Raw genomic sequence first — 144179 nt, 5'->3', positions numbered from 1 at the left:
GTGAATAACTTGGAAATCTTAGCTCAAACAGCTGCAAAACCTGTTTGCCCAGCACGGAGACCTTGAGTTCTATAAGATAAAGCCATAAACATGTGTATCCGAGTCTTCTATCAAAAGTTACAGCTATTTCTATGAAGTTGTACAAAAACGCTTTCTTTCGCCAAGACAGTGCGTTTCTCACTGTTACATGCATTTGAATGGGGAACTCGACCGAAACAAAGTATAAGTTTTCATTATGTGAATAACTTGGAAATCTTAGCTCAAACAGCTGCAAAACCTGTTTGCCCAGCACGGAGACCTTGAGTTCTATAAGATAAAGCCATAAACATGTGTATCCGAGTCTTCTATCAAAAGTTACAGCTATTTATATGAAGTTGTACAAAAACGCTTTCTTTCGCCAAGACAGTGCGTTTCTCACTGTTACATGCATTTGAATGGGGAACTCGACCGAAACAAAGTATAGGTTTTCATTATGTGAATAACTTGGAAATCTTAGCTCAAACAGCTGCAAAACCTGTTTTCCCAGCACGGAAATCTTGAGTTCTATAAGATAAAGCCATAAACATGTTTGTCTGAGTCTTCTATCAAAAGTTACAGCTATTTCTATGAAGTTGTACAAAAACGCTTTCTTTCGCCAAGACAGTGCGTTTCTCACTGTTACATGCATTTGAATGGGGAACTCGACCGAAACAAAGTATAGGTTTTCATTATGTGAATAACTTGGAAATCTTAGCTCAAACAGCTGCAAAACCTGTTTGCCCAGCACGGAGACCTTGAGTTCTATAAGATAAAGCCATAAACATGTGTATCCGAGTCTTCTATCAAAAGTTACAGCTATTTCTATGAAGTTGTACAAAAACGCTTTCTTTCGCCAAGACAGTGCGTTTCTCACTGTTACATGCATTTGAATGGGGAACTCGACTGAAACAAAGTATAAGGTTTCATTATGTGAATAACTTGGAAATCTTAGCTCAAACAGCTGCAAAACCTGTTTGCCCAGCACGGAGACCTTGAGTTCTATAAGATAAAGCCATAAACATGTGTATCCGAGTCTTCTATCAAAAGTTACAGCTATTTCTATGAAGTTGTACAAAAACGCTTTCTTTCGCCAAGACAGTGCGTTTCTCACTGTTACATGCATTTGAATGGGGAACTCGACTGAAACAAAGTATAAGTTTTCATTATGTGAATAACTTGGAAATCTTAGCTCAAACAGCTGCAAAACCTGTTTGCCCAGCACGGAGACCTTGAGTTCTATAAGATAAAGCCATAAACATGTGTATCCGAGTCTTCTATCAAAAGTTACAGCTATTTCTATGAAGTTGTACAAAAACGCTTTCTTTCGCCAAGACAGTGCGTTTCTCACTGTTACATGCATTTGAATGGGGAACTCGACCGAAACAAAGTATAAGTTTTCATTATGTGAATAACTTGGAAATCTTAGCTCAAACAGCTGCAAAACCTGTTTGCCCAGCACGGAGACCTTGAGTTCTATAAGATAAAGCCATAAACATGTGTATCCGAGTCTTCTATCAAAAGTTACAGCTATTTCTATGAAGTTGTACAAAAACGCTTTCTTTCGCCAAGACAGTGCGTTTCTCACTGTTACATGCATTTGAATGGGGAACTCGACTGAAACAAAGTATAAGTTTTCATTATGTGAATAACTTGGAAATCTTAGCTCAAACAGCTGCAAAACCTGTTTGCCCAGCACGGAGACCTTGAGTTCTATAAGATAAAGCCATAAACATGTGTATCCGAGTCTTCTATCAAAAGTTACAGCTATTTCTATGAAGTTGTACAAAAACGCTTTCTTTCGCCAAGACAGTGCGTTTCTCACTGTTACATGCATTTGAATGGGGAACTCGACCGAAACAAAGTATAAGTTTTCATTATGTGAATAACTTGGAAATCTTAGCTCAAACAGCTGCAAAACCTGTTTGCCCAGCACGGAGACCTTGAGTTCTATAAGATAAAGCCATAAACATGTGTATCCGAGTCTTCTATCAAAAGTTACAGCTATTTATATGAAGTTGTACAAAAACGCTTTCTTTCGCCAAGACAGTGCGTTTCTCACTGTTACATGCATTTGAATGGGGAACTCGACCGAAACAAAGTATAGGTTTTCATTATGTGAATAACTTGGAAATCTTAGCTCAAACAGCTGCAAAACCTGTTTTCCCAGCACGGAAATCTTGAGTTCTATAAGATAAAGCCATAAACATGTTTGTCTGAGTCTTCTATCAAAAGTTACAGCTATTTCTATGAAGTTGTACAAAAACGCTTTCTTTCGCCAAGACAGTGCGTTTCTCACTGTTACATGCATTTGAATGGGGAACTCGACCGAAACAAAGTATAGGTTTTCATTATGTGAATAACTTGGAAATCTTAGCTCAAACAGCTGCAAAACCTGTTTGCCCAGCACGGAGACCTTGAGTTCTATAAGATAAAGCCATAAACATGTGTATCCGAGTCTTCTATCAAAAGTTACAGCTATTTCTATGAAGTTGTACAAAAACGCTTTCTTTCGCCAAGACAGTGCGTTTCTCACTGTTACATGCATTTGAATGGGGAACTCGACTGAAACAAAGTATAAGTTTTCATTATGTGAATAACTTGGAAATCTTAGCTCAAACAGCTGCAAAACCTGTTTGCCCAGCACGGAGACCTTGAGTTCTATAAGATAAAGCCATAAACATGTGTATCCGAGTCTTCTATCAAAAGTTACAGCTATTTCTATGAAGTTGTACAAAAACGCTTTCTTTCGCCAAGACAGTGCGTTTCTCACTGTTACATGCATTTGAATGGGGAACTCGACTGAAACAAAGTATAAGTTTTCATTATGTGAATAACTTGGAAATCTTAGCTCAAACAGCTGCAAAACCTGTTTGCCCAGCACGGAGACCTTGAGTTCTATAAGATAAAGCCATAAACATGTGTATCCGAGTCTTCTATCAAAAGTTACAGCTATTTCTATGAAGTTGTACAAAAACGCTTTCTTTCGCCAAGACAGTGCGTTTCTCACTGTTACATGCATTTGAATGGGGAACTCGACCGAAACAAAGTATAAGTTTTCATTATGTGAATAACTTGGAAATCTTAGCTCAAACAGCTGCAAAACCTGTTTGCCCAGCACGGAGACCTTGAGTTCTATAAGATAAAGCCATAAACATGTGTATCCGAGTCTTCTATCAAAAGTTACAGCTATTTCTATGAAGCTGTACAAAAACGCTTTCTTTCGCCAAGACAGTGCGTTTCTCACTGTTACATGCATTTGAATGGGGAACTCGACCGAAACAAAGTATAAGTTTTCATTATGTGAATAACTTGGAAATCTTAGCTCAAACAGCTGCAAAACCTGTTTTCCCAGCATGGAGACCTTGAGTTCTGTAAGATAAAGCCATAAACATGTTTGTCTGAGTCTTCTATCAAAAGTTACAGCTATTTCTATGAAGTTGTACAAAAACGCTTTCTTTCGCCAAGACAGTGCGTTTCTCACTGTTACCTCCATTTGAATGGGGAACTCGACCGAAACAAAGTATGTTTTCATTATGTGAATAACTTGGAAATCTTAGCTCAAACAGCTGCAAAACCTGTTTTCCCAGCACGGAAACCTTGAGTTCTATAAGATAAAGCCATAAACATGTTTGTCTGAGTCTTCTATCAAAAGTTACAGCTATTTCTATGAAGTTGTACAAAAACGCTTTCTTTCGCCAAGACAGTGCGTTTCTCACTGTTACATGCATTTGAATGGGGAACTCGACCGAAACAAAGTATAGGTTTTCATTATGTGAATAACTTGGAAATCTTAGCTCAAACAGCTGCAAAACCTGTTTTCCCAGCACGGAAACCTTGAGTTCTATAAGATAAAGCCATAAACATGTTTGTCTGAGTCTTCTATCAAAAGTTACAGCTATTTCTATGAAGTTGTACAAAAACGCTTTCTTTCGCCAAGACAGTGCGTTTCTCACTGTTACATGCATTTGAATGGGGAACTCGACCGAAACAAAGTATAGGTTTTCATTATGTGAATAACTTGGAAATCTTAGCTCAAACAGCTGCAAAACCTGTTTGCCCAGCACGAAGACCTTGAGTTCTATAAGATAAAGCCATAAACATGTTTGTCTGAGTCTTCTATCAAAAGTTACAGCTATTTCTATGAAGTTGTACAAAAACGCTTTCTTTCGCCAAGACAGTGCGTTTCTCACTGTTACATGCATTTGAATGGGGAACTCGACTGAAACAAAGTATAAGTTTTCATTATGTGAATAACTTGGAAATCTTAGCTCAAACAGCTGCAAAACCTGTTTTCCCAGCACGGAAACCTTGAGTTCTATAAGATAAAGCCATAAACATGTTTGTCTGAGTCTTCTATCAAAAGTTACAGCTATTTCTATGAAGTTGTACAAAAACGCTTTCTTTCGCCAAGACAGTGCGTTTCTCACTGTTACATGCATTTGAATGGGGAACTCGACTGAAACAAAGTATAGGTTTTCATTATGTGAATAACTTGGAAATCTTAGCTCAAACAGCTGCAAAACCTGTTTGCCCAGCACGAAGACCTTGAGTTCTATAAGATAAAGCCATAAACATGTGTATCCGAGTCTTCTATCAAAAGTTACAGCTATTTATATGAAGTTGTACAAAAACGCTTTCTTTCGCCAAGACAGTGCGTTTCTCACTGTTACATGCATTTGAATGGGGAACTCGACTGAAACAAAGTATAAGTTTTCATTATGTGAATAACTTGGAAATCTTAGCTCAAACAGCTGCAAAACCTGTTTGCCCAGCACGGAGACCTTGAGTTCTATAAGATAAAGCCATAAACATGTGTATCCGAGTCTTCTATCAAAAGTTACAGCTATTTATATGAAGTTGTACAAAAACGCTTTCTTTCGCCAAGACAGTGCGTTTCTCACTGTTACATGCATTTGAATGGGGAACTCGACCGAAACAAAGTATAAGTTTTCATTATGTGAATAACTTGGAAATCTTAGCTCAAACAGCTGCAAAACCTGTTTGCCCAGCACGGAGACCTTGAGTTCTATAAGATAAAGCCATAAACATGTGTATCCGAGTCTTCTATCAAAAGTTACAGCTATTTCTATGAAGTTGTACAAAATAGCTTTCTTTCGCCAAGACAGTGCGTTTCTCACTGTTACATGCATTTGAATGGGGAACTCGACCGAAACAAAGTATAAGTTTTCATTATGTGAATAACTTGGAAATCTTAGCTCAAACAGCTGCAAAACCTGTTTTCCCAGCACGTAGACCTTGAGTTCTATAAGATAAAGCCATAAACATGTTTGTCTGAGTCTTCTATCAAAAGTTACAGCTATTTCTATGAAGTTGTACAAAAACGCTTTCTTTCGCCAAGACAGTGCGTTTCTCACTGTTACATGCATTTGAATGGGGAACTCGACTGAAACAAAGTATAGGTTTTCATTATGTGAATAACTTGGAAATCTTAGCTCAAACAGCTGCAAAACCTGTTTGCCCAGCACGAAGACCTTGAGTTCTATAAGATAAAGCCATAAACATGTGTAGCCGAGTCTTCTATCAAAAATTACAGCTATTTCTATGAAGTTGTACAAAAACGCTTTCTTTCGCCAAGACAGTGCGTTTCTCACTGTTACATGCATTTGAATGGGGAACTCGACTGAAACAAAGTATAAGTTTTCATTATGTGAATAACTTGGAAATCTTAGCTCAAACAGCTGCAAAACCTGTTTGCCCAGCACAGAGACCTTGAGTTCTATAAGATAAAGCCATAAACATGTGTATCCGAGTCTTCTATCAAAAGTTACAGCTATTTCTATGAAGTTGTACAAAATAGCTTTCTTTCGCCAAGACAGTGCGTTTCTCACTGTTACATGCATTTGAATGGGGAACTCGACCGAAACAAAGTATAAGTTTTCATTATGTGAATAACTTGGAAATCTTAGCTCAAACAGCTGCAAAACCTGTTTGCCCAGCACGTAGACCTTGAGTTCTATAAGATAAAGCCATAAACATGTGTATCCGAGTCTTCTATCAAAAGTTACAGCTATTTCTATGAAGTTGTACAAAAACGCTTTCTTTCGCCAAGACAGTGCGTTTCTCACTGTTACATGCATTTGAATGGGGAACTCGACTGAAACAAAGTATAAGGTTTCATTATGTGAATAACTTGGAAATCTTAGCTCAAACAGCTGCAAAACCTGTTTGCCCAGCACGGAGACCTTGAGTTCTATAAGATAAAGCCATAAACATGTGTATCCGAGTCTTCTATCAAAAGTTACAGCTATTTCTATGAAGTTGTACAAAAACGCTTTCTTTCGCCAAGACAGTGCGTTTCTCACTGTTACATGCATTTGAATGGGGAACTCGACTGAAACAAAGTATAAGTTTTCATTATGTGAATAACTTGGAAATCTTAGCTCAAACAGCTGCAAAACCTGTTTGCCCAGCACGGAGACCTTGAGTTCTATAAGATAAAGCCATAAACATGTGTATCCGAGTCTTCTATCAAAAGTTACAGCTATTTCTATGAAGTTGTACAAAAACGCTTTCTTTCGCCAAGACAGTGCGTTTCTCACTGTTACATGCATTTGAATGGGGAACTCGACCGAAACAAAGTATAGGTTTTCATTATGTGAATAACTTGGAAATCTTAGCTCAAACAGCTGCAAAACCTGTTTTCCCAGCACGGAAATCTTGAGTTCTATAAGATAAAGCCATAAACATGTTTGTCTGAGTCTTCTATCAAAAGTTACAGCTATTTCTATGAAGTTGTACAAAAACGCTTTCTTTCGCCAAGACAGTGCGTTTCTCACTGTTACATGCATTTGAATGGGGAACTCGACCGAAACAAAGTATAAGTTTTCATTATGTGAATAACTTGGAAATCTTAGCTCAAACAGCTGCAAAACCTGTTTGCCCAGCACGGAGACCTTGAGTTCTATAAGATAAAGCCATAAACATGTGTATCCGAGTCTTCTATCAAAAGTTACAGCTATTTATATGAAGTTGTACAAAAACGCTTTCTTTCGCCAAGACAGTGCGTTTCTCACTGTTACATGCATTTGAATGGGGAACTCGACCGAAACAAAGTATAGGTTTTCATTATGTGAATAACTTGGAAATCTTAGCTCAAACAGCTGCAAAACCTGTTTTCCCAGCACGGAAATCTTGAGTTCTATAAGATAAAGCCATAAACATGTTTGTCTGAGTCTTCTATCAAAAGTTACAGCTATTTCTATGAAGTTGTACAAAAACGCTTTCTTTCGCCAAGACAGTGCGTTTCTCACTGTTACATGCATTTGAATGGGGAACTCGACTGAAACAAAGTATAGGTTTTCATTATGTGAATAACTTGGAAATCTTAGCTCAAACAGCTGCAAAACCTGTTTGCCCAGCACGAAGACCTTGAGTTCTATAAGATAAAGCCATAAACATGTGTATCCGAGTCTTCTATCAAAAGTTACAGCTATTTATATGAAGTTGTACAAAAACGCTTTCTTTCGCCAAGACAGTGCGTTTCTCACTGTTACATGCATTTGAATGGGGAACTCGACTGAAACAAAGTATAAGTTTTCATTATGTGAATAACTTGGAAATCTTAGCTCAAACAGCTGCAAAACCTGTTTGCCCAGCACGGAGACCTTGAGTTCTATAAGATAAAGCCATAAACATGTGTATCCGAGTCTTCTATCAAAAGTTACAGCTATTTATATGAAGTTGTACAAAAACGCTTTCTTTCGCCAAGACAGTGCGTTTCTCACTGTTACATGCATTTGAATGGGGAACTCGACCGAAACAAAGTATAAGTTTTCATTATGTGAATAACTTGGAAATCTTAGCTCAAACAGCTGCAAAACCTGTTTGCCCAGCACGGAGACCTTGAGTTCTATAAGATAAAGCCATAAACATGTGTATCCGAGTCTTCTATCAAAAGTTACAGCTATTTCTATGAAGTTGTACAAAATAGCTTTCTTTCGCCAAGACAGTGCGTTTCTCACTGTTACATGCATTTGAATGGGGAACTCGACCGAAACAAAGTATAAGTTTTCATTATGTGAATAACTTGGAAATCTTAGCTCAAACAGCTGCAAAACCTGTTTTCCCAGCACGTAGACCTTGAGTTCTATAAGATAAAGCCATAAACATGTTTGTCTGAGTCTTCTATCAAAAGTTACAGCTATTTCTATGAAGTTGTACAAAAACGCTTTCTTTCGCCAAGACAGTGCGTTTCTCACTGTTACATGCATTTGAATGGGGAACTCGACTGAAACAAAGTATAGGTTTTCATTATGTGAATAACTTGGAAATCTTAGCTCAAACAGCTGCAAAACCTGTTTGCCCAGCACGAAGACCTTGAGTTCTATAAGATAAAGCCATAAACATGTGTAGCCGAGTCTTCTATCAAAAATTACAGCTATTTCTATGAAGTTGTACAAAAACGCTTTCTTTCGCCAAGACAGTGCGTTTCTCACTGTTACATGCATTTGAATGGGGAACTCGACTGAAACAAAGTATAAGTTTTCATTATGTGAATAACTTGGAAATCTTAGCTCAAACAGCTGCAAAACCTGTTTGCCCAGCACAGAGACCTTGAGTTCTATAAGATAAAGCCATAAACATGTGTATCCGAGTCTTCTATCAAAAGTTACAGCTATTTCTATGAAGTTGTACAAAATAGCTTTCTTTCGCCAAGACAGTGCGTTTCTCACTGTTACATGCATTTGAATGGGGAACTCGACCGAAACAAAGTATAAGTTTTCATTATGTGAATAACTTGGAAATCTTAGCTCAAACAGCTGCAAAACCTGTTTGCCCAGCACGTAGACCTTGAGTTCTATAAGATAAAGCCATAAACATGTGTATCCGAGTCTTCTATCAAAAGTTACAGCTATTTCTATGAAGTTGTACAAAAACGCTTTCTTTCGCCAAGACAGTGCGTTTCTCACTGTTACATGCATTTGAATGGGGAACTCGACTGAAACAAAGTATAAGGTTTCATTATGTGAATAACTTGGAAATCTTAGCTCAAACAGCTGCAAAACCTGTTTGCCCAGCACGGAGACCTTGAGTTCTATAAGATAAAGCCATAAACATGTGTATCCGAGTCTTCTATCAAAAGTTACAGCTATTTCTATGAAGTTGTACAAAAACGCTTTCTTTCGCCAAGACAGTGCGTTTCTCACTGTTACATGCATTTGAATGGGGAACTCGACTGAAACAAAGTATAAGTTTTCATTATGTGAATAACTTGGAAATCTTAGCTCAAACAGCTGCAAAACCTGTTTGCCCAGCACGGAGACCTTGAGTTCTATAAGATAAAGCCATAAACATGTGTATCCGAGTCTTCTATCAAAAGTTACAGCTATTTCTATGAAGTTGTACAAAAACGCTTTCTTTCGCCAAGACAGTGCGTTTCTCACTGTTACATGCATTTGAATGGGGAACTCGACTGAAACAAAGTATAGGTTTTCATTATGTGAATAACTTGGAAATCTTAGCTCAAACAGCTGCAAAACCTGTTTGCCCAGCACGAAGACCTTGAGTTCTATAAGATAAAGCCATAAACATGTGTAGCCGAGTCTTCTATCAAAAATTACAGCTATTTCTATGAAGTTGTACAAAAACGCTTTCTTTCGCCAAGACAGTGCGTTTCTCACTGTTACATGCATTTGAATGGGGAACTCGACTGAAACAAAGTATAAGTTTTCATTATGTGAATAACTTGGAAATCTTAGCTCAAACAGCTGCAAAACCTGTTTGCCCAGCACAGAGACCTTGAGTTCTATAAGATAAAGCCATAAACATGTGTATCCGAGTCTTCTATCAAAAGTTACAGCTATTTCTATGAAGTTGTACAAAATAGCTTTCTTTCGCCAAGACAGTGCGTTTCTCACTGTTACATGCATTTGAATGGGGAACTCGACCGAAACAAAGTATAAGTTTTCATTATGTGAATAACTTGGAAATCTTAGCTCAAACAGCTGCAAAACCTGTTTGCCCAGCACGTAGACCTTGAGTTCTATAAGATAAAGCCATAAACATGTGTATCCGAGTCTTCTATCAAAAGTTACAGCTATTTCTATGAAGTTGTACAAAAACGCTTTCTTTCGCCAAGACAGTGCGTTTCTCACTGTTACATGCATTTGAATGGGGAACTCGACTGAAACAAAGTATAAGGTTTCATTATGTGAATAACTTGGAAATCTTAGCTCAAACAGCTGCAAAACCTGTTTGCCCAGCACGGAGACCTTGAGTTCTATAAGATAAAGCCATAAACATGTGTATCCGAGTCTTCTATCAAAAGTTACAGCTATTTCTATGAAGTTGTACAAAAACGCTTTCTTTCGCCAAGACAGTGCGTTTCTCACTGTTACATGCATTTGAATGGGGAACTCGACTGAAACAAAGTATAAGTTTTCATTATGTGAATAACTTGGAAATCTTAGCTCAAACAGCTGCAAAACCTGTTTGCCCAGCACGGAGACCTTGAGTTCTATAAGATAAAGCCATAAACATGTGTATCCGAGTCTTCTATCAAAAGTTACAGCTATTTCTATGAAGTTGTACAAAAACGCTTTCTTTCGCCAAGACAGTGCGTTTCTCACTGTTACATGCATTTGAATGGGGAACTCGACCGAAACAAAGTATAGGTTTTCATTATGTGAATAACTTGGAAATCTTAGCTCAAACAGCTGCAAAACCTGTTTTCCCAGCACGGAAATCTTGAGTTCTATAAGATAAAGCCATAAACATGTTTGTCTGAGTCTTCTATCAAAAGTTACAGCTATTTCTATGAAGTTGTACAAAAACGCTTTCTTTCGCCAAGACAGTGCGTTTCTCACTGTTACATGCATTTGAATGGGGAACTCGACCGAAACAAAGTATAAGTTTTCATTATGTGAATAACTTGGAAATCTTAGCTCAAACAGCTGCAAAACCTGTTTGCCCAGCACGGAGACCTTGAGTTCTATAAGATAAAGCCATAAACATGTGTATCCGAGTCTTCTATCAAAAGTTACAGCTATTTATATGAAGTTGTACAAAAACGCTTTCTTTCGCCAAGACAGTGCGTTTCTCACTGTTACATGCATTTGAATGGGGAACTCGACCGAAACAAAGTATAGGTTTTCATTATGTGAATAACTTGGAAATCTTAGCTCAAACAGCTGCAAAACCTGTTTTCCCAGCACGGAAATCTTGAGCTCTATAAGATAAAGCCATAAACATGTTTGTCTGAGTCTTCTATCAAAAGTTACAGCTATTTCTATGAAGTTGTACAAAAACGCTTTCTTTCGCCAAGACAGTGCGTTTCTCACTGTTACATGCATTTGAATGGGGAACTCGACCGAAACAAAGTATAGGTTTTCATTATGTGAATAACTTGGAAATCTTAGCTCAAACAGCTGCAAAACCTGTTTGCCCAGCACGGAGACCTTGAGTTCTATAAGATAAAGCCATAAACATGTGTATCCGAGTCTTCTATCAAAAGTTACAGCTATTTCTATGAAGTTGTACAAAAACGCTTTCTTTCGCCAAGACAGTGCGTTTCTCACTGTTACATGCATTTGAATGGGGAACTCGACTGAAACAAAGTATAAGTTTTCATTATGTGAATAACTTGGAAATCTTAGCTCAAACAGCTGCAAAACCTGTTTTCCCAGCACGTAGACCTTGAGTTCTATAAGATAAAGCCATAAACATGTTTGTCTGAGTCTTCTATCAAAAGTTACAGCTATTTCTATGAAGTTGTACAAAAACGCTTTCTTTCGCCAAGACAGTGCGTTTCTCACTGTTACATGCATTTGAATGGGGAACTCGACTGAAACAAAGTATAAGTTTTCATTATGTGAATAACTTGGAAATCTTAGCTCAAACAGCTGCAAAACCTGTTTGCCCAGCACGGAGACCTTGAGTTCTATAAGATAAAGCCATAAACATGTGTATCCGAGTCTTCTATCAAAAGTTACAGCTATTTCTATGAAGTTGTACAAAAACGCTTTCTTTCGCCAAGACAGTGCGTTTCTCACTGTTACATGCATTTGAATGGGGAACTCGACCGAAACAAAGTATAGGTTTTCATTATGTGAATAACTTGGAAATCTTAGCTCAAACAGCTGCAAAACCTGTTTTCCCAGCACGGAAACCTTGAGTTCTATAAGATAAAGCCACAAACATGTTTGTCTGAGTCTTCTATCAAAAGTTACAGCTATTTCTATGAAGTTGTACAAAAACGCTTTCTTTCGCCAAGACAGTGCGTTTCTCACTGTTACATGCATTTGAATGGGGAACTCGACCGAAACAAAGTATAAGTTTTCATTATGTGAATAACTTGGAAATCTTAGCTCAAACAGCTGCAAAACCTGTTTGCCCAGCACGAAGACCTTGAGTTCTATAAGATAAAGCCATAAACATGTGTATCCGAGTCTTCTATCAAAAGTTACAGCTATTTATATGAAGTTGTACAAAAACGCTTTCTTTCGCCAAGACAGTGCGTTTCTCACTGTTACATGCATTTGAATGGGGAACTCCACCGAAACAAAGTATAGGTTTTCATTATGTGAATAACTTGGAAATCTTAGCTCAAACAGCTGCAAAACCTGTTTTCCCAGCACGGAGACCTTGAGTTCTATAAGATAAAGCCATAAACATGTTTGCCTGAGTCTTCTATCAAAAGTTACAGCTATTTATATGAAGTTGTACAAAAACGCTTTCTTTCGCCAAGACAGTGCGTTTCTCACTGTTACATGCATTTGAATGGGGAACTCGACTGAAACAAAGTATAAGTTTTCATTATGTGAATAACTTGGAAATCTTAGCTCAAACAGCTGCAAAACCTGTTTGCCCAGCACGGAGACCTTGAGTTCTATAAGATAAAGCCATAAACATGTGTATCCGAGTCTTCTATCAAAAGTTACAGCTATTTCTATGAAGTTGTACAAAAACGCTTTCTTTCGCCAAGACAGTGCGTTTCTCACTGTTACATGCATTTGAATGGGGAACTCGACTGAAACAAAGTATAAGTTTTCATTATGTGAATAACTTGGAAATCTTAGCTCAAACAGCTGCAAAACCTGTTTGCCCAGCACGGAGACCTTGAGTTCTATAAGATAAAGCCATAAACATGTGTATCCGAGTCTTCTATCAAAAGTTACAGCTATTTCTATGAAGTTGTACAAAAACGCTTTCTTTCGCCAAGACAGTGCGTTTCTCACTGTTACATGCATTTGAATGGGGAACTCGACCGAAACAAAGTATAAGTTTTCATTATGTGAATAACTTGGAAATCTTAGCTCAAACAGCTGCAAAACCTGTTTGCCCAGCACGGAGACCTTGAGTTCTATAAGATAAAGCCATAAACATGTGTATCCGAGTCTTCTATCAAAAGTTACAGCTATTTCTATGAAGTTGTACAAAATAGCTTTCTTTCGCCAAGACAGTGCGTTTCTCACTGTTACATGCATTTGAATGGGGAACTCGACCGAAACAAAGTATAAGTTTTCATTATGTGAATAACTTGGAAATCTTAGCTCAAACAGCTGCAAAACCTGTTTTCCCAGCACGTAGACCTTGAGTTCTATAAGATAAAGCCATAAACATGTGTATCCGAGTCTTCTATCAAAAGTTACAGCTATTTCTATGAAGTTGTACAAAAACGCTTTCTTTCGCCAAGACAGTGCGTTTCTCACTGTTACATGCATTTGAATGGGGAACTCGACTGAAACAAAGTATAAGGTTTCATTATGTGAATAACTTGGAAATCTTAGCTCAAACAGCTGCAAAACCTGTTTGCCCAGCACGGAGACCTTGAGTTCTATAAGATAAAGCCATAAACATGTGTATCCGAGTCTTCTATCAAAAGTTACAGCTATTTCTATGAAGTTGTACAAAAACGCTTTCTTTCGCCAAGACAGTGCGTTTCTCACTGTTACATGCATTTGAATGGGGAACTCGACCGAAACAAAGTATAAGTTTTCATTATGTGAATAACTTGGAAATCTTAGCTCAAACAGCTGCAAAACCTGTTTTCCCAGCACGTAGACCTTGAGTTCTATAAGATAAAGCCATAAACATGTTTGTCTGAGTCTTCTATCAAAAGTTACAGCTATTTCTATGAAGTTGTACAAAAACGCTTTCTTTCGCCAAGACAGTGCGTTTCTCACTGTTACATGCATTTGAATGGGGAACTCGACTGAAACAAAGTATAGGTTTTCATTATGTGAATAACTTGGAAATCTTAGCTCAAACAGCTGCAAAACCTGTTTGCCCAGCACGAAGACCTTGAGTTCTATAAGATAAAGCCATAAACATGTGTAGCCGAGTCTTCTATCAAAAGTTACAGCTATTTCTATGAAGTTGTACAAAAACGCTTTCTTTCGCCAAGACAGTGCGTTTCTCACTGTTACATGCATTTGAATGGGGAACTCGACTGAAACAAAGTATAAGTTTTCATTATGTGAATAACTTGGAAATCTTAGCTCAAACAGCTGCAAAACCTGTTTGCCCAGCACGGAGACCTTGAGTTCTATAAGATAAAGCCATAAACATGTGTATCCGAGTCTTCTATCAAAAGTTACAGCTATTTCTATGAAGTTGTACAAAATAGCTTTCTTTCGCCAAGACAGTGCGTTTCTCACTGTTACATGCATTTGAATGGGGAACTCGACCGAAACAAAGTATAAGTTTTCATTATGTGAATAACTTGGAAATCTTAGCTCAAACAGCTGCAAAACCTGTTTTCCCAGCACGTAGACCTTGAGTTCTATAAGATAAAGCCATAAACATGTGTATCCGAGTCTTCTATCAAAAGTTACAGCTATTTCTATGAAGTTGTACAAAAACGCTTTCTTTCGCCAAGACAGTGCGTTTCTCACTGTTACATGCATTTGAATGGGGAACTCGACTGAAACAAAGTATAAGGTTTCATTATGTGAATAACTTGGAAATCTTAGCTCAAACAGCTGCAAAACCTGTTTGCCCAGCACGGAGACCTTGAGTTCTATAAGATAAAGCCATAAACATGTGTATCCGAGTCTTCTATCAAAAGTTACAGCTATTTCTATGAAGTTGTACAAAAACGCTTTCTTTCGCCAAGACAGTGCGTTTCTCACTGTTACATGCATTTGAATGGGGAACTCGACCGAAACAAAGTATAAGTTTTCATTATGTGAATAACTTGGAAATCTTAGCTCAAACAGCTGCAAAACCTGTTTGCCCAGCACGGAGACCTTGAGTTCTATAAGATAAAGCCATAAACATGTGTATCCGAGTCTTCTATCAAAAGTTACAGCTATTTATATGAAGTTGTACAAAAACGCTTTCTTTCGCCAAGACAGTGCGTTTCTCACTGTTACATGCATTTGAATGGGGAACTCGACCGAAACAAAGTATAGGTTTTCATTATGTGAATAACTTGGAAATCTTAGCTCAAACAGCTGCAAAACCTGTTTTCCCAGCACGGAAATCTTGAGTTCTATAAGATAAAGCCATAAACATGTTTGTCTGAGTCTTCTATCAAAAGTTACAGCTATTTCTATGAAGTTGTACAAAAACGCTTTCTTTCGCCAAGACAGTGCGTTTCTCACTGTTACATGCATTTGAATGGGGAACTCGACTGAAACAAAGTATAAGTTTTCATTATGTGAATAACTTGGAAATCTTAGCTCAAACAGCTGCAAAACCTGTTTGCCCAGCACGGAGACCTTGAGTTCTATAAGATAAAGCCATAAACATGTGTATCCGAGTCTTCTATCAAAAGTTACAGCTATTTCTATGAAGTTGTACAAAAACGCTTTCTTTCGCCAAGACAGTGCGTTTCTCACTGTTACATGCATTTGAATGGGGAACTCGACCGAAACAAAGTATAAGTTTTCATTATGTGAATAACTTGGAAATCTTAGCTCAAACAGCTGCAAAACCTGTTTGCCCAGCACGGAGACCTTGAGTTCTATAAGATAAAGCCATAAACATGTGTATCCGAGTCTTCTATCAAAAGTTACAGCTATTTATATGAAGTTGTACAAAAACGCTTTCTTTCGCCAAGACAGTGCGTTTCTCACTGTTACATGCATTTGAATGGGGAACTCGACCGAAACAAAGTATAGGTTTTCATTATGTGAATAACTTGGAAATCTTAGCTCAAACAGCTGCAAAACCTGTTTTCCCAGCACGGAAATCTTGAGTTCTATAAGATAAAGCCATAAACATGTTTGTCTGAGTCTTCTATCAAAAGTTACAGCTATTTCTATGAAGTTGTACAAAAACGCTTTCTTTCGCCAAGACAGTGCGTTTCTCACTGTTACATGCATTTGAATGGGGAACTCGACCGAAACAAAGTATAGGTTTTCATTATGTGAATAACTTGGAAATCTTAGCTCAAACAGCTGCAAAACCTGTTTGCCCAGCACGGAGACCTTGAGTTCTATAAGATAAAGCCATAAACATGTGTATCCGAGTCTTCTATCAAAAGTTACAGCTATTTCTATGAAGTTGTACAAAAACGCTTTCTTTCGCCAAGACAGTGCGTTTCTCACTGTTACATGCATTTGAATGGGGAACTCGACTGAAACAAAGTATAAGGTTTCATTATGTGAATAACTTGGAAATCTTAGCTCAAACAGCTGCAAAACCTGTTTGCCCAGCACGGAGACCTTGAGTTCTATAAGATAAAGCCATAAACATGTGTATCCGAGTCTTCTATCAAAAGTTACAGCTATTTCTATGAAGTTGTACAAAAACGCTTTCTTTCGCCAAGACAGTGCGTTTCTCACTGTTACATGCATTTGAATGGGGAACTCGACTGAAACAAAGTATAAGTTTTCATTATGTGAATAACTTGGAAATCTTAGCTCAAACAGCTGCAAAACCTGTTTGCCCAGCACGGAGACCTTGAGTTCTATAAGATAAAGCCATAAACATGTGTATCCGAGTCTTCTATCAAAAGTTACAGCTATTTCTATGAAGTTGTACAAAAACGCTTTCTTTCGCCAAGACAGTGCGTTTCTCACTGTTACATGCATTTGAATGGGGAACTCGACCGAAACAAAGTATAGGTTTTCATTATGTGAATAACTTGGAAATCTTAGCTCAAACAGCTGCAAAACCTGTTTTCCCAGCACGGAAACCTTGAGTTCTATAAGATAAAGCCATAAACATGTGTATCCGAGTCTTCTATCAAAAGTTACAGCTATTTATATGAAGTTGTACAAAAACGCTTTCTTTCGCCAAGACAGTGCGTTTCTCACTGTTACATGCATTTGAATGGGGAACTCGACCGAAACAAAGTATAAGTTTTCATTATGTGAATAACTTGGAAATCTTAGCTCAAACAGCTGCAAAACCTGTTTTCCCAGCATGGAGACCTTGAGTTCTGTAAGATAAAGCCATAAACATGTTTGTCTGAGTCTTCTATCAAAAGTTACAGCTATTTCTATGAAGTTGTACAAAAACGCTTTCTTTCGCCAAGACAGTGCGTTTCTCACTGTTACATGCATTTGAATGGGGAACTCGACCGAAACAAAGTATAGGTTTTCATTATGTGAATAACTTGGAAATCTTAGCTCAAACAGCTGCAAAACCTGTTTGCCCAGCACGGAGACCTTGAGTTCTATAAGATAAAGCCATAAACATGTGTATCCGAGTCTTCTATCAAAAGTTACAGCTATTTCTATGAAGTTGTACAAAAACGCTTTCTTTCGCCAAGACAGTGCGTTTCTCACTGTTACATGCATTTGAATGGGGAACTCGACCGAAACAAAGTATAGGTTTTCATTATGTGAATAACTTGGAAATCTTAGCTCAAACAGCTGCAAAACCTGTTTTCCCAGCACGGAAACCTTGAGTTCTATAAGATAAAGCCACAAACATGTTTGTCTGAGTCTTCTATCAAAAGTTACAGCTATTTCTATGAAGTTGTACAAAAACGCTTTCTTTCGCCAAGACAGTGCGTTTCTCACTGTTACATGCATTTGAATGGGGAACTCGACCGAAACAAAGTATAAGTTTTCATTATGTGAATAACTTGGAAATCTTAGCTCAAACAGCTGCAAAACCTGTTTGCCCAGCACGAAGACCTTGAGTTCTATAAGATAAAGCCATAAACATGTGTATCCGAGTCTTCTATCAAAAGTTACAGCTATTTATATGAAGTTGTACAAAAACGCTTTCTTTCGCCAAGACAGTGCGTTTCTCACTGTTACATGCATTTGAATGGGGAACTCCACCGAAACAAAGTATAGGTTTTCATTATGTGAATAACTTGGAAATCTTAGCTCAAACAGCTGCAAAACCTGTTTTCCCAGCACGGAGACCTTGAGTTCTATAAGATAAAGCCATAAACATGTTTGCCTGAGTCTTCTATCAAAAGTTACAGCTATTTATATGAAGTTGTACAAAAACGCTTTCTTTCGCCAAGACAGTGCGTTTCTCACTGTTACATGCATTTGAATGGGGAACTCGACTGAAACAAAGTATAAGTTTTCATTATGTGAATAACTTGGAAATCTTAGCTCAAACAGCTGCAAAACCTGTTTGCCCAGCACGGAGACCTTGAGTTCTATAAGATAAAGCCATAAACATGTGTATCCGAGTCTTCTATCAAAAGTTACAGCTATTTCTATGAAGTTGTACAAAAACGCTTTCTTTCGCCAAGACAGTGCGTTTCTCACTGTTACATGCATTTGAATGGGGAACTCGACTGAAACAAAGTATAAGTTTTCATTATGTGAATAACTTGGAAATCTTAGCTCAAACAGCTGCAAAACCTGTTTGCCCAGCACGGAGACCTTGAGTTCTATAAGATAAAGCCATAAACATGTGTATCCGAGTCTTCTATCAAAAGTTACAGCTATTTCTATGAAGTTGTACAAAAACGCTTTCTTTCGCCAAGACAGTGCGTTTCTCACTGTTACATGCATTTGAATGGGGAACTCGACCGAAACAAAGTATAAGTTTTCATTATGTGAATAACTTGGAAATCTTAGCTCAAACAGCTGCAAAACCTGTTTGCCCAGCACGGAGACCTTGAGTTCTATAAGATAAAGCCATAAACATGTGTATCCGAGTCTTCTATCAAAAGTTACAGCTATTTCTATGAAGTTGTACAAAAACGCTTTCTTTCGCCAAGACAGTGCGTTTCTCACTGTTACATGCATTTGAATGGGGAACTCGACCGAAACAAAGTATAGGTTTTCATTATGTGAATAACTTGGAAATCTTAGCTCAAACAGCTGCAAAACCTGTTTTCCCAGCACGGAAACCTTGAGTTCTATAAGATAAAGCCATAAACATGTGTATCCGAGTCTTCTATCAAAAGTTACAGCTATTTATATGAAGTTGTACAAAAACGCTTTCTTTCGCCAAGACAGTGCGTTTCTCACTGTTACATGCATTTGAATGGGGAACTCGACCGAAACAAAGTATAAGTTTTCATTATGTGAATAACTTGGAAATCTTAGCTCAAACAGCTGCAAAACCTGTTTTCCCAGCATGGAGACCTTGAGTTCTGTAAGATAAAGCCATAAACATGTTTGTCTGAGTCTTCTATCAAAAGTTACAGCTATTTCTATGAAGTTGTACAAAAACGCTTTCTTTCGCCAAGACAGTGCGTTTCTCACTGTTACATGCATTTGAATGGGGAACTCGACCGAAACAAAGTATAAGTTTTCATTATGTGAATAACTTGGAAATCTTAGCTCAAACAGCTGCAAAACCTGTTTTCCCAGCACGTAGACCTTGAGTTCTATAAGATAAAGCCATAAACATGTTTGTCTGAGTCTTCTATCAAAAGTTACAGCTATTTCTATGAAGTTGTACAAAAACGATTTCTTTCGCCAAGACAGTGCGTTTCTCACTGTTACATGCATTTGAATGGGGAACTCGACCGAAACAAAGTATAGGTTTTCATTATGTGAATAACTTGGAAATCTTAGCTCAAACAGCTGCAAAACCTGTTTTCCCAGCACGGAAACCTTGAGTTCTATAAGATAAAGCCATAAACATGTGTATCCGAGTCTTCTATCAAAAGTTACAGCTATTTATATGAAGTTGTACAAAAACGCTTTCTTTCGCCAAGACAGTGCGTTTCTCACTGTTACATGCATTTGAATGGGGAACTCGACCGAAACAAAGTATAAGTTTTCATTATGTGAATAACTTGGAAATCTTAGCTCAAACAGCTGCAAAACCTGTTTGCCCAGCACGGAGACCTTGAGTTCTATAAGATAAAGCCATAAACATGTGTATCCGAGTCTTCTATCAAAAGTTACAGCTATTTCTATGAAGTTGTACAAAAACGCTTTCTTTCGCCAAGACAGTGCGTTTCTCACTGTTACATGCATTTGAATGGGGAACTCGACCGAAACAAAGTATAGGTTTTCATTATGTGAATAACTTGGAAATCTTAGCTCAAACAGCTGCAAAACCTGTTTTCCCAGCACGGAAACCTTGAGTTCTATAAGATAAAGCCATAAACATGTGTATCCGAGTCTTCTATCAAAAGTTACAGCTATTTATATGAAGTTGTACAAAAACGCTTTCTTTCGCCAAGACAGTGCGTTTCTCACTGTTACATGCATTTGAATGGGGAACTCGACCGAAACAAAGTATAAGTTTTCATTATGTGAATAACTTGGAAATCTTAGCTCAAACAGCTGCAAAACCTGTTTTCCCAGCATGGAGACCTTGAGTTCTGTAAGATAAAGCCATAAACATGTTTGTCTGAGTCTTCTATCAAAAGTTACAGCTATTTCTATGAAGTTGTACAAAAACGCTTTCTTTCGCCAAGACAGTGCGTTTCTCACTGTTACATGCATTTGAATGGGGAACTCGACCGAAACAAAGTATAAGTTTTCATTATGTGAATAACTTGGAAATCTTAGCTCAAACAGCTGCAAAACCTGTTTTCCCAGCACGTAGACCTTGAGTTCTATAAGATAAAGCCATAAACATGTTTGTCTGAGTCTTCTATCAAAAGTTACAGCTATTTCTATGAAGTTGTACAAAAACGCTTTCTTTCGCCAAGACAGTGCGTTTCTCACTGTTACATGCATTTGAATGGGGAACTCGACCGAAACAAAGTATAGGTTTTCATTATGTGAATAACTTGGAAATCTTAGCTCAAACAGCTGCAAAACCTGTTTTCCCAGCACGGAAACCTTGAGTTCTATAAGATAAAGCCATAAACATGTGTATCCGAGTCTTCTATCAAAAGTTACAGCTATTTCTATGAAGTTGTACAAAAACGCTTTCTTTCGCCAAGACAGTGCGTTTCTCACTGTTACATGCATTTGAATGGGGAACTCGACTGAAACAAAGTATAAGGTTTCATTATGTGAATAACTTGGAAATCTTAGCTCAAACAGCTGCAAAACCTGTTTGCCCAGCACGGAGACCTTGAGTTCTATAAGATAAAGCCATAAACATGTGTATCCGAGTCTTCTATCAAAAGTTACAGCTATTTCTATGAAGTTGTACAAAAACGCTTTCTTTCGCCAAGACAGTGCGTTTCTCACTGTTACATGCATTTGAATGGGGAACTCGACTGAAACAAAGTATAGGTTTTCATTATGTGAATAACTTGGAAATCTTAGCTCAAACAGCTGCAAAACCTGTTTGCCCAGCACGAAGACCTTGAGTTCTATAAGATAAAGCCATAAACATGTGTAGCCGAGTCTTCTATCAAAAGTTACAGCTATTTCTATGAAGTTGTACAAAAACGCTTTCTTTCGCCAAGACAGTGCGTTTCTCACTGTTACATGCATTTGAATGGGGAACTCGACTGAAACAAAGTATAAGTTTTCATTATGTGAATAACTTGGAAATCTTAGTTCAAACAGCTGCAAAACCTGTTTGCCCAGCACGGAGACCTTGAGTTCTATAAGATAAAGCCATAAACATGTGTATCCGAGTCTTCTATCAAAAGTTACAGCTATTTCTATGAAGTTGTACAAAATAGCTTTCTTTCGCCAAGACAGTGCGTTTCTCACTGTTACATGCATTTGAATGGGGAACTCGACCGAAACAAAGTATAAGTTTTCATTATGTGAATAACTTGGAAATCTTAGCTCAAACAGCTGCAAAACCTGTTTGCCCAGCACGGGGACCTTGAGTTCTATAAGATAAAGCCATAAACATGTGTATCCGAGTCTTCTATCAAAAGTTACAGCTATTTCTATGAAGTTGTACAAAAACGCTTTCTTTCGCCAAGACAGTGCGTTTCTCACTGTTACATGCATTTGAATGGGGAACTCGACTGAAACAAAGTATAAGGTTTCATTATGTGAATAACTTGGAAATCTTAGCTCAAACAGCTGCAAAACCTGTTTGCCCAGCACGGGGACCTTGAGTTCTATAAGATAAAGCCATAAACATGTGTATCCGAGTCTTCTATCAAAAGTTACAGCTATTTCTATGAAGTTGTACAAAAACGCTTTCTTTCGCCAAGACAGTGCGTTTCTCACTGTTACATGCATTTGAATGGGGAACTCGACCGAAACAAAGTATAAGTTTTCATTATGTGAATAACTTGGAAATCTTAGCTCAAACAGCTGCAAAACCTGTTTGCCCAGCACGGAGACCTTGAGTTCTATAAGATAAAGCCATAAACATGTGTATCCGAGTCTTCTATCAAAAGTTACAGCTATTTCTATGAAGTTGTACAAAAACGCTTTCTTTCGCCAAGACAGTGCGTTTCTCACTGTTACATGCATTTGAATGGGGAACTCGACCGAAACAAAGTATAAGTTTTCATTATGTGAATAACTTGGAAATCTTAGCTCAAACAGCTGCAAAACCTGTTTGCCCAGCACGGAGACCTTGAGTTCTATAAGATAAAGCCATAAACATGTGTATCCGAGTCTTCTATCAAAAGTTACAGCTATTTATATGAAGTTGTACAAAAACGCTTTCTTTCGCCAAGACAGTGCGTTTCTCACTGTTACATGCATTTGAATGGGGAACTCGACCGAAACAAAGTATAGGTTTTCATTATGTGAATAACTTGGAAATCTTAGCTCAAACAGCTGCAAAACCTGTTTTCCCAGCACGGAAATCTTGAGTTCTATAAGATAAAGCCATAAACATGTTTGTCTGAGTCTTCTATCAAAAGTTACAGCTATTTCTATGAAGTTGTACAAAAACGCTTTCTTTCGCCAAGACAGTGCGTTTCTCACTGTTACATGCATTTGAATGGGGAACTCGACCGAAACAAAGTATAAGTTTTCATTATGTGAATAACTTGGAAATCTTAGCTCAAACAGCTGCAAAACCTGTTTGCCCAGCACGGAGACCTTGAGTTCTATAAGATAAAGCCATAAACATGTGTATCCGAGTCTTCTATCAAAAGTTACAGCTATTTATATGAAGTTGTACAAAAACGCTTTCTTTCGCCAAGACAGTGCGTTTCTCACTGTTACATGCATTTGAATGGGGAACTCGACCGAAACAAAGTATAGGTTTTCATTATGTGAATAACTTGGAAATCTTAGCTCAAACAGCTGCAAAACCTGTTTTCCCAGCACGGAAATCTTGAGTTCTATAAGATAAAGCCATAAACATGTTTGTCTGAGTCTTCTATCAAAAGTTACAGCTATTTCTATGAAGTTGTACAAAAACGCTTTCTTTCGCCAAGACAGTGCGTTTCTCACTGTTACATGCATTTGAATGGGGAACTCGACCGAAACAAAGTATAGGTTTTCATTATGTGAATAACTTGGAAATCTTAGCTCAAACAGCTGCAAAACCTGTTTGCCCAGCACGGAGACCTTGAGTTCTATAAGATAAAGCCATAAACATGTGTATCCGAGTCTTCTATCAAAAGTTACAGCTATTTCTATGAAGTTGTACAAAAACGCTTTCTTTCGCCAAGACAGTGCGTTTCTCACTGTTACATGCATTTGAATGGGGAACTCGACTGAAACAAAGTATAAGGTTTCATTATGTGAATAACTTGGAAATCTTAGCTCAAACAGCTGCAAAACCTGTTTGCCCAGCACGGAGACCTTGAGTTCTATAAGATAAAGCCATAAACATGTGTATCCGAGTCTTCTATCAAAAGTTACAGCTATTTCTATGAAGTTGTACAAAAACGCTTTCTTTCGCCAAGACAGTGCGTTTCTCACTGTTACATGCATTTGAATGGGGAACTCGACTGAAACAAAGTATAAGTTTTCATTATGTGAATAACTTGGAAATCTTAGCTCAAACAGCTGCAAAACCTGTTTGCCCAGCACGGAGACCTTGAGTTCTATAAGATAAAGCCATAAACATGTGTATCCGAGTCTTCTATCAAAAGTTACAGCTATTTCTATGAAGTTGTACAAAAACGCTTTCTTTCGCCAAGACAGTGCGTTTCTCACTGTTACATGCATTTGAATGGGGAACTCGACCGAAACAAAGTATAAGTTTTCATTATGTGAATAACTTGGAAATCTTAGCTCAAACAGCTGCAAAACCTGTTTTCCCAGCACGGAGACCTTGAGTTCTATAAGATAAAGCCATAAACATGTGTATCCGAGTCTTCTATCAAAAGTTACAGCTATTTATATGAAGTTGTACAAAAACGCTTTCTTTCGCCAAGACAGTGCGTTTCTCACTGTTACATGCATTTGAATGGGGAACTCGACCGAAACAAAGTATAAGTTTTCATTATGTGAATAACTTGGAAATCTTAGCTCAAACAGCTGCAAAACCTGTTTGCCCAGCACGTAGACCTTGAGTTCTATAAGATAAAGCCATAAACATGTGTATCCGAGTCTTCTATCAAAAGTTACAGCTATTTATATGAAGTTGTACAAAAACGCTTTCTTTCGCCAAGACAGTGCGTTTCTCACTGTTACATGCATTTGAATGGGGAACTCGACCGAAACAAAGTATAGGTTTTCATTATGTGAATAACTTGGAAATCTTAGCTCAAACAGCTGCAAAACCTGTTTTCCCAGCACGGAAATCTTGAGTTCTATAAGATAAAGCCATAAACATGTTTGTCTGAGTCTTCTATCAAAAGTTACAGCTATTTCTATGAAGTTGTACAAAAACGCTTTCTTTCGCCAAGACAGTGCGTTTCTCACTGTTACATGCATTTGAATGGGGAACTCGACCGAAACAAAGTATAGGTTTTCATTATGTGAATAACTTGGAAATCTTAGCTCAAACAGCTGCAAAACCTGTTTGCCCAGCACGGAGACCTTGAGTTCTATAAGATAAAGCCATAAACATGTGTATCCGAGTCTTCTATCAAAAGTTACAGCTATTTCTATGAAGTTGTACAAAAACGCTTTCTTTCGCCAAGACAGTGCGTTTCTCACTGTTACATGCATTTGAATGGGGAACTCGACTGAAACAAAGTATAAGGTTTCATTATGTGAATAACTTGGAAATCTTAGCTCAAACAGCTGCAAAACCTGTTTGCCCAGCACGGAGACCTTGAGTTCTATAAGATAAAGCCATAAACATGTGTATCCGAGTCTTCTATCAAAAGTTACAGCTATTTCTATGAAGTTGTACAAAAACGCTTTCTTTCGCCAAGACAGTGCGTTTCTCACTGTTACATGCATTTGAATGGGGAACTCGACTGAAACAAAGTATAGGTTTTCATTATGTGAATAACTTGGAAATCTTAGCTCAAACAGCTGCAAAACCTGTTTGCCCAGCACGAAGACCTTGAGTTCTATAAGATAAAGCCATAAACATGTGTAGCCGAGTCTTCTATCAAAAGTTACAGCTATTTCTATGAAGTTGTACAAAAACGCTTTCTTTCGCCAAGACAGTGCGTTTCTCACTGTTACATGCATTTGAATGGGGAACTCGACTGAAACAAAGTATAAGTTTTCATTATGTGAATAACTTGGAAATCTTAGCTCAAACAGCTGCAAAACCTGTTTGCCCAGCACGGAGACCTTGAGTTCTATAAGATAAAGCCATAAACATGTGTATCCGAGTCTTCTATCAAAAGTTACAGCTATTTCTATGAAGTTGTACAAAATAGCTTTCTTTCGCCAAGACAGTGCGTTTCTCACTGTTACATGCATTTGAATGGGGAACTCGACCGAAACAAAGTATAAGTTTTCATTATGTGAATAACTTGGAAATCTTAGCTCAAACAGCTGCAAAACCTGTTTTCCCAGCACGTAGACCTTGAGTTCTATAAGATAAAGCCATAAACATGTGTATCCGAGTCTTCTATCAAAAGTTACAGCTATTTCTATGAAGTTGTACAAAAACGCTTTCTTTCGCCAAGACAGTGCGTTTCTCACTGTTACATGCATTTGAATGGGGAACTCGACTGAAACAAAGTATAAGGTTTCATTATGTGAATAACTTGGAAATCTTAGCTCAAACAGCTGCAAAACCTGTTTGCCCAGCACGGGGACCTTGAGTTCTATAAGATAAAGCCATAAACATGTGTATCCGAGTCTTCTATCAAAAGTTACAGCTATTTCTATGAAGTTGTACAAAAACGCTTTCTTTCGCCAAGACAGTGCGTTTCTCACTGTTACATGCATTTGAATGGGGAACTCGACCGAAACAAAGTATAAGTTTTCATTATGTGAATAACTTGGAAATCTTAGCTCAAACAGCTGCAAAACCTGTTTGCCCAGCACGGAGACCTTGAGTTCTATAAGATAAAGCCATAAACATGTGTATCCGAGTCTTCTATCAAAAGTTACAGCTATTTCTATGAAGTTGTACAAAAACGCTTTCTTTCGCCAAGACAGTGCGTTTCTCACTGTTACATGCATTTGAATGGGGAACTCGACCGAAACAAAGTATAAGTTTTCATTATGTGAATAACTTGGAAATCTTAGCTCAAACAGCTGCAAAACCTGTTTGCCCAGCACGGAGACCTTGAGTTCTATAAGATAAAGCCATAAACATGTGTATCCGAGTCTTCTATCAAAAGTTACAGCTATTTATATGAAGTTGTACAAAAACGCTTTCTTTCGCCAAGACAGTGCGTTTCTCACTGTTACATGCATTTGAATGGGGAACTCGACCGAAACAAAGTATAGGTTTTCATTATGTGAATAACTTGGAAATCTTAGCTCAAACAGCTGCAAAACCTGTTTTCCCAGCACGGAAATCTTGAGTTCTATAAGATAAAGCCATAAACATGTTTGTCTGAGTCTTCTATCAAAAGTTACAGCTATTTCTATGAAGTTGTACAAAAACGCTTTCTTTCGCCAAGACAGTGCGTTTCTCACTGTTACATGCATTTGAATGGGGAACTCGACCGAAACAAAGTATAAGTTTTCATTATGTGAATAACTTGGAAATCTTAGCTCAAACAGCTGCAAAACCTGTTTGCCCAGCACGGAGACCTTGAGTTCTATAAGATAAAGCCATAAACATGTGTATCCGAGTCTTCTATCAAAAGTTACAGCTATTTATATGAAGTTGTACAAAAACGCTTTCTTTCGCCAAGACAGTGCGTTTCTCACTGTTACATGCATTTGAATGGGGAACTCGACCGAAACAAAGTATAGGTTTTCATTATGTGAATAACTTGGAAATCTTAGCTCAAACAGCTGCAAAACCTGTTTTCCCAGCACGGAAATCTTGAGTTCTATAAGATAAAGCCATAAACATGTTTGTCTGAGTCTTCTATCAAAAGTTACAGCTATTTCTATGAAGTTGTACAAAAACGCTTTCTTTCGCCAAGACAGTGCGTTTCTCACTGTTACATGCATTTGAATGGGGAACTCGACCGAAACAAAGTATAGGTTTTCATTATGTGAATAACTTGGAAATCTTAGCTCAAACAGCTGCAAAACCTGTTTGCCCAGCACGGAGACCTTGAGTTCTATAAGATAAAGCCATAAACATGTGTATCCGAGTCTTCTATCAAAAGTTACAGCTATTTCTATGAAGTTGTACAAAAACGCTTTCTTTCGCCAAGACAGTGCGTTTCTCACTGTTACATGCATTTGAATGGGGAACTCGACTGAAACAAAGTATAAGGTTTCATTATGTGAATAACTTGGAAATCTTAGCTCAAACAGCTGCAAAACCTGTTTGCCCAGCACGGAGACCTTGAGTTCTATAAGATAAAGCCATAAACATGTGTATCCGAGTCTTCTATCAAAAGTTACAGCTATTTCTATGAAGTTGTACAAAAACGCTTTCTTTCGCCAAGACAGTGCGTTTCTCACTGTTACATGCATTTGAATGGGGAACTCGACTGAAACAAAGTATAAGTTTTCATTATGTGAATAACTTGGAAATCTTAGCTCAAACAGCTGCAAAACCTGTTTGCCCAGCACGGAGACCTTGAGTTCTATAAGATAAAGCCATAAACATGTGTATCCGAGTCTTCTATCAAAAGTTACAGCTATTTCTATGAAGTTGTACAAAAACGCTTTCTTTCGCCAAGACAGTGCGTTTCTCACTGTTACATGCATTTGAATGGGGAACTCGACCGAAACAAAGTATAAGTTTTCATTATGTGAATAACTTGGAAATCTTAGCTCAAACAGCTGCAAAACCTGTTTTCCCAGCACGGAGACCTTGAGTTCTATAAGATAAAGCCATAAACATGTGTATCCGAGTCTTCTATCAAAAGTTACAGCTATTTATATGAAGTTGTACAAAAACGCTTTCTTTCGCCAAGACAGTGCGTTTCTCACTGTTACATGCATTTGAATGGGGAACTCGACCGAAACAAAGTATAAGTTTTCATTATGTGAATAACTTGGAAATCTTAGCTCAAACAGCTGCAAAACCTGTTTGCCCAGCACGTAGACCTTGAGTTCTATAAGATAAAGCCATAAACATGTGTATCCGAGTCTTCTATCAAAAGTTACAGCTATTTATATGAAGTTGTACAAAAACGCTTTCTTTCGCCAAGACAGTGCGTTTCTCACTGTTACATGCATTTGAATGGGGAACTCGACCGAAACAAAGTATAGGTTTTCATTATGTGAATAACTTGGAAATCTTAGCTCAAACAGCTGCAAAACCTGTTTTCCCAGCACGGAAATCTTGAGTTCTATAAGATAAAGCCATAAACATGTTTGTCTGAGTCTTCTATCAAAAGTTACAGCTATTTCTATGAAGTTGTACAAAAACGCTTTCTTTCGCCAAGACAGTGCGTTTCTCACTGTTACATGCATTTGAATGGGGAACTCGACCGAAACAAAGTATAGGTTTTCATTATGTGAATAACTTGGAAATCTTAGCTCAAACAGCTGCAAAACCTGTTTGCCCAGCACGGAGACCTTGAGTTCTATAAGATAAAGCCATAAACATGTGTATCCGAGTCTTCTATCAAAAGTTACAGCTATTTATATGAAGTTGTACAAAAACGCTTTCTTTCGCCAAGACAGTGCGTTTCTCACTGTTACATGCATTTGAATGGGGAACTCGACCGAAACAAAGTATAAGTTTTCATTATGTGAATAACTTGGAAATCTTAGCTCAAACAGCTGCAAAACCTGTTTGCCCAGCACGGAGACCTTGAGTTCTATAAGATAAAGCCATAAACATGTGTATCCGAGTCTTCTATCAAAAGTTACAGCTATTTATATGAAGTTGTACAAAAACGCTTTCTTTCGCCAAGACAGTGCGTTTCTCACTGTTACATGCATTTGAATGGGGAACTCGACCGAAACAAAGTATAGGTTTTCATTATGTGAATAACTTGGAAATCTTAGCTCAAACAGCTGCAAAACCTGTTTTCCCAGCACGGAAATCTTGAGTTCTATAAGATAAAGCCATAAACATGTTTGTCTGAGTCTTCTATCAAAAGTTACAGCTATTTCTATGAAGTTGTACAAAAACGCTTTCTTTCGCCAAGACAGTGCGTTTCTCACTGTTACATGCATTTGAATGGGGAACTCGACCGAAACAAAGTATAAGTTTTCATTATGTGAATAACTTGGAAATCTTAGCTCAAACAGCTGCAAAACCTGTTTGCCCAGCACGGAGACCTTGAGTTCTATAAGATAAAGCCATAAACATGTGTATCCGAGTCTTCTATCAAAAGTTACAGCTATTTATATGAAGTTGTACAAAAACGCTTTCTTTCGCCAAGACAGTGCGTTTCTCACTGTTACATGCATTTGAATGGGGAACTCGACCGAAACAAAGTATAGGTTTTCATTATGTGAATAACTTGGAAATCTTAGCTCAAACAGCTGCAAAACCTGTTTTCCCAGCACGGAAATCTTGAGTTCTATAAGATAAAGCCATAAACATGTTTGTCTGAGTCTTCTATCAAAAGTTACAGCTATTTCTATGAAGTTGTACAAAAACGCTTTCTTTCGCCAAGACAGTGCGTTTCTCACTGTTACATGCATTTGAATGGGGAACTCGACCGAAACAAAGTATAGGTTTTCATTATGTGAATAACTTGGAAATCTTAGCTCAAACAGCTGCAAAACCTGTTTGCCCAGCACGGAGACCTTGAGTTCTATAAGATAAAGCCATAAACATGTGTATCCGAGTCTTCTATCAAAAGTTACAGCTATTTCTATGAAGTTGTACAAAAACGCTTTCTTTCGCCAAGACAGTGCGTTTCTCACTGTTACATGCATTTGAATGGGGAACTCGACTGAAACAAAGTATAAGGTTTCATTATGTGAATAACTTGGAAATCTTAGCTCAAACAGCTGCAAAACCTGTTTGCCCAGCACGGAGACCTTGAGTTCTATAAGATAAAGCCATAAACATGTGTATCCGAGTCTTCTATCAAAAGTTACAGCTATTTCTATGAAGTTGTACAAAAACGCTTTCTTTCGCCAAGACAGTGCGTTTCTCACTGTTACATGCATTTGAATGGGGAACTCGACCGAAACAAAGTATAAGTTTTCATTATGTGAATAACTTGGAAATCTTAGCTCAAACAGCTGCAAAACCTGTTTGCCCAGCACGGAGACCTTGAGTTCTATAAGATAAAGCCATAAACATGTGTATCCGAGTCTTCTATCAAAAGTTACAGCTATTTCTATGAAGTTGTACAAAAACGCTTTCTTTCGCCAAGACAGTGCGTTTCTCACTGTTACATGCATTTGAATGGGGAACTCGACCGAAACAAAGTATAGGTTTTCATTATGTGAATAACTTGGAAATCTTAGCTCAAACAGCTGCAAAACCTGTTTTCCCAGCACGGAAACCTTGAGTTCTATAAGATAAAGCCATAAACATGTGTATCCGAGTCTTCTATCAAAAGTTACAGCTATTTATATGAAGTTGTACAAAAACGCTTTCTTTCGCCAAGACAGTGCGTTTCTCACTGTTACATGCATTTGAATGGGGAACTCGACCGAAACAAAGTATAAGTTTTCATTATGTGAATAACTTGGAAATCTTAGCTCAAACAGCTGCAAAACCTGTTTTCCCAGCATGGAGACCTTGAGTTCTGTAAGATAAAGCCATAAACATGTTTGTCTGAGTCTTCTATCAAAAGTTACAGCTATTTCTATGAAGTTGTACAAAAACGCTTTCTTTCGCCAAGACAGTGCGTTTCTCACTGTTACATGCATTTGAATGGGGAACTCGACTGAAACAAAGTATAAGTTTTCATTATGTGAATAACTTGGAAATCTTAGCTCAAACAGCTGCAAAACCTGTTTGCCCAGCACGGAGACCTTGAGTTCTATAAGATAAAGCCATAAACATGTGTATCCGAGTCTTCTATCAAAAGTTACAGCTATTTCTATGAAGTTGTACAAAAACGCTTTCTTTCGCCAAGACAGTGCGTTTCTCACTGTTACATGCATTTGAATGGGGAACTCGACCGAAACAAAGTATAAGTTTTCATTATGTGAATAACTTGGAAATCTTAGCTCAAACAGCTGCAAAACCTGTTTGCCCAGCACGGAGACCTTGAGTTCTATAAGATAAAGCCATAAACATGTGTATCCGAGTCTTCTATCAAAAGTTACAGCTATTTATATGAAGTTGTACAAAAACGCTTTCTTTCGCCAAGACAGTGCGTTTCTCACTGTTACATGCATTTGAATGGGGAACTCGACCGAAACAAAGTATAGGTTTTCATTATGTGAATAACTTGGAAATCTTAGCTCAAACAGCTGCAAAACCTGTTTTCCCAGCACGGAAATCTTGAGTTCTATAAGATAAAGCCATAAACATGTTTGTCTGAGTCTTCTATCAAAAGTTACAGCTATTTCTATGAAGTTGTACAAAAACGCTTTCTTTCGCCAAGACAGTGCGTTTCTCACTGTTACATGCATTTGAATGGGGAACTCGACCGAAACAAAGTATAGGTTTTCATTATGTGAATAACTTGGAAATCTTAGCTCAAACAGCTGCAAAACCTGTTTGCCCAGCACGGAGACCTTGAGTTCTATAAGATAAAGCCATAAACATGTGTATCCGAGTCTTCTATCAAAAGTTACAGCTATTTATATGAAGTTGTACAAAAACGCTTTCTTTCGCCAAGACAGTGCGTTTCTCACTGTTACATGCATTTGAATGGGGAACTCGACCGAAACAAAGTATAAGTTTTCATTATGTGAATAACTTGGAAATCTTAGCTCAAACAGCTGCAAAACCTGTTTTCCCAGCACGTAGACCTTGAGTTCTATAAGATAAAGCCATAAACATGTTTGTCTGAGTCTTCTATCAAAAGTTACAGCTATTTATATGAAGTTGTACAAAAACGCTTTCTTTCGCCAAGACAGTGCGTTTCTCACTGTTACATGCATTTGAATGGGGAACTCGACCGAAACAAAGTATAAGTTTTCATTATGTGAATAACTTGGAAATCTTAGCTCAAACAGCTGCAAAACCTGTTTGCCCAGCACGGAGACCTTGAGTTCTATAAGATAAAGCCATAAACATGTGTATCCGAGTCTTCTATCAAAAGTTACAGCTATTTCTATGAAGTTGTACAAAAACGCTTTCTTTCGCCAAGACAGTGCGTTTCTCACTGTTACATGCATTTGAATGGGGAACTCGACCGAAACAAAGTATAGGTTTTCATTATGTGAATAACTTGGAAATCTTAGCTCAAACAGCTGCAAAACCTGTTTTCCCAGCACGGAAACCTTGAGTTCTATAAGATAAAGCCATAAACATGTGTATCCGAGTCTTCTATCAAAAGTTACAGCTATTTACATGAAGTTGTACAAAAACGCTTTCTTTCGCCAAGACAGTGCGTTTCTCACTGTTACATGCATTTGAATGGGGAACTCGACCGAAACAAAGTATAAGTTTTCATTATGTGAATAACTTGGAAATCTTAGCTCAAACAGCTGCAAAACCTGTTTTCCCAGCATGGAGACCTTGAGTTCTGTAAGATAAAGCCATAAACATGTTTGTCTGAGTCTTCTATCAAAAGTTACAGCTATTTCTATGAAGTTGTACAAAAACGCTTTCTTTCGCCAAGACAGTGCGTTTCTCACTGTTACATGCATTTGAATGGGGAACTCGACCGAAACAAAGTATAAGTTTTCATTATGTGAATAACTTGGAAATCTTAGCTCAAACAGCTGCAAAACCTGTTTTCCCAGCACGTAGACCTTGAGTTCTATAAGATAAAGCCATAAACATGTTTGTCTGAGTCTTCTATCAAAAGTTACAGCTATTTCTATGAAGTTGTACAAAAACGCTTTCTTTCGCCAAGACAGTGCGTTTCTCACTGTTACATGCATTTGAATGGGGAACTCGACCGAAACAAAGTATAGGTTTTCATTATGTGAATAACTTGGAAATCTTAGCTCAAACAGCTGCAAAACCTGTTTTCCCAGCACGGAAACCTTGAGTTCTATAAGATAAAGCCATAAACATGTGTATCCGAGTCTTCTATCAAAAGTTACAGCTATTTATATGAAGTTGTACAAAAACGCTTTCTTTCGCCAAGACAGTGCGTTTCTCACTGTTACATGCATTTGAATGGGGAACTCGACCGAAACAAAGTATAAGTTTTCATTATGTGAATAACTTGGAAATCTTAGCTCAAACAGCTGCAAAACCTGTTTTCCCAGCACGTAGACCTTGAGTTCTATAAGATAAAGCCATAAACATGTTTGTCTGAGTCTTCTATCAAAAGTTACAGCTATTTCTATGAAGTTGTACAAAAACGCTTTCTTTCGCCAAGACAGTGCGTTTCTCACTGTTACATGCATTTGAATGGGGAACTCGACTGAAACAAAGTATAAGTTTTCATTATGTGAATAACTTGGAAATCTTAGCTCAAACAGCTGCAAAACCTGTTTGCCCAGCACGGAGACCTTGAGTTCTATAAGATAAAGCCATAAACATGTGTATCCGAGTCTTCTATCAAAAGTTACAGCTATTTATATGAAGTTGTACAAAAACGCTTTCTTTCGCCAAGACAGTGCGTTTCTCACTGTTACATGCATTTGAATGGGGAACTCGACCGAAACAAAGTATAGGTTTTCATTATGTGAATAACTTGGAAATCTTAGCTCAAACAGCTGCAAAACCTGTTTGCCCAGCACGGAGACCTTGAGTTCTATAAGATAAAGCCATAAACATGTGTATCCGAGTCTTCTATCAAAAGTTACAGCTATTTCTATGAAGTTGTACAAAAACGCTTTCTTTCGCCAAGACAGTGCGTTTCTCACTGTTACATGCATTTGAATGGGGAACTCGACCGAAACAAAGTATAAGTTTTCATTATGTGAATAACTTGGAAATCTTAGCTCAAACAGCTGCAAAACCTGTTTGCCCAGCACGGAGACCTTGAGTTCTATAAGATAAAGCCATAAACATGTGTATCCGAGTCTTCTATCAAAAGTTACAGCTATTTATATGAAGTTGTACAAAAACGCTTTCTTTCGCCAAGACAGTGCGTTTCTCACTGTTACATGCATTTGAATGGGGAACTCGACCGAAACAAAGTATAGGTTTTCATTATGTGAATAACTTGGAAATCTTAGCTCAAACAGCTGCAAAACCTGTTTTCCCAGCACGGAAATCTTGAGTTCTATAAGATAAAGCCATAAACATGTTTGTCTGAGTCTTCTATCAAAAGTTACAGCTATTTCTATGAAGTTGTACAAAAACGCTTTCTTTCGCCAAGACAGTGCGTTTCTCACTGTTACATGCATTTGAATGGGGAACTCGACCGAAACAAAGTATAGGTTTTCATTATGTGAATAACTTGGAAATCTTAGCTCAAACAGCTGCAAAACCTGTTTGCCCAGCACGGAGACCTTGAGTTCTATAAGATAAAGCCATAAACATGTGTATCCGAGTCTTCTATCAAAAGTTACAGCTATTTCTATGAAGTTGTACAAAAACGCTTTCTTTCGCCAAGACAGTGCGTTTCTCACTGTTACATGCATTTGAATGGGGAACTCGACCGAAACAAAGTATAAGTTTTCATTATGTGAATAACTTGGAAATCTTAGCTCAAACAGCTGCAAAACCTGTTTTCCCAGCATGGAGACCTTGAGTTCTGTAAGATAAAGCCATAAACATGTTTGTCTGAGTCTTCTATCAAAAGTTACAGCTATTTCTATGAAGTTGTACAAAAACGCTTTCTTTCGCCAAGACAGTGCGTTTCTCACTGTTACATGCATTTGAATGGGGAACTCGACCGAAACAAAGTATAAGTTTTCATTATGTGAATAACTTGGAAATCTTAGCTCAAACAGCTGCAAAACCTGTTTTCCCAGCACGTAGACCTTGAGTTCTATAAGATAAAGCCATAAACATGTTTGTCTGAGTCTTCTATCAAAAGTTACAGCTATTTCTATGAAGTTGTACAAAAACGCTTTCTTTCGCCAAGACAGTGCGTTTCTCACTGTTACATGCATTTGAATGGGGAACTCGACTGAAACAAAGTATAAGTTTTCATTATGTGAATAACTTGGAAATCTTAGCTCAAACAGCTGCAAAACCTGTTTGCCCAGCACGGAGACCTTGAGTTCTATAAGATAAAGCCATAAACATGTGTATCCGAGTCTTCTATCAAAAGTTACAGCTATTTCTATGAAGTTGTACAAAAACGCTTTCTTTCGCCAAGACAGTGCGTTTCTCACTGTTACATGCATTTGAATGGGGAACTCGACTGAAACAAAGTATAAGTTTTCATTATGTGAATAACTTGGAAATCTTAGCTCAAACAGCTGCAAAACCTGTTTGCCCAGCACGGAGACCTTGAGTTCTATAAGATAAAGCCATAAACATGTGTATCCGAGTCTTCTATCAAAAGTTACAGCTATTTATATGAAGTTGTACAAAAACGCTTTCTTTCGCCAAGACAGTGCGTTTCTCACTGTTACATGCATTTGAATGGGGAACTCGACCGAAACAAAGTATAGGTTTTCATTATGTGAATAACTTGGAAATCTTAGCTCAAACAGCTGCAAAACCTGTTTTCCCAGCACGGAAACCTTGAGTTCTATAAGATAAAGCCATAAACATGTGTATCCGAGTCTTCTATCAAAAGTTACAGCTATTTATATGAAGTTGTACAAAAACGCTTTCTTTCGCCAAGACAGTGCGTTTCTCACTGTTACATGCATTTGAATGGGGAACTCGACCGAAACAAAGTATAAGTTTTCATTATGTGAATAACTTGGAAATCTTAGCTCAAACAGCTGCAAAACCTGTTTTCCCAGCATGGAGACCTTGAGTTCTGTAAGATAAAGCCATAAACATGTTTGTCTGAGTCTTCTATCAAAAGTTACAGCTATTTCTATGAAGTTGTACAAAAACGCTTTCTTTCGCCAAGACAGTGCGTTTCTCACTGTTACATGCATTTGAATGGGGAACTCGACTGAAACAAAGTATAAGTTTTCATTATGTGAATAACTTGGAAATCTTAGCTCAAACAGCTGCAAAACCTGTTTGCCCAGCACGGAGACCTTGAGTTCTATAAGATAAAGCCATAAACATGTGTATCCGAGTCTTCTATCAAAAGTTACAGCTATTTCTATGAAGTTGTACAAAAACGCTTTCTTTCGCCAAGACAGTGCGTTTCTCACTGTTACATGCATTTGAATGGGGAACTCGACCGAAACAAAGTATAAGTTTTCATTATGTGAATAACTTGGAAATCTTAGCTCAAACAGCTGCAAAACCTGTTTTCCCAGCATGGAGACCTTGAGTTCTGTAAGATAAAGCCATAAACATGTTTGTCTGAGTCTTCTATCAAAAGTTACAGCTATTTCTATGAAGTTGTACAAAAACGCTTTCTTTCGCCAAGACAGTGCGTTTCTCACTGTTACATGCATTTGAATGGGGAACTCGACCGAAACAAAGTATAAGTTTTCATTATGTGAATAACTTGGAAATCTTAGCTCAAACAGCTGCAAAACCTGTTTTCCCAGCACGTAGACCTTGAGTTCTATAAGATAAAGCCATAAACATGTTTGTCTGAGTCTTCTATCAAAAGTTACAGCTATTTCTATGAAGTTGTACAAAAACGCTTTCTTTCGCCAAGACAGTGCGTTTCTCACTGTTACATGCATTTGAATGGGGAACTCGACCGAAACAAAGTATAGGTTTTCATTATGTGAATAACTTGGAAATCTTAGCTCAAACAGCTGCAAAACCTGTTTTCCCAGCACGGAAACCTTGAGTTCTATAAGATAAAGCCATAAACATGTGTATCCGAGTCTTCTATCAAAAGTTACAGCTATTTATATGAAGTTGTACAAAAACGCTTTCTTTCGCCAAGACAGTGCGTTTCTCACTGTTACATGCATTTGAATGGGGAACTCGACCGAAACAAAGTATAAGTTTTCATTATGTGAATAACTTGGAAATCTTAGCTCAAACAGCTGCAAAACCTGTTTGCCCAGCACGGAGACCTTGAGTTCTATAAGATAAAGCCATAAACATGTGTATCCGAGTCTTCTATCAAAAGTTACAGCTATTTCTATGAAGTTGTACAAAAACGCTTTCTTTCGCCAAGACAGTGCGTTTCTCACTGTTACATGCATTTGAATGGGGAACTCGACCGAAACAAAGTATAGGTTTTCATTATGTGAATAACTTGGAAATCTTAGCTCAAACAGCTGCAAAACCTGTTTTCCCAGCACGGAAACCTTGAGTTCTATAAGATAAAGCCATAAACATGTGTATCCGAGTCTTCTATCAAAAGTTACAGCTATTTACATGAAGTTGTACAAAAACGCTTTCTTTCGCCAAGACAGTGCGTTTCTCACTGTTACATGCATTTGAATGGGGAACTCGACCGAAACAAAGTATAAGTTTTCATTATGTGAATAACTTGGAAATCTTAGCTCAAACAGCTGCAAAACCTGTTTTCCCAGCATGGAGACCTTGAGTTCTGTAAGATAAAGCCATAAACATGTTTGTCTGAGTCTTCTATCAAAAGTTACAGCTATTTCTATGAAGTTGTACAAAAACGCTTTCTTTCGCCAAGACAGTGCGTTTCTCACTGTTACATGCATTTGAATGGGGAACTCGACCGAAACAAAGTATAAGTTTTCATTATGTGAATAACTTGGAAATCTTAGCTCAAACAGCTGCAAAACCTGTTTTCCCAGCACGTAGACCTTGAGTTCTATAAGATAAAGCCATAAACATGTTTGTCTGAGTCTTCTATCAAAAGTTACAGCTATTTCTATGAAGTTGTACAAAAACGCTTTCTTTCGCCAAGACAGTGCGTTTCTCACTGTTACATGCATTTGAATGGGGAACTCGACCGAAACAAAGTATAAGTTTTCATTATGTGAATAACTTGGAAATCTTAGCTCAAACAGCTGCAAAACCTGTTTGCCCAGCACGGAAACCTTGAGTTCTATAAGATAAAGCCATAAACATGTGTATCCGAGTCTTCTATCAAAAGTTACAGCTATTTACATGAAGTTGTACAAAAACGCTTTCTTTCGCCAAGACAGTGCGTTTCTCACTGTTACATGCATTTGAATGGGGAACTCGACCGAAACAAAGTATAAGTTTTCATTATGTGAATAACTTGGAAATCTTAGCTCAAACAGCTGCAAAACCTGTTTTCCCAGCATGGAGACCTTGAGTTCTGTAAGATGAAGCCATAAACATGTTTGTCTGAGTCTTCTATCAAAAGTTACAGCTATTTCTATGAAGTTGTACAAAAACGCTTTCTTTCGCCAAGACAGTGCGTTTCTCACTGTTACATGCATTTGAATGGGGAACTCGACCGAAACAAAGTATAAGTTTTCATTATGTGAATAACTTGGAAATCTTAGCTCAAACAGCTGCAAAACCTGTTTTCCCAGCACGTAGACCTTGAGTTCTATAAGATAAAGCCATAAACATGTTTGTCTGAGTCTTCTATCAAAAGTTACAGCTATTTCTATGAAGTTGTACAAAAACGCTTTCTTTCGCCAAGACAGTGCGTTTCTCACTGTTACATGCATTTGAATGGGGAACTCGACCGAAACAAAGTATAGGTTTTCATTATGTGAATAACTTGGAAATCTTAGCTCAAACAGCTGCAAAACCTGTTTTCCCAGCACGTAGACCTTGAGTTCTATAAGATAAAGCCATAAACATGTTTGTCTGAGTCTTCTATCAAAAGTTACAGCTATTTCTATGAAGTTGTACAAAAACGCTTTCTTTCGCCAAGACAGTGCGTTTCTCACTGTTACATGCATTTGAATGGGGAACTCGACTGAAACAAAGTATAAGTTTTCATTATGTGAATAACTTGGAAATCTTAGCTCAAACAGCTGCAAAACCTGTTTGCCCAGCACGGAGACCTTGAGTTCTATAAGATAAAGCCATAAACATGTGTATCCGAGTCTTCTATCAAAAGTTACAGCTATTTCTATGAAGTTGTACAAAAACGCTTTCTTTCGCCAAGACAGTGCGTTTCTCACTGTTACATGCATTTGAATGGGGAACTCGACCGAAACAAAGTATAAGTTTTCATTATGTGAATAACTTGGAAATCTTAGCTCAAACAGCTGCAAAACCTGTTTGCCCAGCACGGAGACCTTGAGTTCTATAAGATAAAGCCATAAACATGTGTATCCGAGTCTTCTATCAAAAGTTACAGCTATTTATATGAAGTTGTACAAAAACGCTTTCTTTCGCCAAGACAGTGCGTTTCTCACTGTTACATGCATTTGAATGGGGAACTCGACCGAAACAAAGTATAGGTTTTCATTATGTGAGTAACTTGGAAATCTTAGCTCAAACAGCTGCAAAACCTGTTTTCCCAGCACGGAAATCTTGAGTTCTATAAGATAAAGCCATAAACATGTGTATCCGAGTCTTCTATCAAAAGTTACAGCTATTTCTATGAAGTTGTACAAAAACGCTTTCTTTCGCCAAGACAGTGCGTTTCTCACTGTTACATGCATTTGAATGGGGAACTCGACCGAAACAAAGTATAGGTTTTCATTATGTGAATAACTTGGAAATCTTAGCTCAAACAGCTGCAAAACCTGTTTTCCCAGCACGGAAACCTTGAGTTCTATAAGATAAAGCCATAAACATGTGTATCCGAGTCTTCTATCAAAAGTTACAGCTATTTATATGAAGTTGTACAAAAACGCTTTCTTTCGCCAAGACAGTGCGTTTCTCACTGTTACATGCATTTGAATGGGGAACTCGACCGAAACAAAGTATAGGTTTTCATTATGTGAGTAACTTGGAAATCTTACCTCAAACAGCTGCAAAACCTGTTTTCCCAGCACGGAAATCTTGAGTTCTATAAGATAAAGCCATAAACATGTGTATCCGAGTCTTCTATCAAAAGTTACAGCTATTTCTATGAAGTTGTACAAAAACGCTTTCTTTCGCCAAGACAGTGCGTTTCTCACTGTTACATGCATTTGAATGGGGAACTCGACCGAAACAAAGTATAGGTTTTCATTATGTGAATAACTTGGAAATCTTAGCTCAAACAGCTGCAAAACCTGTTTTCCCAGCACGGAAACCTTGAGTTCTATAAGATAAAGCCATAAACATGTGTATCCGAGTCTTCTATCAAAAGTTACAGCTATTTACATGAAGTTGTACAAAAACGCTTTCTTTCGCCAAGACAGTGCGTTTCTCACTGTTACATGCATTTGAATGGGGAACTCGACCGAAACAAAGTATAAGTTTTCATTATGTGAATAACTTGGAAATCTTAGCTCAAACAGCTGCAAAACCTGTTTTCCCAGCATGGAGACCTTGAGTTCTGTAAGATAAAGCCATAAACATGTTTGTCTGAGTCTTCTATCAAAAGTTACAGCTATTTCTATGAAGTTGTACAAAAACGCTTTCTTTCGCCAAGACAGTGCGTTTCTCACTGTTACATGCATTTGAATGGGGAACTCGACCGAAACAAAGTATAAGTTTTCATTATGTGAATAACTTGGAAATCTTAGCTCAAACAGCTGCAAAACCTGTTTGCCCAGCACGGAGACCTTGAGTTCTATAAGATAAAGCCATAAACATGTGTATCCGAGTCTTCTATCAAAAGTTACAGCTATTTCTATGAAGTTGTACAAAAACGCTTTCTTTCGCCAAGACAGTGCGTTTCTCACTGTTACATGCATTTGAATGGGGAACTCGACTGAAACAAAGTATAAGGTTTCATTATGTGAATAACTTGGAAATCTTAGCTCAAACAGCTGCAAAACCTGTTTGCCCAGCACGGAGACCTTGAGTTCTATAAGATAAAGCCATAAACATGTGTATCCGAGTCTTCTATCAAAAGTTACAGCTATTTCTATGAAGTTGTACAAAAACGCTTTCTTTCGCCAAGACAGTGCGTTTCTCACTGTTACATGCATTTGAATGGGGAACTCGACCGAAACAAAGTATAGGTTTTCATTATGTGAATAACTTGGAAATCTTAGCTCAAACAGCTGCAAAACCTGTTTTCCCAGCACGGAAACCTTGAGTTCTATAAGATAAAGCCATAAACATGTGTATCCGAGTCTTCTATCAAAAGTTACAGCTATTTATATGAAGTTGTACAAAAACGCTTTCTTTCGCCAAGACAGTGCGTTTCTCACTGTTACATGCATTTGAATGGGGAACTCGACCGAAACAAAGTATAAGTTTTCATTATGTGAATAACTTGGAAATCTTAGCTCAAACAGCTGCAAAACCTGTTTTCCCAGCATGGAGACCTTGAGTTCTGTAAGATAAAGCCATAAACATGTTTGTCTGAGTCTTCTATCAAAAGTTACAGCTATTTCTATGAAGTTGTACAAAAACGCTTTCTTTCGCCAAGACAGTGCGTTTCTCACTGTTACATGCATTTGAATGGGGAACTCGACCGAAACAAAGTATAAGTTTTCATTATGTGAATAACTTGGAAATCTTAGCTCAAACAGCTGCAAAACCTGTTTTCCCAGCACGTAGACCTTGAGTTCTATAAGATAAAGCCATAAACATGTTTGTCTGAGTCTTCTATCAAAAGTTACAGCTATTTCTATGAAGTTGTACAAAAACGCTTTCTTTCGCCAAGACAGTGCGTTTCTCACTGTTACATGCATTTGAATGGGGAACTCGACCGAAACAAAGTATAAGTTTTCATTATGTGAATAACTTGGAAATCTTAGCTCAAACAGCTGCAAAACCTGTTTGCCCAGCACGGAGACCTTGAGTTCTATAAGATAAAGCCATAAACATGTGTATCCGAGTCTTCTATCAAAAGTTACAGCTATTTATATGAAGTTGTACAAAACCGCTTTCTTTCGCCAAGACAGTGCGTTTCTCACTGTTACATGCATTTGAATGGGGAACTCGACCGAAACAAAGTATAGGTTTTCATTATGTGAATAACTTGGAAATCTTAGCTCAAACAGCTGCAAAACCTGTTTTCCCAGCACGGAAATCTTGAGTTCTATAAGATAAAGCCATAAACATGTTTGTCTGAGTCTTCTATCAAAAGTTACAGCTATTTCTATGAAGTTGTACAAAAACGCTTTCTTTCGCCAAGACAGTGCGTTTCTCACTGTTACATGCATTTGAATGGGGAACTCGACCGAAACAAAGTATAGGTTTTCATTATGTGAATAACTTGGAAATCTTAGCTCAAACAGCTGCAAAACCTGTTTGCCCAGCACGGAGACCTTGAGTTCTATAAGATAAAGCCATAAACATGTGTATCCGAGTCTTCTATCAAAAGTTACAGCTATTTCTATGAAGTTGTACAAAAACGCTTTCTTTCGCCAAGACAGTGCGTTTCTCACTGTTACATGCATTTGAATGGGGAACTCGACTGAAACAAAGTATAAGTTTTCATTATGTGAATAACTTGGAAATCTTAGCTCAAACAGCTGCAAAACCTGTTTTCCCAGCACGTAGACCTTGAGTTCTATAAGATAAAGCCATAAACATGTTTGTCTGAGTCTTCTATCAAAAGTTACAGCTATTTCTATGAAGTTGTACAAAAACGCTTTCTTTCGCCAAGACAGTGCGTTTCTCACTGTTACATGCATTTGAATGGGGAACTCGACCGAAACAAAGTATAAGTTTTCATTATGTGAATAACTTGGAAATCTTAGCTCAAACAGCTGCAAAACCTGTTTGCCCAGCACGAAGACCTTGAGTTCTATAAGATAAAGCCATAAACATGTGTATCCGAGTCTTCTATCAAAAGTTACAGCTATTTATATGAAGTTGTACAAAAACGCTTTCTTTCGCCAAGACAGTGCGTTTCTCACTGTTACATGCATTTGAATGGGGAACTCCACCGAAACAAAGTATAGGTTTTCATTATGTGAATAACTTGGAAATCTTAGCTCAAACAGCTGCAAAACCTGTTTTCCCAGCACGGAAACCTTGAGTTCTATAAGATAAAGCCATAAACATGTTTGTCTGAGTCTTCTATCAAAAGTTACAGCTATTTATATGAAGTTGTACAAAATAGCTTTCTTTCGCCAAGACAGTGCGTTTCTCACTGTTACCTGCATTTGAATGGGGAACTCGACCGAAACAAAGTATAGGTTTTCATTATGTGAATAACTTGGAAATCTTAGCTCAAACAGCTGCAAAACCTGTTTTCCCAGCACGGGAACCTTGAGTTCTATAAGATGAAGCCATAAACATGTGTATCCGAGTCTTCTATCAAAAGTTACAGCTATTTATATGAAGTTATACAAAAACGCTTTCTTTCGCCAAGACAGTGCGTTTCTCACTGATAGAAGACTCGGATACACATGTTTATGGCCTTATATTATAGAACTCAAGGTCTCCGTGCTGGGAAAACAGGTTTTGCAGCTGTTTGAGCTAAGATTTCCAAGTTATTCACATAATGAAAACTTATACTTTGTTTCAGTCGAGTTCCCCATTCAAATGCATGTAACAGTGAGAAACGCACTGTCTTGGCGAAAGAAAGCGTTTTTGTACAACTTCATATAAATAGCTGTAACTTTTGATAGAAGACTCGGATACACATGTTTATGGCTTTATCTTATAGAACTCAAGGTCTTCGTGCTGGGCAAACAGGTTTTGCAGCTGTTTGAGCTAAGATTTCCAAGTTATTCACATAATGAAAACCTATACTTTGTTTCGGTCGAGTTCCCCATTCAAATGCATGTAACAGTGAGAAACGCACTGTCTTGGCGAAAGAAAGCGTTTTTGTACAACTTCATAGAAATAGCTGTAACTTTTGATAGAAGACTCGGATACACATGTTTATGGCTTTATCTTATAGAACTCAAGGTCTCCGTGCTGGGCAAACAGGTTTTGCAGCTGTTTGAGCTAAGATTTCCAAGTTATTCACATAATGAAAACTTATACTTTGTTTCAGTCGAGTTCCCCATTCAAATGCATGTAACAGTGAGAAACGCACTGTCTTGGCGAAAGAAAGCGTTTTTGTACAACTTCATATAAATAGCTGTAACTTTTGATAGAAGACTCGGATACACATGTTTATGGCTTTATCTTATAGAACTCAAGGTCTTCGTGCTGGGCAAACAGGTTTTGCAGCTGTTTGAGCTAAGATTTCCAAGTTATTCACATAATGAAAACCTATACTTTGTTTCAGTCGAGTTCCCCATTCAAATGCATGTAACAGTGAGAAACGCACTGTCTTGGCGAAAGAAAGCGTTTTTGTACAACTTCATATAAATAGCTGTAACTTTTGATAGAAGACTCAGACAAACATGTTTATGGCTTTATCTTATAGAACTCAAGGTCTACGTGCTGGGAAAACAGGTTTTGCAGCTGTTTGAGCTAAGATTTCCAAGTTATTCACATAATGAAAACCTATACTTTGTTTCGGTCGAGTTCCCCATTCAAATGCATGTAACAGTGAGAAACGCACTGTCTTGGCGAAAGAAAGCGTTTTTGTACAACTTCATAGAAATAGCTGTAACTTTTGATAGAAGACTCAGACAAACATGTTTATGGCTTTATCTTATAGAACTCAAGGTCTACGTGCTGGGAAAACAGGTTTTGCAGCTGTTTGAGCTAAGATTTCAAAGTTATTCACATAATGAAAACTTATACTTTGTTTCGGTCGAGTTCCCCATTCAAATGCATGTAACAGTGAGAAACGCACTGTCTTGGCGAAAGAAAGCGTTTTTGTACAACTTCATAGAAATAGCTGTAACTTTTGATAGAAGACTCAGACAAACATGTTTATGGCTTTATCTTACAGAACTCAAGGTCTCCATGCTGGGAAAACAGGTTTTGCAGCTGTTTGAGCTAAGATTTCCAAGTTATTCACATAATGAAAACTTATACTTTGTTTCGGTCGAGTTCCCCATTCAAATGCATGTAACAGTGAGAAACGCACTGTCTTGGCGAAAGAAAGCGTTTTTGTACAACTTCATATAAATAGCTGTAACTTTTGATAGAAGACTCGGATACACATGTTTATGGCTTTATCTTATAGAACTCAAGGTCTCCGTGCTGGGCAAACAGGTTTTGCAGCTGTTTGAGCTAAGATTTCCAAGTTATTCACATAATGAAAACTTATACTTTGTTTCGGTCGAGTTCCCCATTCAAATGCATGTAACAGTGAGAAACGCACTGTCTTGGCGAAAGAAAGCGTTTTTGTACAACTTCATATAAATAGCTGTAACTTTTGATAGAAGACTCGGATACACATGTTTATGGCTTTATCTTATAGAACTCAAGGTCTTCGTGCTGGGCAAACAGGTTTTGCAGCTGTTTGAGCTAAGATTTCCAAGTTATTCACATAATGAAAACTTATACTTTGTTTCGGTCGAGTTCCCCATTCAAATGCATGTAACAGTGAGAAACGCACTGTCTTGGCGAAAGAAAGCGTTTTTGTACAACTTCATAGAAATAGCTGTAACTTTTGATAGAAGACTCAGACAAACATGTTTATGGCTTTATCTTATAGAACTCAAGGTTTCCGTGCTGGGAAAACAGGTTTTGCAGCTGTTTGAGCTAAGATTTCCAAGTTATTCACATAATGAAAACCTATACTTTGTTTCGGTCGAGTTCCCCATTCAAATGCATGTAACAGTGAGAAACGCACTGTCTTGGCGAAAGAAAGCGTTTTTGTACAACTTCATATAAATAGCTGTAACTTTTGATAGAAGACTCGGATACACATGTTTATGGCTTTATCTTATAGAACTCAAGGTCTTCGTGCTGGGCAAACAGGTTTTGCAGCTGTTTGAGCTAAGATTTCCAAGTTATTCACATAATGAAAACTTATACTTTGTTTCGGTCGAGTTCCCCATTCAAATGCATGTAACAGTGAGAAACGCACTGTCTTGGCGAAAGAAAGCGTTTTTGTACAACTTCATAGAAATAGCTGTAACTTTTGATAGAAGACTCAGACAAACATGTTTATGGCTTTATCTTATAGAACTCAAGGTTTCCGTGCTGGGAAAACAGGTTTTGCAGCTGTTTGAGCTAAGATTTCCAAGTTATTCACATAATGAAAACCTATACTTTGTTTCGGTCGAGTTCCCCATTCAAATGCATGTAACAGTGAGAAACGCACTGTCTTGGCGAAAGAAAGCGTTTTTGTACAACTTCATAGAAATAGCTGTAACTTTTGATAGAAGACTCGGATACACATGTTTATGGCTTTATCTTATAGAACTCAAGGTCTCCGTGCTGGGCAAACAGGTTTTGCAGCTGTTTGAGCTAAGATTTCCAAGTTATTCACATAATGAAAACTTATACTTTGTTTCAGTCGAGTTCCCCATTCAAATGCATGTAACAGTGAGAAACGCACTGTCTTGGCGAAAGAAAGCGTTTTTGTACAACTTCATAGAAATAGCTGTAACTTTTGATAGAAGACTCAGACAAACATGTTTATGGCTTTATCTTATAGAACTCAAGATTTCCGTGCTGGGAAAACAGGTTTTGCAGCTGTTTGAGCTAAGATTTCCAAGTTATTCACATAATGAAAACCTATACTTTGTTTCGGTCGAGTTCCCCATTCAAATGCATGTAACAGTGAGAAACGCACTGTCTTGGCGAAAGAAAGCGTTTTTGTACAACTTCATAGAAATAGCTGTAACTTTTGATAGAAGACTCAGACAAACATGTTTATGGCTTTATCTTATAGAACTCAAGGTTTCCGTGCTGGGAAAACAGGTTTTGCAGCTGTTTGAGCTAAGATTTCCAAGTTATTCACATAATGAAAACCTATACTTTGTTTCGGTCGAGTTCCCCATTCAAATGCATGTAACAGTGAGAAACGCACTGTCTTGGCGAAAGAAAGCGTTTTTGTACAACTTCATAGAAATAGCTGTAACTTTTGATAGAAGACTCAGACAAACATGTTTATGGCTTTATCTTATAGAACTCAAGGTCTACGTGCTGGGAAAACAGGTTTTGCAGCTGTTTGAGCTAAGATTTCCAAGTTATTCACATAATGAAAACTTATACTTTGTTTCGGTCGAGTTCCCCATTCAAATGCATGTAACAGTGAGAAACGCACTGTCTTGGCGAAAGAAAGCGTTTTTGTACAACTTCATAGAAATAGCTGTAACTTTTGATAGAAGACTCAGACAAACATGTTTATGGCTTTATCTTATAGAACTCAAGGTTTCCGTGCTGGGAAAACAGGTTTTGCAGCTGTTTGAGCTAAGATTTCCAAGTTATTCACATAATGAAAACCTATACTTTGTTTCGGTCGAGTTCCCCATTCAAATGCATGTAACAGTGAGAAACGCACTGTCTTGGCGAAAGAAAGCGTTTTTGTACAACTTCATAGAAATAGCTGTAACTTTTGATAGAAGACTCAGACAAACATGTTTATGGCTTTATCTTATAGAACTCAAGGTCTACGTGCTGGGAAAACAGGTTTTGCAGCTGTTTGAGCTAAGATTTCCAAGTTATTCACATAATGAAAACTTATACTTTGTTTCGGTCGAGTTCCCCATTCAAATGCATGTAACAGTGAGAAACGCACTGTCTTGGCGAAAGAAAGCGTTTTTGTACAACTTCATAGAAATAGCTGTAACTTTTGATAGAAGACTCAGACAAACATGTTTATGGCTTTATCTTACAGAACTCAAGGTCTCCATGCTGGGAAAACAGGTTTTGCAGCTGTTTGAGCTAAGATTTCCAAGTTATTCACATAATGAAAACTTATACTTTGTTTCGGTCGAGTTCCCCATTCAAATGCATGTAACAGTGAGAAACGCACTGTCTTGGCGAAAGAAAGCGTTTTTGTACAACTTCATAGAAATAGCTGTAACTTTTGATAGAAGACTCGGATACACATGTTTATGGCTTTATCTTATAGAACTCAAGGTCTCCGTGCTGGGCAAACAGGTTTTGCAGCTGTTTGAGCTAAGATTTCCAAGTTATTCACATAATGAAAACTTATACTTTGTTTCAGTCGAGTTCCCCATTCAAATGCATGTAACAGTGAGAAACGCACTGTCTTGGCGAAAGAAAGCGTTTTTGTACAACTTCATAGAAATAGCTGTAACTTTTGATAGAAGACTCAGGCAAACATGTTTATGGCTTTATCTTATAGAACTCAAGGTCTACGTGCTGGGAAAACAGGTTTTGCAGCTGTTTGAGCTAAGATTTCCAAGTTATTCACATAATGAAAACTTATACTTTGTTTCAGTCGAGTTCCCCATTCAAATGCATGTAACAGTGAGAAACGCACTGTCTTGGCGAAAGAAAGCGTTTTTGTACAACTTCATAGAAATAGCTGTAACTTTTGATAGAAGACTCGGATACACATGTTTATGGCTTTATCTTATAGAACTCAAGGTCTCCGTGCTGGGCAAACAGGTTTTGCAGCTGTTTGAGCTAAGATTTCCAAGTTATTCACATAATGAAAACCTATACTTTGTTTCGGTCGAGTTCCCCATTCAAATGCATGTAACAGTGAGAAACGCACTGTCTTGGCGAAAGAAAGCGTTTTTGTACAACTTCATAGAAATAGCTGTAACTTTTGATAGAAGACTCAGACAAACATGTTTATGGCTTTATCTTATAGAACTCAAGGTCTCCGTGCTGGGCAAACAGGTTTTGCAGCTGTTTGAGCTAAGATTTCCAAGTTATTCACATAATGAAAACCTATACTTTGTTTCGGTCGAGTTCCCCATTCAAATGCATGTAACAGTGAGAAACGCACTGTCTTGGCGAAAGAAAGCGTTTTTGTACAACTTCATAGAAATAGCTGTAACTTTTGATAGAAGACTCAGACAAACATGTTTATGGCTTTATCTTATAGAACTCAAGATTTCCGTGCTGGGAAAACAGGTTTTGCAGCTGTTTGAGCTAAGATTTCCAAGTTATTCACATAATGAAAACCTATACTTTGTTTCGGTCGAGTTCCCCATTCAAATGCATGTAACAGTGAGAAACGCACTGTCTTGGCGAAAGAAAGCGTTTTTGTACAACTTCATATAAATAGCTGTAACTTTTGATAGAAGACTCGGATACACATGTTTATGGCTTTATCTTATAGAACTCAAGGTCTCCGTGCTGGGCAAACAGGTTTTGCAGCTGTTTGAGCTAAGATTTCCAAGTTATTCACATAATGAAAACTTATACTTTGTTTCGGTCGAGTTCCCCATTCAAATGCATGTAACAGTGAGAAACGCACTGTCTTGGCGAAAGAAAGCGTTTTTGTACAACTTCATAGAAATAGCTGTAACTTTTGATAGAAGACTCGGATACACATGTTTATGGCTTTATCTTATAGAACTCAAGGTCTCCGTGCTGGGCAAACAGGTTTTGCAGCTGTTTGAGCTAAGATTTCCAAGTTATTCACATAATGAAAACCTATACTTTGTTTCAGTCGAGTTCCCCATTCAAATGCATGTAACAGTGAGAAACGCACTGTCTTGGCGAAAGAAAGCGTTTTTGTACAACTTCATAGAAATAGCTGTAACTTTTGATAGAAGACTCAGACAAACATGTTTATGGCTTTATCTTATAGAACTCAAGGTTTCCGTGCTGGGAAAACAGGTTTTGCAGCTGTTTGAGCTAAGATTTCCAAGTTATTCACATAATGAAAACCTATACTTTGTTTCGGTCGAGTTCCCCATTCAAATGCATGTAACAGTGAGAAACGCACTGTCTTGGCGAAAGAAAGCGTTTTTGTACAACTTCATAGAAATAGCTGTAACTTTTGATAGAAGACTCAGACAAACATGTTTATGGCTTTATCTTATAGAACTCAAGGTCTACGTGCTGGGAAAACAGGTTTTGCAGCTGTTTGAGCTAAGATTTCCAAGTTATTCACATAATGAAAACTTATACTTTGTTTCGGTCGAGTTCCCCATTCAAATGCATGTAACAGTGAGAAACGCACTGTCTTGGCGAAAGAAAGCGTTTTTGTACAACTTCATAGAAATAGCTGTAACTTTTGATAGAAGACTCAGACAAACATGTTTATGGCTTTATCTTATAGAACTCAAGGTTTCCGTGCTGGGAAAACAGGTTTTGCAGCTGTTTGAGCTAAGATTTCCAAGTTATTCACATAATGAAAACCTATACTTTGTTTCGGTCGAGTTCCCCATTCAAATGCATGTAACAGTGAGAAACGCACTGTCTTGGCGAAAGAAAGCGTTTTTGTACAACTTCATAGAAATAGCTGTAACTTTTGATAGAAGACTCAGACAAACATGTTTATGGCTTTATCTTATAGAACTCAAGGTCTACGTGCTGGGAAAACAGGTTTTGCAGCTGTTTGAGCTAAGATTTCCAAGTTATTCACATAATGAAAACTTATACTTTGTTTCGGTCGAGTTCCCCATTCAAATGCATGTAACAGTGAGAAACGCACTGTCTTGGCGAAAGAAAGCGTTTTTGTACAACTTCATAGAAATAGCTGTAACTTTTGATAGAAGACTCAGACAAACATGTTTATGGCTTTATCTTACAGAACTCAAGGTCTCCATGCTGGGAAAACAGGTTTTGCAGCTGTTTGAGCTAAGATTTCCAAGTTATTCACATAATGAAAACTTATACTTTGTTTCGGTCGAGTTCCCCATTCAAATGCATGTAACAGTGAGAAACGCACTGTCTTGGCGAAAGAAAGCGTTTTTGTACAACTTCATATAAATAGCTGTAACTTTTGATAGAAGACTCGGATACACATGTTTATGGCTTTATCTTATAGAACTCAAGGTCTCCGTGCTGGGCAAACAGGTTTTGCAGCTGTTTGAGCTAAGATTTCCAAGTTATTCACATAATGAAAACTTATACTTTGTTTCAGTCGAGTTCCCCATTCAAATGCATGTAACAGTGAGAAACGCACTGTCTTGGCGAAAGAAAGCGTTTTTGTACAACTTCATATAAATAGCTGTAACTTTTGATAGAAGACTCAGGCAAACATGTTTATGGCTTTATCTTATAGAACTCAAGGTCTCCGTGCTGGGAAAACAGGTTTTGCAGCTGTTTGAGCTAAGATTTCCAAGTTATTCACATAATGAAAACCTATACTTTGTTTCGGTGGAGTTCCCCATTCAAATGCATGTAACAGTGAGAAACGCACTGTCTTGGCGAAAGAAAGCGTTTTTGTACAACTTCATATAAATAGCTGTAACTTTTGATAGAAGACTCGGATACACATGTTTATGGCTTTATCTTATAGAACTCAAGGTCTTCGTGCTGGGCAAACAGGTTTTGCAGCTGTTTGAGCTAAGATTTCCAAGTTATTCACATAATGAAAACTTATACTTTGTTTCGGTCGAGTTCCCCATTCAAATGCATGTAACAGTGAGAAACGCACTGTCTTGGCGAAAGAAAGCGTTTTTGTACAACTTCATAGAAATAGCTGTAACTTTTGATAGAAGACTCAGACAAACATGTTTATGGCTTTATCTTATAGAACTCAAGGTTTCCGTGCTGGGAAAACAGGTTTTGCAGCTGTTTGAGCTAAGATTTCCAAGTTATTCACATAATGAAAACCTATACTTTGTTTCGGTCGAGTTCCCCATTCAAATGCATGTAACAGTGAGAAACGCACTGTCTTGGCGAAAGAAAGCGTTTTTGTACAACTTCATAGAAATAGCTGTAACTTTTGATAGAAGACTCAGACAAACATGTTTATGGCTTTATCTTATAGAACTCAAGGTCTACGTGCTGGGAAAACAGGTTTTGCAGCTGTTTGAGCTAAGATTTCCAAGTTATTCACATAATGAAAACTTATACTTTGTTTCGGTCGAGTTCCCCATTCAAATGCATGTAACAGTGAGAAACGCACTGTCTTGGCGAAAGAAAGCGTTTTTGTACAACTTCATAGAAATAGCTGTAACTTTTGATAGAAGACTCAGACAAACATGTTTATGGCTTTATCTTATAGAACTCAAGGTCTACGTGCTGGGAAAACAGGTTTTGCAGCTGTTTGAGCTAAGATTTCCAAGTTATTCACATAATGAAAACTTATACTTTGTTTCGGTCGAGTTCCCCATTCAAATGCATGTAACAGTGAGAAACGCACTGTCTTGGCGAAAGAAAGCGTTTTTGTACAACTTCATAGAAATAGCTGTAACTTTTGATAGAAGACTCAGACAAACATGTTTATGGCTTTATCTTACAGAACTCAAGGTCTCCATGCTGGGAAAACAGGTTTTGCAGCTGTTTGAGCTAAGATTTCCAAGTTATTCACATAATGAAAACTTATACTTTGTTTCGGTCGAGTTCCCCATTCAAATGCATGTAACAGTGAGAAACGCACTGTCTTGGCGAAAGAAAGCGTTTTTGTACAACTTCATATAAATAGCTGTAACTTTTGATAGAAGACTCGGATACACATGTTTATGGCTTTATCTTATAGAACTCAAGGTCTCCGTGCTGGGCAAACAGGTTTTGCAGCTGTTTGAGCTAAGATTTCCAAGTTATTCACATAATGAAAACTTATACTTTGTTTCAGTCGAGTTCCCCATTCAAATGCATGTAACAGTGAGAAACGCACTGTCTTGGCGAAAGAAAGCGTTTTTGTACAACTTCATATAAATAGCTGTAACTTTTGATAGAAGACTCAGGCAAACATGTTTATGGCTTTATCTTATAGAACTCAAGGTCTCCGTGCTGGGAAAACAGGTTTTGCAGCTGTTTGAGCTAAGATTTCCAAGTTATTCACATAATGAAAACCTATACTTTGTTTCGGTGGAGTTCCCCATTCAAATGCATGTAACAGTGAGAAACGCACTGTCTTGGCGAAAGAAAGCGTTTTTGTACAACTTCATATAAATAGCTGTAACTTTTGATAGAAGACTCGGATACACATGTTTATGGCTTTATCTTATAGAACTCAAGGTCTTCGTGCTGGGCAAACAGGTTTTGCAGCTGTTTGAGCTAAGATTTCCAAGTTATTCACATAATGAAAACTTATACTTTGTTTCAGTCGAGTTCCCCATTCAAATGCATGTAACAGTGAGAAACGCACTGTCTTGGCGAAAGAAAGCGTTTTTGTACAACTTCATAGAAATAGCTGTAACTTTTGATAGAAGACTCAGACAAACATGTTTATGGCTTTATCTTATAGAACTCAAGATTTCCGTGCTGGGAAAACAGGTTTTGCAGCTGTTTGAGCTAAGATTTCCAAGTTATTCACATAATGAAAACCTATACTTTGTTTCGGTCGAGTTCCCCATTCAAATGCATGTAACAGTGAGAAACGCACTGTCTTGGCGAAAGAAAGCGTTTTTGTACAACTTCATATAAATAGCTGTAACTTTTGATAGAAGACTCGGATACACATGTTTATGGCTTTATCTTATAGAACTCAAGGTCTCCGTGCTGGGCAAACAGGTTTTGCAGCTGTTTGAGCTAAGATTTCCAAGTTATTCACATAATGAAAACTTATACTTTGTTTCGGTCGAGTTCCCCATTCAAATGCATGTAACAGTGAGAAACGCACTGTCTTGGCGAAAGAAAGCGTTTTTGTACAACTTCATAGAAATAGCTGTAACTTTTGATAGAAGACTCGGATACACATGTTTATGGCTTTATCTTATAGAACTCAAGGTCTCCGTGCTGGGCAAACAGGTTTTGCAGCTGTTTGAGCTAAGATTTCCAAGTTATTCACATAATGAAAACCTATACTTTGTTTCAGTCGAGTTCCCCATTCAAATGCATGTAACAGTGAGAAACGCACTGTCTTGGCGAAAGAAAGCGTTTTTGTACAACTTCATAGAAATAGCTGTAACTTTTGATAGAAGACTCAGACAAACATGTTTATGGCTTTATCTTATAGAACTCAAGGTTTCCGTGCTGGGAAAACAGGTTTTGCAGCTGTTTGAGCTAAGATTTCCAAGTTATTCACATAATGAAAACCTATACTTTGTTTCGGTCGAGTTCCCCATTCAAATGCATGTAACAGTGAGAAACGCACTGTCTTGGCGAAAGAAAGCGTTTTTGTACAACTTCATAGAAATAGCTGTAACTTTTGATAGAAGACTCAGACAAACATGTTTATGGCTTTATCTTATAGAACTCAAGGTCTACGTGCTGGGAAAACAGGTTTTGCAGCTGTTTGAGCTAAGATTTCCAAGTTATTCACATAATGAAAACTTATACTTTGTTTCGGTCGAGTTCCCCATTCAAATGCATGTAACAGTGAGAAACGCACTGTCTTGGCGAAAGAAAGCGTTTTTGTACAACTTCATAGAAATAGCTGTAACTTTTGATAGAAGACTCAGACAAACATGTTTATGGCTTTATCTTATAGAACTCAAGGTTTCCGTGCTGGGAAAACAGGTTTTGCAGCTGTTTGAGCTAAGATTTCCAAGTTATTCACATAATGAAAACCTATACTTTGTTTCGGTCGAGTTCCCCATTCAAATGCATGTAACAGTGAGAAACGCACTGTCTTGGCGAAAGAAAGCGTTTTTGTACAACTTCATAGAAATAGCTGTAACTTTTGATAGAAGACTCAGACAAACATGTTTATGGCTTTATCTTATAGAACTCAAGGTCTACGTGCTGGGAAAACAGGTTTTGCAGCTGTTTGAGCTAAGATTTCCAAGTTATTCACATAATGAAAACTTATACTTTGTTTCGGTCGAGTTCCCCATTCAAATGCATGTAACAGTGAGAAACGCACTGTCTTGGCGAAAGAAAGCGTTTTTGTACAACTTCATAGAAATAGCTGTAACTTTTGATAGAAGACTCAGACAAACATGTTTATGGCTTTATCTTACAGAACTCAAGGTCTCCATGCTGGGAAAACAGGTTTTGCAGCTGTTTGAGCTAAGATTTCCAAGTTATTCACATAATGAAAACTTATACTTTGTTTCGGTCGAGTTCCCCATTCAAATGCATGTAACAGTGAGAAACGCACTGTCTTGGCGAAAGAAAGCGTTTTTGTACAACTTCATATAAATAGCTGTAACTTTTGATAGAAGACTCGGATACACATGTTTATGGCTTTATCTTATAGAACTCAAGGTCTCCGTGCTGGGCAAACAGGTTTTGCAGCTGTTTGAGCTAAGATTTCCAAGTTATTCACATAATGAAAACTTATACTTTGTTTCAGTCGAGTTCCCCATTCAAATGCATGTAACAGTGAGAAACGCACTGTCTTGGCGAAAGAAAGCGTTTTTGTACAACTTCATATAAATAGCTGTAACTTTTGATAGAAGACTCAGGCAAACATGTTTATGGCTTTATCTTATAGAACTCAAGGTCTCCGTGCTGGGAAAACAGGTTTTGCAGCTGTTTGAGCTAAGATTTCCAAGTTATTCACATAATGAAAACCTATACTTTGTTTCGGTGGAGTTCCCCATTCAAATGCATGTAACAGTGAGAAACGCACTGTCTTGGCGAAAGAAAGCGTTTTTGTACAACTTCATATAAATAGCTGTAACTTTTGATAGAAGACTCGGATACACATGTTTATGGCTTTATCTTATAGAACTCAAGGTCTTCGTGCTGGGCAAACAGGTTTTGCAGCTGTTTGAGCTAAGATTTCCAAGTTATTCACATAATGAAAACTTATACTTTGTTTCGGTCGAGTTCCCCATTCAAATGCATGTAACAGTGAGAAACGCACTGTCTTGGCGAAAGAAAGCGTTTTTGTACAACTTCATAGAAATAGCTGTAACTTTTGATAGAAGACTCAGACAAACATGTTTATGGCTTTATCTTATAGAACTCAAGGTTTCCGTGCTGGGAAAACAGGTTTTGCAGCTGTTTGAGCTAAGATTTCCAAGTTATTCACATAATGAAAACCTATACTTTGTTTCGGTCGAGTTCCCCATTCAAATGCATGTAACAGTGAGAAACGCACTGTCTTGGCGAAAGAAAGCGTTTTTGTACAACTTCATAGAAATAGCTGTAACTTTTGATAGAAGACTCGGATACACATGTTTATGGCTTTATCTTATAGAACTCAAGGTCTCCGTGCTGGGCAAACAGGTTTTGCAGCTGTTTGAGCTAAGATTTCCAAGTTATTCACATAATGAAAACTTATACTTTGTTTCAGTCGAGTTCCCCATTCAAATGCATGTAACAGTGAGAAACGCACTGTCTTGGCGAAAGAAAGCGTTTTTGTACAACTTCATAGAAATAGCTGTAACTTTTGATAGAAGACTCAGACAAACATGTTTATGGCTTTATCTTATAGAACTCAAGGTCTACGTGCTGGGAAAACAGGTTTTGCAGCTGTTTGAGCTAAGATTTCCAAGTTATTCACATAATGAAAACTTATACTTTGTTTCGGTCGAGTTCCCCATTCAAATGCATGTAACAGTGAGAAACGCACTGTCTTGGCGAAAGAAAGCGTTTTTGTACAACTTCATAGAAATAGCTGTAACTTTTGATAGAAGACTCAGACAAACATGTTTATGGCTTTATCTTATAGAACTCAAGGTCTACGTGCTGGGAAAACAGGTTTTGCAGCTGTTTGAGCTAAGATTTCCAAGTTATTCACATAATGAAAACTTATACTTTGTTTCGGTCGAGTTCCCCATTCAAATGCATGTAACAGTGAGAAACGCACTGTCTTGGCGAAAGAAAGCGTTTTTGTACAACTTCATAGAAATAGCTGTAACTTTTGATAGAAGACTCGGATACACATGTTTATGGCTTTATCTTATAGAACTCAAGGTCTCCGTGCTGGGCAAACAGGTTTTGCAGCTGTTTGAGCTAAGATTTCCAAGTTATTCACATAATGAAAACTTATACTTTGTTTCAGTCGAGTTCCCCATTCAAATGCATGTAACAGTGAGAAACGCACTGTCTTGGCGAAAGAAAGCGTTTTTGTACAACTTCATATAAATAGCTGTAACTTTTGATAGAAGACTCAGGCAAACATGTTTATGGCTTTATCTTATAGAACTCAAGGTCTCCGTGCTGGGAAAACAGGTTTTGCAGCTGTTTGAGCTAAGATTTCCAAGTTATTCACATAATGAAAACCTATACTTTGTTTCGGTGGAGTTCCCCATTCAAATGCATGTAACAGTGAGAAACGCACTGTCTTGGCGAAAGAAAGCGTTTTTGTACAACTTCATATAAATAGCTGTAACTTTTGATAGAAGACTCGGATACACATGTTTATGGCTTTATCTTATAGAACTCAAGGTCTTCGTGCTGGGCAAACAGGTTTTGCAGCTGTTTGAGCTAAGATTTCCAAGTTATTCACATAATGAAAACTTATACTTTGTTTCGGTCGAGTTCCCCATTCAAATGCATGTAACAGTGAGAAACGCACTGTCTTGGCGAAAGAAAGCGTTTTTGTACAACTTCATAGAAATAGCTGTAACTTTTGATAGAAGACTCAGACAAACATGTTTATGGCTTTATCTTATAGAACTCAAGGTTTCCGTGCTGGGAAAACAGGTTTTGCAGCTGTTTGAGCTAAGATTTCCAAGTTATTCACATAATGAAAACCTATACTTTGTTTCGGTCGAGTTCCCCATTCAAATGCATGTAACAGTGAGAAACGCACTGTCTTGGCGAAAGAAAGCGTTTTTGTACAACTTCATAGAAATAGCTGTAACTTTTGATAGAAGACTCGGATACACATGTTTATGGCTTTATCTTATAGAACTCAAGGTCTCCGTGCTGGGCAAACAGGTTTTGCAGCTGTTTGAGCTAAGATTTCCAAGTTATTCACATAATGAAAACTTATACTTTGTTTCAGTCGAGTTCCCCATTCAAATGCATGTAACAGTGAGAAACGCACTGTCTTGGCGAAAGAAAGCGTTTTTGTACAACTTCATATAAATAGCTGTAACTTTTGATAGAAGACTCGGATACACATGTTTATGGCTTTATCTTATAGAACTCAAGGTCTACGTGCTGGGAAAACAGGTTTTGCAGCTGTTTGAGCTAAGATTTCCAAGTTATTCACATAATGAAAACTTATACTTTGTTTCGGTCGAGTTCCCCATTCAAATGCATGTAACAGTGAGAAACGCACTGTCTTGGCGAAAGAAAGCGTTTTTGTACAACTTCATAGAAATAGCTGTAACTTTTGATAGAAGACTCAGACAAACATGTTTATGGCTTTATCTTATAGAACTCAAGGTTTCCGTGCTGGGAAAACAGGTTTTGCAGCTGTTTGAGCTAAGATTTCCAAGTTATTCACATAATGAAAACCTATACTTTGTTTCGGTCGAGTTCCCCATTCAAATGCATGTAACAGTGAGAAACGCACTGTCTTGGCGAAAGAAAGCGTTTTTGTACAACTTCATAGAAATAGCTGTAACTTTTGATAGAAGACTCAGACAAACATGTTTATGGCTTTATCTTATAGAACTCAAGGTCTACGTGCTGGGAAAACAGGTTTTACAGCTGTTTGAGCTAAGATTTCCAAGTTATTCACATAATGAAAACTTATACTTTGTTTCGGTCGAGTTCCCCATTCAAATGCATGTAACAGTGAGAAACGCACTGTCTTGGCGAAAGAAAGCGTTTTTGTACAACTTCATAGAAATAGCTGTAACTTTTGATAGAAGACTCAGACAAACATGTTTATGGCTTTATCTTACAGAACTCAAGGTCTCCATGCTGGGAAAACAGGTTTTGCAGCTGTTTGAGCTAAGATTTCCAAGTTATTCACATAATGAAAACTTATACTTTGTTTCGGTCGAGTTCCCCATTCAAATGCATGTAACAGTGAGAAACGCACTGTCTTGGCGAAAGAAAGCGTTTTTGTACAACTTCATATAAATAGCTGTAACTTTTGATAGAAGACTCGGATACACATGTTTATGGCTTTATCTTATAGAACTCAAGGTCTCCGTGCTGGGCAAACAGGTTTTGCAGCTGTTTGAGCTAAGATTTCCAAGTTATTCACATAATGAAAACTTATACTTTGTTTCAGTCGAGTTCCCCATTCAAATGCATGTAACAGTGAGAAACGCACTGTCTTGGCGAAAGAAAGCGTTTTTGTACAACTTCATATAAATAGCTGTAACTTTTGATAGAAGACTCAGGCAAACATGTTTATGGCTTTATCTTATAGAACTCAAGGTCTCCGTGCTGGGAAAACAGGTTTTGCAGCTGTTTGAGCTAAGATTTCCAAGTTATTCACATAATGAAAACCTATACTTTGTTTCGGTGGAGTTCCCCATTCAAATGCATGTAACAGTGAGAAACGCACTGTCTTGGCGAAAGAAAGCGTTTTTGTACAACTTCATATAAATAGCTGTAACTTTTGATAGAAGACTCGGATACACATGTTTATGGCTTTATCTTATAGAACTCAAGGTCTTCGTGCTGGGCAAACAGGTTTTGCAGCTGTTTGAGCTAAGATTTCCAAGTTATTCACATAATGAAAACTTATACTTTGTTTCGGTCGAGTTCCCCATTCAAATGCATGTAACAGTGAGAAACGCACTGTCTTGGCGAAAGAAAGCGTTTTTGTACAACTTCATAGAAATAGCTGTAACTTTTGATAGAAGACTCAGACAAACATGTTTATGGCTTTATCTTATAGAACTCAAGGTTTCCGTGCTGGGAAAACAGGTTTTGCAGCTGTTTGAGCTAAGATTTCCAAGTTATTCACATAATGAAAACCTATACTTTGTTTCGGTCGAGTTCCCCATTCAAATGCATGTAACAGTGAGAAACGCACTGTCTTGGCGAAAGAAAGCGTTTTTGTACAACTTCATAGAAATAGCTGTAACTTTTGATAGAAGACTCGGATACACATGTTTATGGCTTTATCTTATAGAACTCAAGGTCTCCGTGCTGGGCAAACAGGTTTTGCAGCTGTTTGAGCTAAGATTTCCAAGTTATTCACATAATGAAAACTTATACTTTGTTTCAGTCGAGTTCCCCATTCAAATGCATGTAACAGTGAGAAACGCACTGTCTTGGCGAAAGAAAGCGTTTTTGTACAACTTCATATAAATAGCTGTAACTTTTGATAGAAGACTCGGATACACATGTTTATGGCTTTATCTTATAGAACTCAAGGTCTACGTGCTGGGAAAACAGGTTTTGCAGCTGTTTGAGCTAAGATTTCCAAGTTATTCACATAATGAAAACTTATACTTTGTTTCGGTCGAGTTCCCCATTCAAATGCATGTAACAGTGAGAAACGCACTGTCTTGGCGAAAGAAAGCGTTTTTGTACAACTTCATAGAAATAGCTGTAACTTTTGATAGAAGACTCGGATACACATGTTTATGGCTTTATCTTATAGAACTCAAGGTCTCCGTGCTGGGCAAACAGGTTTTGCAGCTGTTTGAGCTAAGATTTCCAAGTTATTCACATAATGAAAACTTATACTTTGTTTCAGTCGAGTTCCCCATTCAAATGCATGTAACAGTGAGAAACGCACTGTCTTGGCGAAAGAAAGCGTTTTTGTACAACTTCATAGAAATAGCTGTAACTTTTGATAGAAGACTCGGATACACATGTTTATGGCTTTATCTTATAGAACTCAAGGTCTTCGTGCTGGGAAAACAGGTTTTGCAGCTGTTTGAGCTAAGATTTCCAAGTTATTCACATAATGAAAACCTATACTTTGTTTCGGTCGAGTTCCCCATTCAAATGCATGTAACAGTGAGAAACGCACTGTCTTGGCGAAAGAAAGCGTTTTTGTACAACTTCATAGAAATAGCTGTAACTTTTGATAGAAGACTCGGATACACATGTTTATGGCTTTATCTTATAGAACTCAAGGTCTCCGTGCTGGGCAAACAGGTTTTGCAGCTGTTTGAGCTAAGATTTCCAAGTTATTCACATAATGAAAACTTATACTTTGTTTCAGTCGAGTTCCCCATTCAAATGCATGTAACAGTGAGAAACGCACTGTCTTGGCGAAAGAAAGCGTTTTTGTACAACTTCATATAAATAGCTGTAACTTTTGATAGAAGACTCGGATACACATGTTTATGGCTTTATCTTATAGAACTCAAGGTCTACGTGCTGGGAAAACAGGTTTTGCAGCTGTTTGAGCTAAGATTTCCAAGTTATTCACATAATGAAAACTTATACTTTGTTTCGGTCGAGTTCCCCATTCAAATGCATGTAACAGTGAGAAACGCACTGTCTTGGCGAAAGAAAGCGTTTTTGTACAACTTCATAGAAATAGCTGTAACTTTTGATAGAAGACTCAGACAAACATGTTTATGGCTTTATCTTATAGAACTCAAGGTTTCCGTGCTGGGAAAACAGGTTTTGCAGCTGTTTGAGCTAAGATTTCCAAGTTATTCACATAATGAAAACCTATACTTTGTTTCGGTCGAGTTCCCCATTCAAATGCATGTAACAGTGAGAAACGCACTGTCTTGGCGAAAGAAAGCGTTTTTGTACAACTTCATAGAAATAGCTGTAACTTTTGATAGAAGACTCAGACAAACATGTTTATGGCTTTATCTTATAGAACTCAAGGTCTACGTGCTGGGAAAACAGGTTTTACAGCTGTTTGAGCTAAGATTTCCAAGTTATTCACATAATGAAAACTTATACTTTGTTTCGGTCGAGTTCCCCATTCAAATGCATGTAACAGTGAGAAACGCACTGTCTTGGCGAAAGAAAGCGTTTTTGTACAACTTCATAGAAATAGCTGTAACTTTTGATAGAAGACTCAGACAAACATGTTTATGGCTTTATCTTACAGAACTCAAGGTCTCCATGCTGGGAAAACAGGTTTTGCAGCTGTTTGAGCTAAGATTTCCAAGTTATTCACATAATGAAAACTTATACTTTGTTTCGGTCGAGTTCCCCATTCAAATGCATGTAACAGTGAGAAACGCACTGTCTTGGCGAAAGAAAGCGTTTTTGTACAACTTCATATAAATAGCTGTAACTTTTGATAGAAGACTCGGATACACATGTTTATGGCTTTATCTTATAGAACTCAAGGTCTCCGTGCTGGGCAAACAGGTTTTGCAGCTGTTTGAGCTAAGATTTCCAAGTTATTCACATAATGAAAACTTATACTTTGTTTCAGTCGAGTTCCCCATTCAAATGCATGTAACAGTGAGAAACGCACTGTCTTGGCGAAAGAAAGCGTTTTTGTACAACTTCATATAAATAGCTGTAACTTTTGATAGAAGACTCAGGCAAACATGTTTATGGCTTTATCTTATAGAACTCAAGGTCTCCGTGCTGGGAAAACAGGTTTTGCAGCTGTTTGAGCTAAGATTTCCAAGTTATTCACATAATGAAAACCTATACTTTGTTTCGGTGGAGTTCCCCATTCAAATGCATGTAACAGTGAGAAACGCACTGTCTTGGCGAAAGAAAGCGTTTTTGTACAACTTCATAGAAATAGCTGTAACTTTTGATAGAAGACTCGGATACACATGTTTATGGCTTTATCTTATAGAACTCAAGGTCTTCGTGCTGGGCAAACAGGTTTTGCAGCTGTTTGAGCTAAGATTTCCAAGTTATTCACATAATGAAAACCTATACTTTGTTTCGGTCGAGTTCCCCATTCAAATGCATGTAACAGTGAGAAACGCACTGTCTTGGCGAAAGAAAGCGTTTTTGTACAACTTCATAGAAATAGCTGTAACTTTTGATAGAAGACTCAGACAAACATGTTTATGGCTTTATCTTATAGAACTCAAGGTTTCCGTGCTGGGAAAACAGGTTTTGCAGCTGTTTGAGCTAAGATTTCCAAGTTATTCACATAATGAAAACCTATACTTTGTTTCGGTCGAGTTCCCCATTCAAATGCATGTAACAGTGAGAAACGCACTGTCTTGGCGAAAGAAAGCGTTTTTGTACAACTTCATAGAAATAGCTGTAACTTTTGATAGAAGACTCGGATACACATGTTTATGGCTTTATCTTATAGAACTCAAGGTCTACGTGCTGGGAAAACAGGTTTTACAGCTGTTTGAGCTAAGATTTCCAAGTTATTCACATAATGAAAACTTATACTTTGTTTCGGTCGAGTTCCCCATTCAAATGCATGTAACAGTGAGAAACGCACTGTCTTGGCGAAAGAAAGCGTTTTTGTACAACTTCATAGAAATAGCTGTAACTTTTGATAGAAGACTCAGACAAACATGTTTATGGCTTTATCTTACAGAACTCAAGGTCTCCATGCTGGGAAAACAGGTTTTGCAGCTGTTTGAGCTAAGATTTCCAAGTTATTCACATAATGAAAACTTATACTTTGTTTCGGTCGAGTTCCCCATTCAAATGCATGTAACAGTGAGAAACGCACTGTCTTGGCGAAAGAAAGCGTTTTTGTACAACTTCATATAAATAGCTGTAACTTTTGATAGAAGACTCGGATACACATGTTTATGGCTTTATCTTATAGAACTCAAGGTCTCCGTGCTGGGCAAACAGGTTTTGCAGCTGTTTGAGCTAAGATTTCCAAGTTATTCACATAATGAAAACTTATACTTTGTTTCAGTCGAGTTCCCCATTCAAATGCATGTAACAGTGAGAAACGCACTGTCTTGGCGAAAGAAAGCGTTTTTGTACAACTTCATATAAATAGCTGTAACTTTTGATAGAAGACTCAGGCAAACATGTTTATGGCTTTATCTTATAGAACTCAAGGTCTCCGTGCTGGGAAAACAGGTTTTGCAGCTGTTTGAGCTAAGATTTCCAAGTTATTCACATAATGAAAACCTATACTTTGTTTCGGTGGAGTTCCCCATTCAAATGCATGTAACAGTGAGAAACGCACTGTCTTGGCGAAAGAAAGCGTTTTTGTACAACTTCATATAAATAGCTGTAACTTTTGATAGAAGACTCGGATACACATGTTTATGGCTTTATCTTATAGAACTCAAGGTCTTCGTGCTGGGCAAACAGGTTTTGCAGCTGTTTGAGCTAAGATTTCCAAGTTATTCACATAATGAAAACTTATACTTTGTTTCGGTCGAGTTCCCCATTCAAATGCATGTAACAGTGAGAAACGCACTGTCTTGGCGAAAGAAAGCGTTTTTGTACAACTTCATAGAAATAGCTGTAACTTTTGATAGAAGACTCAGACAAACATGTTTATGGCTTTATCTTATAGAACTCAAGGTTTCCGTGCTGGGAAAACAGGTTTTGCAGCTGTTTGAGCTAAGATTTCCAAGTTATTCACATAATGAAAACCTATACTTTGTTTCGGTCGAGTTCCCCATTCAAATGCATGTAACAGTGAGAAACGCACTGTCTTGGCGAAAGAAAGCGTTTTTGTACAACTTCATAGAAATAGCTGTAACTTTTGATAGAAGACTCGGATACACATGTTTATGGCTTTATCTTATAGAACTCAAGGTCTCCGTGCTGGGCAAACAGGTTTTGCAGCTGTTTGAGCTAAGATTTCCAAGTTATTCACATAATGAAAACTTATACTTTGTTTCAGTCGAGTTCCCCATTCAAATGCATGTAACAGTGAGAAACGCACTGTCTTGGCGAAAGAAAGCGTTTTTGTACAACTTCATATAAATAGCTGTAACTTTTGATAGAAGACTCGGATACACATGTTTATGGCTTTATCTTATAGAACTCAAGGTCTACGTGCTGGGAAAACAGGTTTTGCAGCTGTTTGAGCTAAGATTTCCAAGTTATTCACATAATGAAAACTTATACTTTGTTTCGGTCGAGTTCCCCATTCAAATGCATGTAACAGTGAGAAACGCACTGTCTTGGCGAAAGAAAGCGTTTTTGTACAACTTCATAGAAATAGCTGTAACTTTTGATAGAAGACTCGGATACACATGTTTATGGCTTTATCTTATAGAACTCAAGGTCTCCGTGCTGGGCAAACAGGTTTTGCAGCTGTTTGAGCTAAGATTTCCAAGTTATTCACATAATGAAAACTTATACTTTGTTTCAGTCGAGTTCCCCATTCAAATGCATGTAACAGTGAGAAACGCACTGTCTTGGCGAAAGAAAGCGTTTTTGTACAACTTCATAGAAATAGCTGTAACTTTTGATAGAAGACTCGGATACACATGTTTATGGCTTTATCTTATAGAACTCAAGGTCTTCGTGCTGGGAAAACAGGTTTTGCAGCTGTTTGAGCTAAGATTTCCAAGTTATTCACATAATGAAAACCTATACTTTGTTTCGGTCGAGTTCCCCATTCAAATGCATGTAACAGTGAGAAACGCACTGTCTTGGCGAAAGAAAGCGTTTTTGTACAACTTCATAGAAATAGCTGTAACTTTTGATAGAAGACTCGGATACACATGTTTATGGCTTTATCTTATAGAACTCAAGGTCTCCGTGCTGGGCAAACAGGTTTTGCAGCTGTTTGAGCTAAGATTTCCAAGTTATTCACATAATGAAAACTTATACTTTGTTTCAGTCGAGTTCCCCATTCAAATGCATGTAACAGTGAGAAACGCACTGTCTTGGCGAAAGAAAGCGTTTTTGTACAACTTCATATAAATAGCTGTAACTTTTGATAGAAGACTCGGATACACATGTTTATGGCTTTATCTTATAGAACTCAAGGTCTACGTGCTGGGAAAACAGGTTTTGCAGCTGTTTGAGCTAAGATTTCCAAGTTATTCACATAATGAAAACTTATACTTTGTTTCGGTCGAGTTCCCCATTCAAATGCATGTAACAGTGAGAAACGCACTGTCTTGGCGAAAGAAAGCGTTTTTGTACAACTTCATAGAAATAGCTGTAACTTTTGATAGAAGACTCAGACAAACATGTTTATGGCTTTATCTTATAGAACTCAAGGTTTCCGTGCTGGGAAAACAGGTTTTGCAGCTGTTTGAGCTAAGATTTCCAAGTTATTCACATAATGAAAACCTATACTTTGTTTCGGTCGAGTTCCCCATTCAAATGCATGTAACAGTGAGAAACGCACTGTCTTGGCGAAAGAAAGCGTTTTTGTACAACTTCATAGAAATAGCTGTAACTTTTGATAGAAGACTCAGACAAACATGTTTATGGCTTTATCTTATAGAACTCAAGGTCTACGTGCTGGGAAAACAGGTTTTACAGCTGTTTGAGCTAAGATTTCCAAGTTATTCACATAATGAAAACTTATACTTTGTTTCGGTCGAGTTCCCCATTCAAATGCATGTAACAGTGAGAAACGCACTGTCTTGGCGAAAGAAAGCGTTTTTGTACAACTTCATAGAAATAGCTGTAACTTTTGATAGAAGACTCAGACAAACATGTTTATGGCTTTATCTTACAGAACTCAAGGTCTCCATGCTGGGAAAACAGGTTTTGCAGCTGTTTGAGCTAAGATTTCCAAGTTATTCACATAATGAAAACTTATACTTTGTTTCGGTCGAGTTCCCCATTCAAATGCATGTAACAGTGAGAAACGCACTGTCTTGGCGAAAGAAAGCGTTTTTGTACAACTTCATATAAATAGCTGTAACTTTTGATAGAAGACTCGGATACACATGTTTATGGCTTTATCTTATAGAACTCAAGGTCTCCGTGCTGGGCAAACAGGTTTTGCAGCTGTTTGAGCTAAGATTTCCAAGTTATTCACATAATGAAAACTTATACTTTGTTTCAGTCGAGTTCCCCATTCAAATGCATGTAACAGTGAGAAACGCACTGTCTTGGCGAAAGAAAGCGTTTTTGTACAACTTCATATAAATAGCTGTAACTTTTGATAGAAGACTCAGGCAAACATGTTTATGGCTTTATCTTATAGAACTCAAGGTCTCCGTGCTGGGAAAACAGGTTTTGCAGCTGTTTGAGCTAAGATTTCCAAGTTATTCACATAATGAAAACCTATACTTTGTTTCGGTGGAGTTCCCCATTCAAATGCATGTAACAGTGAGAAACGCACTGTCTTGGCGAAAGAAAGCGTTTTTGTACAACTTCATAGAAATAGCTGTAACTTTTGATAGAAGACTCGGATACACATGTTTATGGCTTTATCTTATAGAACTCAAGGTCTTCGTGCTGGGCAAACAGGTTTTGCAGCTGTTTGAGCTAAGATTTCCAAGTTATTCACATAATGAAAACCTATACTTTGTTTCGGTCGAGTTCCCCATTCAAATGCATGTAACAGTGAGAAACGCACTGTCTTGGCGAAAGAAAGCGTTTTTGTACAACTTCATAGAAATAGCTGTAACTTTTGATAGAAGACTCAGACAAACATGTTTATGGCTTTATCTTATAGAACTCAAGGTTTCCGTGCTGGGAAAACAGGTTTTGCAGCTGTTTGAGCTAAGATTTCCAAGTTATTCACAAAATGAAAACCTATACTTTGTTTCGGTCGAGTTCCCCATTCAAATGCATGTAACAGTGAGAAACGCACTGTCTTGGCGAAAGAAAGCGTTTTTGTACAACTTCATAGAAATAGCTGTAACTTTTGATAGAAGACTCGGATACACATGTTTATGGCTTTATCTTATAGAACTCAAGGTCTACGTGCTGGGAAAACAGGTTTTACAGCTGTTTGAGCTAAGATTTCCAAGTTATTCACATAATGAAAACTTATACTTTGTTTCGGTCGAGTTCCCCATTCAAATGCATGTAACAGTGAGAAACGCACTGTCTTGGCGAAAGAAAGCGTTTTTGTACAACTTCATAGAAATAGCTGTAACTTTTGATAGAAGACTCAGACAAACATGTTTATGGCTTTATCTTACAGAACTCAAGGTCTCCATGCTGGGAAAACAGGTTTTGCAGCTGTTTGAGCTAAGATTTCCAAGTTATTCACATAATGAAAACTTATACTTTGTTTCGGTCGAGTTCCCCATTCAAATGCATGTAACAGTGAGAAACGCACTGTCTTGGCGAAAGAAAGCGTTTTTGTACAACTTCATATAAATAGCTGTAACTTTTGATAGAAGACTCGGATACACATGTTTATGGCTTTATCTTATAGAACTCAAGGTCTCCGTGCTGGGCAAACAGGTTTTGCAGCTGTTTGAGCTAAGATTTCCAAGTTATTCACATAATGAAAACTTATACTTTGTTTCAGTCGAGTTCCCCATTCAAATGCATGTAACAGTGAGAAACGCACTGTCTTGGCGAAAGAAAGCGTTTTTGTACAACTTCATATAAATAGCTGTAACTTTTGATAGAAGACTCAGGCAAACATGTTTATGGCTTTATCTTATAGAACTCAAGGTCTCCGTGCTGGGAAAACAGGTTTTGCAGCTGTTTGAGCTAAGATTTCCAAGTTATTCACATAATGAAAACCTATACTTTGTTTCGGTGGAGTTCCCCATTCAAATGCATGTAACAGTGAGAAACGCACTGTCTTGGCGAAAGAAAGCGTTTTTGTACAACTTCATAGAAATAGCTGTAACTTTTGATAGAAGACTCGGATACACATGTTTATGGCTTTATCTTATAGAACTCAAGGTCTTCGTGCTGGGCAAACAGGTTTTGCAGCTGTTTGAGCTAAGATTTCCAAGTTATTCACATAATGAAAACCTATACTTTGTTTCGGTCGAGTTCCCCATTCAAATGCATGTAACAGTGAGAAACGCACTGTCTTGGCGAAAGAAAGCGTTTTTGTACAACTTCATAGAAATAGCTGTAACTTTTGATAGAAGACTCAGACAAACATGTTTATGGCTTTATCTTATAGAACTCAAGGTTTCCGTGCTGGGAAAACAGGTTTTGCAGCTGTTTGAGCTAAGATTTCCAAGTTATTCACATAATGAAAACCTATACTTTGTTTCGGTCGAGTTCCCCATTCAAATGCATGTAACAGTGAGAAACGCACTGTCTTGGCGAAAGAAAGCGTTTTTGTACAACTTCATAGAAATAGCTGTAACTTTTGATAGAAGACTCGGATACACATGTTTATGGCTTTATCTTATAGAACTCAAGGTCTCCGTGCTGGGCAAACAGGTTTTGCAGCTGTTTGAGCTAAGATTTCCAAGTTATTCACATAATGAAAACTTATACTTTGTTTCAGTCGAGTTCCCCATTCAAATGCATGTAACAGTGAGAAACGCACTGTCTTGGCGAAAGAAAGCGTTTTTGTACAACTTCATAGAAATAGCTGTAACTTTTGATAGAAGACTCGGATACACATGTTTATGGCTTTATCTTATAGAACTCAAGGTCTCCGTGCTGGGCAAACAGGTTTTGCAGCTGTTTGAGCTAAGATTTCCAAGTTATTCACATAATGAAACCTTATACTTTGTTTCAGTCGAGTTCCCCATTCAAATGCATGTAACAGTGAGAAACGCACTGTCTTGGCGAAAGAAAGCGTTTTTGTACAACTTCATAGAAATAGCTGTAACTTTTGATAGAAGACTCGGATACACATGTTTATGGCTTTATCTTATAGAACTCAAGGTCTCCGTGCTGGGCAAACAGGTTTTGCAGCTGTTTGAGCTAAGATTTCCAAGTTATTCACATAATGAAAACCTATACTTTGTTTCGGTCGAGTTCCCCATTCAAATGCATGTAACAGTGAGAAACGCACTGTCTTGGCGAAAGAAAGCGTTTTTGTACAACTTCATAGAAATAGCTGTAACTTTTGATAGAAGACTCAGACAAACATGTTTATGGCTTTATCTTATAGAACTCAAGGTTTCCGTGCTGGGAAAACAGGTTTTGCAGCTGTTTGAGCTAAGATTTCCAAGTTATTCACATAATGAAAACCTATACTTTGTTTCGGTCGAGTTCCCCATTCAAATGCATGTAACAGTGAGAAACGCACTGTCTTGGCGAAAGAAAGCGTTTTTGTACAACTTCATAGAAATAGCTGTAACTTTTGATAGAAGACTCAGACAAACATGTTTATGGCTTTATCTTATAGAACTCAAGGTCTACGTGCTGGGAAAACAGGTTTTGCAGCTGTTTGAGCTAAGATTTCCAAGTTATTCACATAATGAAAACTTATACTTTGTTTCGGTCGAGTTCCCCATTCAAATGCATGTAACAGTGAGAAACGCACTGTCTTGGCGAAAGAAAGCGTTTTTGTACAACTTCATAGAAATAGCTGTAACTTTTGATAGAAGACTCAGACAAACATGTTTATGGCTTTATCTTACAGAACTCAAGGTCTCCATGCTGGGAAAACAGGTTTTGCAGCTGTTTGAGCTAAGATTTCCAAGTTATTCACATAATGAAAACTTATACTTTGTTTCGGTCGAGTTCCCCATTCAAATGCATGTAACAGTGAGAAACGCACTGTCTTGGCGAAAGAAAGCGTTTTTGTACAACTTCATATAAATAGCTGTAACTTTTGATAGAAGACTCGGATACACATGTTTATGGCTTTATCTTATAGAACTCAAGGTCTCCGTGCTGGGCAAACAGGTTTTGCAGCTGTTTGAGCTAAGATTTCCAAGTTATTCACATAATGAAAACCTATACTTTGTTTCGGTCGAGTTCCCCATTCAAATGCATGTAACAGTGAGAAACGCACTGTCTTGGCGAAAGAAAGCGTTTTTGTACAACTTCATATAAATAGCTGTAACTTTTGATAGAAGACTCGGATACACATGTTTATGGCTTTATCTTATAGAACTCAAGGTCTCCGTGCTGGGCAAACAGGTTTTGCAGCTGTTTGAGCTAAGATTTCCAAGTTATTCACATAATGAAACCTTATACTTTGTTTCAGTCGAGTTCCCCATTCAAATGCATGTAACAGTGAGAAACGCACTGTCTTGGCGAAAGAAAGCGTTTTTGTACAACTTCATAGAAATAGCTGTAACTTTTGATAGAAGACTCGGATACACATGTTTATGGCTTTATCTTATAGAACTCAAGGTCTCCGTGCTGGGCAAACAGGTTTTGCAGCTGTTTGAGCTAAGATTTCCAAGTTATTCACATAATGAAAACCTATACTTTGTTTCGGTCGAGTTCCCCATTCAAATGCATGTAACAGTGAGAAACGCACTGTCTTGGCGAAAGAAAGCGTTTTTGTACAACTTCATAGAAATAGCTGTAACTTTTGATAGAAGACTCAGACAAACATGTTTATGGCTTTATCTTATAGAACTCAAGGTTTCCGTGCTGGGAAAACAGGTTTTGCAGCTGTTTGAGCTAAGATTTCCAAGTTATTCACATAATGAAAACCTATACTTTGTTTCGGTCGAGTTCCCCATTCAAATGCATGTAACAGTGAGAAACGCACTGTCTTGGCGAAAGAAAGCGTTTTTGTACAACTTCATAGAAATAGCTGTAACTTTTGATAGAAGACTCAGACAAACATGTTTATGGCTTTATCTTATAGAACTCAAGGTCTACGTGCTGGGAAAACAGGTTTTGCAGCTGTTTGAGCTAAGATTTCCAAGTTATTCACATAATGAAAACTTATACTTTGTTTCGGTCGAGTTCCCCATTCAAATGCATGTAACAGTGAGAAACGCACTGTCTTGGCGAAAGAAAGCGTTTTTGTACAACTTCATAGAAATAGCTGTAACTTTTGATAGAAGACTCAGACAAACATGTTTATGGCTTTATCTTACAGAACTCAAGGTCTCCATGCTGGGAAAACAGGTTTTGCAGCTGTTTGAGCTAAGATTTCCAAGTTATTCACATAATGAAAACTTATACTTTGTTTCGGTCGAGTTCCCCATTCAAATGCATGTAACAGTGAGAAACGCACTGTCTTGGCGAAAGAAAGCGTTTTTGTACAACTTCATATAAATAGCTGTAACTTTTGATAGAAGACTCGGATACACATGTTTATGGCTTTATCTTATAGAACTCAAGGTCTCCGTGCTGGGCAAACAGGTTTTGCAGCTGTTTGAGCTAAGATTTCCAAGTTATTCACATAATGAAAACTTATACTTTGTTTCAGTCGAGTTCCCCATTCAAATGCATGTAACAGTGAGAAACGCACTGTCTTGGCGAAGGAAAGCGTTTTTGTACAACTTCATATAAATAGCTGTAACTTTTGATAGAAGACTCAGGCAAACATGTTTATGGCTTTATCTTATAGAACTCAAGGTCTCCGTGCTGGGAAAACAGGTTTTGCAGCTGTTTGAGCTAAGATTTCCAAGTTATTCACATAATGAAAACCTATACTTTGTTTCGGTGGAGTTCCCCATTCAAATGCATGTAACAGTGAGAAACGCACTGTCTTGGCGAAAGAAAGCGTTTTTGTACAACTTCATATAAATAGCTGTAACTTTTGATAGAAGACTCGGATACACATGTTTATGGCTTTATCTTATAGAACTCAAGGTTTCCGTGCTGGGAAAACAGGTTTTGCAGCTGTTTGAGCTAAGATTTCCAAGTTATTCACATAATGAAAACCTATACTTTGTTTCGGTCGAGTTCCCCATTCAAATGCATGTAACAGTGAGAAACGCACTGTCTTGGCGAAAGAAAGCGTTTTTGTACAACTTCATAGAAATAGCTGTAACTTTTGATAGAAGACTCGGATACACATGTTTATGGCTTTATCTTATAGAACTCAAGGTCTCCGTGCTGGGCAAACAGGTTTTGCAGCTGTTTGAGCTAAGATTTCCAAGTTATTCACATAATGAAAACTTATACTTTGTTTCAGTCGAGTTCCCCATTCAAATGCATGTAACAGTGAGAAACGCACTGTCTTGGCGAAAGAAAGCGTTTTTGTACAACTTCATAGAAATAGCTGTAACTTTTGATAGAAGACTCGGATACACATGTTTATGGCTTTATCTTATAGAACTCAAGGTCTCCGTGCTGGGCAAACAGGTTTTGCAGCTGTTTGAGCTAAGATTTCCAAGTTATTCACATAATGAAACCTTATACTTTGTTTCAGTCGAGTTCCCCATTCAAATGCATGTAACAGTGAGAAACGCACTGTCTTGGCGAAAGAAAGCGTTTTTGTACAACTTCATAGAAATAGCTGTAACTTTTGATAGAAGACTCGGATACACATGTTTATGGCTTTATCTTATAGAACTCAAGGTCTCCGTGCTGGGCAAACAGGTTTTGCAGCTGTTTGAGCTAAGATTTCCAAGTTATTCACATAATGAAAACCTATACTTTGTTTCGGTCGAGTTCCCCATTCAAATGCATGTAACAGTGAGAAACGCACTGTCTTGGCGAAAGAAAGCGTTTTTGTACAACTTCATAGAAATAGCTGTAACTTTTGATAGAAGACTCAGACAAACATGTTTATGGCTTTATCTTATAGAACTCAAGGTTTCCGTGCTGGGAAAACAGGTTTTGCAGCTGTTTGAGCTAAGATTTCCAAGTTATTCACATAATGAAAACCTATACTTTGTTTCGGTCGAGTTCCCCATTCAAATGCATGTAACAGTGAGAAACGCACTGTCTTGGCGAAAGAAAGCGTTTTTGTACAACTTCATAGAAATAGCTGTAACTTTTGATAGAAGACTCAGACAAACATGTTTATGGCTTTATCTTATAGAACTCAAGGTCTACGTGCTGGGAAAACAGGTTTTGCAGCTGTTTGAGCTAAGATTTCCAAGTTATTCACATAATGAAAACTTATACTTTGTTTCGGTCGAGTTCCCCATTCAAATGCATGTAACAGTGAGAAACGCACTGTCTTGGCGAAAGAAAGCGTTTTTGTACAACTTCATAGAAATAGCTGTAACTTTTGATAGAAGACTTGGATACACATGTTTATGGCTTTATCTTATAGAACTCAAGGTCTCCGTGCTGGGCAAACAGGTTTTGCAGCTGTTTGAGCTAAGATTTCCAAGTTATTCACATAATGAAAACTTATACTTTGTTTCAGTCGAGTTCCCCATTCAAATGCATGTAACAGTGAGAAACGCACTGTCTTGGCGAAAGAAAGCGTTTTTGTACAACTTCATATAAATAGCTGTAACTTTTGATAGAAGACTCAGGCAAACATGTTTATGGCTTTATCTTATAGAACTCAAGGTCTCCGTGCTGGGAAAACAGGTTTTGCAGCTGTTTGAGCTAAGATTTCCAAGTTATTCACATAATGAAAACCTATACTTTGTTTCGGTGGAGTTCCCCATTCAAATGCATGTAACAGTGAGAAACGCACTGTCTTGGCGAAAGAAAGCGTTTTTGTACAACTTCATATAAATAGCTGTAACTTTTGATAGAAGACTCGGATACACATGTTTATGGCTTTATCTTATAGAACTCAAGGTCTTCGTGCTGGGCAAACAGGTTTTGCAGCTGTTTGAGCTAAGATTTCCAAGTTATTCACATAATGAAAACTTATACTTTGTTTCGGTCGAGTTCCCCATTCAAATGCATGTAACAGTGAGAAACGCACTGTCTTGGCGAAAGAAAGCGTTTTTGTACAACTTCATATAAATAGCTGTAACTTTTGATAGAAGACTCGGATACACATGTTTATGGCTTTATCTTATAGAACTCAAGGTCTTCGTGCTGGGCAAACAGGTTTTGCAGCTGTTTGAGCTAAGATTTCCAAGTTATTCACATAATGAAAACTTATACTTTGTTTCAGTCGAGTTCCCCATTCAAATGCATGTAACAGTGAGAAACGCACTGTCTTGGCGAAAGAAAGCGTTTTTGTACAACTTCATATAAATAGCTGTAACTTTTGATAGAAGACTCAGGCAAACATGTTTATGGCTTTATCTTATAGAACTCAAGGTCTCCGTGCTGGGAAAACAGGTTTTGCAGCTGTTTGAGCTAAGATTTCCAAGTTATTCACATAATGAAAACCTATACTTTGTTTCGGTGGAGTTCCCCATTCAAATGCATGTAACAGTGAGAAACGCACTGTCTTGGCGAAAGAAAGCGTTTTTGTACAACTTCATATAAATAGCTGTAACTTTTGATAGAAGACTCGGATACACATGTTTATGGCTTTATCTTATAGAACTCAAGGTCTTCGTGCTGGGCAAACAGGTTTTGCAGCTGTTTGAGCTAAGATTTCCAAGTTATTCACATAATGAAAACTTATACTTTGTTTCGGTCGAGTTCCCCATTCAAATGCATGTAACAGTGAGAAACGCACTGTCTTGGCGAAAGAAAGCGTTTTTGTACAACTTCATAGAAATAGCTGTAACTTTTGATAGAAGACTCAGACAAACATGTTTATGGCTTTATCTTATAGAACTCAAGGTTTCCGTGCTGGGAAAACAGGTTTTGCAGCTGTTTGAGCTAAGATTTCCAAGTTATTCACATAATGAAAACTTATACTTTGTTTCGGTCGAGTTCCCCATTCAAATGCATGTAACAGTGAGAAACGCACTGTCTTGGCGAAAGAAAGCGTTTTTGTACAACTTCATAGAAATAGCTGTAACTTTTGATAGAAGACTCGGATACACATGTTTATGGCTTTATCTTATAGAACTCAAGGTCTCCGTGCTGGGCAAACAGGTTTTGCAGCTGTTTGAGCTAAGATTTCCAAGTTATTCACATAATGAAACCTTATACTTTGTTTCAGTCGAGTTCCCCATTCAAATGCATGTAACAGTGAGAAACGCACTGTCTTGGCGAAAGAAAGCGTTTTTGTACAACTTCATAGAAATAGCTGTAACTTTTGATAGAAGACTCGGATACACATGTTTATGGCTTTATCTTATAGAACTCAAGGTCTACGTGCTGGGAAAACAGGTTTTGCAGCTGTTTGAGCTAAGATTTCCAAGTTATTCACATAATGAAAACTTATACTTTGTTTCGGTCGAGTTCCCCATTCAAATGCATGTAACAGTGAGAAACGCACTGTCTTGGCGAAAGAAAGCTATTTTGTACAACTTCATAGAAATAGCTGTAACTTTTGATAGAAGACTCAGACAAACATGTTTATGGCTTTATCTTATAGAACTCAAGGTTTCCGTGCTGGGAAAACAGGTTTTGCAGCTGTTTGAGCTAAGATTTCCAAGTTATTCACATAATGAAAACCTATACTTTGTTTCGGTCGAGTTCCCCATTCAAATGCATGTAACAGTGAGAAACGCACTGTCTTGGCGAAAGAAAGCGTTTTTGTACAACTTCATATAAATAGCTGTAACTTTTGATAGAAGACTCGGATACACATGTTTATGGCTTTATCTTATAGAACTCAAGGTCTCCGTGCTGGGCAAACAGGTTTTGCAGCTGTTTGAGCTAAGATTTCCAAGTTATTCACATAATGAAAACCTATACTTTGTTTCGGTCGAGTTCCCCATTCAAATGCATGTAACAGTGAGAAACGCACTGTCTTGGCGAAAGAAAGCGTTTTTGTACAACTTCATAGAAATAGCTGTAACTTTTGATAGAAGACTCAGACAAACATGTTTATGGCTTTATCTTATAGAACTCAAGATTTCCGTGCTGGGAAAACAGGTTTTGCAGCTGTTTGAGCTAAGATTTCCAAGTTATTCACATAATGAAAACCTATACTTTGTTTCGGTCGAGTTCCCCATTCAAATGCATGTAACAGTGAGAAACGCACTGTCTTGGCGAAAGAAAGCGTTTTTGTACAACTTCATATAAATAGCTGTAACTTTTGATAGAAGACTCGGATACACATGTTTATGGCTTTATCTTATAGAACTCAAGGTCTCCGTGCTGGGCAAACAGGTTTTGCAGCTGTTTGAGCTAAGATTTCCAAGTTATTCACATAATGAAAACTTATACTTTGTTTCGGTCGAGTTCCCCATTCAAATGCATGTAACAGTGAGAAACGCACTGTCTTGGCGAAAGAAAGCGTTTTTGTACAACTTCATAGAAATAGCTGTAACTTTTGATAGAAGACTCGGATACACATGTTTATGGCTTTATCTTATAGAACTCAAGGTCTCCGTGCTGGGCAAACAGGTTTTGCAGCTGTTTGAGCTAAGATTTCCAAGTTATTCACATAATGAAAACTTATACTTTGTTTCAGTCGAGTTCCCCATTCAAATGCATGTAACAGTGAGAAACGCACTGTCTTGGCGAAAGAAAGCGTTTTTGTACAACTTCATAGAAATAGCTGTAACTTTTGATAGAAGACTCAGACAAACATGTTTATGGCTTTATCTTATAGAACTCAAGATTTCCGTGCTGGGAAAACAGGTTTTGCAGCTGTTTGAGCTAAGATTTCCAAGTTATTCACATAATGAAAACCTATACTTTGTTTCGGTCGAGTTCCCCATTCAAATGCATGTAACAGTGAGAAACGCACTGTCTTGGCGAAAGAAAGCGTTTTTGTACAACTTCATATAAATAGCTGTAACTTTTGATAGAAGACTCGGATACACATGTTTATGGCTTTATCTTATAGAACTCAAGGTCTCCGTGCTGGGCAAACAGGTTTTGCAGCTGTTTGAGCTAAGATTTCCAAGTTATTCACATAATGAAAACTTATACTTTGTTTCAGTCGAGTTCCCCATTCAAATGCATGTAACAGTGAGAAACGCACTGTCTTGGCGAAAGAAAGCGTTTTTGTACAACTTCATATAAATAGCTGTAACTTTTGATAGAAGACTCAGGCAAACATGTTTATGGCTTTATCTTATAGAACTCAAGGTCTCCGTGCTGGGAAAACAGGCTTTGCAGCTGTTTGAGCTAAGATTTCCAAGTTATTCACATAATGAAAACCTATACTTTGTTTCGGTGGAGTTCCCCATTCAAATGCATGTAACAGTGAGAAACGCACTGTCTTGGCGAAAGAAAGCGTTTTTGTACAACTTCATATAAATAGCTGTAACTTTTGATAGAAGACTCGGATACACATGTTTATGGCTTTATCTTATAGAACTCAAGGTCTTCGTGCTGGGCAAACAGGTTTTGCAGCTGTTTGAGCTAAGATTTCCAAGTTATTCACATAATGAAAACTTATACTTTGTTTCGGTCGAGTTCCCCATTCAAATGCATGTAACAGTGAGAAACGCACTGTCTTGGCGAAAGAAAGCGTTTTTGTACAACTTCATAGAAATAGCTGTAACTTTTGATAGAAGACTCAGACAAACATGTTTATGGCTTTATCTTATAGAACTCAAGGTTTCCGTGCTGGGAAAACAGGTTTTGCAGCTGTTTGAGCTAAGATTTCCAAGTTATTCACATAATGAAAACCTATACTTTGTTTCGGTCGAGTTCCCCATTCAAATGCATGTAACAGTGAGAAACGCACTGTCTTGGCGAAAGAAAGCGTTTTTGTACAACTTCATAGAAATAGCTGTAACTTTTGATAGAAGACTCGGATACACATGTTTATGGCTTTATCTTATAGAACTCAAGGTCTCCGTGCTGGGCAAACAGGTTTTGCAGCTGTTTGAGCTAAGATTTCCAAGTTATTCACATAATGAAAACTTATACTTTGTTTCAGTCGAGTTCCCCATTCAAATGCATGTAACAGTGAGAAACGCACTGTCTTGGCGAAAGAAAGCGTTTTTGTACAACTTCATAGAAATAGCTGTAACTTTTGATAGAAGACTCAGACAAACATGTTTATGGCTTTATCTTATAGAACTCAAGGTCTACGTGCTGGGAAAACAGGTTTTGCAGCTGTTTGAGCTAAGATTTCCAAGTTATTCACATAATGAAAACTTATACTTTGTTTCAGTCGAGTTCCCCATTCAAATGCATGTAACAGTGAGAAACGCACTGTCTTGGCGAAAGAAAGCGTTTTTGTACAACTTCATAGAAATAGCTGTAACTTTTGATAGAAGACTCGGATACACATGTTTATGGCTTTATCTTATAGAACTCAAGGTCTCCGTGCTGGGCAAACAGGTTTTGCAGCTGTTTGAGCTAAGATTTCCAAGTTATTCACATAATGAAAACCTATACTTTGTTTCGGTCGAGTTCCCCATTCAAATGCATGTAACAGTGAGAAACGCACTGTCTTGGCGAAAGAAAGCGTTTTTGTACAACTTCATAGAAATAGCTGTAACTTTTGATAGAAGACTCGGCTACACATGTTTATGGCTTTATCTTATAGAACTCAAGGTCTCCGTGCTGGGCAAACAGGTTTTGCAGCTGTTTGAGCTAAGATTTCCAAGTTATTCACATAATGAAAACTTATACTTTGTTTCGGTCGAGTTCCCCATTCAAATGCATGTAACAGTGAGAAACGCACTGTCTTGGCGAAAGAAAGCGTTTTTGTACAACTTCATAGAAATAGCTGTAACTTTTGATAGAAGACTCGGATACACATGTTTATGGCTTTATCTTATAGAACTCAAGGTCTCCGTGCTGGGCAAACAGGTTTTGCAGCTGTTTGAGCTAAGATTTCCAAGTTATTCACATAATGAAAACTTATACTTTGTTTCAGTCGAGTTCCCCATTCAAATGCATGTAACAGTGAGAAACGCACTGTCTTGGCGAAAGAAAGCGTTTTTGTACAACTTCATAGAAATAGCTGTAACTTTTGATAGAAGACTCAGACAAACATGTTTATGGCTTTATCTTATAGAACTCAAGGTCTACGTGCTGGGAAAACAGGTTTTGCAGCTGTTTGAGCTAAGATTTCCAAGTTATTCACATAATGAAAACTTATACTTTGTTTCGGTCGAGTTCCCCATTCAAATGCATGTAACAGTGAGAAACGCACTGTCTTGGCGAAAGAAAGCTATTTTGTACAACTTCATAGAAATAGCTGTAACTTTTGATAGAAGACTCGGATACACATGTTTATGGCTTTATCTTATAGAACTCAAGGTCTCCGTGCTGGGCAAACAGGTTTTGCAGCTGTTTGAGCTAAGATTTCCAAGTTATTCACATAATGAAAACTTATACTTTGTTTCGGTCGAGTTCCCCATTCAAATGCATGTAACAGTGAGAAACGCACTGTCTTGGCGAAAGAAAGCGTTTTTGTACAACTTCATAGAAATAGCTGTAACTTTTGATAGAAGACTCGGATACACATGTTTATGGCTTTATCTTATAGAACTCAAGGTCTCCGTGCTGGGCAAACAGGTTTTGCAGCTGTTTGAGCTAAGATTTCCAAGTTATTCACATAATGAAAACTTATACTTTGTTTCAGTCGAGTTCCCCATTCAAATGCATGTAACAGTGAGAAACGCACTGTCTTGGCGAAAGAAAGCGTTTTTGTACAACTTCATATAAATAGCTGTAACTTTTGATAGAAGACTCGGATACACATGTTTATGGCTTTATCTTATAGAACTCAAGGTCTTCGTGCTGGGCAAACAGGTTTTGCAGCTGTTTGAGCTAAGATTTCCAAGTTATTCACATAATGAAAACCTATACTTTGTTTCGGTCGAGTTCCCCATTCAAATGCATGTAACAGTGAGAAACGCACTGTCTTGGCGAAAGAAAGCGTTTTTGTACAACTTCATAGAAATAGCTGTAACTTTTGATAGAAGACTCAGACAAACATGTTTATGGCTTTATCTTATAGAACTCAAGGTTTCCGTGCTGGGAAAACAGGTTTTGCAGCTGTTTGAGCTAAGATTTCCAAGTTATTCACATAATGAAAACTTATACTTTGTTTCAGTCGAGTTCCCCATTCAAATGCATGTAACAGTGAGAAACGCACTGTCTTGGCGAAAGAAAGCGTTTTTGTACAACTTCATAGAAATAGCTGTAACTTTTGATAGAAGACTCAGACAAACATGTTTATGGCTTTATCTTATAGAACTCAAGGTCTTCGTGCTGGGCAAACAGGTTTTGCAGCTGTTTGAGCTAAGATTTCCAAGTTATTCACATAATGAAAACCTATACTTTGTTTCGGTCGAGTTCCCCATTCAAATGCATGTAACAGTGAGAAACGCACTGTCTTGGCGAAAGAAAGCGTTTTTGTACAACTTCATAGAAATAGCTGTAACTTTTGATAGAAGACTCAGACAAACATGTTTATGGCTTTATCTTATAGAACTCAAGGTCTACGTGCTGGGAAAACAGGTTTTGCAGCTGTTTGAGCTAAGATTTCCAAGTTATTCACATAATGAAAACTTATACTTTGTTTCGGTCGAGTTCCCCATTCAAATGCATGTAACAGTGAGAAACGCACTGTCTTGGCGAAAGAAAGCGTTTTTGTACAACTTCATAGAAATAGCTGTAACTTTTGATAGAAGACTCAGACAAACATGTTTATGGCTTTATCTTATAGAACTCAAGGTTTCCGTGCTGGGAAAACAGGTTTTGCAGCTGTTTGAGCTAAGATTTCCAAGTTATTCACATAATGAAAACCTATACTTTGTTTCGGTCGAGTTCCCCATTCAAATGCATGTAACAGTGAGAAACGCACTGTCTTGGCGAAAGAAAGCGTTTTTGTACAACTTCATAGAAATAGCTGTAACTTTTGATAGAAGACTCAGACAAACATGTTTATGGCTTTATCTTATAGAACTCAAGGTTTCCGTGCTGGGAAAACAGGTTTTGCAGCTGTTTGAGCTAAGATTTCCAAGTTATTCACATAATGAAAACTTATACTTTGTTTCGGTCGAGTTCCCCATTCAAATGGAGGTAACAGTGAGAAACGCACTGTCTTGGCGAAAGAAAGCGTTTTTGTACAACTTCATAGAAATAGCTGTAACTTTTGATAGAAGACTCAGACAAACATGTTTATGGCTTTATCTTACAGACCTCAAGGTCTCCATGCTGGGAAAACAGGTTTTGCAGCTGTTTGAGCTAAGATTTCCAAGTTATTCACATAATGAAAACTTATACTTTGTTTCGGTCGAGTTCCCCATTCAAATGCATGTAACAGTGAGAAACGCACTGTCTTGGCGAAAGAAAGCGTTTTTGTACAGCTTCATATAAATAGCTGTAACTTTTGATAGAAGACTCGGATACACATGTTTATGGCTTTATCTTATAGAACTCAAGGTCTCCGTGCTGGGCAAACAGGTTTTGCAGCTGTTTGAGCTAAGATTTCCAAGTTATTCACATAATGAAAACTTATACTTTGTTTCGGTCGAGTTCCCCATTCAAATGCATGTAACAGTGAGAAACGCACTGTCTTGGCGAAAGAAAGCGTTTTTGTACAACTTCATATAAATAGCTGTAACTTTTGATAGAAGACTCGGATACACATGTTTATGGCTTTTTCTTATAGAACTCAAGGTCTTCGTGCTGGGCAAACAGGTTTTGCAGCTGTTTGAGCTAAGATTTCCAAGTTATTCACATAATGAAAACCTATACTTTGTTTCAGTCGAGTTCCCCATTCAAATGCATGTAACAGTGAGAAACGCACTGTCTTGGCGAAAGAAAGCGTTTTTGTACAACTTCATATAAATAGCTGTAACTTTTGATAGAAGACTCGGATACACATGTTTATGGCTTTATCTTATAGAACTCAAGGTCTTCGTGCTGGGAAAACAGGTTTTGCAGCTGTTTGAGCTAAGATTTCCAAGTTATTCACATAATGAAAACCTATACTTTGTTTCGGTCGAGTTCCCCATTCAAATGCATGTAACAGTGAGAAACGCACTGTCTTGGCGAAAGAAAGCGTTTTTGTACAACTTCATAGAAATAGCTGTAACTTTTGATAGAAGACTCAGACAAACATGTTTATGGCTTTATCTTATAGAACTCAAGGTCTACGTGCTGGGAAAACAGGTTTTGCAGCTGTTTGAGCTAAGATTTCCAAGTTATTCACATAATGAAAACTTATACTTTGTTTCGGTCGAGTTCCCCATTCAAATGCATGTAACAGTGAGAAACGCACTGTCTTGGCGAAAGAAAGCGTTTTTGTACAACTTCATAGAAATAGCTGTAACTTTTGATAGAAGACTCAGACAAACATGTTTATGGCTTTATCTTATAGAACTCAAGGTTTCCGTGCTGGGAAAACAGGTTTTGCAGCTGTTTGAGCTAAGATTTCCAAGTTATTCACATAATGAAAACTTATACTTTGTTTCAGTCGAGTTCCCCATTCAAATGCATGTAACAGTGAGAAACGCACTGTCTTGGCGAAAGAAAGCGTTTTTGTACAACTTCATATAAATAGCTGTAACTTTTGATAGAAGACTCGGATACACATGTTTATGGCTTTATCTTATAGAACTCAAGGTCTTCGTGCTGGGCAAACAGGTTTTGCAGCTGTTTGAGCTAAGATTTCCAAGTTATTCACATAATGAAAACCTATACTTTGTTTCGGTCGAGTTCCCCATTCAAATGCATGTAACAGTGAGAAACGCACTGTCTTGGCGAAAGAAAGCGTTTTTGTACAACTTCATATAAATAGCTGTAACTTTTGATAGAAGACTCAGACAAACATGTTTATGGCTTTATCTTATAGAACTCAAGGTCTACGTGCTGGGAAAACAGGTTTTGCAGCTGTTTGAGCTAAGATTTCCAAGTTATTCACATAATGAAAACTTATACTTTGTTTCGGTCGAGTTCCCCATTCAAATGCATGTAACAGTGAGAAACGCACTGTCTTGGCGAAAGAAAGCGTTTTTGTACAACTTCATATAAATAGCTGTAACTTTTGATAGAAGACTCAGACAAACATGTTTATGGCTTTATCTTATAGAACTCAAGGTCTACGTGCTGGGAAAACAGGTTTTGCAGCTGTTTGAGCTAAGATTTCCAAGTTATTCACATAATGAAAACTTATACTTTGTTTCGGTCGAGTTCCCCATTCAAATGCATGTAACAGTGAGAAACGCACTGTCTTGGCGAAAGAAAGCGTTTTTGTACAACTTCATAGAAATAGCTGTAACTTTTGATAGAAGACTCAGACAAACATGTTTATGGCTTTATCTTATAGAACTCAAGGTCTTCGTGCTGGGAAAACAGGTTTTGCAGCTGTTTGAGCTAAGATTTCCAAGTTATTCACATAATGAAAACCTATACTTTGTTTCGGTCGAGTTCCCCATTCAAATGCATGTAACAGTGAGAAACGCACTGTCTTGGCGAAAGAAAGCGTTTTTGTACAACTTCATAGAAATAGCTGTAACTTTTGATAGAAGACTCAGACAAACATGTTTATGGCTTTATCTTATAGAACTCAAGGTCTACGTGCTGGGAAAACAGGTTTTGCAGCTGTTTGAGCTAAGATTTCCAAGTTATTCACATAATGAAAACTTATACTTTGTTTCGGTCGAGTTCCCCATTCAAATGCATGTAACAGTGAGAAACGCACTGTCTTGGCGAAAGAAAGCGTTTTTGTACAACTTCATAGAAATAGCTGTAACTTTTGATAGAAGACTCAGACAAACATGTTTATGGCTTTATCTTATAGAACTCAAGGTTTCCGTGCTGGGAAAACAGGTTTTGCAGCTGTTTGAGCTAAGATTTCCAAGTTATTCACATAATGAAAACCTATACTTTGTTTCGGTCGAGTTCCCCATTCAAATGCATGTAACAGTGAGAAACGCACTGTCTTGGCGAAAGAAAGCGTTTTTGTACAACTTCATAGAAATAGCTGTAACTTTTGATAGAAGACTCAGACAAACATGTTTATGGCTTTATCTTATAGAACTCAAGGTTTCCGTGCTGGGAAAACAGGTTTTGCAGCTGTTTGAGCTAAGATTTCCAAGTTATTCACATAATGAAAACTTATACTTTGTTTCAGTCGAGTTCCCCATTCAAATGCATGTAACAGTGAGAAACGCACTGTCTTGGCGAAAGAAAGCGTTTTTGTACAACTTCATATAAATAGCTGTAACTTTTGATAGAAGACTCGGATACACATGTTTATGGCTTTATCTTATAGAACTCAAGGTCTTCGTGCTGGGCAAACAGGTTTTGCAGCTGTTTGAGCTAAGATTTCCAAGTTATTCACATAATGAAAACCTATACTTTGTTTCGGTCGAGTTCCCCATTCAAATGCATGTAACAGTGAGAAACGCACTGTCTTGGCGAAAGAAAGCGTTTTTGTACAACTTCATATAAATAGCTGTAACTTTTGATAGAAGACTCAGACAAACATGTTTATGGCTTTATCTTATAGAACTCAAGGTTTCCGTGCTGGGAAAACAGGTTTTGCAGCTGTTTGAGCTAAGATTTCCAAGTTATTCACATAATGAAAACCTATACTTTGTTTCGGTCGAGTTCCCCATTCAAATGCATGTAACAGTGAGAAACGCACTGTCTTGGCGAAAGAAAGCGTTTTTGTACAACTTCATAGAAATAGCTGTAACTTTTGATAGAAGACTCAGACAAACATGTTTATGGCTTTATCTTATAGAACTCAAGGTTTCCGTGCTGGGAAAACAGGTTTTGCAGCTGTTTGAGCTAAGATTTCCAAGTTATTCACATAATGAAAACTTATACTTTGTTTCGGTCGAGTTCCCCATTCAAATGCAGGTAACAGTGAGAAACGCACTGTCTTGGCGAAAGAAAGCGTTTTTGTACAACTTCATAGAAATAGCTGTAACTTTTGATAGAAGACTCAGACAAACATGTTTATGGCTTTATCTTATAGAACTCAGGGTCTACGTGCTGGGAAAACAGGTTTTGCAGCTGTTTGAGCTAAGATTTCCAAGTTATTCACATAATGAAAACTTATACTTTGTTTCAGTCGAGTTCCCCATTCAAATGCATGTAACAGTGAGAAACGCACTGTCTTGGCGAAAGAAAGCGTTTTTGTACAACTTCATAGAAATAGCTGTAACTTTTGATAGAAGACTCGGATACACATGTTTATGGCTTTATCTTATAGAACTCAAGGTCTTCGTGCTGGGCAAACAGGTTTTGCAGCTGTTTGAGCTAAGATTTCCAAGTTATTCACATAATGAAAACCTATACTTTGTTTCGGTCGAGTTCCCCATTCAAATGCATGTAACAGTGAGAAACGCACTGTCTTGGCGAAAGAAAGCGTTTTTGTACAACTTCATAGAAATAGCTGTAACTTTTGATAGAAGACTCAGACAAACATGTTTATGGCTTTATCTTATAGAACTCAAGGTCTACGTGCTGGGAAAACAGGTTTTGCAGCTGTTTGAGCTAAGATTTCCAAGTTATTCACATAATGAAAACTTATACTTTGTTTCGGTCGAGTTCCCCATTCAAATGCATGTAACAGTGAGAAACGCACTGTCTTGGCGAAAGAAAGCGTTTTTGTACAACTTCATAGAAATAGCTGTAACTTTTGATAGAAGACTCGGATACACATGTTTATGGCTTTATCTTATAGAACTCAAGGTCTCCGTGCTGGGCAAACAGGTTTTGCAGCTGTTTGAACTAAGATTTCCAAGTTATTCACATAATGAAAACCTATACTTTGTTTCGGTCGAGTTCCCCATTCAAATGCATGTAACAGTGAGAAACGCACTGTCTTGGCGAAAGAAAGCGTTTTTGTACAACTTCATAGAAATAGCTGTAACTTTTGATAGAAGACTCAGACAAACATGTTTATGGCTTTATCTTATAGAACTCAAGGTTTCCGTGCTGGGAAAACAGGTTTTGCAGCTGTTTGAGCTAAGATTTCCAAGTTATTCACATAATGAAAACCTATACTTTGTTTCGGTCGAGTTCCCCATTCAAATGCATGTAACAGTGAGAAACGCACTGTCTTGGCGAAAGAAAGCGTTTTTGTACAACTTCATAGAAATAGCTGTAACTTTTGATAGAAGACTCAGACAAACATGTTTATGGCTTTATCTTATAGAACTCAAGGTCTACGTGCTGGGAAAACAGGTTTTGCAGCTGTTTGAGCTAAGATTTCCAAGTTATTCACATAATGAAAACTTATACTTTGTTTCGGTCGAGTTCCCCATTCAAATGCATGTAACAGTGAGAAACGCACTGTCTTGGCGAAAGAAAGCGTTTTTATACAGCTTCATATAAATAGCTGTAACTTTTGATAGAAGACTCGGATACACATGTTTATGGCTTTATCTTATAGAACTCAAGGTCTCCGTGCTGGGCAAACAGGTTTTGCAGCTGTTTGAACTAAGATTTCCAAGTTATTCACATAATGAAAACCTATACTTTGTTTCGGTCGAGTTCCCCATTCAAATGCATGTAACAGTGAGAAACGCACTGTCTTGGCGAAAGAAAGCGTTTTTGTACAACTTCATAGAAATAGCTGTAACTTTTGATAGAAGACTCAGACAAACATGTTTATGGCTTTATCTTATAGAACTCAAGGTTTCCGTGCTGGGAAAACAGGTTTTGCAGCTGTTTGAGCTAAGATTTCCAAGTTATTCACATAATGAAAACCTATACTTTGTTTCGGTCGAGTTCCCCATTCAAATGCATGTAACAGTGAGAAACGCACTGTCTTGGCGAAAGAAAGCGTTTTTGTACAACTTCATAGAAATAGCTGTAACTTTTGATAGAAGACTCAGACAAACATGTTTATGGCTTTATCTTATAGAACTCAAGGTCTACGTGCTGGGAAAACAGGTTTTGCAGCTGTTTGAGCTAAGATTTCCAAGTTATTCACATAATGAAAACTTATACTTTGTTTCGGTCGAGTTCCCCATTCAAATGCATGTAACAGTGAGAAACGCACTGTCTTGGCGAAAGAAAGCGTTTTTATACAGCTTCATATAAATAGCTGTAACTTTTGATAGAAGACTCGGATACACATGTTTATGGCTTTATCTTATAGAACTCAAGGTCTCCGTGCTGGGCAAACAGGTTTTGCAGCTGTTTGAGCTAAGATTTCCAAGTTATTCACATAATGAAAACTTATACTTTGTTTCGGTCGAGTTCCCCATTCAAATGCATGTAACAGTGAGAAACGCACTGTCTTGGCGAAAGAAAGCGTTTTTGTACAACTTCATATAAATAGCTGTAACTTTTGATAGAAGACTCGGATACACATGTTTATGGCTTTATCTTATAGAACTCAAGGTCTTCGTGCTGGGCAAACAGGTTTTGCAGCTGTTTGAGCTAAGATTTCCAAGTTATTCACATAATGAAAACCTATACTTTGTTTCAGTCGAGTTCCCCATTCAAATGCATGTAACAGTGAGAAACGCACTGTCTTGGCGAAAGAAAGCGTTTTTGTACAACTTCATATAAATAGCTGTAACTTTTGATAGAAGACTCGGATACACATGTTTATGGCTTTATCTTATAGAACTCAAGGTCTTCGTGCTGGGAAAACAGGTTTTGCAGCTGTTTGAGCTAAGATTTCCAAGTTATTCACATAATGAAAACCTATACTTTGTTTCGGTCGAGTTCCCCATTCAAATGCATGTAACAGTGAGAAACGCACTGTCTTGGCGAAAGAAAGCGTTTTTGTACAACTTCATATAAATAGCTGTAACTTTTGATAGAAGACTCAGACAAACATGTTTATGGCTTTATCTTATAGAACTCAAGGTCTACGTGCTGGGAAAACAGGTTTTGCAGCTGTTTGAGCTAAGATTTCCAAGTTATTCACATAATGAAAACTTATACTTTGTTTCGGTCGAGTTCCCCATTCAAATGCATGTAACAGTGAGAAACGCACTGTCTTGGCGAAAGAAAGCGTTTTTGTACAACTTCATAGAAATAGCTGTAACTTTTGATAGAAGACTCAGACAAACATGTTTATGGCTTTATCTTATAGAACTCAAGGTTTCCGTGCTGGGAAAACAGGTTTTGCAGCTGTTTGAGCTAAGATTTCCAAGTTATTCACATAATGAAAACCTATACTTTGTTTCGGTCGAGTTCCCCATTCAAATGCATGTAACAGTGAGAAACGCACTGTCTTGGCGAAAGAAAGCGTTTTTGTACAACTTCATAGAAATAGCTGTAACTTTTGATAGAAGACTCAGACAAACATGTTTATGGCTTTATCTTATAGAACTCAAGGTTTCCGTGCTGGGAAAACAGGTTTTGCAGCTGTTTGAGCTAAGATTTCCAAGTTATTCACATAATGAAAACTTATACTTTGTTTCGGTCGAGTTCCCCATTCAAATGCATGTAACAGTGAGAAACGCACTGTCTTGGCGAAAGAAAGCGTTTTTGTACAACTTCATATAAATAGCTGTAACTTTTGATAGAAGACTCAGACAAACATGTTTATGGCTTTATCTTATAGAACTCAAGGTCTACGTGCTGGGAAAACAGGTTTTGCAGCTGTTTGAGCTAAGATTTCCAAGTTATTCACATAATGAAAACTTATACTTTGTTTCGGTCGAGTTCCCCATTCAAATGCATGTAACAGTGAGAAACGCACTGTCTTGGCGAAAGAAAGCGTTTTTGTACAACTTCATAGAAATAGCTGTAACTTTTGATAGAAGACTCAGACAAACATGTTTATGGCTTTATCTTATAGAACTCAAGGTTTCCGTGCTGGGAAAACAGGTTTTGCAGCTGTTTGAGCTAAGATTTCCAAGTTATTCACATAATGAAAACCTATACTTTGTTTCGGTCGAGTTCCCCATTCAAATGCATGTAACAGTGAGAAACGCACTGTCTTGGCGAAAGAAAGCGTTTTTGTACAACTTCATAGAAATAGCTGTAACTTTTGATAGAAGACTCAGACAAACATGTTTATGGCTTTATCTTATAGAACTCAAGGTTTCCGTGCTGGGAAAACAGGTTTTGCAGCTGTTTGAGCTAAGATTTCCAAGTTATTCACATAATGAAAACTTATACTTTGTTTCGGTCGAGTTCCCCATTCAAATGCAGGTAACAGTGAGAAACGCACTGTCTTGGCGAAAGAAAGCGTTTTTGTACAACTTCATAGAAATAGCTGTAACTTTTGATAGAAGACTCGGATACACATGTTTATGGCTTTATCTTATAGAACTCAAGGTCTTCGTGCTGGGCAAACAGGTTTTGCAGCTGTTTGAGCTAAGATTTCCAAGTTATTCACATAATGAAAACCTATACTTTGTTTCGGTCGAGTTCCCCATTCAAATGCATGTAACAGTGAGAAACGCACTGTCTTGGCGAAAGAAAGCGTTTTTGTACAACTTCATAGAAATAGCTGTAACTTTTGATAGAAGACTCAGACAAACATGTTTATGGCTTTATCTTATAGAACTCAAGGTCTCCGTGCTGGGCAAACAGGTTTTGCAGCTGTTTGAGCTAAGATTTCCAAGTTATTCACATAATGAAAACTTATACTTTGTTTCGGTCGAGTTCCCCATTCAAATGCATGTAACAGTGAGAAACGCACTGTCTTGGCGAAAGAAAGCGTTTTTGTACAACTTCATAGAAATAGCTGTAACTTTTGATAGAAGACTCGGATACACATGTTTATGGCTTTATCTTATAGAACTCAAGGTCCCCGTGCTGGGCAAACAGGTTTTGCAGCTGTTTGAACTAAGATTTCCAAGTTATTCACATAATGAAAACCTATACTTTGTTTCGGTCGAGTTCCCCATTCAAATGCATGTAACAGTGAGAAACGCACTGTCTTGGCGAAAGAAAGCGTTTTTGTACAACTTCATAGAAATAGCTGTAACTTTTGATAGAAGACTCAGACAAACATGTTTATGGCTTTATCTTATAGAACTCAAGGTTTCCGTGCTGGGAAAACAGGTTTTGCAGCTGTTTGAGCTAAGATTTCCAAGTTATTCACATAATGAAAACCTATACTTTGTTTCGGTCGAGTTCCCCATTCAAATGCATGTAACAGTGAGAAACGCACTGTCTTGGCGAAAGAAAGCGTTTTTGTACAACTTCATAGAAATAGCTGTAACTTTTGATAGAAGACTCAGACAAACATGTTTATGGCTTTATCTTATAGAACTCAAGGTCTACGTGCTGGGAAAACAGGTTTTGCAGCTGTTTGAGCTAAGATTTCCAAGTTATTCACATAATGAAAACTTATACTTTGTTTCGGTCGAGTTCCCCATTCAAATGCATGTAACAGTGAGAAACGCACTGTCTTGGCGAAAGAAAGCGTTTTTATACAGCTTCATATAAATAGCTGTAACTTTTGATAGAAGACTCGGATACACATGTTTATGGCTTTATCTTATAGAACTCAAGGTCTCCGTGCTGGGCAAACAGGTTTTGCAGCTGTTTGAGCTAAGATTTCCAAGTTATTCACATAATGAAAACTTATACTTTGTTTCGGTCGAGTTCCCCATTCAAATGCATGTAACAGTGAGAAACGCACTGTCTTGGCGAAAGAAAGCGTTTTTGTACAACTTCATATAAATAGCTGTAACTTTTGATAGAAGACTCGGATACACATGTTTATGGCTTTATCTTATAGAACTCAAGGTCTTCGTGCTGGGCAAACAGGTTTTGCAGCTGTTTGAGCTAAGATTTCCAAGTTATTCACATAATGAAAACCTATACTTTGTTTCAGTCGAGTTCCCCATTCAAATGCATGTAACAGTGAGAAACGCACTGTCTTGGCGAAAGAAAGCGTTTTTGTACAACTTCATATAAATAGCTGTAACTTTTGATAGAAGACTCGGATACACATGTTTATGGCTTTATCTTATAGAACTCAAGGTCTTCGTGCTGGGAAAACAGGTTTTGCAGCTGTTTGAGCTAAGATTTCCAAGTTATTCACATAATGAAAACCTATACTTTGTTTCGGTCGAGTTCCCCATTCAAATGCATGTAACAGTGAGAAACGCACTGTCTTGGCGAAAGAAAGCGTTTTTGTACAACTTCATATAAATAGCTGTAACTTTTGATAGAAGACTCAGACAAACATGTTTATGGCTTTATCTTATAGAACTCAAGGTCTACGTGCTGGGAAAACAGGTTTTGCAGCTGTTTGAGCTAAGATTTCCAAGTTATTCACATAATGAAAACTTATACTTTGTTTCGGTCGAGTTCCCCATTCAAATGCATGTAACAGTGAGAAACGCACTGTCTTGGCGAAAGAAAGCGTTTTTGTACAACTTCATAGAAATAGCTGTAACTTTTGATAGAAGACTCAGACAAACATGTTTATGGCTTTATCTTATAGAACTCAAGGTTTCCGTGCTGGGAAAACAGGTTTTGCAGCTGTTTGAGCTAAGATTTCCAAGTTATTCACATAATGAAAACCTATACTTTGTTTCGGTCGAGTTCCCCATTCAAATGCATGTAACAGTGAGAAACGCACTGTCTTGGCGAAAGAAAGCGTTTTTGTACAACTTCATAGAAATAGCTGTAACTTTTGATAGAAGACTCAGACAAACATGTTTATGGCTTTATCTTATAGAACTCAAGGTTTCCGTGCTGGGAAAACAGGTTTTGCAGCTGTTTGAGCTAAGATTTCCAAGTTATTCACATAATGAAAACCTATACTTTGTTTCGGTCGAGTTCCCCATTCAAATGCATGTAACAGTGAGAAACGCACTGTCTTGGCGAAAGAAAGCGTTTTTGTACAACTTCATAGAAATAGCTGTAACTTTTGATAGAAGACTCAGACAAACATGTTTATGGCTTTATCTTATAGAACTCAAGGTCTACGTGCTGGGAAAACAGGTTTTGCAGCTGTTTGAGCTAAGATTTCCAAGTTATTCACATAATGAAAACTTATACTTTGTTTCGGTCGAGTTCCCCATTCAAATGCATGTAACAGTGAGAAACGCACTGTCTTGGCGAAAGAAAGCGTTTTTATACAGCTTCATATAAATAGCTGTAACTTTTGATAGAAGACTCGGATACACATGTTTATGGCTTTATCTTATAGAACTCAAGGTCTCCGTGCTGGGCAAACAGGTTTTGCAGCTGTTTGAGCTAAGATTTCCAAGTTATTCACATAATGAAAACTTATACTTTGTTTCGGTCGAGTTCCCCATTCAAATGCATGTAACAGTGAGAAACGCACTGTCTTGGCGAAAGAAAGCGTTTTTGTACAACTTCATATAAATAGCTGTAACTTTTGATAGAAGACTCGGATACACATGTTTATGGCTTTATCTTATAGAACTCAAGGTCTTCGTGCTGGGCAAACAGGTTTTGCAGCTGTTTGAGCTAAGATTTCCAAGTTATTCACATAATGAAAACCTATACTTTGTTTCAGTCGAGTTCCCCATTCAAATGCATGTAACAGTGAGAAACGCACTGTCTTGGCGAAAGAAAGCGTTTTTGTACAACTTCATATAAATAGCTGTAACTTTTGATAGAAGACTCGGATACACATGTTTATGGCTTTATCTTATAGAACTCAAGGTCTTCGTGCTGGGAAAACAGGTTTTGCAGCTGTTTGAGCTAAGATTTCCAAGTTATTCACATAATGAAAACCTATACTTTGTTTCGGTCGAGTTCCCCATTCAAATGCATGTAACAGTGAGAAACGCACTGTCTTGGCGAAAGAAAGCGTTTTTGTACAACTTCATATAAATAGCTGTAACTTTTGATAGAAGACTCAGACAAACATGTTTATGGCTTTATCTTATAGAACTCAAGGTCTACGTGCTGGGAAAACAGGTTTTGCAGCTGTTTGAGCTAAGATTTCCAAGTTATTCACATAATGAAAACTTATACTTTGTTTCGGTCGAGTTCCCCATTCAAATGCATGTAACAGTGAGAAACGCACTGTCTTGGCGAAAGAAAGCGTTTTTGTACAACTTCATAGAAATAGCTGTAACTTTTGATAGAAGACTCAGACAAACATGTTTATGGCTTTATCTTATAGAACTCAAGGTTTCCGTGCTGGGAAAACAGGTTTTGCAGCTGTTTGAGCTAAGATTTCCAAGTTATTCACATAATGAAAACCTATACTTTGTTTCGGTCGAGTTCCCCATTCAAATGCATGTAACAGTGAGAAACGCACTGTCTTGGCGAAAGAAAGCGTTTTTGTACAACTTCATAGAAATAGCTGTAACTTTTGATAGAAGACTCAGACAAACATGTTTATGGCTTTATCTTATAGAACTCAAGGTTTCCGTGCTGGGAAAACAGGTTTTGCAGCTGTTTGAGCTAAGATTTCCAAGTTATTCACATAATGAAAACTTATACTTTGTTTCGGTCGAGTTCCCCATTCAAATGCATGTAACAGTGAGAAACGCACTGTCTTGGCGAAAGAAAGCGTTTTTGTACAACTTCATAGAAATAGCTGTAACTTTTGATAGAAGACTCAGACAAACATGTTTATGGCTTTATCTTATAGAACTCAAGGTTTCCGTGCTGGGAAAACAGGTTTTGCAGCTGTTTGAGCTAAGATTTCCAAGTTATTCACATAATGAAAACCTATACTTTGTTTCGGTCGAGTTCCCCATTCAAATGCATGTAACAGTGAGAAACGCACTGTCTTGGCGAAAGAAAGCGTTTTTGTACAACTTCATAGAAATAGCTGTAACTTTTGATAGAAGACTCAGACAAACATGTTTATGGCTTTATCTTATAGAACTCAAGGTTTCCGTGCTGGGAAAACAGGTTTTGCAGCTGTTTGAGCTAAGATTTCCAAGTTATTCACATAATGAAAACTTATACTTTGTTTCGGTCGAGTTCCCCATTCAAATGCATGTAACAGTGAGAAACGCACTGTCTTGGCGAAAGAAAGCGTTTTTGTACAACTTCATATAAATAGCTGTAACTTTTGATAGAAGACTCAGACAAACATGTTTATGGCTTTATCTTATAGAACTCAAGGTCTACGTGCTGGGAAAACAGGTTTTGCAGCTGTTTGAGCTAAGATTTCCAAGTTATTCACATAATGAAAACTTATACTTTGTTTCGGTCGAGTTCCCCATTCAAATGCATGTAACAGTGAGAAACGCACTGTCTTGGCGAAAGAAAGCGTTTTTGTACAACTTCATAGAAATAGCTGTAACTTTTGATAGAAGACTCAGACAAACATGTTTATGGCTTTATCTTATAGAACTCAAGGTTTCCGTGCTGGGAAAACAGGTTTTGCAGCTGTTTGAGCTAAGATTTCCAAGTTATTCACATAATGAAAACCTATACTTTGTTTCGGTCGAGTTCCCCATTCAAATGCATGTAACAGTGAGAAACGCACTGTCTTGGCGAAAGAAAGCGTTTTTGTACAACTTCATAGAAATAGCTGTAACTTTTGATAGAAGACTCAGACAAACATGTTTATGGCTTTATCTTATAGAACTCAAGGTTTCCGTGCTGGGAAAACAGGTTTTGCAGCTGTTTGAGCTAAGATTTCCAAGTTATTCACATAATGAAAACTTATACTTTGTTTCGGTCGAGTTCCCCATTCAAATGCAGGTAACAGTGAGAAACGCACTGTCTTGGCGAAAGAAAGCGTTTTTGTACAACTTCATAGAAATAGCTGTAACTTTTGATAGAAGACTCGGATACACATGTTTATGGCTTTATCTTATAGAACTCAAGGTCTTCGTGCTGGGCAAACAGGTTTTGCAGCTGTTTGAGCTAAGATTTCCAAGTTATTCACATAATGAAAACCTATACTTTGTTTCGGTCGAGTTCCCCATTCAAATGCATGTAACAGTGAGAAACGCACTGTCTTGGCGAAAGAAAGCGTTTTTGTACAACTTCATAGAAATAGCTGTAACTTTTGATAGAAGACTCAGACAAACATGTTTATGGCTTTATCTTATAGAACTCAAGGTCTCCGTGCTGGGCAAACAGGTTTTGCAGCTGTTTGAGCTAAGATTTCCAAGTTATTCACATAATGAAAACTTATACTTTGTTTCGGTCGAGTTCCCCATTCAAATGCATGTAACAGTGAGAAACGCACTGTCTTGGCGAAAGAAAGCGTTTTTGTACAACTTCATAGAAATAGCTGTAACTTTTGATAGAAGACTCGGATACACATGTTTATGGCTTTATCTTATAGAACTCAAGGTCCCCGTGCTGGGCAAACAGGTTTTGCAGCTGTTTGAACTAAGATTTCCAAGTTATTCACATAATGAAAACCTATACTTTGTTTCGGTCGAGTTCCCCATTCAAATGCATGTAACAGTGAGAAACGCACTGTCTTGGCGAAAGAAAGCGTTTTTGTACAACTTCATAGAAATAGCTGTAACTTTTGATAGAAGACTCAGACAAACATGTTTATGGCTTTATCTTATAGAACTCAAGGTTTCCGTGCTGGGAAAACAGGTTTTGCAGCTGTTTGAGCTAAGATTTCCAAGTTATTCACATAATGAAAACCTATACTTTGTTTCGGTCGAGTTCCCCATTCAAATGCATGTAACAGTGAGAAACGCACTGTCTTGGCGAAAGAAAGCGTTTTTGTACAACTTCATAGAAATAGCTGTAACTTTTGATAGAAGACTCAGACAAACATGTTTATGGCTTTATCTTATAGAACTCAAGGTCTACGTGCTGGGAAAACAGGTTTTGCAGCTGTTTGAGCTAAGATTTCCAAGTTATTCACATAATGAAAACTTATACTTTGTTTCGGTCGAGTTCCCCATTCAAATGCATGTAACAGTGAGAAACGCACTGTCTTGGCGAAAGAAAGCGTTTTTATACAGCTTCATATAAATAGCTGTAACTTTTGATAGAAGACTCGGATACACATGTTTATGGCTTTATCTTATAGAACTCAAGGTCTCCGTGCTGGGCAAACAGGTTTTGCAGCTGTTTGAGCTAAGATTTCCAAGTTATTCACATAATGAAAACTTATACTTTGTTTCGGTCGAGTTCCCCATTCAAATGCATGTAACAGTGAGAAACGCACTGTCTTGGCGAAAGAAAGCGTTTTTGTACAACTTCATATAAATAGCTGTAACTTTTGATAGAAGACTCGGATACACATGTTTATGGCTTTATCTTATAGAACTCAAGGTCTTCGTGCTGGGCAAACAGGTTTTGCAGCTGTTTGAGCTAAGATTTCCAAGTTATTCACATAATGAAAACCTATACTTTGTTTCAGTCGAGTTCCCCATTCAAATGCATGTAACAGTGAGAAACGCACTGTCTTGGCGAAAGAAAGCGTTTTTGTACAACTTCATATAAATAGCTGTAACTTTTGATAGAAGACTCGGATACACATGTTTATGGCTTTATCTTATAGAACTCAAGGTCTTCGTGCTGGGAAAACAGGTTTTGCAGCTGTTTGAGCTAAGATTTCCAAGTTATTCACATAATGAAAACCTATACTTTGTTTCGGTCGAGTTCCCCATTCAAATGCATGTAACAGTGAGAAACGCACTGTCTTGGCGAAAGAAAGCGTTTTTGTACAACTTCATATAAATAGCTGTAACTTTTGATAGAAGACTCAGACAAACATGTTTATGGCTTTATCTTATAGAACTCAAGGTCTACGTGCTGGGAAAACAGGTTTTGCAGCTGTTTGAGCTAAGATTTCCAAGTTATTCACATAATGAAAACTTATACTTTGTTTCGGTCGAGTTCCCCATTCAAATGCATGTAACAGTGAGAAACGCACTGTCTTGGCGAAAGAAAGCGTTTTTGTACAACTTCATAGAAATAGCTGTAACTTTTGATAGAAGACTCAGACAAACATGTTTATGGCTTTATCTTATAGAACTCAAGGTTTCCGTGCTGGGAAAACAGGTTTTGCAGCTGTTTGAGCTAAGATTTCCAAGTTATTCACATAATGAAAACCTATACTTTGTTTCGGTCGAGTTCCCCATTCAAATGCATGTAACAGTGAGAAACGCACTGTCTTGGCGAAAGAAAGCGTTTTTGTACAACTTCATAGAAATAGCTGTAACTTTTGATAGAAGACTCAGACAAACATGTTTATGGCTTTATCTTATAGAACTCAAGGTTTCCGTGCTGGGAAAACAGGTTTTGCAGCTGTTTGAGCTAAGATTTCCAAGTTATTCACATAATGAAAACTTATACTTTGTTTCAGTCGAGTTCCCCATTCAAATGCATGTAACAGTGAGAAACGCACTGTCTTGGCGAAAGAAAGCGTTTTTGTACAACTTCATATAAATAGCTGTAACTTTTGATAGAAGACTCGGATACACATGTTTATGGCTTTATCTTATAGAACTCAAGGTCTTCGTGCTGGGCAAACAGGTTTTGCAGCTGTTTGAGCTAAGATTTCCAAGTTATTCACATAATGAAAACCTATACTTTGTTTCGGTCGAGTTCCCCATTCAAATGCATGTAACAGTGAGAAACGCACTGTCTTGGCGAAAGAAAGCGTTTTTGTACAACTTCATATAAATAGCTGTAACTTTTGATAGAAGACTCAGACAAACATGTTTATGGCTTTATCTTATAGAACTCAAGGTCTACGTGCTGGGAAAACAGGTTTTGCAGCTGTTTGAGCTAAGATTTCCAAGTTATTCACATAATGAAAACTTATACTTTGTTTCGGTCGAGTTCCCCATTCAAATGCATGTAACAGTGAGAAACGCACTGTCTTGGCGAAAGAAAGCGTTTTTGTACAACTTCATAGAAATAGCTGTAACTTTTGATAGAAGACTCAGACAAACATGTTTATGGCTTTATCTTATAGAACTCAAGGTTTCCGTGCTGGGAAAACAGGTTTTGCAGCTGTTTGAGCTAAGATTTCCAAGTTATTCACATAATGAAAACCTATACTTTGTTTCGGTCGAGTTCCCCATTCAAATGCATGTAACAGTGAGAAACGCACTGTCTTGGCGAAAGAAAGCGTTTTTGTACAACTTCATAGAAATAGCTGTAACTTTTGATAGAAGACTCAGACAAACATGTTTATGGCTTTATCTTATAGAACTCAAGGTTTCCGTGCTGGGAAAACAGGTTTTGCAGCTGTTTGAGCTAAGATTTCCAAGTTATTCACATAATGAAAACTTATACTTTGTTTCGGTCGAGTTCCCCATTCAAATGCAGGTAACAGTGAGAAACGCACTGTCTTGGCGAAAGAAAGCGTTTTTGTACAACTTCATAGAAATAGCTGTAACTTTTGATAGAAGACTCAGACAAACATGTTTATGGCTTTATCTTATAGAACTCAGGGTCTACGTGCTGGGAAAACAGGTTTTGCAGCTGTTTGAGCTAAGATTTCCAAGTTATTCACATAATGAAAACTTATACTTTGTTTCAGTCGAGTTCCCCATTCAAATGCATGTAACAGTGAGAAACGCACTGTCTTGGCGAAAGAAAGCGTTTTTGTACAACTTCATAGAAATAGCTGTAACTTTTGATAGAAGACTCGGATACACATGTTTATGGCTTTATCTTATAGAACTCAAGGTCTTCGTGCTGGGCAAACAGGTTTTGCAGCTGTTTGAGCTAAGATTTCCAAGTTATTCACATAATGAAAACCTATACTTTGTTTCGGTCGAGTTCCCCATTCAAATGCATGTAACAGTGAGAAACGCACTGTCTTGGCGAAAGAAAGCGTTTTTGTACAACTTCATATAAATAGCTGTAACTTTTGATAGAAGACTCAGACAAACATGTTTATGGCTTTATCTTATAGAACTCAAGGTCTACGTGCTGGGAAAACAGGTTTTGCAGCTGTTTGAGCTAAGATTTCCAAGTTATTCACATAATGAAAACTTATACTTTGTTTCGGTCGAGTTCCCCATTCAAATGCATGTAACAGTGAGAAACGCACTGTCTTGGCGAAAGAAAGCGTTTTTGTACAACTTCATAGAAATAGCTGTAACTTTTGATAGAAGACTCAGACAAACATGTTTATGGCTTTATCTTATAGAACTCAAGGTTTCCGTGCTGGGAAAACAGGTTTTGCAGCTGTTTGAGCTAAGATTTCCAAGTTATTCACATAATGAAAACCTATACTTTGTTTCGGTCGAGTTCCCCATTCAAATGCATGTAACAGTGAGAAACGCACTGTCTTGGCGAAAGAAAGCGTTTTTGTACAACTTCATAGAAATAGCTGTAACTTTTGATAGAAGACTCAGACAAACATGTTTATGGCTTTATCTTATAGAACTCAAGGTTTCCGTGCTGGGAAAACAGGTTTTGCAGCTGTTTGAGCTAAGATTTCCAAGTTATTCACATAATGAAAACTTATACTTTGTTTCGGTCGAGTTCCCCATTCAAATGCAGGTAACAGTGAGAAACGCACTGTCTTGGCGAAAGAAAGCGTTTTTGTACAACTTCATAGAAATAGCTGTAACTTTTGATAGAAGACTCAGACAAACATGTTTATGGCTTTATCTTATAGAACTCAGGGTCTACGTGCTGGGAAAACAGGTTTTGCAGCTGTTTGAGCTAAGATTTCCAAGTTATTCACATAATGAAAACTTATACTTTGTTTCAGTCGAGTTCCCCATTCAAATGCATGTAACAGTGAGAAACGCACTGTCTTGGCGAAAGAAAGCGTTTTTGTACAACTTCATAGAAATAGCTGTAACTTTTGATAGAAGACTCGGATACACATGTTTATGGCTTTATCTTATAGAACTCAAGGTCTCCGTGCTGGGCAAACAGGTTTTGCAGCTGTTTGAGCTAAGATTTCCAAGTTATTCACATAATGAAAACTTATACTTTGTTTCGGTCGAGTTCCCCATTCAAATGCATGTAACAGTGAGAAACGCACTGTCTTGGCGAAAGAAAGCGTTTTTGTACAACTTCATAGAAATAGCTGTAACTTTTGATAGAAGACTCGGATACACATGTTTATGGCTTTATCTTATAGAACTCAAGGTCCCCGTGCTGGGCAAACAGGTTTTGCAGCTGTTTGAACTAAGATTTCCAAGTTATTCACATAATGAAAACCTATACTTTGTTTCGGTCGAGTTCCCCATTCAAATGCATGTAACAGTGAGAAACGCACTGTCTTGGCGAAAGAAAGCGTTTTTGTACAACTTCATAGAAATAGCTGTAACTTTTGATAGAAGACTCAGACAAACATGTTTATGGCTTTATCTTATAGAACTCAAGGTTTCCGTGCTGGGAAAACAGGTTTTGCAGCTGTTTGAGCTAAGATTTCCAAGTTATTCACATAATGAAAACCTATACTTTGTTTCGGTCGAGTTCCCCATTCAAATGCATGTAACAGTGAGAAACGCACTGTCTTGGCGAAAGAAAGCGTTTTTGTACAACTTCATAGAAATAGCTGTAACTTTTGATAGAAGACTCAGACAAACATGTTTATGGCTTTATCTTATAGAACTCAAGGTCTACGTGCTGGGAAAACAGGTTTTGCAGCTGTTTGAGCTAAGATTTCCAAGTTATTCACATAATGAAAACTTATACTTTGTTTCGGTCGAGTTCCCCATTCAAATGCATGTAACAGTGAGAAACGCACTGTCTTGGCGAAAGAAAGCGTTTTTATACAGCTTCATATAAATAGCTGTAACTTTTGATAGAAGACTCGGATACACATGTTTATGGCTTTATCTTATAGAACTCAAGGTCTCCGTGCTGGGCAAACAGGTTTTGCAGCTGTTTGAGCTAAGATTTCCAAGTTATTCACATAATGAAAACTTATACTTTGTTTCGGTCGAGTTCCCCATTCAAATGCATGTAACAGTGAGAAACGCACTGTCTTGGCGAAAGAAAGCGTTTTTGTACAACTTCATATAAATAGCTGTAACTTTTGATAGAAGACTCGGATACACATGTTTATGGCTTTATCTTATAGAACTCAAGGTCTTCGTGCTGGGCAAACAGGTTTTGCAGCTGTTTGAGCTAAGATTTCCAAGTTATTCACATAATGAAAACCTATACTTTGTTTCAGTCGAGTTCCCCATTCAAATGCATGTAACAGTGAGAAACGCACTGTCTTGGCGAAAGAAAGCGTTTTTGTACAACTTCATATAAATAGCTGTAACTTTTGATAGAAGACTCGGATACACATGTTTATGGCTTTATCTTATAGAACTCAAGGTCTTCGTGCTGGGAAAACAGGTTTTGCAGCTGTTTGAGCTAAGATTTCCAAGTTATTCACATAATGAAAACCTATACTTTGTTTCGGTCGAGTTCCCCATTCAAATGCATGTAACAGTGAGAAACGCACTGTCTTGGCGAAAGAAAGCGTTTTTGTACAACTTCATATAAATAGCTGTAACTTTTGATAGAAGACTCAGACAAACATGTTTATGGCTTTATCTTATAGAACTCAAGGTCTACGTGCTGGGAAAACAGGTTTTGCAGCTGTTTGAGCTAAGATTTCCAAGTTATTCACATAATGAAAACTTATACTTTGTTTCGGTCGAGTTCCCCATTCAAATGCATGTAACAGTGAGAAACGCACTGTCTTGGCGAAAGAAAGCGTTTTTGTACAACTTCATAGAAATAGCTGTAACTTTTGATAGAAGACTCAGACAAACATGTTTATGGCTTTATCTTATAGAACTCAAGGTTTCCGTGCTGGGAAAACAGGTTTTGCAGCTGTTTGAGCTAAGATTTCCAAGTTATTCACATAATGAAAACCTATACTTTGTTTCGGTCGAGTTCCCCATTCAAATGCATGTAACAGTGAGAAACGCACTGTCTTGGCGAAAGAAAGCGTTTTTGTACAACTTCATAGAAATAGCTGTAACTTTTGATAGAAGACTCAGACAAACATGTTTATGGCTTTATCTTATAGAACTCAAGGTTTCCGTGCTGGGAAAACAGGTTTTGCAGCTGTTTGAGCTAAGATTTCCAAGTTATTCACATAATGAAAACTTATACTTTGTTTCGGTCGAGTTCCCCATTCAAATGCAGGTAACAGTGAGAAACGCACTGTCTTGGCGAAAGAAAGCGTTTTTGTACAACTTCATAGAAATAGCTGTAACTTTTGATAGAAGACTCAGACAAACATGTTTATGGCTTTATCTTATAGAACTCAGGGTCTACGTGCTGGGAAAACAGGTTTTGCAGCTGTTTGAGCTAAGATTTCCAAGTTATTCACATAATGAAAACTTATACTTTGTTTCAGTCGAGTTCCCCATTCAAATGCATGTAACAGTGAGAAACGCACTGTCTTGGCGAAAGAAAGCGTTTTTGTACAACTTCATAGAAATAGCTGTAACTTTTGATAGAAGACTCGGATACACATGTTTATGGCTTTATCTTATAGAACTCAAGGTCTTCGTGCTGGGCAAACAGGTTTTGCAGCTGTTTGAGCTAAGATTTCCAAGTTATTCACATAATGAAAACTTATACTTTGTTTCGGTCGAGTTCCCCATTCAAATGCAGGTAACAGTGAGAAACGCACTGTCTTGGCGAAAGAAAGCGTTTTTGTACAACTTCATAGAAATAGCTGTAACTTTTGATAGAAGACTCGGATACACATGTTTATGGCTTTATCTTATAGAACTCAAGGTCTTCGTGCTGGGCAAACAGGTTTTGCAGCTGTTTGAGCTAAGATTTCCAAGTTATTCACATAATGAAAACCTATACTTTGTTTCGGTCGAGTTCCCCATTCAAATGCATGTAACAGTGAGAAACGCACTGTCTTGGCGAAAGAAAGCGTTTTTGTACAACTTCATAGAAATAGCTGTAACTTTTGATAGAAGACTCAGACAAACATGTTTATGGCTTTATCTTATAGAACTCAAGGTCTCCGTGCTGGGCAAACAGGTTTTGCAGCTGTTTGAGCTAAGATTTCCAAGTTATTCACATAATGAAAACTTATACTTTGTTTCGGTCGAGTTCCCCATTCAAATGCATGTAACAGTGAGAAACGCACTGTCTTGGCGAAAGAAAGCGTTTTTGTACAACTTCATAGAAATAGCTGTAACTTTTGATAGAAGACTCGGATACACATGTTTATGGCTTTATCTTATAGAACTCAAGGTCCCCGTGCTGGGCAAACAGGTTTTGCAGCTGTTTGAACTAAGATTTCCAAGTTATTCACATAATGAAAACCTATACTTTGTTTCGGTCGAGTTCCCCATTCAAATGCATGTAACAGTGAGAAACGCACTGTCTTGGCGAAAGAAAGCGTTTTTGTACAACTTCATAGAAATAGCTGTAACTTTTGATAGAAGACTCAGACAAACATGTTTATGGCTTTATCTTATAGAACTCAAGGTTTCCGTGCTGGGAAAACAGGTTTTGCAGCTGTTTGAGCTAAGATTTCCAAGTTATTCACATAATGAAAACCTATACTTTGTTTCGGTCGAGTTCCCCATTCAAATGCATGTAACAGTGAGAAACGCACTGTCTTGGCGAAAGAAAGCGTTTTTGTACAACTTCATAGAAATAGCTGTAACTTTTGATAGAAGACTCAGACAAACATGTTTATGGCTTTATCTTATAGAACTCAAGGTCTACGTGCTGGGAAAACAGGTTTTGCAGCTGTTTGAGCTAAGATTTCCAAGTTATTCACATAATGAAAACTTATACTTTGTTTCGGTCGAGTTCCCCATTCAAATGCATGTAACAGTGAGAAACGCACTGTCTTGGCGAAAGAAAGCGTTTTTATACAGCTTCATATAAATAGCTGTAACTTTTGATAGAAGACTCGGATACACATGTTTATGGCTTTATCTTATAGAACTCAAGGTCTCCGTGCTGGGCAAACAGGTTTTGCAGCTGTTTGAGCTAAGATTTCCAAGTTATTCACATAATGAAAACTTATACTTTGTTTCGGTCGAGTTCCCCATTCAAATGCATGTAACAGTGAGAAACGCACTGTCTTGGCGAAAGAAAGCGTTTTTGTACAACTTCATATAAATAGCTGTAACTTTTGATAGAAGACTCGGATACACATGTTTATGGCTTTATCTTATAGAACTCAAGGTCTTCGTGCTGGGCAAACAGGTTTTGCAGCTGTTTGAGCTAAGATTTCCAAGTTATTCACATAATGAAAACCTATACTTTGTTTCAGTCGAGTTCCCCATTCAAATGCATGTAACAGTGAGAAACGCACTGTCTTGGCGAAAGAAAGCGTTTTTGTACAACTTCATATAAATAGCTGTAACTTTTGATAGAAGACTCGGATACACATGTTTATGGCTTTATCTTATAGAACTCAAGGTCTTCGTGCTGGGAAAACAGGTTTTGCAGCTGTTTGAGCTAAGATTTCCAAGTTATTCACATAATGAAAACCTATACTTTGTTTCGGTCGAGTTCCCCATTCAAATGCATGTAACAGTGAGAAACGCACTGTCTTGGCGAAAGAAAGCGTTTTTGTACAACTTCATATAAATAGCTGTAACTTTTGATAGAAGACTCAGACAAACATGTTTATGGCTTTATCTTATAGAACTCAAGGTCTACGTGCTGGGAAAACAGGTTTTGCAGCTGTTTGAGCTAAGATTTCCAAGTTATTCACATAATGAAAACTTATACTTTGTTTCGGTCGAGTTCCCCATTCAAATGCATGTAACAGTGAGAAACGCACTGTCTTGGCGAAAGAAAGCGTTTTTGTACAACTTCATAGAAATAGCTGTAACTTTTGATAGAAGACTCAGACAAACATGTTTATGGCTTTATCTTATAGAACTCAAGGTTTCCGTGCTGGGAAAACAGGTTTTGCAGCTGTTTGAGCTAAGATTTCCAAGTTATTCACATAATGAAAACCTATACTTTGTTTCGGTCGAGTTCCCCATTCAAATGCATGTAACAGTGAGAAACGCACTGTCTTGGCGAAAGAAAGCGTTTTTGTACAACTTCATAGAAATAGCTGTAACTTTTGATAGAAGACTCAGACAAACATGTTTATGGCTTTATCTTATAGAACTCAAGGTTTCCGTGCTGGGAAAACAGGTTTTGCAGCTGTTTGAGCTAAGATTTCCAAGTTATTCACATAATGAAAACTTATACTTTGTTTCAGTCGAGTTCCCCATTCAAATGCATGTAACAGTGAGAAACGCACTGTCTTGGCGAAAGAAAGCGTTTTTGTACAACTTCATATAAATAGCTGTAACTTTTGATAGAAGACTCGGATACACATGTTTATGGCTTTATCTTATAGAACTCAAGGTCTTCGTGCTGGGCAAACAGGTTTTGCAGCTGTTTGAGCTAAGATTTCCAAGTTATTCACATAATGAAAACCTATACTTTGTTTCGGTCGAGTTCCCCATTCAAATGCATGTAACAGTGAGAAACGCACTGTCTTGGCGAAAGAAAGCGTTTTTGTACAACTTCATATAAATAGCTGTAACTTTTGATAGAAGACTCAGACAAACATGTTTATGGCTTTATCTTATAGAACTCAAGGTCTACGTGCTGGGAAAACAGGTTTTGCAGCTGTTTGAGCTAAGATTTCCAAGTTATTCACATAATGAAAACTTATACTTTGTTTCGGTCGAGTTCCCCATTCAAATGCATGTAACAGTGAGAAACGCACTGTCTTGGCGAAAGAAAGCGTTTTTGTACAACTTCATAGAAATAGCTGTAACTTTTGATAGAAGACTCAGACAAACATGTTTATGGCTTTATCTTATAGAACTCAAGGTTTCCGTGCTGGGAAAACAGGTTTTGCAGCTGTTTGAGCTAAGATTTCCAAGTTATTCACATAATGAAAACCTATACTTTGTTTCGGTCGAGTTCCCCATTCAAATGCATGTAACAGTGAGAAACGCACTGTCTTGGCGAAAGAAAGCGTTTTTGTACAACTTCATAGAAATAGCTGTAACTTTTGATAGAAGACTCAGACAAACATGTTTATGGCTTTATCTTATAGAACTCAAGGTTTCCGTGCTGGGAAAACAGGTTTTGCAGCTGTTTGAGCTAAGATTTCCAAGTTATTCACATAATGAAAACTTATACTTTGTTTCGGTCGAGTTCCCCATTCAAATGCAGGTAACAGTGAGAAACGCACTGTCTTGGCGAAAGAAAGCGTTTTTGTACAACTTCATAGAAATAGCTGTAACTTTTGATAGAAGACTCAGACAAACATGTTTATGGCTTTATCTTATAGAACTCAGGGTCTACGTGCTGGGAAAACAGGTTTTGCAGCTGTTTGAGCTAAGATTTCCAAGTTATTCACATAATGAAAACTTATACTTTGTTTCAGTCGAGTTCCCCATTCAAATGCATGTAACAGTGAGAAACGCACTGTCTTGGCGAAAGAAAGCGTTTTTGTACAACTTCATAGAAATAGCTGTAACTTTTGATAGAAGACTCGGATACACATGTTTATGGCTTTATCTTATAGAACTCAAGGTCTTCGTGCTGGGCAAACAGGTTTTGCAGCTGTTTGAGCTAAGATTTCCAAGTTATTCACATAATGAAAACCTATACTTTGTTTCGGTCGAGTTCCCCATTCAAATGCATGTAACAGTGAGAAACGCACTGTCTTGGCGAAAGAAAGCGTTTTTGTACAACTTCATATAAATAGCTGTAACTTTTGATAGAAGACTCAGACAAACATGTTTATGGCTTTATCTTATAGAACTCAAGGTCTACGTGCTGGGAAAACAGGTTTTGCAGCTGTTTGAGCTAAGATTTCCAAGTTATTCACATAATGAAAACTTATACTTTGTTTCGGTCGAGTTCCCCATTCAAATGCATGTAACAGTGAGAAACGCACTGTCTTGGCGAAAGAAAGCGTTTTTGTACAACTTCATAGAAATAGCTGTAACTTTTGATAGAAGACTCAGACAAACATGTTTATGGCTTTATCTTATAGAACTCAAGGTTTCCGTGCTGGGAAAACAGGTTTTGCAGCTGTTTGAGCTAAGATTTCCAAGTTATTCACATAATGAAAACCTATACTTTGTTTCGGTCGAGTTCCCCATTCAAATGCATGTAACAGTGAGAAACGCACTGTCTTGGCGAAAGAAAGCGTTTTTGTACAACTTCATAGAAATAGCTGTAACTTTTGATAGAAGACTCAGACAAACATGTTTATGGCTTTATCTTATAGAACTCAAGGTTTCCGTGCTGGGAAAACAGGTTTTGCAGCTGTTTGAGCTAAGATTTCCAAGTTATTCACATAATGAAAACTTATACTTTGTTTCGGTCGAGTTCCCCATTCAAATGCAGGTAACAGTGAGAAACGCACTGTCTTGGCGAAAGAAAGCGTTTTTGTACAACTTCATAGAAATAGCTGTAACTTTTGATAGAAGACTCAGACAAACATGTTTATGGCTTTATCTTATAGAACTCAGGGTCTACGTGCTGGGAAAACAGGTTTTGCAGCTGTTTGAGCTAAGATTTCCAAGTTATTCACATAATGAAAACTTATACTTTGTTTCAGTCGAGTTCCCCATTCAAATGCATGTAACAGTGAGAAACGCACTGTCTTGGCGAAAGAAAGCGTTTTTGTACAACTTCATAGAAATAGCTGTAACTTTTGATAGAAGACTCGGATACACATGTTTATGGCTTTATCTTATAGAACTCAAGGTCTCCGTGCTGGGCAAACAGGTTTTGCAGCTGTTTGAGCTAAGATTTCCAAGTTATTCACATAATGAAAACTTATACTTTGTTTCGGTCGAGTTCCCCATTCAAATGCATGTAACAGTGAGAAACGCACTGTCTTGGCGAAAGAAAGCGTTTTTGTACAACTTCATAGAAATAGCTGTAACTTTTGATAGAAGACTCGGATACACATGTTTATGGCTTTATCTTATAGAACTCAAGGTCCCCGTGCTGGGCAAACAGGTTTTGCAGCTGTTTGAACTAAGATTTCCAAGTTATTCACATAATGAAAACCTATACTTTGTTTCGGTCGAGTTCCCCATTCAAATGCATGTAACAGTGAGAAACGCACTGTCTTGGCGAAAGAAAGCGTTTTTGTACAACTTCATAGAAATAGCTGTAACTTTTGATAGAAGACTCAGACAAACATGTTTATGGCTTTATCTTATAGAACTCAAGGTTTCCGTGCTGGGAAAACAGGTTTTGCAGCTGTTTGAGCTAAGATTTCCAAGTTATTCACATAATGAAAACCTATACTTTGTTTCGGTCGAGTTCCCCATTCAAATGCATGTAACAGTGAGAAACGCACTGTCTTGGCGAAAGAAAGCGTTTTTGTACAACTTCATAGAAATAGCTGTAACTTTTGATAGAAGACTCAGACAAACATGTTTATGGCTTTATCTTATAGAACTCAAGGTCTACGTGCTGGGAAAACAGGTTTTGCAGCTGTTTGAGCTAAGATTTCCAAGTTATTCACATAATGAAAACTTATACTTTGTTTCGGTCGAGTTCCCCATTCAAATGCATGTAACAGTGAGAAACGCACTGTCTTGGCGAAAGAAAGCGTTTTTATACAGCTTCATATAAATAGCTGTAACTTTTGATAGAAGACTCGGATACACATGTTTATGGCTTTATCTTATAGAACTCAAGGTCTCCGTGCTGGGCAAACAGGTTTTGCAGCTGTTTGAGCTAAGATTTCCAAGTTATTCACATAATGAAAACTTATACTTTGTTTCGGTCGAGTTCCCCATTCAAATGCATGTAACAGTGAGAAACGCACTGTCTTGGCGAAAGAAAGCGTTTTTGTACAACTTCATATAAATAGCTGTAACTTTTGATAGAAGACTCGGATACACATGTTTATGGCTTTATCTTATAGAACTCAAGGTCTTCGTGCTGGGCAAACAGGTTTTGCAGCTGTTTGAGCTAAGATTTCCAAGTTATTCACATAATGAAAACCTATACTTTGTTTCAGTCGAGTTCCCCATTCAAATGCATGTAACAGTGAGAAACGCACTGTCTTGGCGAAAGAAAGCGTTTTTGTACAACTTCATATAAATAGCTGTAACTTTTGATAGAAGACTCGGATACACATGTTTATGGCTTTATCTTATAGAACTCAAGGTCTTCGTGCTGGGAAAACAGGTTTTGCAGCTGTTTGAGCTAAGATTTCCAAGTTATTCACATAATGAAAACCTATACTTTGTTTCGGTCGAGTTCCCCATTCAAATGCATGTAACAGTGAGAAACGCACTGTCTTGGCGAAAGAAAGCGTTTTTGTACAACTTCATATAAATAGCTGTAACTTTTGATAGAAGACTCAGACAAACATGTTTATGGCTTTATCTTATAGAACTCAAGGTCTACGTGCTGGGAAAACAGGTTTTGCAGCTGTTTGAGCTAAGATTTCCAAGTTATTCACATAATGAAAACTTATACTTTGTTTCGGTCGAGTTCCCCATTCAAATGCATGTAACAGTGAGAAACGCACTGTCTTGGCGAAAGAAAGCGTTTTTGTACAACTTCATAGAAATAGCTGTAACTTTTGATAGAAGACTCAGACAAACATGTTTATGGCTTTATCTTATAGAACTCAAGGTTTCCGTGCTGGGAAAACAGGTTTTGCAGCTGTTTGAGCTAAGATTTCCAAGTTATTCACATAATGAAAACCTATACTTTGTTTCGGTCGAGTTCCCCATTCAAATGCATGTAACAGTGAGAAACGCACTGTCTTGGCGAAAGAAAGCGTTTTTGTACAACTTCATAGAAATAGCTGTAACTTTTGATAGAAGACTCAGACAAACATGTTTATGGCTTTATCTTATAGAACTCAAGGTTTCCGTGCTGGGAAAACAGGTTTTGCAGCTGTTTGAGCTAAGATTTCCAAGTTATTCACATAATGAAAACTTATACTTTGTTTCAGTCGAGTTCCCCATTCAAATGCATGTAACAGTGAGAAACGCACTGTCTTGGCGAAAGAAAGCGTTTTTGTACAACTTCATATAAATAGCTGTAACTTTTGATAGAAGACTCGGATACACATGTTTATGGCTTTATCTTATAGAACTCAAGGTCTTCGTGCTGGGCAAACAGGTTTTGCAGCTGTTTGAGCTAAGATTTCCAAGTTATTCACATAATGAAAACCTATACTTTGTTTCGGTCGAGTTCCCCATTCAAATGCATGTAACAGTGAGAAACGCACTGTCTTGGCGAAAGAAAGCGTTTTTGTACAACTTCATATAAATAGCTGTAACTTTTGATAGAAGACTCAGACAAACATGTTTATGGCTTTATCTTATAGAACTCAAGGTCTACGTGCTGGGAAAACAGGTTTTGCAGCTGTTTGAGCTAAGATTTCCAAGTTATTCACATAATGAAAACTTATACTTTGTTTCGGTCGAGTTCCCCATTCAAATGCATGTAACAGTGAGAAACGCACTGTCTTGGCGAAAGAAAGCGTTTTTGTACAACTTCATAGAAATAGCTGTAACTTTTGATAGAAGACTCAGACAAACATGTTTATGGCTTTATCTTATAGAACTCAAGGTTTCCGTGCTGGGAAAACAGGTTTTGCAGCTGTTTGAGCTAAGATTTCCAAGTTATTCACATAATGAAAACCTATACTTTGTTTCGGTCGAGTTCCCCATTCAAATGCATGTAACAGTGAGAAACGCACTGTCTTGGCGAAAGAAAGCGTTTTTGTACAACTTCATAGAAATAGCTGTAACTTTTGATAGAAGACTCAGACAAACATGTTTATGGCTTTATCTTATAGAACTCAAGGTTTCCGTGCTGGGAAAACAGGTTTTGCAGCTGTTTGAGCTAAGATTTCCAAGTTATTCACATAATGAAAACTTATACTTTGTTTCGGTCGAGTTCCCCATTCAAATGCAGGTAACAGTGAGAAACGCACTGTCTTGGCGAAAGAAAGCGTTTTTGTACAACTTCATAGAAATAGCTGTAACTTTTGATAGAAGACTCAGACAAACATGTTTATGGCTTTATCTTATAGAACTCAGGGTCTACGTGCTGGGAAAACAGGTTTTGCAGCTGTTTGAGCTAAGATTTCCAAGTTATTCACATAATGAAAACTTATACTTTGTTTCAGTCGAGTTCCCCATTCAAATGCATGTAACAGTGAGAAACGCACTGTCTTGGCGAAAGAAAGCGTTTTTGTACAACTTCATAGAAATAGCTGTAACTTTTGATAGAAGACTCGGATACACATGTTTATGGCTTTATCTTATAGAACTCAAGGTCTCCGTGCTGGGCAAACAGGTTTTGCAGCTGTTTGAGCTAAGATTTCCAAGTTATTCACATAATGAAAACTTATACTTTGTTTCGGTCGAGTTCCCCATTCAAATGCATGTAACAGTGAGAAACGCACTGTCTTGGCGAAAGAAAGCGTTTTTGTACAACTTCATAGAAATAGCTGTAACTTTTGATAGAAGACTCGGATACACATGTTTATGGCTTTATCTTATAGAACTCAAGGTCCCCGTGCTGGGCAAACAGGTTTTGCAGCTGTTTGAACTAAGATTTCCAAGTTATTCACATAATGAAAACCTATACTTTGTTTCGGTCGAGTTCCCCATTCAAATGCATGTAACAGTGAGAAACGCACTGTCTTGGCGAAAGAAAGCGTTTTTGTACAACTTCATAGAAATAGCTGTAACTTTTGATAGAAGACTCAGACAAACATGTTTATGGCTTTATCTTATAGAACTCAAGGTTTCCGTGCTGGGAAAACAGGTTTTGCAGCTGTTTGAGCTAAGATTTCCAAGTTATTCACATAATGAAAACCTATACTTTGTTTCGGTCGAGTTCCCCATTCAAATGCATGTAACAGTGAGAAACGCACTGTCTTGGCGAAAGAAAGCGTTTTTGTACAACTTCATAGAAATAGCTGTAACTTTTGATAGAAGACTCAGACAAACATGTTTATGGCTTTATCTTATAGAACTCAAGGTCTACGTGCTGGGAAAACAGGTTTTGCAGCTGTTTGAGCTAAGATTTCCAAGTTATTCACATAATGAAAACTTATACTTTGTTTCGGTCGAGTTCCCCATTCAAATGCATGTAACAGTGAGAAACGCACTGTCTTGGCGAAAGAAAGCGTTTTTATACAGCTTCATATAAATAGCTGTAACTTTTGATAGAAGACTCGGATACACATGTTTATGGCTTTATCTTATAGAACTCAAGGTCTCCGTGCTGGGCAAACAGGTTTTGCAGCTGTTTGAGCTAAGATTTCCAAGTTATTCACATAATGAAAACTTATACTTTGTTTCGGTCGAGTTCCCCATTCAAATGCATGTAACAGTGAGAAACGCACTGTCTTGGCGAAAGAAAGCGTTTTTGTACAACTTCATATAAATAGCTGTAACTTTTGATAGAAGACTCGGATACACATGTTTATGGCTTTATCTTATAGAACTCAAGGTCTTCGTGCTGGGCAAACAGGTTTTGCAGCTGTTTGAGCTAAGATTTCCAAGTTATTCACATAATGAAAACCTATACTTTGTTTCAGTCGAGTTCCCCATTCAAATGCATGTAACAGTGAGAAACGCACTGTCTTGGCGAAAGAAAGCGTTTTTGTACAACTTCATATAAATAGCTGTAACTTTTGATAGAAGACTCGGATACACATGTTTATGGCTTTATCTTATAGAACTCAAGGTCTTCGTGCTGGGAAAACAGGTTTTGCAGCTGTTTGAGCTAAGATTTCCAAGTTATTCACATAATGAAAACCTATACTTTGTTTCGGTCGAGTTCCCCATTCAAATGCATGTAACAGTGAGAAACGCACTGTCTTGGCGAAAGAAAGCGTTTTTGTACAACTTCATATAAATAGCTGTAACTTTTGATAGAAGACTCAGACAAACATGTTTATGGCTTTATCTTATAGAACTCAAGGTCTACGTGCTGGGAAAACAGGTTTTGCAGCTGTTTGAGCTAAGATTTCCAAGTTATTCACATAATGAAAACTTATACTTTGTTTCGGTCGAGTTCCCCATTCAAATGCATGTAACAGTGAGAAACGCACTGTCTTGGCGAAAGAAAGCGTTTTTGTACAACTTCATAGAAATAGCTGTAACTTTTGATAGAAGACTCAGACAAACATGTTTATGGCTTTATCTTATAGAACTCAAGGTTTCCGTGCTGGGAAAACAGGTTTTGCAGCTGTTTGAGCTAAGATTTCCAAGTTATTCACATAATGAAAACCTATACTTTGTTTCGGTCGAGTTCCCCATTCAAATGCATGTAACAGTGAGAAACGCACTGTCTTGGCGAAAGAAAGCGTTTTTGTACAACTTCATAGAAATAGCTGTAACTTTTGATAGAAGACTCAGACAAACATGTTTATGGCTTTATCTTATAGAACTCAAGGTTTCCGTGCTGGGAAAACAGGTTTTGCAGCTGTTTGAGCTAAGATTTCCAAGTTATTCACATAATGAAAACTTATACTTTGTTTCAGTCGAGTTCCCCATTCAAATGCATGTAACAGTGAGAAACGCACTGTCTTGGCGAAAGAAAGCGTTTTTGTACAACTTCATATAAATAGCTGTAACTTTTGATAGAAGACTCGGATACACATGTTTATGGCTTTATCTTATAGAACTCAAGGTCTTCGTGCTGGGCAAACAGGTTTTGCAGCTGTTTGAGCTAAGATTTCCAAGTTATTCACATAATGAAAACCTATACTTTGTTTCGGTCGAGTTCCCCATTCAAATGCATGTAACAGTGAGAAACGCACTGTCTTGGCGAAAGAAAGCGTTTTTGTACAACTTCATATAAATAGCTGTAACTTTTGATAGAAGACTCAGACAAACATGTTTATGGCTTTATCTTATAGAACTCAAGGTCTACGTGCTGGGAAAACAGGTTTTGCAGCTGTTTGAGCTAAGATTTCCAAGTTATTCACATAATGAAAACTTATACTTTGTTTCGGTCGAGTTCCCCATTCAAATGCATGTAACAGTGAGAAACGCACTGTCTTGGCGAAAGAAAGCGTTTTTGTACAACTTCATAGAAATAGCTGTAACTTTTGATAGAAGACTCAGACAAACATGTTTATGGCTTTATCTTATAGAACTCAAGGTTTCCGTGCTGGGAAAACAGGTTTTGCAGCTGTTTGAGCTAAGATTTCCAAGTTATTCACATAATGAAAACCTATACTTTGTTTCGGTCGAGTTCCCCATTCAAATGCATGTAACAGTGAGAAACGCACTGTCTTGGCGAAAGAAAGCGTTTTTGTACAACTTCATAGAAATAGCTGTAACTTTTGATAGAAGACTCAGACAAACATGTTTATGGCTTTATCTTATAGAACTCAAGGTTTCCGTGCTGGGAAAACAGGTTTTGCAGCTGTTTGAGCTAAGATTTCCAAGTTATTCACATAATGAAAACTTATACTTTGTTTCGGTCGAGTTCCCCATTCAAATGCAGGTAACAGTGAGAAACGCACTGTCTTGGCGAAAGAAAGCGTTTTTGTACAACTTCATAGAAATAGCTGTAACTTTTGATAGAAGACTCAGACAAACATGTTTATGGCTTTATCTTATAGAACTCAGGGTCTACGTGCTGGGAAAACAGGTTTTGCAGCTGTTTGAGCTAAGATTTCCAAGTTATTCACATAATGAAAACTTATACTTTGTTTCAGTCGAGTTCCCCATTCAAATGCATGTAACAGTGAGAAACGCACTGTCTTGGCGAAAGAAAGCGTTTTTGTACAACTTCATAGAAATAGCTGTAACTTTTGATAGAAGACTCGGATACACATGTTTATGGCTTTATCTTATAGAACTCAAGGTCTTCGTGCTGGGCAAACAGGTTTTGCAGCTGTTTGAGCTAAGATTTCCAAGTTATTCACATAATGAAAACCTATACTTTGTTTCGGTCGAGTTCCCCATTCAAATGCATGTAACAGTGAGAAACGCACTGTCTTGGCGAAAGAAAGCGTTTTTGTACAACTTCATATAAATAGCTGTAACTTTTGATAGAAGACTCAGACAAACATGTTTATGGCTTTATCTTATAGAACTCAAGGTCTACGTGCTGGGAAAACAGGTTTTGCAGCTGTTTGAGCTAAGATTTCCAAGTTATTCACATAATGAAAACTTATACTTTGTTTCGGTCGAGTTCCCCATTCAAATGCATGTAACAGTGAGAAACGCACTGTCTTGGCGAAAGAAAGCGTTTTTGTACAACTTCATAGAAATAGCTGTAACTTTTGATAGAAGACTCAGACAAACATGTTTATGGCTTTATCTTATAGAACTCAAGGTTTCCGTGCTGGGAAAACAGGTTTTGCAGCTGTTTGAGCTAAGATTTCCAAGTTATTCACATAATGAAAACCTATACTTTGTTTCGGTCGAGTTCCCCATTCAAATGCATGTAACAGTGAGAAACGCACTGTCTTGGCGAAAGAAAGCGTTTTTGTACAACTTCATAGAAATAGCTGTAACTTTTGATAGAAGACTCAGACAAACATGTTTATGGCTTTATCTTATAGAACTCAAGGTTTCCGTGCTGGGAAAACAGGTTTTGCAGCTGTTTGAGCTAAGATTTCCAAGTTATTCACATAATGAAAACTTATACTTTGTTTCGGTCGAGTTCCCCATTCAAATGCAGGTAACAGTGAGAAACGCACTGTCTTGGCGAAAGAAAGCGTTTTTGTACAACTTCATAGAAATAGCTGTAACTTTTGATAGAAGACTCAGACAAACATGTTTATGGCTTTATCTTATAGAACTCAGGGTCTACGTGCTGGGAAAACAGGTTTTGCAGCTGTTTGAGCTAAGATTTCCAAGTTATTCACATAATGAAAACTTATACTTTGTTTCAGTCGAGTTCCCCATTCAAATGCATGTAACAGTGAGAAACGCACTGTCTTGGCGAAAGAAAGCGTTTTTGTACAACTTCATAGAAATAGCTGTAACTTTTGATAGAAGACTCAGACAAACATGTTTATGGCTTTATCTTATAGAACTCAAGGTCTACGTGCTGGGAAAACAGGTTTTGCAGCTGTTTGAGCTAAGATTTCCAAGTTATTCACATAATGAAAACTTATACTTTGTTTCGGTCGAGTTCCCCATTCAAATGCATGTAACAGTGAGAAACGCACTGTCTTGGCGAAAGAAAGCTATTTTGTACAACTTCATAGAAATAGCTGTAACTTTTGATAGAAGACTCGGATACACATGTTTATGGCTTTATCTTATAGAACTCAAGGTCTTCGTGCTGGGCAAACAGGTTTTGCAGCTGTTTGAGCTAAGATTTCCAAGTTATTCACATAATGAAAACCTATACTTTGTTTCGGTCGAGTTCCCCATTCAAATGCATGTAACAGTGAGAAACGCACTGTCTTGGCGAAAGAAAGCGTTTTTGTACAACTTCATAGAAATAGCTGTAACTTTTGATAGAAGACTCAGACAAACATGTTTATGGCTTTATCTTATAGAACTCAAGGTTTCCGTGCTGGGAAAACAGGTTTTGCAGCTGTTTGAGCTAAGATTTCCAAGTTATTCACATAATGAAAACCTATACTTTGTTTCGGTCGAGTTCCCCATTCAAATGCATGTAACAGTGAGAAACGCACTGTCTTGGCGAAAGAAAGCGTTTTTGTACAACTTCATAGAAATAGCTGTAACTTTTGATAGAAGACTCAGACAAACATGTTTATGGCTTTATCTTCTAGAACTCAAGGTCTACGTGCTGGGAAAACAGGTTTTGCAGCTGTTTGAGCTAAGATTTCCAAGTTATTCACATAATGAAAAGTTATACTTTGTTTCGGTCGAGTTCCCCATTCAAATGCATGTAACAGTGAGAAACGCACTGTCTTGGCGAAAGAAAGCGTTTTTGTACAACTTCATAGAAATAGCTGTAACTTTTGATAGAAGACTCAGACAAACATGTTTATGGCTTTATCTTATAGAACTCAAGGTTTCCGTGCTGGGAAAACAGGTTTTGCAGCTGTTTGAGCTAAGATTTCCAAGTTATTCACATAATGAAAACTTATACTTTGTTTCGGTCGGGTTCCCCATTCAAATGCATGTAACAGTGAGAAACGCACTGTCTTGGCGAAAGAAAGCGTTTTTGTACAACTTCATATAAATAGCTGTAACTTTTGATAGAAGACTCAGGCAAACATGTTTATGGCTTTATCTTATAGAACTCAAGGTCTCCGTGCTGGGAAAACAGGTTTTGCAGCTGTTTGAGCTAAGATTTCCAAGTTATTCACATAATGAAAACCTATACTTTGTTTCGGTGGAGTTCCCCATTCAAATGCATGTAACAGTGAGAAACGCACTGTCTTGGCGAAAGAAAGCGTTTTTGTACAACTTCATATAAATAGCTGTAACTTTTGATAGAAGACTCGGATACACATGTTTATGGCTTTATCTTATAGAACTCAAGGTCTTCGTGCTGGGCAAACAGGTTTTGCAGCTGTTTGAGCTAAGATTTCCAAGTTATTCACATAATGAAAACTTATACTTTGTTTCAGTCGAGTTCCCCATTCAAATGCATGTAACAGTGAGAAACGCACTGTCTTGGCGAAAGAAAGCGTTTTTGTACAACTTCATAGAAATAGCTGTAACTTTTGATAGAAGACTCGGATACACATGTTTATGGCTTTATCTTATAGAACTCAAGGTCTTCGTGCTGGGAAAACAGGTTTTGCAGCTGTTTGAGCTAAGATTTCCAAGTTATTCACATAATGAAAACTTATACTTTGTTTCAGTCGAGTTCCCCATTCAAATGCATGTAACAGTGAGAAACGCACTGTCTTGGCGAAAGAAAGCGTTTTTGTACAACTTCATAGAAATAGCTGTAACTTTTGATAGAAGACTCAGACAAACATGTTTATGGCTTTATCTTATAGAACTCAAGATTTCCGTGCTGGGCAAACAGGTTTTGCAGCTGTTTGAGCTAAGATTTCCAAGTTATTCACATAATGAAAACCTATACTTTGTTTCGGTCGAGTTCCCCATTCAAATGCATGTAACAGTGAGAAACGCACTGTCTTGGCGAAAGAAAGCGTTTTTGTACAACTTCATAGAAATAGCTGTAACTTTTGATAGAAGACTCGGATACACATGTTTATGGCTTTATCTTATAGAACTCAAGGTCTCCGTGCTGGGCAAACAGGTTTTGCAGCTGTTTGAGCTAAGATTTCCAAGTTATTCACATAATGAAAACTTATACTTTGTTTCAGTCGAGTTCCCCATTCAAATGCATGTAACAGTGAGAAACGCACTGTCTTGGCGAAAGAAAGCGTTTTTGTACAACTTCATAGAAATAGCTGTAACTTTTGATAGAAGACTCGGATACACATGTTTATGGCTTTATCTTATAGAACTCAAGGTCTTCGTGCTGGGCAAACAGGTTTTGCAGCTGTTTGAGCTAAGATTTCCAAGTTATTCACATAATGAAAACCTATACTTTGTTTCGGTCGAGTTCCCCATTCAAATGCATGTAACAGTGAGAAACGCACTGTCTTGGCGAAAGAAAGCGTTTTTGTACAACTTCATAGAAATAGCTGTAACTTTTGATAGAAGACTCAGACAAACAAGTTTATGGCTTTATCTTATAGAACTCAAGGTTTCCGTGCTGGGAAAACAGGTTTTGCAGCTGTTTGAGCTAAGATTTCCAAGTTATTCACATAATGAAAAGTTATACTTTGTTTCGGTCGAGTTCCCCATTCAAATGCATGTAACAGTGAGAAACGCACTGTCTTGGCGAAAGAAAGCGTTTTTGTACAACTTCATAGAAATAGCTGTAACTTTTGATAGAAGACTCAGACAAACATGTTTATGGCTTTATCTTATAGAACTCAAGGTTTCCGTGCTGGGAAAACAGGTTTTGCAGCTGTTTGAGCTAAGATTTCCAAGTTATTCACATAATGAAAACCTATACTTTGTTTCGGTCGAGTTCCCCATTCAAATGCATGTAACAGTGAGAAACGCACTGTCTTGGCGAAAGAAAGCGTTTTTGTACAACTTCATAGAAATAGCTGTAACTTTTGATAGAAGACTCAGACAAACATGTTTATGGCTTTATCTTATAGAACTCAAGGTCTACGTGCTGGGAAAACAGGTTTTGCAGCTGTTTGAGCTAAGATTTCCAAGTTATTCACATAATGAAAAGTTATACTTTGTTTCGGTCGAGTTCCCCATTCAAATGCATGTAACAGTGAGAAACGCACTGTCTTGGCGAAAGAAAGCGTTTTTGTACAACTTCATAGAAATAGCTGTAACTTTTGATAGAAGACTCAGACAAACATGTTTATGGCTTTATCTTATAGAACTCAAGGTTTCCGTGCTGGGAAAACAGGTTTTGCAGCTGTTTGAGCTAAGATTTCCAAGTTATTCACATAATGAAAACCTATACTTTGTTTCGGTCGAGTTCCCCATTCAAATGCATGTAACAGTGAGAAACGCACTGTCTTGGCGAAAGAAAGCGTTTTTGTACAACTTCATAGAAATAGCTGTAACTTTTGATAGAAGACTCGGATACACATGTTTATGGCTTTATCTTATAGAACTCAAGGTCTCCGTGCTGAGCAAACAGGTTTTGCAGCTGTTTGAGCTAAGATTTCCAAGTTATTCACATAATGAAAACTTATACTTTGTTTCGGTCGGGTTCCCCATTCAAATGCATGTAACAGTGAGAAACGCACTGTCTTGGCGAAAGAAAGCGTTTTTGTACAACTTCATATAAATAGCTGTAACTTTTGATAGAAGACTCAGGCAAACATGTTTATGGCTTTATCTTATAGAACTCAAGGTCTCCGTGCTGGGAAAACAGGTTTTGCAGCTGTTTGAGCTAAGATTTCCAAGTTATTCACATAATGAAAACCTATACTTTGTTTCGGTGGAGTTCCCCATTCAAATGCATGTAACAGTGAGAAACGCACTGTCTTGGCGAAAGAAAGCGTTTTTGTACAACTTCATATAAATAGCTGTAACTTTTGATAGAAGACTCGGATACACATGTTTATGGCTTTATCTTATAGAACTCAAGGTCTTCGTGCTGGGCAAACAGGTTTTGCAGCTGTTTGAGCTAAGATTTCCAAGTTATTCACATAATGAAAACTTATACTTTGTTTCAGTCGAGTTCCCCATTCAAATGCATGTAACAGTGAGAAACGCACTGTCTTGGCGAAAGAAAGCGTTTTTGTACAACTTCATAGAAATAGCTGTAACTTTTGATAGAAGACTCGGATACACATGTTTATGGCTTTATCTTATAGAACTCAAGGTCTTCGTGCTGGGAAAACAGGTTTTGCAGCTGTTTGAGCTAAGATTTCCAAGTTATTCACATAATGAAAACTTATACTTTGTTTCAGTCGAGTTCCCCATTCAAATGCATGTAACAGTGAGAAACGCACTGTCTTGGCGAAAGAAAGCGTTTTTGTACAACTTCATAGAAATAGCTGTAACTTTTGATAGAAGACTCAGACAAACATGTTTATGGCTTTATCTTATAGAACTCAAGATTTCCGTGCTGGGCAAACAGGTTTTGCAGCTGTTTGAGCTAAGATTTCCAAGTTATTCACATAATGAAAACCTATACTTTGTTTCGGTCGAGTTCCCCATTCAAATGCATGTAACAGTGAGAAACGCACTGTCTTGGCGAAAGAAAGCGTTTTTGTACAACTTCATAGAAATAGCTGTAACTTTTGATAGAAGACTCGGATACACATGTTTATGGCTTTATCTTATAGAACTCAAGGTCTCCGTGCTGGGCAAACAGGTTTTGCAGCTGTTTGAGCTAAGATTTCCAAGTTATTCACATAATGAAAACTTATACTTTGTTTCGGTCGAGTTCCCCATTCAAATGCATGTAACAGTGAGAAACGCACTGTCTTGGCGAAAGAAAGCGTTTTTGTACAACTTCATAGAAATAGCTGTAACTTTTGATAGAAGACTCAGACAAACATGTTTATGGCTTTATCTTATAGAACTCAAGGTTTCCGTGCTGGGAAAACAGGTTTTGCAGCTGTTTGAGCTAAGATTTCCAAGTTATTCACATAATGAAAACCTATACTTTGTTTCGGTCGAGTTCCCCATTCAAATGCATGTAACAGTGAGAAACGCACTGTCTTGGCGAAAGAAAGCGTTTTTGTACAACTTCATAGAAATAGCTGTAACTTTTGATAGAAGACTCAGACAAACATGTTTATGGCTTTATCTTATAGAACTCAAGGTCTACGTGCTGGGAAAACAGGTTTTGCAGCTGTTTGAGCTAAGATTTCCAAGTTATTCACATAATGAAAAGTTATACTTTGTTTCGGTCGAGTTCCCCATTCAAATGCATGTAACAGTGAGAAACGCACTGTCTTGGCGAAAGAAAGCGTTTTTGTACAACTTCATAGAAATAGCTGTAACTTTTGATAGAAGACTCAGACAAACATGTTTATGGCTTTATCTTATAGAACTCAAGGTTTCCGTGCTGGGAAAACAGGTTTTGCAGCTGTTTGAGCTAAGATTTCCAAGTTATTCACATAATGAAAACCTATACTTTGTTTCGGTCGAGTTCCCCATTCAAATGCATGTAACAGTGAGAAACGCACTGTCTTGGCGAAAGAAAGCGTTTTTGTACAACTTCATAGAAATAGCTGTAACTTTTGATAGAAGACTCGGATACACATGTTTATGGCTTTATCTTATAGAACTCAAGGTCTCCGTGCTGAGCAAACAGGTTTTGCAGCTGTTTGAGCTAAGATTTCCAAGTTATTCACATAATGAAAACTTATACTTTGTTTCGGTCGGGTTCCCCATTCAAATGCATGTAACAGTGAGAAACGCACTGTCTTGGCGAAAGAAAGCGTTTTTGTACAACTTCATATAAATAGCTGTAACTTTTGATAGAAGACTCAGGCAAACATGTTTATGGCTTTATCTTATAGAACTCAAGGTCTTCGTGCTGGGAAAACAGGTTTTGCAGCTGTTTGAGCTAAGATTTCCAAGTTATTCACATAATGAAAACTTATACTTTGTTTCAGTCGAGTTCCCCATTCAAATGCATGTAACAGTGAGAAACGCACTGTCTTGGCGAAAGAAAGCGTTTTTGTACAACTTCATAGAAATAGCTGTAACTTTTGATAGAAGACTCGGATACACATGTTTATGGCTTTATCTTATAGAACTCAAGGTCTTCGTGCTGGGAAAACAGGTTTTGCAGCTGTTTGAGCTAAGATTTCCAAGTTATTCACATAATGAAAACTTATACTTTGTTTCAGTCGAGTTCCCCATTCAAATGCATGTAACAGTGAGAAACGCACTGTCTTGGCGAAAGAAAGCGTTTTTGTACAACTTCATAGAAATAGCTGTAACTTTTGATAGAAGACTCAGACAAACATGTTTATGGCTTTATCTTATAGAACTCAAGATTTCCGTGCTGGGCAAACAGGTTTTGCAGCTGTTTGAGCTAAGATTTCCAAGTTATTCACATAATGAAAACCTATACTTTGTTTCGGTCGAGTTCCCCATTCAAATGCATGTAACAGTGAGAAACGCACTGTCTTGGCGAAAGAAAGCGTTTTTGTACAACTTCATATAAATAGCTGTAACTTTTGATAGAAGACTCGGATACACATGTTTATGGCTTTATCTTATAGAACTCAAGGTCTCCGTGCTGGGCAAACAGGTTTTGCAGCTGTTTGAGCTAAGATTTCCAAGTTATTCACATAATGAAAACTTATACTTTGTTTCGGTCGAGTTCCCCATTCAAATGCATGTAACAGTGAGAAACGCACTGTCTTGGCGAAAGAAAGCGTTTTTGTACAACTTCATAGAAATAGCTGTAACTTTTGATAGAAGACTCGGATACACATGTTTATGGCTTTATCTTATAGAACTCAAGGTCTCCGTGCTGGGCAAACAGGTTTTGCAGCTGTTTGAGCTAAGATTTCCAAGTTATTCACATAATGAAAACTTATACTTTGTTTCAGTCGAGTTCCCCATTCAAATGCATGTAACAGTGAGAAACGCACTGTCTTGGCGAAAGAAAGCGTTTTTGTACAACTTCATAGAAATAGCTGTAACTTTTGATAGAAGACTCGGATACACATGTTTATGGCTTTATCTTATAGAACTCAAGGTCTTCGTGCTGGGCAAACAGGTTTTGCAGCTGTTTGAGCTAAGATTTCCAAGTTATTCACATAATGAAAACCTATACTTTGTTTCGGTCGAGTTCCCCATTCAAATGCATGTAACAGTGAGAAACGCACTGTCTTGGCGAAAGAAAGCGTTTTTGTACAACTTCATAGAAATAGCTGTAACTTTTGATAGAAGACTCGGATACACATGTTTATGGCTTTATCTTATAGAACTCAAGGTCTTCGTGCTGGGCAAACAGGTTTTGCAGCTGTTTGAGCTAAGATTTCCAAGTTATTCACATAATGAAAACTTATACTTTGTTTCAGTCGAGTTCCCCATTCAAATGCATGTAACAGTGAGAAACGCACTGTCTTGGCGAAAGAAAGCGTTTTTGTACAACTTCATAGAAATAGCTGTAACTTTTGATAGAAGACTCGGATACACATGTTTATGGCTTTATCTTATAGAACTCAAGGTCTTCGTGCTGGGAAAACAGGTTTTGCAGCTGTTTGAGCTAAGATTTCCAAGTTATTCACATAATGAAAACTTATACTTTGTTTCAGTCGAGTTCCCCATTCAAATGCATGTAACAGTGAGAAACGCACTGTCTTGGCGAAAGAAAGCGTTTTTGTACAACTTCATAGAAATAGCTGTAACTTTTGATAGAAGACTCAGACAAACATGTTTATGGCTTTATCTTATAGAACTCAAGATTTCCGTGCTGGGCAAACAGGTTTTGCAGCTGTTTGAGCTAAGATTTCCAAGTTATTCACATAATGAAAACCTATACTTTGTTTCGGTCGAGTTCCCCATTCAAATGCATGTAACAGTGAGAAACGCACTGTCTTGGCGAAAGAAAGCGTTTTTGTACAACTTCATATAAATAGCTGTAACTTTTGATAGAAGACTCGGATACACATGTTTATGGCTTTATCTTATAGAACTCAAGGTCTCCGTGCTGGGCAAACAGGTTTCGCAGCTGTTTGAGCTAAGATTTCCAAGTTATTCACATAATGAAAACTTATACTTTGTTTCGGTCGAGTTCCCCATTCAAATGCATGTAACAGTGAGAAACGCACTGTCTTGGCGAAAGAAAGCGTTTTTGTACAACTTCATAGAAATAGCTGTAACTTTTGATAGAAGACTCGGATACACATGTTTATGGCTTTATCTTATAGAACTCAAGGTCTTCGTGCTGGGAAAACAGGTTTTGCAGCTGTTTGAGCTAAGATTTCCAAGTTATTCACATAATGAAAACCTATACTTTGTTTCAGTCGAGTTCCCCATTCAAATGCATGTAACAGTGAGAAACGCACTGTCTTGGCGAAAGAAAGCGTTTTTGTACAACTTCATAGAAATAGCTGTAACTTTTGATAGAAGACTCGGATACACATGTTTATGGCTTTATCTTATAGAACTCAAGGTCTTCGTGCTGGGCAAACAGGTTTTGCAGCTGTTTGAGCTAAGATTTCCAAGTTATTCACATAATGAAAACCTATACTTTGTTTCGGTCGAGTTCCCCATTCAAATGCATGTAACAGTGAGAAACGCACTGTCTTGGCGAAAGAAAGCGTTTTTGTACAACTTCATAGAAATAGCTGTAACTTTTGATAGAAGACTCAGACAAACAAGTTTATGGCTTTATCTTATAGAACTCAAGGTTTCCGTGCTGGGAAAACAGGTTTTGCAGCTGTTTGAGCTAAGATTTCCAAGTTATTCACATAATGAAAAGTTATACTTTGTTTCGGTCGAGTTCCCCATTCAAATGCATGTAACAGTGAGAAACGCACTGTCTTGGCGAAAGAAAGCGTTTTTGTACAACTTCATAGAAATAGCTGTAACTTTTGATAGAAGACTCAGACAAACATGTTTATGGCTTTATCTTATAGAACTCAAGGTTTCCGTGCTGGGAAAACAGGTTTTGCAGCTGTTTGAGCTAAGATTTCCAAGTTATTCACATAATGAAAACCTATACTTTGTTTCGGTCGAGTTCCCCATTCAAATGCATGTAACAGTGAGAAACGCACTGTCTTGGCGAAAGAAAGCGTTTTTGTACAACTTCATAGAAATAGCTGTAACTTTTGATAGAAGACTCGGATACACATGTTTATGGCTTTATCTTATAGAACTCAAGGTCTCCGTGCTGAGCAAACAGGTTTTGCAGCTGTTTGAGCTAAGATTTCCAAGTTATTCACATAATGAAAACTTATACTTTGTTTCGGTCGAGTTCCCCATTCAAATGCATGTAACAGTGAGAAACGCACTGTCTTGGCGAAAGAAAGCGTTTTTGTACAACTTCATATAAATAGCTGTAACTTTTGATAGAAGACTCAGGCAAACATGTTTATGGCTTTATCTTATAGAACTCAAGGTCTCCGTGCTGGGAAAACAGGTTTTGCAGCTGTTTGAGCTAAGATTTCCAAGTTATTCACATAATGAAAACCTATACTTTGTTTCGGTGGAGTTCCCCATTCAAATGCATGTAACAGTGAGAAACGCACTGTCTTGGCGAAAGAAAGCGTTTTTGTACAACTTCATATAAATAGCTGTAACTTTTGATAGAAGACTCGGATACACATGTTTATGGCTTTATCTTATAGAACTCAAGGTCTTCGTGCTGGGAAAACAGGTTTTGCAGCTGTTTGAGCTAAGATTTCCAAGTTATTCACATAATGAAAACTTATACTTTGTTTCAGTCGAGTTCCCCATTCAAATGCATGTAACAGTGAGAAACGCACTGTCTTGGCGAAAGAAAGCGTTTTTGTACAACTTCATAGAAATAGCTGTAACTTTTGATAGAAGACTCGGATACACATGTTTATGGCTTTATCTTATAGAACTCAAGATTTCCGTGCTGGGAAAACAGGTTTTGCAGCTGTTTGAGCTAAGATTTCCAAGTTATTCACATAATGAAAACCTATACTTTGTTTCGGTGGAGTTCCCCATTCAAATGCATGTAACAGTGAGAAACGCACTGTCTTGGCGAAAGAAAGCGTTTTTGTACAACTTCATATAAATAGCTGTAACTTTTGATAGAAGACTCGGATACACATGTTTATGGCTTTATCTTATAGAACTCAAGGTCTCCGTGCTGGGCAAACAGGTTTTGCAGCTGTTTGAGCTAAGATTTCCAAGTTATTCACATAATGAAAACTTATACTTTGTTTCGGTCGAGTTCCCCATTCAAATGCATGTAACAGTGAGAAACGCACTGTCTTGGCGAAAGAAAGCGTTTTTGTACAACTTCATAGAAATAGCTGTAACTTTTGATAGAAGACTCGGATACACATGTTTATGGCTTTATCTTATAGAACTCAAGGTCTCCGTGCTGGGCAAACAGGTTTTGCAGCTGTTTGAGCTAAGATTTCCAAGTTATTCACATAATGAAAACTTATACTTTGTTTCGGTCGAGTTCCCCATTCAAATGCATGTAACAGTGAGAAACGCACTGTCTTGGCGAAAGAAAGCGTTTTTGTACAACTTCATAGAAATAGCTGTAACTTTTGATAGAAGACTCGGATACACATGTTTATGGCTTTATCTTATAGAACTCAAGGTCTTCGTGCTGGGAAAACAGGTTTTGCAGCTGTTTGAGCTAAGATTTTTGTACAACTTCATAGAAATAGCTGTAACTTTTGATAGAAGACTCAGACAAACAAGTTTATGGCTTTATCTTATAGAACTCAAGGTTTCCGTGCTGGGAACACAGGTTTTGCAGCTGTTTGAGCTAAGATTTCCAAGTTATTCACATAATGAAAAGTTATACTTTGTTTCGGTCGAGTTCCCCATTCAAATGCATGTAACAGTGAGAAACGCACTGTCTTGGCGAAAGAAAGCGTTTTTGTACAACTTCATAGAAATAGCTGTAACTTTTGATAGAAGACTCAGACAAACATGTTTATGGCTTTATCTTATAGAACTCAAGGTTTCCGTGCTGGGAAAACAGGTTTTGCAGCTGTTTGAGCTAAGATTTCCAAGTTATTCACATAATGAAAACCTATACTTTGTTTCGGTCGAGTTCCCCATTCAAATGCATGTAACAGTGAGAAACGCACTGTCTTGGCGAAAGAAAGCGTTTTTGTACAACTTCATAGAAATAGCTGTAACTTTTGATAGAAGACTCAGACAAACATGTTTATGGCTTTATCTTATAGAACTCAAGGTCTACGTGCTGGGAAAACAGGTTTTGCAGCTGTTTGAGCTAAGATTTCCAAGTTATTCACATAATGAAAAGTTATACTTTGTTTCGGTCGAGTTCCCCATTCAAATGCATGTAACAGTGAGAAACGCACTGTCTTGGCGAAAGAAAGCGTTTTTGTACAACTTCATAGAAATAGCTGTAACTTTTGATAGAAGACTCAGACAAACATGTTTATGGCTTTATCTTATAGAACTCAAGGTTTCCGTGCTGGGAAAACAGGTTTTGCAGCTGTTTGAGCTAAGATTTCCAAGTTATTCACATAATGAAAACCTATACTTTGTTTCGGTCGAGTTCCCCATTCAAATGCATGTAACAGTGAGAAACGCACTGTCTTGGCGAAAGAAAGCGTTTTTGTACAACTTCATAGAAATAGCTGTAACTTTTGATAGAAGACTCGGATACACATGTTTATGGCTTTATCTTATAGAACTCAAGGTCTCCGTGCTGAGCAAACAGGTTTTGCAGCTGTTTGAGCTAAGATTTCCAAGTTATTCACATAATGAAAACTTATACTTTGTTTCGGTCGGGTTCCCCATTCAAATGCATGTAACAGTGAGAAACGCACTGTCTTGGCGAAAGAAAGCGTTTTTGTACAACTTCATATAAATAGCTGTAACTTTTGATAGAAGACTCAGGCAAACATGTTTATGGCTTTATCTTATAGAACTCAAGGTCTCCGTGCTGGGAAAACAGGTTTTGCAGCTGTTTGAGCTAAGATTTCCAAGTTATTCACATAATGAAAACCTATACTTTGTTTCGGTGGAGTTCCCCATTCAAATGCATGTAACAGTGAGAAACGCACTGTCTTGGCGAAAGAAAGCGTTTTTGTACAACTTCATAGAAATAGCTGTAACTTTTGATAGAAGACTCGGATACACATGTTTATGGCTTTATCTTATAGAACTCAAGGTCTTCGTGCTGGGAAAACAGGTTTTGCAGCTGTTTGAGCTAAGATTTCCAAGTTATTCACATAATGAAAACTTATACTTTGTTTCAGTCGAGTTCCCCATTCAAATGCATGTAACAGTGAGAAACGCACTGTCTTGGCGAAAGAAAGCGTTTTTGTACAACTTCATAGAAATAGCTGTAACTTTTGATAGAAGACTCGGATACACATGTTTATGGCTTTATCTTATAGAACTCAAGGTCTCCGTGCTGGGCAAACAGGTTTTGCAGCTGTTTGAGCTAAGATTTCCAAGTTATTCACATAATGAAAACTTATACTTTGTTTCAGTCGAGTTCCCCATTCAAATGCATGTAACAGTGAGAAACGCACTGTCTTGGCGAAAGAAAGCGTTTTTGTACAACTTCATAGAAATAGCTGTAACTTTTGATAGAAGACTCGGATACACATGTTTATGGCTTTATCTTATAGAACTCAAGGTCTTCGTGCTGGGCAAACAGGTTTTGCAGCTGTTTGAGCTAAGATTTCCAAGTTATTCACATAATGAAAACTTATACTTTGTTTCAGTCGAGTTCCCCATTCAAATGCATGTAACAGTGAGAAACGCACTGTCTTGGCGAAAGAAAGCGTTTTTGTACAACTTCATAGAAAATAGCTGTAACTTTTGATAGAAGACTCGGATACACATGTTTATGGCTTTATCTTATAGAACTCAAGGTCTTCGTGCTGGGAAAACAGGTTTTGCAGCTGTTTGAGCTAAGATTTCCAAGTTATTCACATAATGAAAACTTATACTTTGTTTCAGTCGAGTTCCCCATTCAAATGCATGTAACAGTGAGAAACGCACTGTCTTGGCGAAAGAAAGCGTTTTTGTACAACTTCATAGAAATAGCTGTAACTTTTGATAGAAGACTCAGACAAACATGTTTATGGCTTTATCTTATAGAACTCAAGATTTCCGTGCTGGGCAAACAGGTTTTGCAGCTGTTTGAGCTAAGATTTCCAAGTTATTCACATAATGAAAACCTATACTTTGTTTCGGTCGAGTTCCCCATTCAAATGCATGTAACAGTGAGAAACGCACTGTCTTGGCGAAAGAAAGCGTTTTTGTACAACTTCATATAAATAGCTGTAACTTTTGATAGAAGACTCGGATACACATGTTTATGGCTTTATCTTATAGAACTCAAGGTCTTCGTGCTGGGAAAACAGGTTTTGCAGCTGTTTGAGCTAAGATTTCCAAGTTATTCACATAATGAAAACCTATACTTTGTTTCGGTCGAGTTCCCCATTCAAATGCATGTAACAGTGAGAAACGCACTGTCTTGGCGAAAGAAAGCGTTTTTGTACAACTTCATAGAAATAGCTGTAACTTTTGATAGAAGACTCGGATACACATGTTTATGGCTTTATCTTATAGAACTCAAGGTCTTCGTGCTGGGCAAACAGGTTTTGCAGCTGTTTGAGCTAAGATTTCCAAGTTATTCACATAATGAAAACCTATACTTTGTTTCGGTCGAGTTCCCCATTCAAATGCATGTAACAGTGAGAAACGCACTGTCTTGGCGAAAGAAAGCGTTTTTGTACAACTTCATAGAAATAGCTGTAACTTTTGATAGAAGACTCAGACAAACAAGTTTATGGCTTTATCTTATAGAACTCAAGGTTTCCGTGCTGGGAAAACAGGTTTTGCAGCTGTTTGAGCTAAGATTTCCAAGTTATTCACATAATGAAAAGTTATACTTTGTTTCGGTCGAGTTCCCCATTCAAATGCATGTAACAGTGAGAAACGCACTGTCTTGGCGAAAGAAAGCGTTTTTGTACAACTTCATAGAAATAGCTGTAACGTTTGATAGAAGACTCAGACAAACATGTTTATGGCTTTATCTTATAGAACTCAAGATTTCCGTGCTGGGCAAACAGGTTTTGCAGCTGTTTGAGCTAAGATTTCCAAGTTATTCACATAATGAAAACCTATACTTTGTTTCGGTCGAGTTCCCCATTCAAATGCATGTAACAGTGAGAAACGCACTGTCTTGGCGAAAGAAAGCGTTTTTGTACAACTTCATATAAATAGCTGTAACTTTTGATAGAAGACTCGGATACACATGTTTATGGCTTTATCTTATAGAACTCAAGGTCTTCGTGCTGGGAAAACAGGTTTTGCAGCTGTTTGAGCTAAGATTTCCAAGTTATTCACATAATGAAAACCTATACTTTGTTTCAGTCGAGTTCCCCATTCAAATGCATGTAACAGTGAGAAACGCACTGTCTTGGCGAAAGAAAGCGTTTTTGTACAACTTCATAGAAAATAGCTGTAACTTTTGATAGAAGACTCGGATACACATGTTTATGGCTTTATCTTATAGAACTCAAGGTCTTCGTGCTGGGAAAACAGGTTTTGCAGCTGTTTGAGCTAAGATTTCCAAGTTATTCACATAATGAAAACTTATACTTTGTTTCAGTCGAGTTCCCCATTCAAATGCATGTAACAGTGAGAAACGCACTGTCTTGGCGAAAGAAAGCGTTTTTGTACAACTTCATAGAAATAGCTGTAACTTTTGATAGAAGACTCAGACAAACATGTTTATGGCTTTATCTTATAGAACTCAAGATTTCCGTGCTGGGCAAACAGGTTTTGCAGCTGTTTGAGCTAAGATTTCCAAGTTATTCACATAATGAAAACCTATACTTTGTTTCGGTCGAGTTCCCCATTCAAATGCATGTAACAGTGAGAAACGCACTGTCTTGGCGAAAGAAAGCGTTTTTGTACAACTTCATATAAATAGCTGTAACTTTTGATAGAAGACTCGGATACACATGTTTATGGCTTTATCTTATAGAACTCAAGGTCTTCGTGCTGGGAAAACAGGTTTTGCAGCTGTTTGAGCTAAGATTTCCAAGTTATTCACATAATGAAAACCTATACTTTGTTTCAGTCGAGTTCCCCATTCAAATGCATGTAACAGTGAGAAACGCACTGTCTTGGCGAAAGAAAGCGTTTTTGTACAACTTCATAGAAATAGCTGTAACTTTTGATAGAAGACTCGGATACACATGTTTATGGCTTTATCTTATAGAACTCAAGGTCTTCGTGCTGGGCAAACAGGTTTTGCAGCTGTTTGAGCTAAGATTTCCAAGTTATTCACATAATGAAAACCTATACTTTGTTTCGGTCGAGTTCCCCATTCAAATGCATGTAACAGTGAGAAACGCACTGTCTTGGCGAAAGAAAGCGTTTTTGTACAACTTCATAGAAATAGCTGTAACTTTTGATAGAAGACTCAGACAAACAAGTTTATGGCTTTATCTTATAGAACTCAAGGTTTCCGTGCTGGGAAAACAGGTTTTGCAGCTGTTTGAGCTAAGATTTCCAAGTTATTCACATAATGAAAAGTTATACTTTGTTTCGGTCGAGTTCCCCATTCAAATGCATGTAACAGTGAGAAACGCACTGTCTTGGCGAAAGAAAGCGTTTTTGTACAACTTCATAGAAATAGCTGTAACGTTTGATAGAAGACTCAGACAAACATGTTTATGGCTTTATCTTATAGAACTCAAGGTTTCCGTGCTGGGAAAACAGGTTTTGCAGCTGTTTGAGCTAAGATTTCCAAGTTATTCACATAATGAAAACCTATACTTTGTTTCGGTCGAGTTCCCCATTCAAATGCATGTAACAGTGAGAAACGCACTGTCTTGGCGAAAGAAAGCGTTTTTGTACAACTTCATAGAAATAGCTGTAACTTTTGATAGAAGACTCGGATACACATGTTTATGGCTTTATCTTATAGAACTCAAGGTCTCCGTGCTGAGCAAACAGGTTTTGCAGCTGTTTGAGCTAAGATTTCCAAGTTATTCACATAATGAAAACTTATACTTTGTTTCGGTCGAGTTCCCCATTCAAATGCATGTAACAGTGAGAAACGCACTGTCTTGGCGAAAGAAAGCGTTTTTGTACAACTTCATATAAATAGCTGTAACTTTTGATAGAAGACTCAGGCAAACATGTTTATGGCTTTATCTTATAGAACTCAAGGTCTCCGTGCTGGGAAAACAGGTTTTGCAGCTGTTTGAGCTAAGATTTCCAAGTTATTCACATAATGAAAACCTATACTTTGTTTCGGTGGAGTTCCCCATTCAAATGCATGTAACAGTGAGAAACGCACTGTCTTGGCGAAAGAAAGCGTTTTTGTACAACTTCATATAAATAGCTGTAACTTTTGATAGAAGACTCGGATACACATGTTTATGGCTTTATCTTATAGAACTCAAGGTCTTCGTGCTGGGAAAACAGGTTTTGCAGCTGTTTGAGCTAAGATTTCCAAGTTATTCACATAATGAAAACTTATACTTTGTTTCAGTCGAGTTCCCCATTCAAATGCATGTAACAGTGAGAAACGCACTGTCTTGGCGAAAGAAAGCGTTTTTGTACAACTTCATAGAAATAGCTGTAACTTTTGATAGAAGACTCGGATACACATGTTTATGGCTTTATCTTATAGAACTCAAGATTTCCGTGCTGGGAAAACAGGTTTTGCAGCTGTTTGAGCTAAGATTTCCAAGTTATTCACATAATGAAAACCTATACTTTGTTTCGGTGGAGTTCCCCATTCAAATGCATGTAACAGTGAGAAACGCACTGTCTTGGCGAAAGAAAGCGTTTTTGTACAACTTCATATAAATAGCTGTAACTTTTGATAGAAGACTCGGATACACATGTTTATGGCTTTATCTTATAGAACTCAAGGTCTCCGTGCTGGGCAAACAGGTTTTGCAGCTGTTTGAGCTAAGATTTCCAAGTTATTCACATAATGAAAACTTATACTTTGTTTCGGTCGAGTTCCCCATTCAAATGCATGTAACAGTGAGAAACGCACTGTCTTGGCGAAAGAAAGCGTTTTTGTACAACTTCATAGAAATAGCTGTAACTTTTGATAGAAGACTCGGATACACATGTTTATGGCTTTATCTTATAGAACTCAAGGTCTCCGTGCTGGGCAAACAGGTTTTGCAGCTGTTTGAGCTAAGATTTCCAAGTTATTCACATAATGAAAACTTATACTTTGTTTCGGTCGAGTTCCCCATTCAAATGCATGTAACAGTGAGAAACGCACTGTCTTGGCGAAAGAAAGCGTTTTTGTACAACTTCATAGAAATAGCTGTAACTTTTGATAGAAGACTCGGATACACATGTTTATGGCTTTATCTTATAGAACTCAAGGTCTTCGTGCTGGGAAAACAGGTTTTGCAGCTGTTTGAGCTAAGATTTTTGTACAACTTCATAGAAATAGCTGTAACTTTTGATAGAAGACTCAGACAAACAAGTTTATGGCTTTATCTTATAGAACTCAAGGTTTCCGTGCTGGGAAAACAGGTTTTGCAGCTGTTTGAGCTAAGATTTCCAAGTTATTCACATAATGAAAAGTTATACTTTGTTTCGGTCGAGTTCCCCATTCAAATGCATGTAACAGTGAGAAACGCACTGTCTTGGCGAAAGAAAGCGTTTTTGTACAACTTCATAGAAATAGCTGTAACTTTTGATAGAAGACTCAGACAAACATGTTTATGGCTTTATCTTATAGAACTCAAGGTTTCCGTGCTGGGAAAACAGGTTTTGCAGCTGTTTGAGCTAAGATTTCCAAGTTATTCACATAATGAAAACCTATACTTTGTTTCGGTCGAGTTCCCCATTCAAATGCATGTAACAGTGAGAAACGCACTGTCTTGGCGAAAGAAAGCGTTTTTGTACAACTTCATAGAAATAGCTGTAACTTTTGATAGAAGACTCAGACAAACATGTTTATGGCTTTATCTTATAGAACTCAAGGTCTACGTGCTGGGAAAACAGGTTTTGCAGCTGTTTGAGCTAAGATTTCCAAGTTATTCACATAATGAAAAGTTATACTTTGTTTCGGTCGAGTTCCCCATTCAAATGCATGTAACAGTGAGAAACGCACTGTCTTGGCGAAAGAAAGCGTTTTTGTACAACTTCATAGAAATAGCTGTAACTTTTGATAGAAGACTCAGACAAACATGTTTATGGCTTTATCTTATAGAACTCAAGATTTCCGTGCTGGGCAAACAGGTTTTGCAGCTGTTTGAGCTAAGATTTCCAAGTTATTCACATAATGAAAACCTATACTTTGTTTCGGTCGAGTTCCCCATTCAAATGCATGTAACAGTGAGAAACGCACTGTCTTGGCGAAAGAAAGCGTTTTTGTACAACTTCATATAAATAGCTGTAACTTTTGATAGAAGACTCGGATACACATGTTTATGGCTTTATCTTATAGAACTCAAGGTCTTCGTGCTGGGAAAACAGGTTTTGCAGCTGTTTGAGCTAAGATTTCCAAGTTATTCACATAATGAAAACCTATACTTTGTTTCAGTCGAGTTCCCCATTCAAATGCATGTAACAGTGAGAAACGCACTGTCTTGGCGAAAGAAAGCGTTTTTGTACAACTTCATAGAAATAGCTGTAACTTTTGATAGAAGACTCGGATACACATGTTTATGGCTTTATCTTATAGAACTCAAGGTCTTCGTGCTGGGCAAACAGGTTTTGCAGCTGTTTGAGCTAAGATTTCCAAGTTATTCACATAATGAAAACCTATACTTTGTTTCGGTCGAGTTCCCCATTCAAATGCATGTAACAGTGAGAAACGCACTGTCTTGGCGAAAGAAAGCGTTTTTGTACAACTTCATAGAAATAGCTGTAACTTTTGATAGAAGACTCAGACAAACAAGTTTATGGCTTTATCTTATAGAACTCAAGGTTTCCGTGCTGGGAAAACAGGTTTTGCAGCTGTTTGAGCTAAGATTTCCAAGTTATTCACATAATGAAAAGTTATACTTTGTTTCGGTCGAGTTCCCCATTCAAATGCATGTAACAGTGAGAAACGCACTGTCTTGGCGAAAGAAAGCGTTTTTGTACAACTTCATAGAAATAGCTGTAACGTTTGATAGAAGACTCAGACAAACATGTTTATGGCTTTATCTTATAGAACTCAAGGTTTCCGTGCTGGGAAAACAGGTTTTGCAGCTGTTTGAGCTAAGATTTCCAAGTTATTCACATAATGAAAACCTATACTTTGTTTCGGTCGAGTTCCCCATTCAAATGCATGTAACAGTGAGAAACGCACTGTCTTGGCGAAAGAAAGCGTTTTTGTACAACTTCATAGAAATAGCTGTAACTTTTGATAGAAGACTCGGATACACATGTTTATGGCTTTATCTTATAGAACTCAAGGTCTCCGTGCTGAGCAAACAGGTTTTGCAGCTGTTTGAGCTAAGATTTCCAAGTTATTCACATAATGAAAACTTATACTTTGTTTCGGTCGAGTTCCCCATTCAAATGCATGTAACAGTGAGAAACGCACTGTCTTGGCGAAAGAAAGCGTTTTTGTACAACTTCATATAAATAGCTGTAACTTTTGATAGAAGACTCAGGCAAACATGTTTATGGCTTTATCTTATAGAACTCAAGGTCTCCGTGCTGGGAAAACAGGTTTTGCAGCTGTTTGAGCTAAGATTTCCAAGTTATTCACATAATGAAAACCTATACTTTGTTTCGGTGGAGTTCCCCATTCAAATGCATGTAACAGTGAGAAACGCACTGTCTTGGCGAAAGAAAGCGTTTTTGTACAACTTCATATAAATAGCTGTAACTTTTGATAGAAGACTCGGATACACATGTTTATGGCTTTATCTTATAGAACTCAAGGTCTTCGTGCTGGGAAAACAGGTTTTGCAGCTGTTTGAGCTAAGATTTCCAAGTTATTCACATAATGAAAACTTATACTTTGTTTCAGTCGAGTTCCCCATTCAAATGCATGTAACAGTGAGAAACGCACTGTCTTGGCGAAAGAAAGCGTTTTTGTACAACTTCATAGAAATAGCTGTAACTTTTGATAGAAGACTCGGATACACATGTTTATGGCTTTATCTTATAGAACTCAAGATTTCCGTGCTGGGAAAACAGGTTTTGCAGCTGTTTGAGCTAAGATTTCCAAGTTATTCACATAATGAAAACCTATACTTTGTTTCGGTGGAGTTCCCCATTCAAATGCATGTAACAGTGAGAAACGCACTGTCTTGGCGAAAGAAAGCGTTTTTGTACAACTTCATATAAATAGCTGTAACTTTTGATAGAAGACTCGGATACACATGTTTATGGCTTTATCTTATAGAACTCAAGGTCTCCGTGCTGGGCAAACAGGTTTTGCAGCTGTTTGAGCTAAGATTTCCAAGTTATTCACATAATGAAAACTTATACTTTGTTTCGGTCGAGTTCCCCATTCAAATGCATGTAACAGTGAGAAACGCACTGTCTTGGCGAAAGAAAGCGTTTTTGTACAACTTCATAGAAATAGCTGTAACTTTTGATAGAAGACTCGGATACACATGTTTATGGCTTTATCTTATAGAACTCAAGGTCTCCGTGCTGGGCAAACAGGTTTTGCAGCTGTTTGAGCTAAGATTTCCAAGTTATTCACATAATGAAAACTTATACTTTGTTTCGGTCGAGTTCCCCATTCAAATGCATGTAACAGTGAGAAACGCACTGTCTTGGCGAAAGAAAGCGTTTTTGTACAACTTCATAGAAATAGCTGTAACTTTTGATAGAAGACTCGGATACACATGTTTATGGCTTTATCTTATAGAACTCAAGGTCTTCGTGCTGGGAAAACAGGTTTTGCAGCTGTTTGAGCTAAGATTTTTGTACAACTTCATAGAAATAGCTGTAACTTTTGATAGAAGACTCAGACAAACAAGTTTATGGCTTTATCTTATAGAACTCAAGGTTTCCGTGCTGGGAAAACAGGTTTTGCAGCTGTTTGAGCTAAGATTTCCAAGTTATTCACATAATGAAAAGTTATACTTTGTTTCGGTCGAGTTCCCCATTCAAATGCATGTAACAGTGAGAAACGCACTGTCTTGGCGAAAGAAAGCGTTTTTGTACAACTTCATAGAAATAGCTGTAACTTTTGATAGAAGACTCAGACAAACATGTTTATGGCTTTATCTTATAGAACTCAAGGTTTCCGTGCTGGGAAAACAGGTTTTGCAGCTGTTTGAGCTAAGATTTCCAAGTTATTCACATAATGAAAACCTATACTTTGTTTCGGTCGAGTTCCCCATTCAAATGCATGTAACAGTGAGAAACGCACTGTCTTGGCGAAAGAAAGCGTTTTTGTACAACTTCATAGAAATAGCTGTAACTTTTGATAGAAGACTCAGACAAACATGTTTATGGCTTTATCTTATAGAACTCAAGGTCTACGTGCTGGGAAAACAGGTTTTGCAGCTGTTTGAGCTAAGATTTCCAAGTTATTCACATAATGAAAAGTTATACTTTGTTTCGGTCGAGTTCCCCATTCAAATGCATGTAACAGTGAGAAACGCACTGTCTTGGCGAAAGAAAGCGTTTTTGTACAACTTCATAGAAATAGCTGTAACTTTTGATAGAAGACTCAGACAAACATGTTTATGGCTTTATCTTATAGAACTCAAGGTTTCCGTGCTGGGAAAACAGGTTTTGCAGCTGTTTGAGCTAAGATTTCCAAGTTATTCACATAATGAAAACCTATACTTTGTTTCGGTCGAGTTCCCCATTCAAATGCATGTAACAGTGAGAAACGCACTGTCTTGGCGAAAGAAAGCGTTTTTGTACAACTTCATAGAAATAGCTGTAACTTTTGATAGAAGACTCGGATACACATGTTTATGGCTTTATCTTATAGAACTCAAGGTCTCCGTGCTGAGCAAACAGGTTTTGCAGCTGTTTGAGCTAAGATTTCCAAGTTATTCACATAATGAAAACTTATACTTTGTTTCGGTCGGGTTCCCCATTCAAATGCATGTAACAGTGAGAAACGCACTGTCTTGGCGAAAGAAAGCGTTTTTGTACAACTTCATATAAATAGCTGTAACTTTTGATAGAAGACTCAGGCAAACATGTTTATGGCTTTATCTTATAGAACTCAAGGTCTCCGTGCTGGGAAAACAGGTTTTGCAGCTGTTTGAGCTAAGATTTCCAAGTTATTCACATAATGAAAACCTATACTTTGTTTCGGTGGAGTTCCCCATTCAAATGCATGTAACAGTGAGAAACGCACTGTCTTGGCGAAAGAAAGCGTTTTTGTACAACTTCATAGAAATAGCTGTAACTTTTGATAGAAGACTCGGATACACATGTTTATGGCTTTATCTTATAGAACTCAAGGTCTTCGTGCTGGGAAAACAGGTTTTGCAGCTGTTTGAGCTAAGATTTCCAAGTTATTCACATAATGAAAACTTATACTTTGTTTCAGTCGAGTTCCCCATTCAAATGCATGTAACAGTGAGAAACGCACTGTCTTGGCGAAAGAAAGCGTTTTTGTACAACTTCATAGAAATAGCTGTAACTTTTGATAGAAGACTCGGATACACATGTTTATGGCTTTATCTTATAGAACTCAAGGTCTCCGTGCTGGGCAAACAGGTTTTGCAGCTGTTTGAGCTAAGATTTCCAAGTTATTCACATAATGAAAACTTATACTTTGTTTCAGTCGAGTTCCCCATTCAAATGCATGTAACAGTGAGAAACGCACTGTCTTGGCGAAAGAAAGCGTTTTTGTACAACTTCATAGAAATAGCTGTAACTTTTGATAGAAGACTCGGATACACATGTTTATGGCTTTATCTTATAGAACTCAAGGTCTTCGTGCTGGGCAAACAGGTTTTGCAGCTGTTTGAGCTAAGATTTCCAAGTTATTCACATAATGAAAACCTATACTTTGTTTCGGTCGAGTTCCCCATTCAAATGCATGTAACAGTGAGAAACGCACTGTCTTGGCGAAAGAAAGCGTTTTTGTACAACTTCATAGAAATAGCTGTAACTTTTGATAGAAGACTCAGACAAACAAGTTTATGGCTTTATCTTATAGAACTCAAGGTTTCCGTGCTGGGAAAACAGGTTTTGCAGCTGTTTGAGCTAAGATTTCCAAGTTATTCACATAATGAAAAGTTATACTTTGTTTCGGTCGAGTTCCCCATTCAAATGCATGTAACAGTGAGAAACGCACTGTCTTGGCGAAAGAAAGCGTTTTTGTACAACTTCATAGAAATAGCTGTAACTTTTGATAGAAGACTCAGACAAACATGTTTATGGCTTTATCTTATAGAACTCAAGGTTTCCGTGCTGGGAAAACAGGTTTTGCAGCTGTTTGAGCTAAGATTTCCAAGTTATTCACATAATGAAAACCTATACTTTGTTTCGGTCGAGTTCCCCATTCAAATGCATGTAACAGTGAGAAACGCACTGTCTTGGCGAAAGAAAGCGTTTTTGTACAACTTCATAGAAATAGCTGTAACTTTTGATAGAAGACTCGGATACACATGTTTATGGCTTTATCTTATAGAACTCAAGGTCTCCGTGCTGAGCAAACAGGTTTTGCAGCTGTTTGAGCTAAGATTTCCAAGTTATTCACATAATGAAAACTTATACTTTGTTTCGGTCGAGTTCCCCATTCAAATGCATGTAACAGTGAGAAACGCACTGTCTTGGCGAAAGAAAGCGTTTTTGTACAACTTCATATAAATAGCTGTAACTTTTGATAGAAGACTCAGGCAAACATGTTTATGGCTTTATCTTATAGAACTCAAAGTCTCCGTGCTGGGAAAACAGGTTTTGCAGCTGTTTGAGCTAAGATTTCCAAGTTATTCACATAATGAAAACCTATACTTTGTTTCGGTGGAGTTCCCCATTCAAATGCATGTAACAGTGAGAAACGCACTGTCTTGGCGAAAGAAAGCGTTTTTGTACAACTTCATATAAATAGCTGTAACTTTTGATAGAAGACTCGGATACACATGTTTATGGCTTTATCTTATAGAACTCAAGGTCTTCGTGCTGGGCAAACAGGTTTTGCAGCTGTTTGAGCTAAGATTTCCAAGTTATTCACATAATGAAAACTTATACTTTGTTTCAGTCGAGTTCCCCATTCAAATGCATGTAACAGTGAGAAACGCACTGTCTTGGCGAAAGAAAGCGTTTTTGTACAACTTCATAGAAATAGCTGTAACTTTTGATAGAAGACTCGGATACACATGTTTATGGCTTTATCTTATAGAACTCAAGGTCTTCGTGCTGGGAAAACAGGTTTTGCAGCTGTTTGAGCTAAGATTTCCAAGTTATTCACATAATGAAAACTTATACTTTGTTTCAGTCGAGTTCCCCATTCAAATGCATGTAACAGTGAGAAACGCACTGTCTTGGCGAAAGAAAGCGTTTTTGTACAACTTCATAGAAATAGCTGTAACTTTTGATAGAAGACTCAGACAAACATGTTTATGGCTTTATCTTATAGAACTCAAGATTTCCGTGCTGGGAAAACAGGTTTTGCAGCTGTTTGAGCTAAGATTTCCAAGTTATTCACATAATGAAAACCTATACTTTGTTTCGGTGGAGTTCCCCATTCAAATGCATGTAACAGTGAGAAACGCACTGTCTTGGCGAAAGAAAGCGTTTTTGTACAACTTCATATAAATAGCTGTAACTTTTGATAGAAGACTCGGATACACATGTTTATGGCTTTATCTTATAAAACTCAAGGTCTCCGTGCTGGGCAAACAGGTTTTGCAGCTGTTTGAGCTAAGATTTCCAAGTTATTCACATAATGAAAACTTATACTTTGTTTCGGTCGAGTTCCCCATTCAAATGCATGTAACAGTGAGAAACGCACTGTCTTGGCGAAAGAAAGCGTTTTTGTACAACTTCATAGAAATAGCTGTAACTTTTGATAGAAGACTCGGATACACATGTTTATGGCTTTATCTTATAGAACTCAAGGTCTCCGTGCTGGGCAAACAGGTTTTGCAGCTGTTTGAGCTAAGATTTCCAAGTTATTCACATAATGAAAACTTATACTTTGTTTCAGTCGAGTTCCCCATTCAAATGCATGTAACAGTGAGAAACGCACTGTCTTGGCGAAAGAAAGCGTTTTTGTACAACTTCATAGAAATAGCTGTAACTTTTGATAGAAGACTCGGATACACATGTTTATGGCTTTATCTTATAGAACTCAAGGTCTTCGTGCTGGGAAAACAGGTTTTGCAGCTGTTTGAGCTAAGATTTCCAAGTTATTCACATAATGAAAACCTATACTTTGTTTCGGTCGAGTTCCCCATTCAAATGCATGTAACAGTGAGAAACGCACTGTCTTGGCGAAAGAAAGCGTTTTTGTACAACTTCATAGAAATAGCTGTAACTTTTGATAGAAGACTCGGATACACATGTTTATGGCTTTATCTTATAGAACTCAAGGTCTCCGTGCTGGGCAAACAGGTTTTGCAGCTGTTTGAGCTAAGATTTCCAAGTTATTCACATAATGAAAACTTATACTTTGTTTCAGTCGAGTTCCCCATTCAAATGCATGTAACAGTGAGAAACGCACTGTCTTGGCGAAAGAAAGCGTTTTTGTACAACTTCATAGAAATAGCTGTAACTTTTGATAGAAGACTCAGACAAACATGTTTATGGCTTTATCTTATAGAACTCAAGGTTTCCGTGCTGGGAAAACAGGTTTTGCAGCTGTTTGAGCTAAGATTTCCAAGTTATTCACATAATGAAAACTTATACTTTGTTTCGGTCGAGTTCCCCATTCAAATGCATGTAACAGTGAGAAACGCACTGTCTTGGCGAAAGAAAGCGTTTTTGTACAACTTCATAGAAATAGCTGTAACTTTTGATAGAAGACTCAGGCAAACATGTTTATGGCTTTATCTTATAGAACTCAAGGTCTCCGTGCTGGGAAAACAGGTTTTGCAGCTGTTTGAGCTAAGATTTCCAAGTTATTCACATAATGAAAACCTATACTTTGTTTCGGTGGAGTTCCCCATTCAAATGCATGTAACAGTGAGAAACGCACTGTCTTGGCGAAAGAAAGCGTTTTTGTACAACTTCATATAAATAGCTGTAACTTTTGATAGAAGACTCGGATACACATGTTTATGGCTTTATCTTATAGAACTCAAGGTCTTCGTGCTGGGCAAACAGGTTTTGCAGCTGTTTGAGCTAAGATTTCCAAGTTATTCACATAATGAAAACTTATACTTTGTTTCGGTCGAGTTCCCCATTCAAATGCATGTAACAGTGAGAAACGCACTGTCTTGGCGAAAGAAAGCGTTTTTGTACAACTTCATAGAAATAGCTGTAACTTTTGATAGAAGACTCAGACAAACATGTTTATGGCTTTATCTTATAGAACTCAAGGTTTCCGTGCTGGGAAAACAGGTTTTGCAGCTGTTTGAGCTAAGATTTCCAAGTTATTCACATAATGAAAACCTATACTTTGTTTCGGTGGAGTTCCCCATTCAAATGCATGTAACAGTGAGAAACGCACTGTCTTGGCGAAAGAAAGCGTTTTTGTACAACTTCATATAAATAGCTGTAACTTTTGATAGAAGACTCGGATACACATGTTTATGGCTTTATCTTATAGAACTCAAGGTCTCCGTGCTGGGCAAACAGGTTTTGCAGCTGTTTGAGCTAAGATTTCCAAGTTATTCACATAATGAAAACTTATACTTTGTTTCAGTCGAGTTCCCCATTCAAATGCATGTAACAGTGAGAAACGCACTGTCTTGGCGAAAGAAAGCGTTTTTGTACAACTTCATAGAAATAGCTGTAACTTTTGATAGAAGACTCGGATACACATGTTTATGGCTTTATCTTATAGAACTCAAGGTCTTCGTGCTGGGCAAACAGGTTTTGCAGCTGTTTGAGCTAAGATTTCCAAGTTATTCACATAATGAAAACCTATACTTTGTTTCGGTCGAGTTCCCCATTCAAATGCATGTAACAGTGAGAAACGCACTGTCTTGGCGAAAGAAAGCGTTTTTGTACAACTTCATAGAAATAGCTGTAACTTTTGATAGAAGACTCAGACAAACAAGTTTATGGCTTTATCTTATAGAACTCAAGGTTTCCGTGCTGGGAAAACAGGTTTTGCAGCTGTTTGAGCTAAGATTTCCAAGTTATTCACATAATGAAAAGTTATACTTTGTTTCGGTCGAGTTCCCCATTCAAATGCATGTAACAGTGAGAAACGCACTGTCTTGGCGAAAGAAAGCGTTTTTGTACAACTTCATAGAAATAGCTGTAACTTTTGATAGAAGACTCAGACAAACATGTTTATGGCTTTATCTTATAGAACTCAAGGTTTCCGTGCTGGGAAAACAGGTTTTGCAGCTGTTTGAGCTAAGATTTCCAAGTTATTCACATAATGAAAACCTATACTTTGTTTCGGTCGAGTTCCCCATTCAAATGCATGTAACAGTGAGAAACGCACTGTCTTGGCGAAAGAAAGCGTTTTTGTACAACTTC

This window comes from Diplotaxodon limnothrissa, linkage group LG13, assembly GCF_057381915.1.
Source record: "Diplotaxodon limnothrissa isolate DT_005_m linkage group LG13, D_limnothrissa_male_GT1.1, whole genome shotgun sequence".
Classification (NCBI taxonomy): Eukaryota; Metazoa; Chordata; class Actinopteri; order Cichliformes; family Cichlidae; genus Diplotaxodon; species Diplotaxodon limnothrissa.
The sequence above is the reverse complement of the archived record's forward strand: the minus strand, read 5'-3'. Positions refer to the sequence as shown.